This window comes from Nicotiana tabacum, chromosome 19 (assembly GCF_000715075.1).
Source record: "Nicotiana tabacum cultivar K326 chromosome 19, ASM71507v2, whole genome shotgun sequence".
NCBI classification, from domain to species: domain Eukaryota; kingdom Viridiplantae; phylum Streptophyta; class Magnoliopsida; order Solanales; family Solanaceae; genus Nicotiana; species Nicotiana tabacum.
Window position 1 is genome coordinate 122,668,976 of NC_134098.1, and position 144,179 is coordinate 122,813,154.

Here is a 144,179-nt window from a genome sequence, read left to right on the forward strand (position 1 = left end):
TTTATAAGATAAACCATCACTAATATTTCTTACGGAAACGACTAATACACTTCTTCTTAGTGTGTAATTATTAATGTATAGGTTAATCAATGTAGTTAAGGATACTACAAATTCACTTTTACTTTGTGTAATTATAAATTACTAAGCTAATTACCACTAATATATTTTTAAGTAGTGTAACTACCTCCACTTAGTGTAAATTTTAATAAATAGGCTAATCAACCACTAAGATAATTAAGTAAATACTTACCGAGGGACTTACCGACGGCCTCCCTCGATATGGTGTAATAACAAATACAAAATAATTATGTATAAGATTATATATTAAATTATCGACGAAAGTCCATCGGTACTGTAAGAACAAAATTCAAAATATTATGTAAATGCAATAGCGATTGAGTACGTCAATAACTTTATTTTCTTTTTCATTTATATTTTTAAAAGCACCGAGAGACACTGTCGGTACCTAAAAAAATAATTCAAAAATATAAATACAAAATATTCCGAGGGAGTCCGTCGGTACATTACCGACAGAGTGCATCGGTAAAACCAATTAAATTTTGACCCGTCAAAGTATCATTATTTACCGAGAGTTGTTCGTCGGTTATTTTTAAAAAAATTAGAAATTAAAAAGTTCAAAAGTATCGAGGGATTCCGTCGGAAAGTCCCTTGGAATAGCGACGGAAAAAAGTCCTTCGGTACTGCTGCATCGGTAAATAGTTATCTTTTAGTAGTGCAATCACCCGTTTAGTTTAAGTGTTCAAACCTATTGTCTCGACAAGTTTAACGAGTCTTTTATGTAGTTTGCCAATAATTTATTTAGAGTATGCTCAACATTGACCGCATCCGAACTACCGATATGATGTTTTTCATTTTTATCGATAGAATGCATAAATTGGAGAGGCTTTTAAATTTTTTTTATATTTATATAAAATAAACTATAAACCTTATATATGGAAAACCAACTGGAGATAAACGAACTAATTTAACGTAACAAAATATCAACTAGATTTAGAAAGAAAAAAACACACAATAGAAAACTCAAAAAGTATTTTCTATTTTCATCTAATTTAAAATATTCAGTCATTTGTCATAGTAATCCTAGATTAATTTACCTAAAGAAGTAAGCAAAACTCTTCAAAGAAAATAAAAACTTAGAAGACAAATAAAAAGAAAAGGAATATAATTACAAGTCAGATTATGACATGTGAAAAATAGCAAAATTCATTTTTTTTTTCCAGACAATAGAACTGTTTTTTTCTTTCTTTTTTCCTATACAGAGTTTTTTATTGTTCGAGCTGTTAGCAACAATTGGCTTGTATATCTCCAAATAGTAGCAAAAATTGTTGATTGGATGGTGAAGCAAGCGTATCGAATCATGCACATAATGAACGAAATTCCCAATCAAGAAGATGAAAACCACATGATTTTTCTCAAGATCCTGAGAAAAAAAAGCTTATAAACAAGGCTCCAATCTTTCTTGTTAATTAGGAGCTGCCTTCACTCTCATCACTAGTGTTGAGCCATACTTCTCCGGACGGAGATTCCGCTGGGCTTGGTACTTGTGTGTCTGTCTGATATTCTTCTGAATCTGCTGCCGGAGATTCTGCCGGAGATTCCTCTGGGGATTCTGCCGGAGAATCTACTGGCGATTCTGACTGTGGAGCTTCTACCACTACTAGTTCTGTCGTCGGAGCTTCTGCAGAAGATTCTGTCGGAGATTCTGCGGGAGCTGCCGCCGGAGCTGACACTGGAGCTGCAACTGGATCCACTGTTGGAGTAATGTCACAAAGTTATGTTTTTTTATTATTCGAAATGTAAAATTAGTATTTACATCTTGAACTATTCTTATACTTTTACTATATTTAAGGTTTCTAGTAATAGTTTAATGCATGTTTTTAAAGGATATTTCTGACTAATATACAATAATAAAAACAACAATAATAGCAACAATTAATTACGGCTCAATCCAAACAAGTTAGGAGTGAGGTCTTTTTATTAATGATTGATAGTTTTACAAATTCAAGTTTCTAATTTTGTTGTACATGTGTGTATGCATGCATGCACACATATAGATATATATACACACACATTTGTTTCTAAAACATCTAATATAAATATGATTTGTGTTTCCTTAAAAGTTGTTCTAGTAATCTTTTAAGAAGTTTTTTCGATTTTTTTTCTAAAATTAACCGTCTAAATCTTAGGTTCATAAGAAGATTTGTCTTTACCGCTTCCCAAATCTTTGTATTCCTCGTCATCCACAGGGGAGTATTCAACAGAAGCGTCATATTGTGGTGGTGGTAAGAAGAATCCAGGTGTATAAGGGATACCAGTAGATGGTATCCATGCATCTCCATCTAGAAATTGTGATGCTGTGAATCGTTGAACACGATTTATCTGTAGTTCCTTAACCCCTTGCCATTTTGCACGTTCTGTTTTGGATGAACCAGACCCTCTATTGTTGAATTCAGTATAGAATAGTGTGTTCAGAGCGAATGTTTTATTCCATTCCACCCATCCTTCTGGCTGAATCAAATCATCAATGGAAGATTCCATTATAATAGTTCTTGAGTACTCTTTCCATGGACGGCCAAGATATGTCTTGACTTCCCCCTTGACCTCATCGTAAGAAGAATCAGCCACGATACTGCAGTTTTGAAACACAAGACCTGTTGGCTGGCGTGCATCTGTCCTTCCTTGTGCTGTGACAATGCAATGCTGCTCTTTTAAAGGTTTTCTTACTGCAAGAGTGCAGTTTTGGAACACAGCAGCACCATCGCCGAAAACAAAGTCTATGGTGCCTCTGATAACACAATCTCGATAAAATTGTCGATAGGTGTGGACACAGAGCGTGTCTTGGTAGCCATCGATATGGCAATTGTAAAAGATTGACTTATCTGCTGCTACCCTCAAAGCTACGGCTTGGTGTTTTTCTGGACCAGCAGAGTTCTCGAACCCGATGTCCTTAGCAACGAAATAATCTCCCATTACAGCTACAATAGTCATATTAATTGTTCTATTAAAATACCAAACAAAGAAGAGAATAAAATAATTGCAATACTATTGTTTGACTGGCACGAATTTAAGGAAACAAAGAAAAGCTTTTCGCACATACCAAAAATGTTTTTAAAACTCGTAGTCTTAAACGTCTCATTATATTTATATTGTTTAAGTTTAAAGTTATGAGTTTTAAATATAAGAAGGTGTCATTCTTTTTAAAATTAAGAATGAACGGAGGGAGTAATTGTTATGAAAAACTAACTGGTATTTACAATAAAATTGTATATTTATTGTGCCAAAACTTACCAGCAGTTGCGGTGAGATAGGTGGGAGTGCCATCTTTGAAGTTTTGGTTCCCGGTGATTCTTGTCTTTGTTGGACCATCTCCAATGACCATCAAATTCGTCATAGAGCTAGTAAACTCTACTTTCTCATTATAAACACCCTGTTTGATGTACAGAACATAAGTCTGGTTTCTATTATTGGGGATGTTTTTGAGAGCCTCGTTAATAGTCTTGTATTTGCTTGATCCATCCTTGGCAACAACAATATCAGGTTTGATTTCCTTGGCAGCAAGAAGTCTGCGCCTTCTCATATCAACCCAATCAGGCAACAACTCATTTCCATGACCTAAGATAGGGGCCTCGTCCAAAAGGAGAAGACGACGACGACTGGAGCTGCCAGCATTGAGGCTTGTGAAGACAGATGAAATCTCGGTAATCATGTAAAGGGCATTGCTAGTTAGTTCCATCGAAGAATTCAATGCCCTTTTCATTTTCTCCTCTGTCTCTCCAGTGGTTTTCTCAAAGCCATCCAAACAAGTTTCTTGATATGTAATAGCACCACTTAACCAAATCTTCAAATCAGCAATCCAATGACTTAGATCATTGAACTCAAAACTCTCAAATTTGGTGTGTGTTCTATTGAGATCATTAACGGCTTGCCATGCCAGCTTCTGACAATTCTCCAGGGCAAGTTTCGCTCTTGGATCCTTCTCGAGTTTTTGCAACATTGTTGAATTCTCAATTGCTTCCTTAATTTTCTTAATTGCTACCTGAAATGACTTTTGGATAAGGTCTTTGGGATCTGAGGAGCCTTCAGCTGAGGACTCAAGGCTCTCAACACATGTATGTTGATAACGTGTTGTTTGGCAAATGGATTCAATAGTTTTTTGCGAAGTCGTGGCATCTTGACCATTATTATCTGAGTCCTTCCCCTTCATTGTTATGGCTACTGCGACTACCATAGCCACCAAGATTAATGAACATACACTGATAATCGCGACATTCCTCTTACGATTATTTCCCGCCATGTTTGATCTCTAATGGGAAATTTAACGGCTGGTTGAATTAGATAATAAAACAAATAAATGGAAATATTGTTGCTTAGTGTTCGATTTACCAAATTGTAACGGAGAAGGGCCTGGAGATTTGCTCTTGACCCTCTCCTCAAAATGGCTGGAAAAAAGAACGAATAAGAGAAAAGAAGTTATAGCATTTTCCCAAATTTTGTTCTGTTCTAGATCAGAAGCTTAGAGGGAAACAAGCATATTGACGGAGGATAAAAGTGAAAGTTGGTAATTTGTGTCTTATTATAGTTTCCAAAAAGCTAGGATATTTTTACCACCATCCACCAACTCCTATTTTTTTGACTGATCAATTTCAAATCCTAAAGTTACGGGGGATAAAACAGTGATGTTTAATCGTAGTCCCTTGGGTACATTTTAACCATACTTTGTACACGGCTTAAACACAATAGTACTTAACCGTAAGCATACAAATGATTTTAACACGTTTATTTACACGTTAGTCCAAACAAATTTTCTACTTTTAACAGGAGAAACGTACTGTTGTTAGTCCCCTCTACTAATTTGTTCTTGCAAAACAACCAAATGCAATTGAACAACACATGGAAGGCTAAAATTTGTACATGTAATGATAATAACGACAGTTAATTCCAGTATCTTATTGACCTGACATCAATTCCAGTTATATAAACTCAAAGAACCAAACTGGCAAACAAACAAATAAAGAAGATACAGTGATCACTCGGAATTAACCGAAGAACACAACCAAATTAAATAAAAGATCAAGAAAAAATTCTTGCTTAAAAATATAAACCACCAGTGTAAGGGACTCCAGTCCAAGGCAGCCAATAATTCCCCACTATGAAATTGGAGACAGTGAAATAAGATGCATCCAAGAAGTTAATCTCACTACGATAACCAGGCCATGTAACCCTATTACTAGTATCCGATCCTGGACCCATGTTCTTATATTCAGCATAACACAATGTACTTAACGCAAAATCTCCTGTCCAAATCGACCAACCATCAGGATGAATAAAACTGTCCAAAAATGATTGCATATAAACAGTTCGCGAGTACTCTTTCCATGGCCTGCCTAAATATGTCCGTACTGGAGTAGTGCCATTGTACGAGGCTAAGTCAGAAGCGGGTGTGATGGTACATTTGTGAATGGATATGCCTGTGTTCTGGTTAATGTCTGATCTGCCCTGTGCTGTAATTGCATTAAATTGGCCGCGCAATGGAAGGCGTGGATATATGTTACAGTTTTGGAAAACAACTGCTGCATTTCCGAATATGAAATCTATTGTCCCATAGATATCACAGTTCTTGTAGAACTGTCTCAGGGAATGTGTGTACAGAGTGTCTTGATACCCTTCAAAGCTGCAGTGGTAGAATGCGGATAGATCAGCACTATTCCTAACGGCTACTGCTTGGAACTTTGCTGCTCCTGCTGTGTTTTTAAATGTAATGTTTACTGCCACAAATCCTTGCCCGTCTACAGCTGCATGAGTATCAAAGATCGATTACTTAGATCCATAAAAGGAACAGTTTACCTCTGTGTGCATGACAATTTAAGTGGCACCATTCTGATTTCGAAAACTTTCTTGGACCGTTTATTATACGCCTTTTAAATTGTTAATTATTATGACTTATACTAATTATTACATAAATTTCAAATACGTACGTAAATTTTATTGCAAAAAACATAAAGTTTCTATGTCCGAATTCATTATCAAAATTAAGAAGTTTGACTTTCAAAATCCGAATGTTGACACATAATTAGTTGGAACCGAGAAAATAATTAAAGATTGTTTGATTAAATTAATTAATTATAAGTAACCTGATGTAACATGTTAAATTAAGTTAGGTGTTAAATCCTAAAAAGAAAAGTGGTGCCTTGTTCCTTCCCATAATTACAGAATACTTATTAGCTTCATCTATCTCCCTTCTCCCCAACCAACCTCAAACCCTTAACTCCTAAATTTTCGTCGGTGATGATATAATAGTAGTACTACTATATATATACACACAACTGTCTTTATAGTAAAGAATCCTTGGAGATTTAGATGACAAGCATGTGGTTATTTAAGAAACTTAAACAAGATATGACTTCAATAGAATATATAATCCATTAGCGAAAGAACATGGGGAACTGCATGCATGGCATTAATTTTGTCTTCCTTTAAACTATAATATTATATGTCAACCCCATATGATGTGTTTAGATATGCACCGAAAAATTAAATATGTTCCGCAGTCTGATATTTAATAAACCATAAAAGAGCCAAAAAAGATTTGGTTTTTCAGTTCTACATATTGACTGAAGATGGATTAATAATTTAATATATCTCGATGTTAAAAACTTACCAAAAGTTGCAGAATTGAAAGTTGTCCATCCATCAGGTACATTTCTATTCCCGGTGACTATAGTCTTGTTTATGCCATCACCAACCATCATCAAATAGTTCTTGTTTTTAGCAATTGAAATATACTCAAGGTAGACACCAGCAACCACATATATCTGGTAATAGCCTTCATTTGCTGGGGTATTGTTCGGGGCAGCTGCGATTGCATCATTGATAGTAGTATAATCCCCACTTCCATCAGGATTCACTACCACCTTTTGGCTAATTTTCAACATACTCCAACTAATTACCTTCCCTAAAACAGAATCAGGATTCCACCCATTCTTAAAGAGCGCGAGTGACACACTACACGTCATGCTTCCTGTTGAGACATAATAATAATGTATATGTAATTGAGTAAATTAAAAATATGTTTCTTTTAACGGTTTAGATTTTGAAATGAGGTAGTCATACAATGTAACATAGTTTCAAAGCAGACAAGAGGTCATAGGTTCAAATCACACCGTCGTCCAAAAAGCAAAAAAAACATATTTTTAAGTGTTTGGTTAATGAAAAAGAATCACTCACATATGAGGGGCATGCTGAGACATAATATAATTAATTATTTCATCCGGTCCACTTTAATTGATTTTTTGGTTATTTTTTCACAGGAATTCACCTTTTAACATTAATTAACAATAAAATTGACCATATTAACCTTTACTATCTTTTTAATTTGTTCATTGAAAATATAACAGATACTCTAAGATACTCCAAGGGCAGCTTTGAGAAAAAGAAGTAAATTCCTTCTTGATATTTGAAAAAAATCATATATTGTGGACAACGAAAAAAAGACCAAAAAATCAATTAAAGTGGACAAGAGGGAGTAAACAAAAAGTGTGCACTCTTAATAAGATTGTAACAGATTTCAACACTACGGCGTACCTTTAGAAATTATGGGTGTAATCAACTTAGAAACCTGTAAAATAGAAGGCGCAACTAGAAGACCATCCAAACAAGTTTGTTTATTGGTTATAGTTGCACTAAGCCAGGTTAATACATCATCTGCTTCTGTATTCTCAAGGGAATCTTTTGGTTTCTTAGTAACAGCAGCAGCAGTAGATAATAAATCAACGTTTAGGCCAAGGAGGAACTGGCAATCTTGGAGAGCAGAACTGGTGCTTTTAGGGAGTAATAGATCAATTGGATTGAGGAAACCGTTGATTGAGTTAAGAATCTGACTAGTTGTTGAAAGGGAAAGCTGGATGGAGAGCCTTCCTGAGTCATAAATGTCAATAGAATTGTTGGGAGGGAGTAAAGTTTTGCACAAGTTAGGAAAAGGGGTGTTGCTGCAAATTTCATCAGAAGAGAGAGATGCATGAGAAGGAGAGAAGAAGAATTGAAGTATGAAGAATACAAGGATGGAATGTGTGAATGCCATGGCAATTAAACATTGGGTATGAATAATACTTATCTGAAACATGCATTTATATAGCAATGAGTTTCATAAAAGAATTGTCATTTCGTAAACAATATATATAGTTGGATTGATCGTGCCAACTTGCATGCCATGCTGTTGAAAAGAGGTGCTATTTTATTACGGTAATATCTTCTTAGTATTGATTCTCGGTGGTTGCAATTTATTTCTTATTATGCAAAATATAAACATCGATCTGCAAGCAAAGTCAAGCTGTACCTAGTGAACTTTGAAACTTTAACCTTAATATTTAAATTCCATTTGGAATTAGGAAGGGTTCTCCATCAAGATATATTAAAAGGGAAAAAAGAAAGGTGCATTTTTTAAATGGGAGGAGAACAATTCTGAAAATATATAGTACCACTTAAGTATAATACATGACTCATAATATTAGATTGGATAATTAGATCTAGTTCAGATAACTTTGTAAATGGCTGTGAAGAATTGTTGCTTCAGTTGTCCTTTTGAGTTGAGTGCAGGGATAGGATCAGAGTAGCATACAAAGATAAATTTCAATTGCCTTTCTTAAAGCCAGTATAGATGGCAAGAACATCAATATTGACTACGTTGCATTAAGTAAAATGCTAAAAAATGTATGCACTATTTCACGTGGCAAAGTATGCACATACCAAAGAGAAAATGAAAATAGTAATCACATGATTTTAGGAGATTGGGAACTATAAAAGTCAACTTTTTTGCTTTCGCAAATTAGCAAGGGAATATTTAACACACAAAGAAAGGTTAGGTCATTTTCCACGTTAAGAAAATTTAATTAACCTAATTACGACGTGCCAAGCAATGGAGAGAATTGTTACATGCATACACAAGTCGCTTTAGACGTTCCACGTCCATTTGGAATAAATATCTTACTTTGTATGTATGATACAATATGCCATCATGAATTATATACATAATATAGAAGATAATGATATAAACATAAATTTACTCCATTAAACAAATGAGCTATTAGTTACTGCTGTAACCTAATTGGTAAGACCAGCTGTGAACTGGACGCCGGTAGCCGGCAACCACGACATGCCGTCGATGAAATGTTGAACGGTGAAGAAACTAGCCGTTGACGGATCTTTGATAATATGGTAACCGGGCCACTTAACCCGCCCAGAAAGCGATGATCCAGGCCCATAGTTCTTATACTCACCATACCACAAACTGTTCAAAGCAAAGTTCCCATACCACTCTAACCATCCTCTGGGCTGGACCATACCACTCATGTAAGTATTCATGTACGCAGTCCGTGAATACATTTTCCAGGGCCGGCCCAAATAAGTGGGCCTAGTGGCATAAACATAGCTATCTTGGATCGAAAATCCAGTGCTTTGATCTGGGCTTTTTCGACCTTGGGCCGTGATTGTGACCTTCTGTAAAGGAAGTGGCTCTCTAGTGTAAATCTTGCAGTTTTGAAGAACAGCTGCACCATTGCCAAAAATGAAGTCTATGGTGCCATAGATGTTGCATTCGCGGTAGAATTGGCGTAGAGAATGGGCGTAAAGTGTGTCTTGATATCCTTCCATACTGCACCTGAAGAAGGCCGACTGGTCCGAGTCCACACGTAGAGCCACGCCTTGGAAATTTTTGGGTCCGGCAGTGTTGCGAAATGTTATGTCCCTTGCAATAAATCCCTTGCCCGAAACAGCTGTTAAAAGAAACATATTATTAATCAAGAGAAACATAATTAGTTTGAGTCTAAGATCTATGCAATGACGGTATAAAAAATATTTATACATTCAAATTATTCAATAATAAATTACAAGTAAATTTGTGTGATAAGCATTATCGGGTAACTTGGTGAAAATGGTAATCGGTTTCTATCATATGTTAAACTACATTGAAAGTCATTATGGAATAAAGTTATATACAACTGATAGTGTAAATAAATTTACACTTCAAGTGCAATTATTTATCCAACTTTTGCAGCTTGTTACCCTATTTTTCATCCTACCATATCAAGTTTACTCTAAAAAGTACATATTAGTGTAGTCATCAATTTAACCTAATGGTTCAAAAATAACATGACCTAGTCAAAAGGAACATACGGAAGAAGGGTTGAGAAAAATACCAACAGTTGCAGTTCGAAATGTAGTCCATCCTTGCATGAAATTTCTGTTACCAGTAATCACAGTGGCTCCAATCCCATCTCCCACAAGCATGATGTTGGTTTTTTTCTTCTTCATATCAACGTTTTCATGGTAAATTCCCCTCTTCACGTAGATCACATACCTTCTACTACTATAGCTAGGAGCCTCATATATTGCTTGTGCAATCGACCGATAATGGCCACTTCCGTCTAAGGCTACAACAGCATCTACATGCATTTTATTTGGACTAGAAGTTAACATCTCCTTGTCTCCATTAGTCATCCACTCCGGATATTTTGGATTTTCATATCTTATTGTCTCGTTTCTTGGTGATTTAAATGGTAAGCTATGCAATTGAACATACAAAGTTAGAACATTACTAATGAGTTGTGTGACTTGTGTTAAACTTCCCTTAATAAAATTTTCAAGGTGTCGGTCCGTGCCCTCAAATCCTTCTAAGCATGTATCTTGATTGCTCAAAGCTGCACTTAGCCATGCCTTGAGATTTCCCTCATAATGAAAGTTCTTTAAACCATCTCGGATTTTTCTCATTTCTCCTAACGACCATGCTAGTTCAGTGACCGAGAAATCGAGAAGTTCTTGACAATCCTCAATGGCCATTTGATCCCGGGATGAAGCAGATAAGGTGCTGAATTTTGTGATTGATTGAATGGCTAACTTTGCCTGATTGAGGGAGTTTCGAATGGCTGCTCTAAGGATTGAATGTGGATCCCTAATATGGCCATGATTATCAAGATTGGATTGAATGTGTGAGAGGCATAAGGCTTGGTTTTGTATGTTGTTGCAAGCTTGAATGATCATGGCCTGAGGATCAAGAGTATATGAAGTTTGATATGGATGGAAAGTTTCATGTTCATTAAGGGAGAGAACTTGGTAGAAAGGTAAAAGGATGAGAATAAGGAGAAATTTGGGAAACTCCATTTGATGGTTTTTTTTTTCTTTCAATGAAGTGGAAAAGGGAGCCAATTTAAAAGAAATATAAGAGGGTTAGGAAGGGAATACAAATTGAGAATTGTTTGTCTTGAAAGAAAAGGGAAATTTCTAGACATGGAAATATATGCTTTTCTCTCTTTCCAACTTTCAAGTTATCCTGCCTTGTATGGAATGGTTACAAAATTCTTTTTACTACTATGTATTGTCAATTTGTCAGTGGCTAAGTAGGCTACTTCTTGACATCTAAAGTCAGATTCTCCAGTGTGTGGGCTCCATTATGATATAGTTTGGTTTCACACTGTTAAATAATGTTAGTCTCCTCCTCCCTTTTCTTCTTAGTTTTCTTGTTTACATTTTACATGGCCACATGAACCAGACTACAAGCAAGCACAAAACGGCAAAAGGGTTAAATTGACACTCAATTATCATATGGAAAGATATATCATCCCGTAGCTACTTCTCATTCACTCAATCTTCACGGTATAATCATTGCAACTTTTGCTTACATATATACTCCGTACGTAATAGCTATCAAAAGTTCAGACCGTCAAGTTCAAACGTACTTTTCCTAATGCTGTTCACTGTTCCTAATCGCCTAGCACACAACTTGAGAAAGAAGAACTTAATTTACATAACACTGTTATTGTTCTCTGTTTATCTACTTTCTTATGTAAATTTTATTTTAAAAATATTAAACAATTCAGGTCCGGGTTGAGATCAAAACTAAAAGATTTAACTCTGTACTTCGACAATCTTACATTCTTTCAAAACAGAATATCTGGTTAAAACAGAGGAAGTACAAAATAGGTGGGGTTGTCTGGTTGGGCGGCGAAAAAAACCTATTCGCAAGAAAAGCATAGGTCATATTACGGGAAAAAGAATAGAGACCAGAAATTAGGGGCGTGCATGATTTGGTAAATACCTAATTATCATGTCGAAACCGAAAATTTTGATATTTGATATGGTATTTGGTTTAAGTTTTAAAAAAAAATTGGTATTTACAAAAATAATACCGAAATACCGATACCATACCGAAATATATATAAGTTACACAACGCGTATATTATTTATTATAACATACTAAGTTGCATAATACTTTTCTTCGGTATGCATGTTGAGGCTGACAGTAAAGCCCATGTACTTCTTTAGAAAATGGAGGAACAATGTAGGATGCAGATTTTGACCTTATTCTCTAGGATACCAAGCATCTTAACGTAATACTTTTACGGTTTTAAGGTATTTTTTTCTCGTATATTGAATTGCATATGTTGGATTAGGTCTTGTTGTATTCTTTAACTTCAGCAATTAGCTCTAAGCAAGTAACAAGACATTTTTAATGATTAAATTTATTCTTTTATGTACCTTTTTTCTCTATGGGTTGATACTTGCTGGTTTTGGACAAATTTTTTGTCAATAGTCATGTGAGCTTAGAACGTTTTCATTTTTATATTTGTGAGTACTTTAATTAAGACTATTACAGTTTATGGCTTTATGCACTAGTTAATATTGAAACCGAATAAACCGAAGTTACTGTACCGAATAAACACCGAAAGGAGAAAAGTCAAACCATACGGAATATAATTAGACACGTTATTGGTATAGTATTTTAAGAAACCGAAAATATCGAATCAAAATATGTAAATATCGTACCATACCGGCCGACGAACACCCCTGCCAGAAATTGTGCAAACACCCCAACCAGAAATTGTGCAGATTTGTGATTACCTTTTTCCTTTGTTTTTTTTTTTGGGGGATTGCACAGCCACGATGGGATCTTTACACAATAGCAGACTAGTTTCATTGTTACTTTTATATTTTTCTAGTCGGTATACTTAGATTATACATATATTATATTTTTTTAGTCGGTATACTTAGATTATATACATATTATATGTAGATTATACATAGATTACTATTTTTAGTTTAGTTAATTGCGGGGGCTGCTATTTAGGTTAATTCTTTTTTTGCTTCTGTGTAAAAATTTACACATTCAGCTATTAGAAAGTAAATCATTGACCCGCTTCTGGTTCCATAGTAAAATCTCTTTTCTGAAACTACGATGACAACAATTAGAAAAAGTTGACAAAAACACAATCCAGCAGATAAGAAGATATTCTCCGCCACTAGCTTTAGAAATCCACTGGTAAGATGTTTAAACATCCATAGTTAATCTCCAGACTGCAAAGTACATAAGAATTTTATGCAATGTGTCCACACAAGTGAAGAGTCCAAGACCGTGCAAATTCTCTTAGGTGGACTTTTACAACGTGAAGGAAAATTTCTGCTTTACTAATGTAATGGGAGGAGTTTTAGGTTCAACTGCTCAAATGTATTGTAGTACTCCAATTCATGCAAGTGGAGGCTGTGGCTACAACAGTCATATAATGCTGTCATATATTTAGCTTTTGGTGAGTAGAGTTACCCGATATAATGCTCCACTAGTATCAAAAAAAATGGTAACACACACTGGATATAATGCTGTCATATTTGGCCCTAATCCCACCTAATCCTGCAACCCCTTGCACTCAATGTCTCAACTATGTCTGGTGTAAGATGTAGCCTCAGGGAAGCAACCACCTTAATTTTCTTCAGCCGAACACAGCAAGCACGAAGAGCAACTTCAAGGCCATTTGTTGATACATTGAAAAGGTTTACAAGCTTGGCATCCTGCAAGCGTGTCAAGTTCCCCATCACCATGCAGAGGCCAACATCCGAGATTGCACAATGACTCAAATTAATCTGCAATCAAAGATTTATTTCAGCATTTGTAAACAAATTCAACTGACAAAATTTGATATACAGAAAACAATTCAGTATCAAGTTTGCAATTGTACAAGGATCTCCTATGAACATGAATAAATGACAACTTCAAGATGCATTTCAAATGCATTGAATTCATTCTCTTTTTAGGAAGAATTAGTGCTCAAAATTTTATATCGAAGAATGAAATTGCTCCTGAAGAATGAGATTGCTCCATAATTACTTGCAGGAAAAATATTTTGCTGTACATACAACTTTATAAGATTTAGACCAAAAAGAGCAAAAGCACCCATAAAAGTGTCATAGAGCTTTGGAACATATATCATTTCAACACAAAACTTGTCTCCAGTGAAGGCGGATATAATGATTTTGAAGATCTTGCCCAAAAGAACACAAGGTGCTCCAGGCATAAGCCTCTATTCCCATTTAGGTATTCAAGGACGCAAAAGCATGGTATGTACCGCACAATAATGTATATTATTTACGAATACATGTGAACAACGGAAATATAGGAGAATAAATGTGTTGTCTATACCATAGCACGCATAACCAAGTCAGAATGCACAGACAAGCATCAAGGCCCAAGGGTTCCAAAGACAGCTACATGCATCTAGCCAAGTATTTAACCATACCATTTGTAGAAACTGAGTCAATTCCGGCTAATATTACTTAGTGCACTTGACATGAAAAGGTCTGTATTACTAAAGAACTAAATGATTATGAGCTTTATTTCGAACTCACCATGTTAAACAAGTATTTAACCCAGTTAAATCTATAAGAGATTGTTCATTCTATCACAAAAACATAGAGCAATAGCAAGGGCAATCATTAAAACTGATGAATGCTCATTTCAGTTCAAGAGTCTTAACAAACAAATGCACTGTCATGTGCAGCATCTGATTCTTGAACAGACAACAAAGATAAAAGGTCAATCAAGCATGTTCTAACTTTCAAGTTGAGTTATGGCATCAGTTTTTTAAATAAATAATTGTGCCACATGCCCAAATTTGTGAGTTGATTCTAACTGATGACCTGGTTGAAGAGTGCAGTAACCACCATACAGATGCATACAAGAATGATGTTAAAAGAGACGTCATGTTTGAACTTATCCTTTTGTCCTTTAATTGAAGTTCAGAAAAAATCAGGTTCAGTTGATCCTCAGATGGTCTCAATTTTAAACCTCATGATATGGGGGAAAAAATCAAGTCAAAAATTCAAGTATGATCTAAAAGGGGAAAAGGAAGTTTTTCAGTAAGTGTATCTGATGATTAATTGAGTTTGATAAGCTCAATATCAAGTTTGATCAGTCAAAAGATTGCAGATAATATAGCAAAAAACTTTGATTGGTATCCAAAAAGTAGGGGTATACTGAACTTTTTAAGCATAACAAAAAGAATTGACCAGTTTTTTAGGGTTGATACAAAAGTCCGAGTCCTTTCAGCATTGTGCATATAGCGACATAATAAAGTTTAGGATGAAACAGATGCCAGACGGAGCTAGAATCACCACATAATTCTAACATATCTTATCATGGATCCAGAAAATTACACCAAAAAATTATCTAGCAAATCTGCTTGTTAAATTTGAATATGCAATCACTACTCTACTTTGAACTAGGAAAAAAAGAAAACCAGGATTGCTTGATCCTAACAAGTAGTCTTTCCATAAAAAACTGAGTGTATTTTACAAGAGGTAACTTTGACCAATTTTCAGTGTGGGATTCAACAACTCCTGTCAAATAAAAGGATCATAATAATATATCTGAAAGACTTGAGGCGAAAAGCTGTTGACTAATATTTGAAACCTGATTTGTAACACAAATGTTTGTTCGTCTATCAAAAGGGAGTATTAACATAACTCTTTCAAGATTTCGAGAAAATGATAAAGACTGACCAAAGGTGTAATTTTCTTACCATTTAAGCATTACTAATCAACTGGTAATGTGGAAAGCACATCACATTGACAGCATCATCAATTACAAAGAAGTAGAGAGAGTAGTTCAAGATTGGGCAATAATACCTGTTGCAAATTCCTAGAGTAATAAGCAAGAGCCATGAAACCCGAATCATCGATATAAGCACAATCCTTCACATCCAATTCAGCAAGTCTCTTGCATCCAGTAGCAAGTGCTGTTAAACCAGTGCCTGTGACATTCCAAAGACAACGCATCTCGAGGTTATAGAGCTCTGGTAGATAGCCAAGATACTCAATCCCTTTATCGGTGACCTCAGAGCAGTAAGACAAGTTTAACTTCTGCATTCTTTTGCAACCACTTGATAAAGCATAGAGTCCATTATCACCAATTCCTTTGCATCTGCAAATGGTTTTCAAGATATCATATAAGAAGACGTTCTCAAATTGACGGGATAAGTTAGGTGGGAAAATAAATTTTACCGGTATAGATCAAGTTCACGAATCTCTCTGCAGTTTCTAGAAATATAGTACAGGCCCTTGTCGGTAATGTTAGTACATAATCCCAACTTTAGACATACAAGCTTTGTACATTTAGACAGGTAATGAAGTCCTGCAGAAAACATGAGATGCACCACATATTAGCGCACCTTTAAAGGGTAGCTGAATTCCTAGCTAGAAAGGCTTAACATAAAGTTAACCCACTAACTGCACAATTTTTGGAGTAACCATATCATCGAAGAATAACACGAGGAAATTTGAGAAATGAGGGCACGAAGCTTCAAGATGTCTTTACAAGAAGAAAAAAATCAGATGTCTTGACCTTGAGGAACAGAAAGCCAACAAAAAGCTCAAAACTTAATGACTATAAAAAAAAGGCAATAGAACCCAGAATATACGAGCACATAAACTTTTTTGTGGATACACATGCATGGTTGTAATGGTGGCGGAATAAATATGTAAATAAAGAACAAAAGACCGAATGGTTTGAGTCTCACCAGTGTCACTGACTCCAACACAATCAGTAAGATCAAGCTCCTCAAGTAAGGAACAATGTAATCCAAGGCGATATAGGCTCTTCTCCGTGAGCGAGTTGCAGCACTCCAACTTGAGGCACAAAACACTCCGGCAAGAATCTGTGATAGCTGATATTGCATTATCTGTAAGATCGCTGCAGCATGTGAGATTCAAGACTTTTAAATTAACACCCCCTGATACCAGCTGGAAAATGCCCAAGTCAGTCACTCCTTTGCATTTGCCTAACCCTATTTCAACCAAATACTTGCAACTGAAATTAATGATCTTGAAGAATGATTCAGAAACTGGTGCTCCATCAAGTATGAGCGTTTTCAGATTCTTTAGGTCCTTCAGCCCTTGGATGACTTTAGTAGGAAACTCCTGGTGCATCAAGATTCTCAATCTAAATTGCAGAACCAACATCAAAAACTCCACAAGGAATAATTCAAAATGTTCGTTCTAACAATGAATTTACTCACACTGAAAGAGTAACTAGCATGGATTTGTAGCATCGAGGGATGTCCTTTGATCAAGAAAGCTAGGGCGGATGAGCTTAATCTGTCACACCTTGATACATCCAGTGCCTGCGATCAGACAATTTTCTTAATAATTATGACAACTAAGTAAATTACACAAACCTGAAGACAATTTCACGACCAGTTTTTCTCAGAGGTAAAGTAGCCACAACATAGGCTAAAGGTTTGAGCTTTGGCGTACTAATTTCATATATTCATGGATAGATAGATACCAGAAAAAATCATCTACCATAATTTCCAATAAAGCATTTCCTGTGTTCCAGATTCATGCGCTCACTGCATAATCTGGCCATCAGAAAAATGTCATATAGACGAACTTAATTTAGTTTCATCCATGACATTGAAACGAACTACTATAAGTTCACAAAAACAAACTCAAACTCTATTTTTTACTTCTAAGATAAGCATTTAAAATTCAACAAGCTATAGACATGTGCTTATCTAAGGAGCAACTGCATACACATACAAAGTCTATTTTCAAGCTTCAAATGGGCAAACGATCACTAGCAACACAGTAAAGGTCAGCTTAAGACCGAACCAAAAACAGCTATCATCTCATACTTTCGTTTTTACAACTCATCACAATAGTTTGCCAAAGGTGTAAATCACCTGAAGCGAAGGACACCCATTTCCAAGATAATGCAGTCCTTCATCGTCCACAACGCCGCACCCAACCATAGCCAAAAACTCCAACTTCTCCATACTGCTTATAGAACGCAGCGACCCACTAGTAACCTGAAACAAAACCAAATTAAACCCACTTTTTGCATTTCCATAATAACTACATTTACCTTTATTTGATAATAAGAACAAAGAGAAGGATGACAAGATAACAAAATTAACCTTTAAATATGAAATGTCAAGGTGCTTGAGTTGTGTACATTTCTTGGACAAAAGATCAATCCCAAGATCAGTAATTTCAAGACACCATTTCAAGCTAAGTATCTCAAGGCATTGACACCCAATTGCAATTTTAGCCAAACCAACATCAGTAACACCCAAGCACCTATCCATTTTCAAATCTCTTAAAGACCCACCACAAATAGATAAAGCCGCAGCTTCCCTATCACCAAAATCCCAGCAGTAGGACACATCAATAGACTCCAAAAAAGGACACGACTTCACAAGCAGTTCCAATCCAGCTGATCTCAACCCGGTGCACCGACTCAGCACCAGTCTTTTGAGCCTCCTACTCCAATCACAACCCACGGTCAGCAGTATGGAAACAGCAGAGTCGTCGATTTGGGGGCAGATGGAGAGGTCTAGGGAGTAAATATTTGGGAATTTGGAGAGAAGTGTTGTGATGAACTCCGGACGAAGGATCTGAAGATGGGTTCGGTGGAGGGAGTCAACTCGGTGGAATGCTTTACATACCAAACGGAAAGCTTTTCGGTCGGAATCATAGGTAAGGAAGGATAGAATACGGATAAGAAGATCCTCATTGAGAAGACAAAGTAAACTAGCAGAATCCATGTAAACAATAGCAAACGACAACAACAAAAACTACTACTACTACTGCTGCTGCTAATCTCAACAAGTCAGATACGTCCTGTGCAGATCTTCTTCTTCTAATAGGAAAATGCCCAAGAAAAGAAAAGGGTTTGTAAGTTGTATTATGTGGGGACAAAGAGGAAGAGGAGACGAACGTTGAGAAGGGGTTGGAGGGTGGAAGAAGAAAGACTACGAGAAATGCCAAAACGGGTCTTGCGGACGAAGATGGCGATCATGGTATAGAGCGATATATTCCAAGTGGGTATCGAAAATTCCCAGGTGCTATGAGAATTGTGCCAGCGGTGGTGCCATAGCGAAAAAGAAGACAAGTGTGCATGTCTTGTCAACTTAATTGGGAAAGAGAAAGGAAGATAAGTAGAGTGATGATGGGAGAGATGGAGATGCAGTGATTGATAAGTGATCTGTAAACGCAAAGGCGGCATGGCCTACTCATATAAGTGGCCAAAGACGTGATGCTATTGTACCATTTGAAGTTGATGTATATTTTTTTACAAATATAAGTATTGCAAGTTGCAACATGAAACGAACGAGTTAGGCCAAGTTTTAGTTGAGATGAGATATACTCAACTAAAATGGCTTATTCAAAATGAGTTGAGAAATGATTATAAATTAAACTTGTACAACTCAAACGTATTCAACAGTTAACACTTTCTTTTTTAATCGACGTCGATGACTTAAAGAGTCATAAAACAGCCACGTGAAAATTTGAAAAACCAAAAGGGATCTGAGTCAAATTAACACTTATGACCAAGTTCAAAGTCTATTTAGAACAGTACCACAGTATGGCCATGTGGATCGAGCTGTTTAGACAGGTGAAACTTTTGTGGATCAAATTTGATATCCATATTTGTACGTACATAAGTCGTGGCGGCGTTACAATTTTTATCAAAAGCAGTCAAAATATAAATAAATACATAAAAATATAAATAAAGTCAACATATAGTATGTATTTATCTATAATTTTTTGATAAAGGATGTCAATTAACTCCCCTCGCTAATGAGTGGCTCTGCCACACATAAGTACAAATAAAAATATTCCTACAAAACTTAATGATTTTTCGCTTGATTCTAATTTAGAAGCTAAATATGGGGTCCAACTTTAGATCAACGGAACATATATATTGCAAAAAAAAAAAAAAAATGTTAATCTTGTATAATAAAATGCCATTATATGAGGCGTCAGATGATTTCTTCAAGTTCTTAATCCTACTTTGTCCCATTTATGAGCCTCTGCGGCCCCAAAAAGTTACAAAAAGAAAAATGAAGAAAAGAATCTTATAGTAGGCATTTGGACATGAATTCCAAAAAAAAAATCAAATTTGAAATTTTACTAAAATTTGAATTGAAGATGAAGTTGTGTTTGGTTATAATTTTTGTAACATATTTGAATGTCCTTTTTTTAACATATGCAACTAAACATCGGCAACCTTTCTATTTTCAATTGAAAAACTAGTTCTCACTAGTTTTTTAAATTTAAAAATATATTTTTAAGTGAGATTGAAAAAATTGTAAGATTTTGATAACCAAGCATTATTTTTAAAAAAAATAAAAAAAATTTCTTATGTCAAACTGGCTCTTATAATAATCGCAGATGAAAAGAACAAAAGAAGAAGTTAAAATTCATCTGAATTTGGCAGGGTGGTGTTAAAGATACTAAAGTCAAAGGGATCTGATCCTTTGAATAAGTAGCCTTAACAATAATCAATGGCCAAGATACATGCTAGCACACAGATAAAGGGGCGCACGAAATACCACTCATAGTGGGTCCCCAGAAATAACGTAAATTCGTCAAAGTGGTCACGGCAGACAATAATAAAGATTGAAACGTGCAATGACCGTACCTATATTACCGTACCTGCACAGATAAATATACTCCAATTCATTTAAGATAAATTATGTACGAACCTATTTTTTATAGTCGGTGCTAAAAATAATGATTTATTTTTATATTTGAAAAAAAAATTAATTTTATACAATGATTTATATTCACACAAATTATACGTGTCTTATTTTATACCACAAATTCTAAAATTTTCTCTCTTCTTTTAAAGTTCGTGTTCAATCAAATGAGTTCGCGTAAAGTAAAATAGAGGGAGTATCAAACTAAGTAACCCCGATAGCAGTAAAAAAGATTGTATTAAATTATTATTATTATTATAGCCCGTTTGCAAGATTCTAAAATCAGTTTATTTTGATAAATGTTTTTTATTTTAAAGTATTTTTTTCAAAAGTATCTTTGGTGAGAAGCATTTTGTGTTTGGCTAATTAATTTAAAAAGCACTTCTGAGCAGCAATTAGTGTTTGGCCAAGCTGTAAAAAAAGTACTTCTAAGTGTATTTTCCTCAAAAATATTTTTCAAAAAAAGTGCTTCCGAAGATAAACTAATTTTTTTACTTCTCCAAAATTGTTTTTGCTTCTACTCAAAAGTATTTTTTTTCTTCTAAAAATTTGGTCTAACACTTCAACTTTAAAAAAAAAAAAAAAACTTATTTGAAATATTTTTTACCTTGGAGGAGCGGGGCCAAACAAGCTATTAGTGTACTAAAATGGAATAATCCTCTAAAATTGACTAACTATTCTTTAAGGAAAAATAATTGAATTCCTCAATCATAGCCTGCCAACTCTCTAGGCCATGTTAATAAACTCAAAGTTGCAGCGCAAAAGAGGTTAGTATCTAGTAGAAAAGAATATCCAAGGAACTTAATAGACTTTCCAAAATGTAAAGGAATCAATACTCCTTTTATATTGTTCTAAATTAAGGATTACATAATATATACTACAAGATAAAGTATCAAGTGGACAAGTGGCGATGGAGATTAATTCCTAAGATTAATACACTAGAAATTTTGACCGTTGTTGTCCTTCCGTTTACTATTCAAAGACATATGGTATTAAAATATTTATTTTTCTAATCTCCACTTGTCGTCCTATATAGCATTATGTGAACTATTTGACCAAAAATATAAATCTTGATTCAACTAATTAAATTTTATGTAGATGAGGTTTACTCTAGGTTAATAATAATATCCTAAAGATAAAATCCGTGGTATTACGACATGTAGCATGTAGATCTATTCTGAAGGTTATGAAAGTGCACGATAATGACAATATTCGAGGATCCTAACAAAAGTAATATAACATTAAATAGTGATGAATAACAATAAATGATATTTATGTAAATAAATGTAAAGGAGTCACCGAAAAAAGGATGAAATCAATGAATATTCTTTGTGACAATCAAGAATGATGGATAAGCCTTTGAGTTTTCGAGATATTCTCGGATACAGTAGAAAAGTGTAGGCCAGAATCTTAGTGAAAAGGTTATTTTTGTGTGCTTGTGATGAGACCAGATTCTCTCTATAAAGTCAAAGTATATTTTACGAGTGAATATCCCATGTCCCTATCATTGTATCTTTTTCTATTTATAGGTAACATGTTCCTAGAAATCCTAATAGTACAGTGTAGAGAATATCTACTAGAATATTCTCTTTTCTGTCCTATCTTGAAACTAGCCGTTATAACTCTGTAAAGGGTATTCGACTTCGGCCTCGATCCTTGATGACTCCTCGACTTCAGCCCTTGCTGACTCTTCGACCACAACCTTCATTGTTTCTTATATCACTTCGACACGTGGCGGTCTGTGAATGTTTCACTAATACCATTTTGACTTAAGTATTCTAGGGATAGATTTTGACTCATACAGTTAGCCCCTCCTCTTACTGAGGCCGTCTTCCCGGGCGGGTTTGATGAGCAGATCATGTGGCTGGTGGTCGAGCTAATTAAGCGGACTACACAAGTCATGGTTGTTGCAGAGAACAGGCGACGTGGCCCTCTATGGGCCACACATTTCAAATGCTACGAATTTTCCGGGTGATTTGCTGGAGTTATGTTGTCCACGGGTTAGGATGACGTCATGATGCCATGCGTCATTATGACGCATATTCCCGATGTGTCGCTTTGTTTCGCGTGCGAACTTTGACTAGACATGCCGCTTTGGTTCCAGTGCCAATCATAATGAACTATTTTCGGTTTCGGTGCCATGACTTTTATAAATAGAGATCCTTGAACCCCATTTTGGAGTTTTTAAATTCTCTAACGTTTCGAAGCACCATATCTTTCTCTTGCTCTCTTCTTCTTCGAATTTCTTCTCTGTAACGTATCTTCTAATGCTGGTGAGGGGAGTCGTGTTGCTCCCTTGGCAGTGGTATTTCCCTCCCATGAGGAGAGCGCTCCCGCCATTGTTGAGGATGAAACCTACCCATCGATGGAGGAAATAATCCTGCGTAATCCCGATTCCAGGTCTGATCTTACTAAAGTACCGGACATCGCGCCTGGAGTTTTTAAATCAACGATAATGCCTAAGGAATTGGCGAAACTTAAAGCCAAATTCGGCCTTCCCAACTATGTTGAGCTGATCCTGGTTGAGGGGGATGTAGTACAAGTCCATCATCATGGGTACTGCGCTCTTTATGCCTATCCTTTCCTCATCGGCTATTCTTTTCCCCCATCCCGTTAGTGGAGGAGTTTTGTCATCACTACGGTGTCTTCCCGACTCAACTTGCACCGTACATCTACAAGGTGATAAAGATGTTGACAAAATTCGCCGAGCTGACGCTATAACACTTGATACACCTATACGCCCCTGACTTTTATAGGGGGACGATGATGAACTTTTGCCACCAAGGAGGAAAATGTTTGGTGGTGAAGATGGACGACAAAGCAAATGGTCAGTTCTGGCTTAACTTCTTCTTTGTCAGGATCGAGGACGTCATAGCCAACGTCAACGGCTTTCCTGAAGCTTGGAACTACACTCGTGAGTGCCCTGTCTCTTTTTGCGTTCGTTTTTGGTCCTGAATTTTGATATTTTTACTTCTCTTTTGCAGCCAACAGCCAGCCTCCTCCTCTGGTCTCTCATATCTCCGACTGGGTCCAGTGACTCCTCTCTTACATCATAGGGATCCGTGACTGGCCAAGTTTATTCGAGAAATTCAAGCCTACTCTCCCTTCTACTAGTAATTTCCTTTCTTTGATCGTGGCCGCTCCATTTTCTATTGTGTATGGATTCGTTATGCTAACTTAATATTGTCTTTTTCTCAGACAGGGGTTCTAGGAGGAGCCGGACACCAGTGCCCTCTAGGCGACCGCTGCATTATCCCCTTCGGCTCCTGTTGCAACTACTACGTCGTCTGTATCGATCTGAACCGTAGTTACCGTAGTTCGGGATCCCGTCTCCATTCTATCTGCAACTGCTGCTCCCCAACTCTTCTCGTTAGTTGATGAGGACAACGTCTCTCCTGATGACGGTGGTCTAATACCTTGTAAGAGGAGAGCCGTGGATACGGGGGGAGAGGGGTAGGCAGCCGTTAATGTGGGAGGTTGTGGCTTTGTCCTTCGAGAAACAACACAGTACATATTGGAGAGAGCCCCGAGGAAAGTCCTGAGGCCCCTCACTTGGAAGAAATGGGCATACGTCCTATGGGGGACACGGTCGAGGGCGTGGTACATAATGACGGCCCTACACTTTCGAGGCGCGAGGAGGCCTCATCTTCCGGTGTCGCGGCGGACGTGCCTTCTTGAACTGATGATAGAAGAAAGGCCGTTGCTGAGGAGGATGTTGGATCTGGCTCCGACATGGATATAGACGAGTTGAGGATGATCGATGGGGGCTTACTTTACTCGAAGTGAGGTTGGAAGGGGGTTCAAGGACTATTGCGATCCCGATGGATCGTAACCTTCTTGTGAACACCGAGAAGATAGTCCCCTCCCTCGGTCCTATTTGTTCTGAAATTGAAAGTATGACACTCGAGACTATAAGTGACAGCACCCTATCAAATAACATTGTGGGTCTCGTCCTTTGGGTAAGTACATTTGTTGACCATTCTCTTCCTTACGTTTTGCTCTCTTTTGTAGGCTCTAACTCCTTTTCGTTCGTTTTGCAGACGGTCGCTCTGGAGATTGAAAGTGCTTATAGGGAGCAGAGATGTAAAGACATCTATGTGAAGTTGTAGGACAAGTACTTCAAACGTCTTGAGAAGTATCGGGAGCTCCGATCGACTCCGCGAAAGCGGAGATGTGCGCCAGCTAAGGGAGGACTTGAAGGAAAAGGACGAGGAGCTGGTGCGGGTAGTTGGGAAGTGCAACGTCTTGGAAGGGACGTTGAGGAGCAAATAGGAAGAGTTTGAGCTTAGCAGGGGGTAGAAGCCCAGTGCTGTGATAAGCCCAAGTGGTCTTGTTGCAGGGCCAACTTGAGGAGTGTCAATTCGGGGCGGAGGCTCTTAGTGGCGAGGTCGCTGAGAAGATAGAGGAGCCAAAGAAGGCAGAATCCGCTCGGTCGGAGGCTCAGAAGAGGGCGGAATCTCTTGAAGTGGCAAACCAAACTCTTTGCTCCGAACGAGAAAATGATTTGTCAACGGAGAAGCTTAAAGAAGAGCGGCTTGACAAAAGGTTTGGGGAGTTGGATAAAGAGACCTCTAACCTCTATGATAGGGTTGTCGCTCTAGTGGTTGAGAAGGCCAAATAACTTGCGCAGCCTTCTTCATCTACGGCTTCTGGCTTCCCCAACATTCCTTGTGAGTTATATGAATAGTGGATTCATGCTGAGGCCCGACTAGATGTGCTGTGTGAGTTGCACATGGCGGGTTCTATCCCTATCGTGGACTTTGAGGACGCTCGGGTCGAGGCTCGTGAGACTGAGGTCGCTTGTGGCTATGACCCGACTATGCCTCGTCCTAGTGAAGAAGGTGGGGATAACGAGTAAACTATTGATCATCTTGAGGACGAGGCCTGGTATGATTCCATATACCCTCCGGACGAGGACGGGAAAGACGTTGGAGGACGGCCGACGAGGGTATCACAGGTCGTTATGGCGGTGGCCAGTAGTAGTTTTTGAACTTTCTATCTTTTTGTGTATTTTTGTTGGTGTCTTCATGAGCCTTTTGTAATAAACTTTTGTTTATAAAACTCGGAGTTGGATTTGCTTTCATCTGTACCTTTCTTATTTGCTGTGGTTTGTTTCTGCACTTTTCATGTTTTGCTCCGTCGTACTTTTATTGTTATTCTTGTGTATGTCGAAGCTTGTCGAAGCGCGGTAGAGGTTCGATGGGTGTTATTTGGACTTGGTCAAATTTTCTCCCTTTTAACTTGCGGCCGAAGGCCGGTGGGTGTTCTTCGAACTGGGTCAAACTCGAACTTTTATTTAGATCGTGGCCGAGGGCTGATATGTGTTGTTCAGACTAGGTCGAATATGACTTTTTATTAAATCACGGCCGATGGCTGATAGGTGTTGTTCGAACTGGGTTGAACATGACCTTTTATTAAATCGCAGCCGAGGACTGATAGGTGTTGTTTGAGCTGGGTCGAACTTAATATTTTCTAAGTCACGGTTGAGGGCCGATAGGCGTTGTTCGAACTGGGTCGAACATGACCTTTTATTAAATCGCGGTCGAGGACTGATAAGTGTTGTTCGAACTAGGTCGAACTTTACCATTTCTAAGTTGCTGCCAAGGGCTGATAGGCGTTGTTCGAACTGGGTCGAACATGACCTTTTGTTAAATCGCAGCCGAGGGCCGATAGGTGTTGTTCGAACTGGGTCGAACTTAACCTTCTGTTATATCACGGCCGAGGGCCGGTGGGTATTGTTCGAGCGTGGTCGAACTTAACCTTTTCTATGTTGAGGCCGAGGGCCGATAGGTATTGTTCAAACTGGGTCGAACTTAAATTTTTGTTAAATCGTGGCTGAGGGACGATATGTGCTGTTCGAGTGTGGTCGAACATAACCTTAACACAAAAAGGTGTTCTGATAAATGTAAGTTTCTTATTACTTCGACGTTGTTGTTTCAGTTACATACTTGGAGAGTTACAGATTTTGGGTGTTGGTTGGCGTTCCAATCCCAGTCTACCTAGTCCCTTCATTGTTTGACTTGGATAGTATCGAGGAGTCGGGCAATGAAAGAGTAAAAATGGTCCCTCCTTCCCATACTTCGTCTCGAAGTATTCCCTTCGACGCCTCGTTTAAAAACCTCCTTGAGAAAACCCAATTGGGACAAAACGCAAGTGAGGGGGAAAAGAGTACGGCTTAGGGGGCACTTTTTCTCTTAGAAGTTGAAGTACTTAAGGTTGCTGATGTTCTAATTGTTTGGTAATTGCTTCCCTTCCATTGTCTCTAATTGGAATGAACCCTTATTTGCTTTGTTGTGATTTTGTACGGGCCGTCCCAGTTTGTTCCCAGCTTGCCTTCTTGTGGGTCTTTGCTTGCTTGAGTTTTGGCTTTAAGCACGTAGTCCCCAACTTTAAGCAGCCCGACCTTTGCTTTCTTGTTGTAATAGCATTCTGCTTGCTGTTTTTGGGCGACCATTCTTATGTATGCCATATATCTTCGTTCATCGATTTCGTCGAGTTCTCGCCTCCTACTCTCATCATTACTCATATCGCTTTTGTGGGAGTACCTTAGGCTGGGTTCTTCGACTTTGACTGGTATTACTGCCTCGACCTCATAGACCAAAGAGTAGGTCATCTCTCCTGTGTTCGTCTTCGGAGTTGTTCGGTACGCCCATAATACTTATGGCAGGATTTTCAGCCAGAGTCCCTTGGCATCTTCAAGCTTTTTCTTCATGATGTTTAGTATGGAGTTGTTGGAGGACTCCATTTGTCCGTTACCCGCTGGGTGATATGGGGTTGAAAGTATTCTCTTGATATGCCATTTCTTGAAGAATTTGACGGTTTTCTTCCCCGTGAACTAGGGTCCGTTGTCATAGTTAATCTCCTAGGCCAGGCCGAATCGGCAGATAATGTTCCTCCATATAAATGTGATTACCTCTTGCTCCCGTATTTGAGCGATCACTTCTGCTTCCACCCACTTAGAGAAATAGTCAGTTAAAACTAAAAGAAATCGTATATTACCTCGCCCTGCTGGGAGGGGGCCCACGATATCCATTTCCCACTTGATGAACGACCATGGATAGGTGACTGACCCATGTCTTCATGAAGTCCGAGGCATGTTTTTTCATGGTGGACAATAGTATCCCGCTCGTATGAGGCATCTGATGAGTGCTCGATTGTTAGAGTGAGCACCGCAATGGCCTTTATGGACTTCTTCGAGGATGCGATGGGTCTGGTTCGAGCCCAATCATTTTGCCAGAGGGCCGCCGTAAGTCCTCTTGTATAGGTCGCTATGGAGGAGACTGTATCTGGCCGCTTGCATTCTTAGTTTCTTAGCTTCTTTTTTGTTATTTGGGAGTGCGCCGTCGTGCAAGTAGGCGATAATACGATTGTGCCAATCCTAAGTTAAGCTCACAGTTCTTACCTCGATTTGTTCTAGTGATGATTTGAGGAGGTGGACTACACTTTTATCCCCGGTCGTGATGCTTTTGGTAGTTGCGGCCAGTTTGGCGAGGTCGTCCGCTTCGGCATTCTGTGCACGTGGGATCTGGTCGAGCTGGCATTCGTTGAACTCAGGCAGTAGCTTGCAGATCTCGGTCTGATGCTTTTGCAAACTTTGTTCCTTGATTTGGAAAGTCCATGTGACTTGGTTGACTGCGAGTTGGGAATCACAGCGGAGTCTCAATCGTTTCGCCCCATACTTGAGTGCTAGCCTTAACCCTGTAATTACGACCTCATACTCGGCCTCGTTATTAGTCATTTCTGGTCACCTTATGGACTGACGAAGAACTTCGCCCGTAGGGACCTCGAGTACGAGTCCCAGCTCGGATCCCGATGCGTTGGATGCTCCCTCGGTGTACAAGACCCAAAGGTCCTGTGTTTGGAGGGAAGCTTCAACGACTTTTTTTTTGACTTCCGGCATTATCTTTGCACTGAAGTCTGCGACGAAGTCGGTGAGCACCGACGACTTTATCGCCGTTCGCGACTGTATATGATATCGTGCTCGCTTAGTTCGATGGCCCATTTGGCCAGCCTCCCCGATAGCTCAGGTTTGTGCAAAATTCTCCTCAAGGGAAAGGATGTAACGACCGAGATAGGGTGGCACTGGAAATAGGGTCTAAGCTTTCGCGAAGCTACAACCAATGCCAGAGCTAATTTTTCGAGGTGCGGGTACCTTGTCTCGGCGTCGATGAGTGTTTTCCTAATGTAATAGATGGGAGATTGCGTACCTTTGTTCTTGCGTATCAGGACTGCACTTACCGCTACTTTGGAGACGGCTAGATAGACGAATAGGTGTTCCCCAGGTTCGGGTTTTGTGAGCGGGGGTGGTGATGATAGGTATGCCTTCAGTTCCCGTAGAGCTTGGATGCACTCGGGAGTCCATTCGAGACCGTTGTCCTTTTTTAGTGCGTCAAACAATTTATGACATCTATCAAACGACCGCGAGATGAATCTCAATAGGGCGGGGACTCAACTGGTCAACCTCTGGACTTGCTTCTTGGTAGTCAAGATTTTCGGTATCCCCTCAATAGCTTTGATCTGGTCTGGGTTGACCTCGATCCCTCACTGTGACACCAAAAAAACCAGGAACTTTCCAAAGGCTATAGCAAATGCGCATTTATCTGGATTTAGTTTCATTGCGTACCGCCTTAGTATGTCGAAAGCTTCCTTTAAATGATCAATATGATCCTTTGCCTTTACGAACTTGACTAACATGTCATCTATGTATACTTCCATGGTCTTGTCGAGATGGTCCTTGAAACATCTTTGTGACCAATCTTTGATATGTAGCCCCCGCGTTCTTCAGCCCAAACGGCATGACCCTATAACAATATGTTCCTTGGTGGGTTATGAACGTGGTCTTTTCCTCACTTTCTTCCTCCATAAGTATTGGTTATAGCCCGAGTATGCATCCAAGAAACTCAATAGCTCGTGCCCGGCCATTGCGTCGATGAGCTGATCGATGTGGGGTAATGGGAGCGAATCCTTCGGACATGCTTTGTTCAAGTCTGTGAAATCCACGCACATCCGTCATTTCCCATTTTTCTTTTTGACCATCACTACGTTGGCGATCCACTTGGGGTACTTCGACTCCCTAATGGAGCCATTTTCTAACAGTTTCTCTACCTCCTCGCGGACTGCCTCATTGATGGTGGGGTTGAATTTACACCTGAACTACCTTATTGGGGGTAGAACAAGCCGACGTTTAATTTGTATGTGGCGATTTCCCTGGGGATGCCCGGCATATTTGCATGGCTGAAGGCAAACAAGTTTGCATTAGTTATTAAGAATTGACTGAATTTACCTGGTTCCCGGAGTTTGCAGCCGATGTAGGCCTTTTTGCTATGGTCATTGAATTCCAATTGAATGGGGTCGAGGTCTTCTATGGCCGAATCTGCAGCCTCGACCATTTCGGGATCCACGATGACGTCCCTGGTCTCTTCTTGCGTCGACCTCGGTCCTATTGATTGTTATGCTTCTTTTTCCTTGTCTTTTTCTGTCGGATTGCCGTGCTGTCTAAGGCGATGCGGTAGCATTCCCAGGACGTATGTTGTTCTCCGTGTATGCTGAATATTCACCATGGTGTTGGAAATTTAATTACTTAGTATAGGCTAGAGGGGATGGCTCTCATAGGATGTATCCATGGTCGTCCACTATATCATTGTATGCGGTGGCCCTGTCCATGATGTGGAATATCGTCTCCAGAGTTATGTCGACGGCCAAGACGGGGAGCGTAATTTCCCCTGATGTCCACTCAACTGCATTATTAAAACTGGTTAGCGTGATGCAGTGTGGCAATATCTTGTCCTCAAGTTTCATTTGGGTGAGGACTCGAGGATGGATAATGCGCTCCACTTTCATCGTCCACCATGATGTGTTTGGCATCTGTATCTAAAATGTGTAAAGTAATGACGAGGGCGTCATTATGAGAGAAAGTCAAATTGTCGGCATATGACTCATCGAAGATGATACTTTCTTCGAGTCCGTCGTACCGTTCGTGGGTGATAGACCGTTTGAGCTTGTGAGTGGTGGTGAACTTCACACCATTGATAGAGGTGTTGTCGCCGCCAATGATCATGTTGATAGTACGAGATGGTGATGGCGGCTTCGGCGGGCCTTGGTGTTCACGTCCTCTGACGAAGTTATTTCTCCTTTTGTCGCTTAGCAATTCTCTGAGGTGTCTCTGCCGCAACATGTTTACAACTTCTAGCCTGAGTGAGATGCAATCTTATATTTTGTTCCCACGTTCATGGTTTGTTCTGAGCTTCTCAAGGGCATAGACTATTTATATAGGTGACACACAAAAATTGTGAGCAGATAATAAGGGGGCATACCTCTCTCATTTCGGTGAGTCTCAGTCCTCGGCCTAGATGGGACTTCTTCAAAGCGGAGGGAAGGTGTGGTGGGCACCCTGACGTATGGCTGGTGTCGTTCCCTGTTGGATTTCGAGACCGGATGATCCCTTCTTACATTATCTCTTCATTCTTTCCTGAACTCGGCTTGTACCGAGATGAGCCGATGAGTTGGTCCGTTGAGGTCGTCCTCATTCGCTCAAACTTCGGCATAATAGGCATTATGGATCTCGTCCCAAGTGGTTGGAGGATATTTCATCAATCGACTCAGCAATTTTCTAGTTGCTCTTGAACCATCCCTACTCAACCCGTTTTGGAAAGCTGAGACCGCCATCCCCTCAGACACGTTCGGTAGAGTCACCTTTACCCTGTTGAACCGGGCGAGGAAGTTCCTCAGTCCCTCTCTCAAGGATTGCTTGACAGCGAATATGTCGTTTACTCTCGCTTCGGCCTTCTTGGCTCCTGCATGTGCGGTTACGAACTTGTCGGCCATTTCCTCGAAAGTTTCTATGGAACAGGCTGGTAACTGTGAGTACCATGTTAATGCCCCTCCCGTAAGGGTTTCATCAAACTTCTTCAGCAAAATAGAGGACACTTGTTCCTTGGCGAGGTCGTTGTCTTTCACAACGGTGACGTAATGAGTCACATGATCTTCGAGATCGTTCGTTCCGTCGTATATCCTGAGGTAAGGTGGCATTTTGAAAGACTTTGGTATGACATGCGGGGCTGCTTCGTCGTTGTACGACTGCTCTACGAACCTGCCGGCGTCCCTTTTTGGCAACAACTTAGGAGCGCCCGATATCTTGCTGACTCGTTCTTGGTGTTCTTTCATTTGATCTATGAGTGCTTTATTTTCATTCTCCATTTCTTCCATCCTCTTTAGAACGGTAGCGAGGGCGTTGTCACCTGCACTGTTAGTAATATTGTGAGTTATACCTATTGTCGGAGGGTTTGGCCGGTTGTACTGTTAGCGAGGGTTAATAATATTGTGAGCTAGGGACAGATTTTGACCCATATAAGTAATTTAGCAGTTGATAGCAGGTGTGACTAATTGAAACAAATTTGAAATGTTTTCTTTACCGGACCATGTTATATCAACTAACCAAAGTCTCAATCTGACACAAGTGGGAGATCTTATGTTACATGACATATAGTTGACATTTAGAGTGATAATTTTTATGTTATAGTTTATGAAAACTATTTTAAGAATACTTTCATTACTGTACATAAAAATCTTAACACAACTTCTAATTGTCACCGAATCAGTGAGTTTTTACAGGTTGATGTAATATAATTACCAGTGGATTAAAGACTTGAATATTCGTAAATTGATAGGACCAAACATTGATATAGAGATTAAAGAAACATCCACATAGAAGGGGGCTCGGTCTTCCCCCAGAATCTGTGACACCCTTGGCGAATCCCACATCTATAAAACACGGGAGATATGCTAGGTATATAAGTAAACAGACATTTGATCCTAGTGATGCGTTTTAAAGTCGTATGGGCCTAGGCCCAAAGCGGACAATACTACTAGTGGGTTGGGCTGTTACATATGGTATCAAAGCCACTCCGCGTGCAATCTTGAACGGTGGTGGAGCAAACCTCGCTGCCCTAAGGGGCCCAAAGCGAACAATATCACTAATGGGCTGAGCTGTTACAGAACCCTATAAAAAGCACCTAATAAAATTCACTGAAAAATGTATATCTGTACCCGCTCCCAAAATAAATATAAGCGTATAATATAAATATCGGATATATTTTATACTTTTTGGCTAGCGAATTGCAATTAGTTTTGGCCGACCAACCAATCTTGTATTATATCCAAGACCGCGTCTTCTGTACAAGTGTGACTTCCACCATCAAGATCTTAAGGTGACCTGCCTAATGTGCATATACCCAACTAAGACTCCTGAAATCACTGGTATACCAGAGATGTGATGATGCTTGTTATCCATTAAATTAGTAACTCTGCTATGATGAGCAGGTGAAATATGTTTATAAGAGGTGACAAAATGACATTTGGATGGAATACATATATATAAATAGCTGTTTCAGAACCTGTGCTTGAAAATCTTTTTCAGCTCCATGTTATTGGAAAATGGCGATTCGTTCTAATCGATTATGCCATGTTTGTACAACCTGTCTCCACCTTCAGCCTGCGTATAAGTCAATGCTGGAGCTGGTAGTCTTGGGATATTATCTTGTGATCCCATCACTGCTTTTGCGTTCCAATACCAAGGCTGAAGGTAAGGTGAGCAGATCGACGGAGAATATGAAGATGGGTGGAGAATCACTGAACCCCAATCTCTATCACCAATTTTTGCTTCTTTTATTCTTCTTCTAACCAACAGGCTTCCTACATCTTGCTTCTTCATTTCTGATATGCTTCTGACAATTGACATGCAAAGAAGAAGTATGAATACAGCATCTTCTTCAGGTAAAAACTCCACCACCAATAATTTCCAGTTAAGCAGTGCTGTAGCTTTTCCAACCGGATTATCCTCTGAGAACCTAACCACCGTTATGAATCCGTCTTCATCTTTGTCTTCAACTTGCTTTAGCTTTTCTTTTGGCACATTTTCTGTCTCTTCAGTCGAGCCAGATTTATTGACTTCATACTGCATTTGCCGCCCTTCCAATAACTTTACCTGCAGGGATTGTGTTCTTAAGATGATCAATACTCTTTAGCAAGTTGTTGCTGCAATCAAATCAAAGTTTAAATATACTGTACCACTGAATCAGTTGATTGCTGGTTTATGAGGCTGAAACTTAAGCCTGAACTGGATGTTGAGGATTCCGAGCGTACTAGTAGCTCATCTCCAGTTGAAAGGTACCACAGAGAATGCCATCCTTCTGGTGGATCTTTTGGTTTTGCAGTACCTACCACTTTCTCTGTACTAGATGAGAAACACAAGCAAATGACACCACAAATTAGGCAGGAAATCTAGAATGGGAAGCATCCACTGAAAACCAACATGCTCTCCTATGAGTTGGTTACTAACAGATCAAATGTAAATCTTTTTAATTTTCTTTTCTTGATCGTTGAAATGAAGGTTGGACCAGAAGAACAGATACAGGCACATAGGGGGACAGAGGAAATATTACATACCAGGCGCTCTACCTATGGAACCAGCAACATACGACCAATGACCTTCACGTATTTCTATAATGCGGTCCTCCCATTTTACAGCTGACGGAGTTTCAGCTCCTCTCCTCCAAAAGCCACCTCCAACTCTAGCTTATTGACAAACAAAACACGAGATCAGAAAATTAAACACAAGGATGCATACGATCACTTAGTCAAAATAAATGTGTCCTCGTGTTCTCTACCTAAGTCGAATCACAAAGCATTCCCTGCCTGCATGATCCAGAACAGTGCGAGATAACCATCGACCTTCTTGGGGACGATAATGATTCATTTTCAGAATAACATCAGATATCATGGCACCTGAATCATCTGAAACGCGATCGGGCACACATTTCAACAAGTAGGATGCTTGGACAGGAGGAGTTATTGAGGTAGCTACCCTGACTGTTTGGTCAATTTCTTTTGACAAAGCAAGTGAAGGTGCACGTAGCAAATCATTCCAAAGGAATATGACACTCTCTCTCAGGCTACTTCCTTTAATGCAGCGACCACCACGTCGGCGAGCCTCAAGAACCATTCCTTTCGTTCCAAACTCACAATAGAGATGCAAAGCTTTTCGCCACCTTTGAGACGTAAAGTTGCAGAGTGGTTTATCTATTTTGAGCTCTCTGTGACATCTGACCATCTGAAGACGTAAGAACTCCTTTGATGCATCGCAGCTCAAAGGTTTCATCTTTGATTTTAGCTTCACTGTTAAGCAAACCTGTAATGCAAATCATAGCACAACCAGCCTTTTAATCATCCCTTCCTGATAGCACTGCAACAGTGCAATGCTATTCCCCTCCCCTACCCAAAGAAAAGAAAAAGAAAAAGAAAAGAATAGAAAGGGAAAAAAAACTATAGTCAGATAAACCTGAGACGCTGTTGTTATGGAATTAACCAACTAAAATGGGCTTCTGAAAACTATGTTTGAGCTCAACCTCCATATCATTCGACAGGTAACTAATTAAGTTATGATGTCATATAGTTTTAATCAGGAAATAAGGTTAATTCCTTTGAGAAAGTACGCTCAATTTTTATCATTCAAGTCAATACATCAGAAATCTAGGAACAAATTCTATTACCGAAGAAAAACTCTATCCATGGAACCTAGTCTCTCTCGGTGTGACAGTGATAAAGAAAAATATCAAACAGTACAATTGCTTCATTGAACTGGTCTGCCCCGTGGTCAGACCTCTGAGTAACTATGCTTGAGAAAAGCCAACTATATGCTGCAGTTCTTGGTGGATTGATCATTTATAAGAAAAGCTTATTTCTGATTATGTCATCAACTAGCATAACCAGTGTATTGCCTTCTTCATTACATCAATGATTTTAATCTAACTCACAATAGCCTAAAGAGCAAAGGAAAAGGCAATAAGTTTTATAATCATACATACGGGAGTATGTATTTTGCTGATTTACAGGCAGCAAATTTAGCTCTAGAAAGTACAACAAAAGTTTGTTATTTTAGTAAAAACGGGATTCACAGGATCATATACTAAACTGGTCATAAATCATGTTATATAACAAAAGGATCTTATGTGATATATTCATACGAGACATGTCAACATGCATTTTGATTCCGAAGCATGAATCCCTCACACTTACTTTTGTTTCTGCTAGTTCCAGTTAACCATACATAACACTAAGGGAGGGAAAATACTAGTTCCGAAGCATGAATCCCTCAATTATGAATTCCTTGCATGATTTGGCTCTAGGTGCCAGTTGATTGACACCATAATACGCACCAGATTCACCCAAAGTTTTCCAAAATATCCAGCATTACGACAGAGATTTAATTTATCTAACATTTTGAAAAATTACAGAGAGAAGCGACTTAAGGAAAACCTGTTAGTCCCGCCAATATTGCTGTATTTGTAAATAATAATTTTGGGAAATATAAGTTATCGTAATGAAACAGTAATTAATTCGAGCCCACTGAATTCACAGTGTTTCCTTAAGGAATTTAATCCCCTCCTAGTACCCAAGGTTATGGATTATTTCCTCCCAGGATAGAACGACTCACACACTGGTGTAGCGGTACTTCAAACCCCAGTGTTTCAGCGAACACAAAGTTCGGTAGCAAATCACACTTACAGTTGCTTTGTTTGAAGTTAAAATAATGCAGAACAAAGGAGTAGAAACTCAGAAAATCGTATGGAAATGCTGAGAGGAAGGAGTGCAATGTATAGCCAAAGTTGAGCGTTTTCAGTTTGGTGTATCTTTCTTCAACAGCTGCTGCACATATTTATAGCAGTCAGCTTTGAAGATGAACGACCCTCCACCCTCCATGGTGGAGCATGCACTAGCTTGTTTGTGGAGCAAGCACTTGGCCATGGTGGGAAGAGCATTAGGCGGCTGCTATTGCAGCTGGTGGTCAATACACGGATTGGAACATATCCGTTACAAATGCGGATAATCTTACGTTAATATTTACTATTAACAAATAAATTTGGTCCAAAAAATTAATCAATCGATCGATCATTTGACCAAATCCAAATCCAAATACGAAGCCGAGCAGAGCGAGCGACGACGACGACGGCGCGAGACTTGCTTTCTTCTTAACTCTTTAAGAGTTACAAGAAGAGCAATTATATATATACCCACCAAAAATCTTTTCCTCTTCCAATATGGGACAATGTCTCATTGTCAAGAGGGGAAACTTAAAATTTTACTCAAAAATTTTATTTTTCCTCCATTTCCCATTCACCCTCATTTTAAGACTATTTCATCTTAAATAACAAAAACCTCAACAATCCCCCACATGAATGGGGAATGGCTATATCACGGAAGTATGCATGGAAAAACTGTGTGATTTGCAAGCAAGGATTAATCGCATCTGGATAAGTAGGTTTCCCTTTGAACTTTCCGTAGTGAACTTATGTCGGATATACTCGGTCAATCGGTAGATTTGATATCTTTGAACCGTCGATCTTTGGTGTATACCTAGACAAACATAAGTCACACAATCAACCCTTAACCGTCTTTGGTTCTCATTGTTGTGTTCGTTTCAGCCATGAACACCGCCTGGTTTCATAAGTGCGTAGAGAACTGGCCTTACAAAATTCTCCTTGAAGCGGCTAACACTTCACACTTACATAGGTGATTCCTAAACGTGTCATCCTGTAGATACACTATTTGATATACCCCGTATCAAATTTAGAAATCATTAAAAAGCCTTAATGCTTTATCCTTGGTACTGAACATTGTCTCATCACGAGAACGGACTAAAATTTTATTTGACAATGTTGAACCGTCATTAATGACTTTGTTTGATCTCCTTGAGCCTAGATCTTGGGATCTCCAGTCTTCAAGATAGAGTTACCGCCACAATGACTTGTTCTCGGCCATAGCCCCATTCCTCTTGATGATTTTTTAACTACCTCTCTAGTTAGGCCTTTTGTAAGTGGATCCGACACATTATCACTTGACTTTACATAGTCAATCGTGATAATTCCTCTAGAGAGTAATTGCCTAACGGTTTTATGTCTTCGTCGTATATGACGAGATTTACCGTTATACATAACGCTCCCAACCCTTCCAATTGCCGCTTGACTATCACAATGTATGCATATTGGTGCCAACGGTTTGGGCCAAAATGGAATGTCTTCCAAGAAATTCCGGAGCCATTCAACTTCTTCACCGGCTTTATCTAAGGCTATGAATTCAGCCTCCATTGTAGAGCGGGCAATACATGTTTGTTTGGACGACTTCCAAGATACCGCTCCTCCACCAATAGTGAATACATATCCACTCGTGGACTTAGAATCAGTTGAACCGGTGATCCAATTTGCATCACAGTATCCCTCAATCACCGCAGGGAATTTACTGTAGTGCAAGTCAAAGTTCTGGGTATGTTCTAAATATCCCAAAACTCGTTTCATTGCCATCCAATGAGATTGGCCTGGATTGCTCATATATCGACTCAGTTTACTTATAGCACAAGCTATATCTGGTCGTGTACAATTCATGATATATATTAAGCATCCCAACACACGAGCATAATCCAATTGTGATATGCTTTGGCCTTTATTCTTTGCTAATGCAAGATTCACGTCAATTGGAGTCTTTGCAACTTTAAAGCTCAAGTGCTTGAATTTTTCAAGTACTGTCTTAATATAATGAGATTGTGACAATGCCAGACCTTGAGGAGTCTTATGGATCTTAATTCCCAGAATTAAATCAGCAACTCCCAAGTCTTTCATATCAAACTTGCTATTGAGCATACGCTTAGTAGCATTTATGTTGGCAATGTCATTACTCATTATCAGCATATCATCCACATATAGGCAAACAATGACTATGTGATTTGGAACATTTTTAATGTACACACATTTATCACATTCATTTATCTTAAAACCATTTGACAACATTGTTAGGTCAAATTTCGCATGCCATTGTTTGGGTGTTTGTTTTAGTCCGTAAAGAGACTTAACAAGTCTACATACCTTCTTTTCTTTACCTGGAACCACAAACCCTTCAGGTTGTTCCATGTAAATTTCTTCCTCCAACTCTCCATTTAAGAAGGCCGTCTTAACATCCATTTGATGAATTTCAAGACTATACACTGCAGCTAATGCTACTAACATCCGTATGGACGTAATTCTTGTAACTGGAGAGTATGTATCAAAGTAGTCTAGACCTTCTCGTTGTCTATACCCTTTGACTACGAGTTTTGCCTTGAATTTATCAATAGTGCCATCATCTTTGATTTTTCTCTTAAAAATCCATTTAGAACCCAAAGGTTTATTTCCAGGGGGAAGATCAACCAATTCTCATGTATGGTTGTTCAATATGGATTCTATTTCACTATTGACTGCCTCTTTCCAAAACAATGATTCGGAAGAAGTCATAGCTTCTTTAAATGTTTGAGGCTCATTCTCCAATAAGAAAGTCACAAAATCTGGTCCAAATTAAGTAGACGTTCTTTGACGTTTACTACGTCTTGGATCCTCCTGATTACATATACTTTCTTTTATTTCTTTCCGAGGTCGTTTAGATCCTTCACCAAACGACTCACATTCCTTTTTATACGGATATATATTTTCAAAGAGCTCAACATTATCTGATTCTATAACCGTATTATTATGAATGTCGGGATTTTCTGATTTATGAACCAGAAATCGATATGCTTTACTATTTGTCGCATATCCTATGAAAACACAATCAACGGTTTTCGGTCCTATCTTTACCCTTTTGGGTTTAGGAACTTACACTTTTGCCAAACACCCCCACACTTTAAAATAATTCAAGTTGGGCTTCCTTCCTTTCCATTTTTCATATGGAATGGATTGTGTTTTGCTATGGGGCACTCGATTTAATATTCGATTAGCCGTAAGAATGGCTTCCCCCACAAGTTCTGTGGCAAACCAGAACTTATCAACAACGCGTTCATCATCTCCTTTAATGTGCGATTCTTTCTTTCCGCAATCCCATTAGATTGGGGCGTGTAAGGGGCTGTTGTTTGATGAATAATTCCATATTCTAAACATATTTCTTCAAAAGGAGATTCATATTCACCACCCCTATCACTTCTTATCATTTTTACTTTCTTGTTAAGTTGCGTTTCAACTTCATTTTTGTATTGCCTGAATGCGTCTATTGCTTCATCTTTACTATTCAGTAAGTAAACATAGCAATATCGAGTACCATCGTCAATAAAAGCTATGAAATACTTCTTTCCACCGCGAGATGGTATTGACTTCATGTCACAAATATCTGTGTGAATTAAGTCTAAAGGATTTGAATTCCTTTCAACTGACTTATAAGGATGTTTAACATACTTAGATTCCACACATGTTTGACATTTTGATTTTTCGCATTCAAACTTAGGCAGTACTTCCAAGTTAATCATTTTCCGCAAGGTTTTATAATTGACATGACCCAAACGTACATGCCATAAATCATTTGACTCAAGTAAGTAAGAAGAAGCTGAAATATTATTATTGTTTTCCACAACCATTACATTTAGATTGAAAAGGCCCTCGGTGAGGTAACCTTTTCCTACAAATATTTTATTCTTACTTATGACAACCTTGTCGGACACAAAAACGCACTTAAAACCGTGCTTAACAAGAAGTCCAGTAGAGACTAAATTCTTTCTCATTTCGGGAACATGAAGGACATTGTTCAAAGTCATGACCTTGCCAGAAGTCATTTTCAGAAATATCTTCCCATATCCTTCAACTTTTGTTGTTGAAGCATTTCCCATATAAACTGTCTCTCCGGGTCCAGCAGGAGCATAAGTAGCAAAAGCTTCTCTAACTGCACAAATATGGCGAGTGGCTCCAGAATCAAACCACCACTGTTTAGGATTTCCCACCAAGTTACATTCAGAAAACATGGCACACAAGTTATCAACATCATCATGTTTTACTACCATGTTTGCTTGACCCCTTTTCTTGTCTTTCTTCGGAGCACGACACTCCGTAGATTTGTGTCCGATTTTCTCACAGTTGTAACAGTTTCCACTGAACCGCTTCTTGCTTGGGTTGTATTTCGGAACAGAAGCCTTCTTACTCTTTTTGTTATCTTCAACAATATTTGCTCCCATTATTGTTGAATTTTCACGGCCTCTCCTTTCAGCAGCTTTATTGTCCTCTTCGATTTTCAACCGAACAATGAGATCTTCAAGGGACATTTCCTTTCGTTTGTGTTTCAAATAATTTTTGAAGTCCTTCCACAACGGAGGCAACTTCTCAATCATTGTTGCTACTTGAAATGCTTCATTGATGACAAGACATTCAGCAAGTAGATCATGAATAATCACTTGTAATTCCTGGACTTGGGTAATAACAGACTTGCTATCTACCATTTTGTAGTCTAAAAATTTTGCGGCAACGAATTTCTTCATCCCGGCATCTTCAGTTTTATATTTCTTTTCAAGCGCATTTCACAATTCTTTTGACGTCTCCACGCCACTGTATACATTATACAGATTATCATCCAGTCCACTAAGAATATAATTCTTGCATAAAAAATCAGAATGCTTCCGCGCTTCAATCACGACAAAGCGTTCATTCGCTGGAGTTTTATCTGGCAGATCAGGAACATCTTCCTTGATGAACTTCTGTAGACATAACGTAGTTAAGTAGAAGAACATTTTCTGCTGCCAGCCTTTGAAATCAATCCCGGAAAATTTTTCGGGTTTTTCTGCCGGTGCTAACGCGGTGTTCGGCTTGTCGATGCGTTGGCAGTCACCGTCGGAACAGCTTGGTTTTCGCTTTCAGTTGTCATTTTTTCTGTAAAAGAATGACACAAACAAACGTTTAATAAACGTTTTCAAACTGGAGTAAAAATCACGTAGATTTTAATCTCCAACAAAACGCCACGAAGGCTTTACTCTCCAAAACGGGAGTACACAAAACCACAAAGGTTTTAGTTTGCAGAATAATAAGAATAACACAAATACAGAAATAAATATTAAATTCCTTAAGATTGTTAGTCCCGCCAATATTGCTGTATTTGTAAATAATAATTCTGGGAAATATAAGTTATCGTAATGAAACAGTAATTTATTCGAGCCCACTGAATTCACAGTGTTTCCTTAAAGAATTTAATCTCCTCCTAGTACCCAAGGTTATGGATTATTTCCTCCCAGGATAGAACGACTCACACACTAGTGTAGCGGTACTTCAAACCCCAGTGTTTCAGCGAACACAAAGTTCGGTAGCAAATCACACTTACAGTTGCTTTGTTTGAAGTTAAAACAATGCAGAACAAAGGAGTAGAAACTCAGAAAATCGTATGGAAATGCTGAGAGGAAGGAGTGCAATGTATAGCCAAGTTGAGCGTTTTCAGTTTTGTTGTGTCTTTCTTCAACAGCTGCTGCACATATTTATAGCAGTCAGCTTTGAAGATGAACGACCCTCCACCCTCCATGGTGGAGCATGCACTAGCTTGTTTGTGGAGCAAGCACTTGGCCATGGTGGGAAGAGCATTAGGCGGCTGCTATTGCAGCTGGTGGTCAATACACGGATTGGAACATATCCGTTACAAATGCGGATAATCTTACGTTAATATTTACTATTAACAAATAAATTTGGTCCAAAAAATATCCGAAGCCGAGCCGAGCCGAGCGAGCGACGACGACGCGAGACTTGCTTTCTTCTTAACTCTTTAAGAGCTACAAGAAGAGCAATTATATATATACCCACCAAAAATCTTTTCCTCTTTCAATATGGGACAATGTCTCATTGTCAAGAGGGGGAAACTTAAAATTTTACTCAAAAATTTTATTTTTCCTTCCATTTCCCATTCACTCTCATTTTAAGACTATTTCATCTTAAATAACAAAAACCTCAACAAAACCTCCAACTGCTTTTCCTATTTTTGGAAGAGTTTCAGTTCATATGACAAGCATCTGCAAACATTGCTTTGATATGCAACTACTAAGCCAAGGAAAGCCGTAAAAGACTGTTGCTTTTTGTTAATATATATCTTACAACTTTTACTTCTCACTCTAACGTAAGTGCAGCTAACTAATTGCTTTAGCACCTTCCTCTAACATACTTCTGAAAATTCATCTTTACCCCTTTATATAACTTTATCTAGGATAACCACTATCATTGTATAAACTTGACAAATGATAAGAAGGCATGGATAGAATAAAGACCTATCTACTGATGTGTACGTAAAGATAACCCCCCAACGAAAAGCATGAAAAAATAAAATAAATGGCAGAAGTAGAGAAAAGAAAGGAAAAGTAAGAGTGATCCAAAAAAGAAACATCAATAATTAAATGTGACCTAATAAGATGATGATAGGGTACCAACTTGGACATAAACTAATATACCTTTATAAGTCCTCCTTCAGTTTTTTATTACAACTGCAACTATTGAAAAGAGGAAGAAATGATAAAAGCTAGCACAGACCAATCAAACAGTCAATATTAGGATACCCTACACTCCCGTGACTGCATTCTAACATGTCTTCATTTTAATATTGTCAAGTGGGAAATTACAAAGCGTGAAAGCAAAAGATCCAACTCACCTCAAGCAAGAATCGCGGTAACATGGATGAGTATTTTGCATTGGCATCAGTATCTGTGATTTCCCAGTGGATAGGTGTCTTGACCTCAACAGCATTTCCAATGGACAAACCACCAGCTTTCTCATATGGCTGATCATATATTCTTTCCCATACTTTCTTTGTGTTCTCAATTCCTTCTTCCTTCACAACCTCCCATGGTCCTGCTACTTTTCTCATTTCCTCCTCCAACCCCTTTGTGTCCAATGCGTACGCACTAGGATAACTCTGATTAATCAATTCATAAAAACCGAAAAAATTGCATAAGCATCAATACACCACAGTCATTAGACAATAAACATATCTCAACTTGATGAAATCATACATTCAAATTAATATTTAAGTAAACAAATAGTACAAGATCCACGTGGATTATGACATCAAGGTTATGACAAACACTACAGAAATCTCGACACCATACTACCTAAAAGCTGAATAATTTGACACTGTACTATCTAATTGAATAAGTAGTATTAAGTATTTTATTCTCAGAGCAATATTAAAATCAGAAATCTTTTTCTAGCAATGTGTGATGGCCAATGAAAATTGAGCAAGTTGATGCCTAAAGGATCTGATCTATGTAATAAATTAATGATCTTTTTGGCCTTTTTTTTAGATAGTGACTCAATAAAGTATTTTCTGAGAATAACAATTAACCCAAAGTTTATTAATCGATTATGAATTATTTAACTTATCTTAAGAAGCCATGCTCAAAGTCCTAACTGCTTCACCAAAAGTAAATGGATAAGGAAATTAAAGATTTCTCTATAGAACAAAGAAGTGAACCAGTAGACAAAAACTTTAATATGTAAATTTCAAAGAAAGACACTTACTTGATGAGTTAGCCACATAAGAAGAATATCTGAAGTAGGGACTAAAATAGAGCAACTATCTGCAAATCTATGCATCATATACAGAAAGCCCTTATACCGTTGTCGAGCTGCTATCAGATAAACAATCTCTGAATAGCAGGGCTCAGAAAATTTGGTGTATAAATGTCTCTGTTTGGATACTTCATTTAGAAGATCTTCGTGAAGAATGGAGACAAAGTTCTGTAAATTGGAGTCAGATTCATTTTCAAAAGGCTCAGTTGGGTATCTTTGAACCCAAATTTCTTTGCATCTGTTTAATGCATACTCTTCATTTTCTTCATTAACTATAGTTGCTTTTCCAATGAGTTTACAGAACCTTGATTCACAATATTGCCTGTAACTGACCTGAAATTAAAATATCCAAATATGCTTTAGCATTAATTAGAACTATTAATACACAGTTTTAGTAGTGCATTTTGAAGCTCTACTTTCAGTTTAATTTAAGAGAAAATACTAAGAGGAAGTGCAAGGAAGAGCTTACGTGTATGTAACTTTACTCTTTCCTAAACTAGAAGCTCAAACTTCATATGGTAGAACTAACTTTAATGTATAAATATAACACTTTTTTTTGTCCAATATTTTCTGAGAATCAAGTAAAAGAGTAGTACTATTTTCACTGTAATAGTATATCTTACCGAATTTAAGGTGTGACAGTACCAAACCCATTCAATATCAAGAGGAGGGAGAATCATTGGAGGTGTTGACCCATTAGCAAGATCAGAAATCAATGGCATCCATAACTTATCATACCTGCAAATAAGAACAAAACTCACTAAGATTTCCAATATCACTCACATGAACAAGAGACCAGCATCCATATGAAATTACAGAGCATTAAGCATAAGGAAGTAATTAATGTAATAACCTTCTAATAGATTCAAGAATGGTGGGTTTCTCGTGAAGCCAATGAGACTCAGATACAAGTCTCAAGAACCCAAGATTTCGTCTGGAAGCAGCAACAAGATCAACACTTAACCGCACAGTTTCTTCCTCAGATATCTTACTTAGGCTTCTCATGGAACCATCATCCCAAGTTGACATTCTTGTATTTTCAAGACTCTGCACTGCACCCAAATAGTAACTTGAAACATGTAATACAAGAAAGTTTAGGAGCGGACGGGATTTTTCTTAAAAAGGCATGTTCTTTTAGCTGAAGAAGGACAAGGCTCTTGTTGATCCTCAAATATACAAATGGAAAGACGTTAAATTAGGGGTTCATTCCGTTTGGATCGGTTTTTTATTAAAATGAAATCAAACTAAATAAGTGGGTTCTTCAAATATTGAAACCAAACCAAACCAATTAAGTCGATTTTTTATCGATTTGATTTTTGTCGGTTTTTCGATTTTTTTTGTTATTTATCAGTTTTTTTCTTAAATATAAGACATACACTACCAAACACATATTCTGCAGATTATATTTTCAATGTAACCCTATCAAACCAATTGCTCTTTGAGAAATCTATCATTTATCAAGATATATTGATAATAATTGAATCAACTAGTGATGAATAATTTAAGTACTCAATTAAAAATTGATTATTTTAACATGAAATAAATTTTTATTATACTTAGCAAAAGAAAATTACCAATCAAACTAGAATGTAAATGCAAAGAATTAGATTATTATAATAGCAAAAAACTAAACTAAAAATATAAACGACTAATATGTACCATAAAATTTTAGAAACTTTATATATATATATATATATATATATATATATATATATATATATATATATGTATGTATGTATATTTCAGGCCAAAACTGATATAATACATGAAAACAGCTACTTCTATAGTCGGTTTGGTTCGGTTTTTTCGATTATTTTTTTATTAAAATCAAAACTAAATTAAATTTGATCGCTTTTTAAAATTCAAAATCAAAATCAAACTAAACCTAAAAAGTATCAAATTTTTTGATCGGTTGAATTAAAATCGGGTTTTTATGAACAACCCTGGTGTCAAAGTATGTTTTTAGTCTATGGGGACATGAGAAAAGTAGACACGTGGAACGTAAGCTTTGTACTTTTCAGGTGCGATCTACTGTTCTTTTGATTTAGTACTACATAACTTAATTTGTAATATTGCCTAATGGCCTTTTTGGATGCTTTATTATGTTGACATCCTCCCAATTTATGATATCTTCAAATTAAACTCTTTTCTAAATTCGGTTTTATCTACTTTTGTTAAATTGGAAGTAAAAAATTTCGCATCCAGTGAGTTTGGCTTAGCTGGATTTTATTGAAACAAAACGGTAGCTTGTTTGGCCAAACTTCTAAAATCAGTTTATGTTTGACTAATTAATTTGAAAAGTATTTCTACGCAGCAATTAATATTTGCAGCAAAAAGTATTTCAAAAGTGCTTATAGGAAAAAATTAATTTTTTTTGCTTCTCCAAAATTGGTACTACTTCTACTCAAAAGTATTTTTTCATCTAAAAACTTGGCCAAAGACTTTAACTTTAAAAAAAAATTAAAAAAAAATATTTTTGACCTTGGAAAAGCTTGGCCAAACAAACAATAAGCCTCCAAGATTTGACACGTCCACAATTTTTGATTTTCCACTAATGCAAACTAAAAGGAAGGAAAATGATAGAAAGAAAACGATAGGAATAGTAGTTGAACTTGGTAGTGACAACCAATGATGAGAGGCAGAGGCGGACCTACACCAGTCCTTGAGGGGTCACGTGAACCCGTTAATTTCAACAAAAACCATGTATATATATTCTATGTATAGCTGTATATACTTTGGGGACCCCTTAAATATTTTTCTTGGCCCCCTCATTAACGAAATTACACCTGGAGCAATGGTCTGCCTCTAAGCATAAGCTCTGCTTCTTGTCATACGATGCGGGTTCGAAACCAGCCTTTTACTTTCTTTTTTTAAGTTTCTTTTACTTCTTATAACTGGAATTATATACTAGTGCAATAGTACTATTTATTAGTCACTAGCCAACAGTTCACTAATTTATAATTTTTTTATTTCACCCTTTCTCAATTCAATTATATTTTAAATTTTTAATAGTTATAGATAATAGTCAATACCCCAATCAAAAGCCCCAAATGTCAATTCCTTAAAGACTAAACCCTTCTCCAGTTCTTCACTTCTTCGGTTCTTCCTCAATCAAAAATCAAAGCTCGCCTCCCGTTAACTCATCTCTTAGGCCGTCACTTCTCACTTCAAAATAGAGAACCCTTCTTCCTCAATCTCAATTCCTCTCATAAAATATAATTAAATTATGCAACATAGCTAGAATTTACAAGTAAATGTTAGTGAAGATATCAAGTGGTCCTTTTGTAGAGTTGTAGTATTAGTATTCAATAAGTTGTATTTGTTTTATTCTTGATAAAAGGGGTGTGATTGCTCTATTTATATTGTATTTGTTTGTATTCTTGATAGACTCTTAAATTTATTGGACTCGTTTTTTGTAGGAAGTTCTTGTTCTTATGAATTGAGATGGACGTATTTTTGACGAAGTTTAATTCTTCTCAATCAAGTTCTACTCTTAGAAACAATTCCTCTCATCTTATAGATGAGTTTGATGAGAAATTACTCAATCCCGATCCTGGAGAGAGAGTACCCATTGATAAATATAGTCCTAGAATACGGGATGAAGTAAGAAGACACTACATTCAAAATGGACCTTGCAAACCGGTTGATTATAAGTTTCCTAAAACTTTATTCAGGAATAAAATGCATAAATTTAGTCCAGGTTGGTTTAAAAATTCGTATTCTAGATGGTTGGAATATAGTGTGAAGAAAGATGTCGCATTTTATTTATGTTGTTATTTATTCAAAAATGATAATGTTCATGGAAGCACGGGTGACTCTTTCACAAAAACGGGCTTTAAGGCTTGGAATAAAGCTTCGGAAAGACTTGCTTTACATGTTGGTCAAGTAAATAGCCTCCACCACAAGTATTTCAACAAGATGTTAGACTTATCAAATCAATCCCAATCAATTCAAGTTGCTTTTGATAAGCAATCTGAGAAACAAAGAAATGAGCACCGAATTCGTTTAAATGCATCAATCGATGTTGCAAGGTTCCTCTTGTACTTTGAATTGTCTTTTAGAGGTCACGATGAAAGTGATTCTTCAAAAAACAAAGGCCTTTTTCTAGGGCTTTTGGAATAGCTTGCAAAGAGGCTCCCTCAAGTGGATAGATTCATATTGAAACATGCTCCAAAAAATGATATGATGACTTCGCCAAAAATTCAAAAGGACATTGTGAGTGCTTGTGCACAAGAAACCGTGAAAGCTATAATCAATGATTTAGATGGAAATTATTTCGGGATATTAGTTGACGAGTCCAAGGATATTTCATACCATGAACAAATGGCCCTTGCTTTGCGGTATGTTGACAAAAAAGGCTAAGTGAACGAGTCATTTATTGGTCTTGTTCGTGTTGGTGATACCTCTGCAAAATCATTGAAGGAAGCAATACTTTCTTTGCTTATGAAATACTCATTAAGTCCATCCAAAATACGTGGACAAGGATATGATGGAGCTAGTAATATGCAAGGAAAAATGAATGGTCTTAAATCTTTAATTTTGCAAGAAACTCCTTCGGCGCATTGGTTTCATTGTTTTGCTCATCAATTACAGTTGACGGTTGTAGCAGTTGCTAAAAAACATAAGGAGGTGGAAACTTTCTTTGCTATAGTTGCTAATGTGTTGAATGTGATTGGAATATCCTTTAAACGTAGAGATAAACTTCGGGACCATCAAGCAGAATTATTGGAGCAGTTGCTAGAGAGTGGTGAAGTTCAAAGTGGGAAAGGATTAAATCAAGAACGAGGGCTTCAAAGGCCAGGTGACACTCGTTGGGGATCACATTGTAAAACATTAGATAACTTTGTTGTTTTGTTTGCATCTATTGTTCATGTGCTTGGGGTGATTGAATATGAAGGTTCTGAGGCTAATGATAGATTGCAAGCAGAAGCCTTTTTGAGTAAAATCAATTCATTTAAATTTGTGTTCATGCTTCACTTGATGTTAAAGGTATTGTTGATGTCGAACGAGCTGAGTAAAGCTTTACAGAAGAAAGAGCAAGATATTGTCAATGCCATGATATTTCTTAACCTTACAAAGGATAGGTTACAATAAATGAGAAATGAAGGATGGAAATCATTAATGGATGAAGTCTCTTTGTTTTGTGCTAAACATGATATTTTGGTGCCCAATATGGAAGAATTCTATATTCCTGGAAAGTCGAAGCGTAGGCCTTCTAGTGTTACTTACTCATATCACTTACGTGTTGAGCTTTTTTACACATTAATTGATTTGCAACTTCAGGAGCTTAACAATCATTTTGATGTTGTTAATGGTAACTTGCTTCTTGGTATGGCTAGCTTGAATCCAGCTAATTCGTTTGCTAATTTTGATAAGGAAAGAATAATGACATTGGCCAAGTATTATCCAAATGAGTTTGGTGAATTGAAGCTTCGAGATCTTAGTCACCAACTTGACACTTTTATATTGCACATGAAACATGGTTACCCTAGATTCTCGGATTTGAAAGGAATTGGTGATTTGGCAAAAGTGTTGGTTAAAGCAAATCTTGTGGAGGCATATTCACTTGTTTATCTACTTGTAAAGTTAACTCTAATTTTATCTGTCGCGACTGCAACGGTAGAAAGAGCATTCTCATCCATGAAGTACATCAAAGATGAATTGCGTAGTAGTATTGGTGATGCATTTTTAAATGATTGTTTAGTTTGTTACTTTGAAAAAGAAATATTTGCAAATGTAAGCAATGATGCTATGATTGACCGTTTTCAGAGTATGAGAACGTGTCGAGTTCAAGTATAAGTGGATGATGTACTTTTGTAATATTATTATCAATTAAAGATATTCTATAATATTGAAGTTTGTATTTTGATTTAAGTTGTGCCTTCTTTAGTTCTCTTTTTGGGACAATAGTAGATTATTATTTATGTGTCGCGAATTGCTATTAAGGCCACTAAGCTTGTTTTATATTTTAAAGTTTATTCCAGTTTAGTTCGTGTGTGCGCAAGGATGTGCAATAATTTTTTTTTTGGAATACTTATTTTAAAATTTGTGTTCGTAGGTCAATTTGGGAGTATGATGAAGTTGGAGCTTGTGTTCGCGAGTCAATTGGGGAGTATGATGAAATCAAAGCGTAAGCTCTTTTTACTTTATTGTAGTTTTTTGCTTAGCAAGTTTATATTATATAGTGGAATATGCTACTTATTTACTGGTCTATCCTAGAGTTTATATGTATTCTTTTACTAGCTAATAAAGTTTTGGGTAATACACTCTAATGATAATGGTGCCCCCGTCATACTCAAATCCTGGGTCCGCCTCTGAATATCAATATGGGCTCACAACAGATGACATCTGCTTTTGTTTAAATCTTTATCTAAATAAATACAATACTAAAATCAAGTCAATAAACAACAACCAAGATACAAAAGCTATAAAACTTGATCAAACACTCAAGAACACACTCACATATTCATAAAGATATATATAGTGCAGATTTATCATGTAATGAGCAGCAATTGGTTTAAAATTTTGGATTCAAGAATCTCTAGTAAAGGTATTCTTGGTGAACCCCAAATCTATTATTCAAATGATTTTGTTTAGGTTGAGCTTCTATTTTCTCTAAAATTTAGTGGTCTCTTAATTTTTTGCTATTTAACTTTAAGAATGGCTTCTCTTTCTATTTTTCAGACGCTCCAAATTATTTAAGAATGGTTGTTTAAGAATGACTGTCTCCATATTTTTCAATTTATGTTTAAGTTTCTGATTCTTGATATACAAAAAGAAGTCAATTAAGTATTTTGAGAAGCAATTTCAATTATACTGTGCTAGCAACGAACACTATATTTAAAGGTTAGTGAAAATATCAAGTATTAAAATATACTTAGATTATGCAACATAGCTAGAATTTATAAGTAAATGTTAGTGAAGATATCAAGTGGTCCTTTTGTAGAGTTATAGTATTAGTATTCAATAAGTTGTATTTGTTTTATTCTTGATTAAAGGGGTGTGATTGCTCTATTTATATTGTGTTTGTTTGTATTCTTGATAGACTCTTAAATTTATTGGACTCGTTTTTTGTAGGAAATTCTTGTTCTTATGAATTGAGATGGACGTATTTTTGACAAAGTTTAATTCTTCTCAACCAAGTTCTACTCTTAGAAACAATTCCTCTCATCTTATAGATGAGTTTGATGAGAAATTACTCAATCCCGATCCTGGAGAGATGAGTTTGAAGTTTGTATTTTGATTTAAGTTGTGCCTTCTTTAGTTCTCTTTTTGGGACAATAGTAGATTATTGTTTGTATGTCGCGAATTGCTATTAAGGCCACTAAGGCCACTAAGTTTGTTTTACATTTTAAAGTTTATTCCAGTTTAGTTCATGTGTGCGCAAGGATGTGCAATAATATTTTTTTTGGAATACTTATTTTAAAATTTGTGCTCGTAGGTCAATTTGGGAGTATGATGAAGTTGGAGCTTGTGTTCGCGGGTCAATTGGGGAGTCTGATGAAATCAAAGCGTAAGCTCTTTTTACTTTATTGTAGTTTTTTGCTTAGTAAGTTTATATTATATAGTGGAATATGCTACTTATTTACTGGTCTATCCTAGAGTTTAAATGTATTCTTTTACTGGCTAATAAAATTTTGGGTAATACACTCTAATGATAATGGCGCCCCCATCATACTCAAATACTGGGTTCGTCTCTGATGAGAGGGAGCTCGTGGAGCTGAAGCCCTAATATTCCACAGTCATCTTTCCTTGATAGTGAACAGAAAAGAAAGAAGAAAGAAGGAGACAGAAAAGAAAATTGGAAATTTCAACGGTGGCTTGTAGTTTCTTACTTAGCTTTAGTACTATTTAGCATGGCATAATTCCTTAATAGTAGCAACTTATGCACGTTTAGCAAAGAAAACAACATCAACAACAACAACTCGGTAAAATTTCATTAATGGGGTCTGGGGATGGTAGTGTGTACGCAGACCTTACCCCTACCCTGAAAGAGTAGAGAGGTTGTTTCCGAAAGACCCTCGGCTCAAGAAAACAAAAAGACAAAAGGACAAAAGGAACAATGTTAGTAACACCACATCAATCATAGGAAAAATAGGAACACCATGAAATCCAAAAGAAAGATGCAAATCAAAGGGAGACAATATTAATATCACCACAGCAATCATAAGAAAAGTAGAAACACCATGAAATCCAGAAGAAAGATACAAAGCAAAAGCGATAACTAGTAAATAGGACCTGCATTGAAAAGCGAAATAGTAAGACACGACATTGCCACTAGCTATCTTAGACAAAAACCCTACATGGCTAGTCCCACAATGGTATGAAGTAAGGCACGACTCAACTACCTCCTAACCTACAACCCTAATACTCGACCTCCACATCTTCCTATCAAGTATCATATCCTCGAAAATCTGGAGCCTCGCCATATCTTGCCTGATCACCTCTCCCCAATACTTCTTAGGCCGCCCTCTACCTCTTCTCGTGCCCTCCACAACCAGCCGCTCACACCTCCGTACCGGAGCATCTGGGCTTCTCCTCTGAACATGTCCGAACCATCTAAGCCTCGCTTCCCGCATCTTGTCATCAATAGGTACCACGTGCACCTTCTCCCGAATATCGTCATTCCTAATCTTATCTACGTTTAGCAAAGAAAGAGGAAAATAATTATCGAATAATTGATGTTTGTTTCTTTGGCGAGGGAAATAACATTTAATACGTAAGATTTTCGCTTAATCATTTGCATACAAAAAAATTGATTGTTTTTTACTAGAACTAGAAAATTAGGTATGCTAGATATATTAAGATAAAGAGGATGTTTGGGTGAAGCTTAAAAAGGTGGTTTAAAAGCAAAATCCTCCACAATCAGAACAAGAGGAGCGTATGTACGTAAGTTAGGGGTGTTCGTCGGTCGGTACAGTACGGTATTTAGATATTTCGGTTCAGTATTTTTGATATTTGATTTCTTAAAATATTATACCAATACCGTACCTAATTAAATTCGGTATGGTTCAGTTTTTCTCCTTTCGATTTCGGTTTATTCGGTTCAGTAACTTCGGTTTATTCGATTTGAATATTAATTAGTGCATAGAGTCATAGATTGTAATATTCTTTATTAAAGTACTCAAAAGTACAAAACTAAAAATGTTAGTTGATAAAAGTTGTCCAAAATTAGCAAATATCAACCTAGAGAGACAAAAATGTACATAAAAGAATAAATTTGATCAATAAAAATGTCATGTTACTTGCTTAGAGTTAATTGATGAACTTAGACAATAAAGGAAAGTAAAATTTTAGATTTTTTATATTTATATTATAATTAATAATATATCTATTGTGTAATGTAATTTATATTTCGGTATGATATCGGTATTTCGGTATTTTATTTTAAAATACCAAATACCATACCTAATACCAATTTCTTTTTAAAACAGAAACCAAATACCATACCGAATACCAAAATATCAAATTCTAAATACCAAAATTTTTGATTTTGGTACGGTAATTCGGTATTTACCAAATTATCCACAATCCTAATGTAAGGAGTCCGGAACCAAAATGTGATTCTTTTGAACTCAAAGAACTAAAATATGTGAAAAAAAATATAGAGACCAAAATATGTATAACGCCCTTTTAAAGGGCGCTATACCTTAACGGTCGTTTGCCCGTTAAGGTATAGCACCCTTTTAAAAGGCGCTATATATATAACGCCTTTCCTTACCGCGCTATACATATTATGTGAGCCCACCAATAATTATTCTGGGCTTAACTGACATAATAATAATTCAACTGGGTATAATGCCCTTATTTAAAGCGCTATACCTACCAAAATTGTAACCCCGAATTGGTTTTTGCCTTATTTAAAGAGGTTGAAGATTTTCTAAAAATTCATTTACAAATAGTCTCAAGTTTTCTAAAATATTTCTTCGTTAAGTTATTTTGCATTTTGTCGTAATGTCTGAAGAACGAAGAATAAGGGATTCATTATATTGGGGGGGTGAGGTTGTGGTTGCGAATAACTCAGTAACCTATAGTATATCTCCACAGTGTCATGTTAAGTTGTCACTTATAATGGAGTACGATACTGTAACGACCCGACCGATCGTTTTGATCCCTAGCACGTCGTTCAGCGATTTGAGGCCCTGAGAAGTTTCACTTCAGGTATTATGACTTGTACGTGTGGTCGGAATTGAATTTCGAAAAATCCGGAGTTGGTTTAGAAAGAAACTTCTCGTTTCGGAAGCTTTAAGTTGGAAGAATTTACTAAGGTGTAATTTTTGAGTAAACAGCGTCGAAATCGGGATTTGAAGGTTCCAACAGGTTCGTATGATGATTTTGGACTTGGCGTATGTTCAGATCAGGTTTTGGATGACCCGGGAGTATTTCGGTGCCTATTGTGGAAGTTGGCATTTTTGGAAGGATTTCATAAATTTGGGTTGAAGTGAATCTCAATGCTATCAATGTCCATTTGGAATTCTGAGTCTGGAAATAGCTCCATATGGTGATTCTGGTATTGGAAGCACGTCCGGATGTACATTTGAAATTTCGGGGTCATTTGGCGAAAGTTTGAAATTTGAAGGTTTTTGAGAAGTTTGGTTGGGGTGAATTTTTTGATATTGGGGTCGGATTCTAATTTCGGAAGTTGGAATAGGTCCGTGATATCAATTATGACTTGTGTGCAAAAATTGAGTTTAATCGGACGTGATTTGGTAGGTTTCGGCATCGAAGGTAGAAGTTTGAAGTTTTAAAGTTCATTAAGTTTGAATTGGAGGGTGATTCGTGTTTTAAGCATTGTTTGATGTAATTTAAAGGCTCGACTAAGTTCGTAATGTGTTATGGGACATGTTGGTATATTTGGTTAAGGTTCCGGGGGGTCCGGGTGGGTCCCGGATGGTTAACGGAGCAAGTTTTAGACTTAAGGAATGGCTGAAGTGCACCAGTTCTGGTATAATCGCACCTGCGCAAGTTTGACCGCAGGTGCGTGACCGCAGAAGCGAGGAAAGGGTCGCAGGTGTGGTTTGGGCGAAGCTGGGCAGTGACTGCGGGTGCGAAAGGTTGTCCGCAACTGCGAGGTCGCAGATGCGGAGGTGCGTCGCAGGTACGAGATTGAGAGAAAGCCTAGGGGCGCAGGTGCGGAAGCATATCCGCAGATGCAGATGCACATCTGCGCATGGGAGACCGCATATGCGGAAATGGGCTGGAAGCCCTGGATCGCAGAAGCGATTGGAGATCCGCAGAAACGGGACCGCAAATTCGGTCAAGCAATCCGCATAAGCGGAAACTGGGCAGAACATAAGGGATCGAACTTGGTCATTTTTTCATTTTCATTTGGGATTTTTGGAGCTCGGTTCTTGGGCGATTTTGAGGAGTCTTCATCATGTAACACAAGGTAAGTAGTTTCTTACTTGTTGTGAGCTAAATGTAAAGTTTATATGTGGATTTAAGGAGGAAAATTTGGAAAAATTATGGAATTTTTGGTAGAAACCCTAGAATTGGTATTTTGGATTTTGACCACGAATTTGGGTATGAAATTGAGAATAAATTATATATTTGAGTTCGTGGGGTTATGGGTAATGTTTATCCTCGAGAAATTTTGAAATTCAGGCACGTGGGGATGAGAGTGATTTTATTGACTTTTCGAGCGGAGTTGGGAATTTGTTTAAATCGAATTGTTGTGAGTATTAGAGTATATTTTTATGGGTTTGCACATTTATTGACTAGTTTTGGAGCGTTGGGTATCGGTTTGAGTTGTTGGAAAGGCTTGGGAGCCGGCTGTGGAACTTCGGAGCGAGGTAAGTCTCCTTTCTAACCTTGTAAGAGGGAATTAACCCCATAGGTGAAATAATTCAATATGTGCTTCTATTTGTGGGGGCTACATACGCACGAGGTGATGAGAGTCCGTACGTAGCTACTAATATGTTTATGTCCGGGTAGTCTAGGACCCAGATCATTTTATAATTGCGATGCTTGCATCCTACTTGTTAATTTAAATTGCTTAAATCATATCGAAACTTGGTAAAGGAACTTTAAAAAGGTTAAACTTCATGTACTTGACCGTTAAATGAGAATTAAAAATTTTGGAATAATTTTCCATAATAAATCTTGAATTTGGTTGTTTAATGTGTATTTTCTCTTTTGTGGGGCGGGCTGAACGCCTCGACAGATTAAATAATTGCATCTATGGTTCGTGTCGTTCGACCCTCGGCACTGCACAGTTTAAATATTTATGTTGGATCGGGTAGTACGACCTCGGCATGATTTGCGCATGATTGAACTTGATTGCTTTGGAATTTGCAATAAATGATATTGCCTCCTTGGCCTGAGATAAATTGTTAAATAATGGAAAATAAATTTGAAAATTTCTTATGAACAAAAGAATTGTTTACTTATTTCATGACATTAAGCTTACAATCATTCTACGTAATCCATGCCTAATCATATCATTGATATTTTATTTATCGCCCATAATAAGTGTCGAAGTCGATCCCTCGTCACTACTTCTTCGAGGTTAGGCGGGATACTTACTGGGTACGCATTGATTTACGTACTCATACTACACTTGCTGCACATTTTGTGCAGGTGCATATATGTCTAGTGGCCTTGTGGGCGCAGAGGCACGGTTATTACGGGGACTTAGGTGAGCTGCATTTCACGTTACGATCCGCAGCCAGCAGAGTCTCCTTCAGAGTATTTATATTTCCCCTGTCCAAATTTGTATTTCGGACGGATGTTGTGTTTTAATTTACGTTCCTAGTTGAGGCTCATGCACTTGTGACACCGAGTTTTGGGGTGGTTATTAGTTGTCCAGTATTGAAATTGTTAAAAATATTATTATTTATTCTGTAAATTCCATATTTTACTATTTAATTGAAGAAAATATGATTTCAAAAATATTTAAAATTAGAACCAAATTAAGTATTTATTTTTACCTTGCCTAATAGCGGTGTCCGGCGCCATCACGACCTCTAATGGATTTTAGGTCGTGACACATACATTGGTATCGTTGTTGTGTAAAAAAAAAATGAGTGTGAGAAAACGCTCGACGAACCTTAAAGTAACCAGAAGATATCTGTATTCTGTCACTCCGCAAGGGGTTGCTTGTTATGCTGAGTTTAACATCAAGGACGATGAAACTTTGAGAGATTTTTTGAGGACTTCGGATGAATACCGGGAATTTCTTGTGAAAACAATGTTGGAAATGTACGTCAAAGTTGAAGACGTTTGCAATAATGAGGTTGCGCAAAGCAAGGATATCCATCAATCATCGGGTAGTTATTTTGGAGCAGTTTTAGCCGAACAGGTTCCGGCTGAAAGAGTTTGGCCTGATCTAAACTTATCTCCACGGGCGAATGAGGAGCGAGGAAATAATTTTTCTCCTAGTTTACATAATCCAAAGACGAGTAGTAAACTTAAATTTTCCTTTGTGTTACGATATTTATTTTTGATGTATTGAATTTGTATTAACACTCATATATTCCACAGGGGGTACCGGCCAGATATAAATTTTACAAGTTATGAACCAATGCCGAGTTGGAATATGCCTAGTTCTGATGTGTTGGATCATAGTGGTCCATTCGGGAGTTATCACCAACAGGATAATGTCCATCATGGGATGTCAACACATTATGATTTGTAAGTGAACTGATATAGCTATATGTAAAGTATTTATCAATTTAAGTAACTCATTATTTTGTTGGTTGTGCAGTGAAAACGAGCATCCTGAAGGTCCCGTCCTTACTCAATTGCCCGAAGACAACATATTTAATCGGGATCTGGAAGATGCACAGAGTCAGGAAGAGAATAGTAATCATGACAACAATGCCGATGAGTCTGGAGATTACACACCCTTCCCTGATGAGGGTGATGATGAGGAGGAAGAGAATGCTGGACCTGATTTGACGAGGGAACATGCTCCGCCCATCGTTAGACCAAGAGTGTACGAGTCCCACGTATCATTTCATTCAAGGGAGATTCCCTAGCTTGATCATTTTCCAAGTATGCCGGATGTGGATGCCCTCCCAAGGGATATTGACGAAATTCGGACAACAATGTGGGATGAATCTAGAGCAACGGTGCTGTCAAAGGACATGCCTTTTCCCGATAAAGCGTGCCTAACCAGGGCGGTGCTAATGTACATCGTAAAAGAGTGTCGTGAGATCACGGTACATGACTCATCTCCAGATGTATACAAGGTAGTCTGTCATAGATGATTTACGGTTTGTAATTGGATGCTGCGTGTGAGGAAGAAGAAAACAAATATGTGGGTTGTGGCTAAATACATTGGCACCCACAATTGTGAAATGGACACATTCAGTGGGAATCATTTTAACTTGAATGCTGACTTGGTTTCTCTTGTCTTGATTCCACACATTGAAGCGTCCATAAGGTACAAGATCAAAGAGTGTATAACATCCGTCCACCAGAAATATGGGTGAACCATTACCAAAAGAAAGACATTTCTCGGGCGCAAATGTGCATTTGAAATTGTTTATGGTAACTGGGATAAGTCCTTTGCATCTCTACCTAGGTACATGGATGCATTGCAACACTTTAACCCCGGGACTGTTGTTGAATGAAAGCTTGAGCGAAGTCCGAAAATACCAGAACATATATTCAAATATGTGTTCTAGGCATTTAAACCAGCAATTGATGGTTTTCGCATTGTGGGCCGGTAATATCCATAGACGGCACTCATGTCTATGGAAAGTATGATAATAAGTTGTTGATCGCCGTTGTAGTAGATGCTAATGGAAGTATATTCCCTTAGCTTTTGCTATTTGCGCCAATGAACAATGGACAAATGGAATGTGTGCGTCTCCGGTCGCCACCGCTCTATCAGGGCCGTGATCAACGACCAATCCAGCTACAGCCGGCCTATCTCCACAATCCTATAAAAACTCATATCCTGGAGGCGTCTGACTATACAGAGATGGAGAGGGTGGCCCCTAAGAAAGTCCCACATATCGTCTACTCTCCTGGCGCGGAACGTCTGGGCCAGTAACTGTCCCTCCCATATATAGGACAACATATGCTCGCCCTGTAGCAACAGTAGCTCTAGTGTGGCAGGTCCGGGATGCAAAGGCGGAATCTCCATGTCGGCTACTGTAAATTGAACAATATTAATTACATTATTTTACTTTAATATGTTAGTTTTATTATTTTACATGTTAGTTTTATTATTTTATATGTTTGTTTGTTACTCACTTATTTTTTACTATAATAAAATTATATAATTAATTTTCATAATTATACAAAATTTAATTATTAAATATTCACATATGGGTTTCGGGATCGATATTTGAGGCCCAGTAGCACCAAGGTATCCTGAATTCTTGTGTTCATGATGAAAAATATTTTCCGATTTATCACTCAATAGGTCTGTTATTTTAAATGTTAGTTTATTATTTATATGTTAGTTTAATATTGTATATGTTAGTTTTATTATTTTATATGTTAGTTTTATTATTATATATTTTTTACTATAATAAAATTAAATAGTAATTAATTTTCATAATTATACAAGATTTAATTATTAAATATTCACATATGGGTTCCGGGCTCGATATTTGAGGCACAGTAGCACCGAGGTATCCTGAATTCTTGTGTTCATGATGAGAAAAATTTTCCGATTTATCACTCAATAGGTCTGTTATTTTAAATATTAGTTTATTATTTATATGTTAGTTTAATATTGTATATGTTAGTTTTATTAATTTATATATTAGTTTTATATGTTAATTTTATTATTATATATTTTTGTTTATGACTCACTTATTTTTTACTATAATAAAATTATATAATTAATTTTTATAATTATACAAGATTTAATTATTAAATATTCACATATGGATTCCGGGCTCGATATTTGAGGCCCAGTAACACCAAGGTATCCTGAATTCTTGTGTTCATGATGAGAAAATTTTTCCGATTTATCACTCAATAGGTCTGTTATTTTAAATGTTAGTTTATTTAACTACAATGATACTACGCTAAAGGGCACTATATTTTACTATGCTAAAGGGCACTACATTACAAATACGAGCACTAAATTAGGCCACAAGATACCACTACAGGGAACTAAACTAACAATTTATCTATTTGACTAGTCTTTTAGCAAATAAATAATCTAAAGCGGATAACAATAACATATTAATTTAATAAAAAAAATAATCACAAAAATACATATACCACAGTAAAAAGTAACTAATTAAATTTTTTTTTAACAACTATTAATAATTTTTCTATTTTATTATTTTTTTAGCAAACTAATACTATAGTCCGGATAAAAAATAACAAATTAGTTAAATCGCAAAACAATCACAAAAAAAATATAGAGCACATTAAAAACAACTAATATGTATTTTTTATTTGAGTTTTAATAAAAACTAAGTCGGAATACCTCGATTTAAAGTTTTTGAAAAGTTGAAGATTTGGTGATTTGGAGCCGAAACGAGCAACCCACTACTAGAATACGCCTTAGTTAGGATGTGGGACCGAGAATCTATACTTTTTGTGGGACCGGTGGGCTCTACTCGAGCTTTTTTCGTTGACAATGGGGGACCGCTATTTTTTTGTTTTTTTTTGGGGGGGGGGGGGGGAAGTTTCTGGTTTGGTGGGGAAGGGAAGGGGGTGGGTTTTTATGTGGGTATAGCGCCTTTTATTAAGACGCTATAGTATAACGTCTTAATAAAAGGCGTTATATCTTCCGGCTCTTTTCACGTTCAACTATAGCGTCTTTTAAAAGGACGCTATACTTTAACGGACAAACGGCCGTTAAGGTATAGCGCCCTTTAAAAGGTCGTTATATATATTTTGGTCACTATATTGTTTTCTCACATATTTTGATTCTTTGAGTCCAAAAGAACCACGTCTAATGTAAGTACATACCAATGAGTTGGCTGTAACACATGCGTTGTTTTCCTCACTAAAAAATTTCCACCGCCATCATTAGGTGAACAGGCACTGTTTTTTGCATAGGAATGTCACATATCATAATCAAGATGGTATGATAAAATGGTGTATCAGCGAACCTAAATGGCCACGTTGATAAACACCAGTAGTATCTTTATCATATTCTTTTCAAGTCAAATCTTATGAAATATTAATGATAATTTCATAGACTGGCCTTTGTTTCCTACAAAACTGCAAAGATACTCTTGTGTGTTGATTACCAAGATGCTATTTTCCGAAAATATAATCAAGATTGAATAAGTTAATTTTGGCGTGATAGTGAAGCAGCAAAATGACAAAGAGTCACTCAGCCCACTTTGATTAGACTTTTGTTGGGGCGTGGCGTAAGACAGTGGTCTTAGTCTTTGCCACTCGGCCCACACTCACTGTTTCTCTACTGTTCCTTTTCAGAGTTTTCGCAAAAGAGTTACAATGGCATCTAATTATTATTTGAGTGCAAGTAATAGTAAACTTCTAAAATCTATTTATTTGAGCAGTGTTTTTTAAAAGTACTTTTCAAAAAATATTTTTGGTGAGAATCAGTTTGTGTTTGGCTAATTAATTTAAAAAGTACTTTTGAGCAGTAATTAGTGTTTGGTCAAGCTTTATAAAACTGCATCTAATTGTATTTTTCTCAAAAGTACTTCTCAGAAAAGTGCTTTCGGAGAGAAGTTACATTTTCCTGCTTCTCAAAAACTGCTTTTGCTTCTCCTTAAAAGCACTTTTTTCTTCTAAAAACTTGGCCAAACACCTCAATTTTTGGCCAAAAGCACTTTTGGCCTCCCAAAAAACTTGGTCAAACAGGCTATAATAAAGGTTGAAAGTCCGGAGAAGAACTGAAAACAAAGTAATAAATGGGTGCATGGGAATCTGACAAACAATTTGGGCAAAATTCTCAAGAAAGCTAAAATTTACACAAGTAATTATAGTGATGCTCTCTGGCCGTGGAAAGAGTTGACTTCTTCCTATAAAGGATAACGACTGATTCTTATGATAATTAAAACATAGGAAAAAATCAGCGCGTCAAATTTAGTAATCGATGTAACTAATTCAAATACTAGAAGCTTGATCATAGAATGTTGAAAAAGAGTTACAATGACATTTAATTTGAGTGCAAGTAATAAAGTTTGAAAGTCTAAAAATATCACTGTAGTTTAGGGTATGAGAGCAAAGGGCACTTGCCTCCCAAATCTGAGTCTCTTTCTTTCATAACTTTTTTCTTGTTTCGTGTGATTCCCATTGCTTAGCACGATTGTGCTGTTTATTGTCTAAGGGCTGAAGCTAAGTAGCAGTCAGGCTAACTTCGCTGCCCTCACCGAACCCTCAGAAAAATAGTTCCGTGACAACTGGTATCAGAGCAAGGTTAATCGACCATGGCAACTGATGGAGATAACGTCAATTTAGATAACATTCGTGGAAGAGACGAGTCACCAATAAAACGGCAGAAACCAAAGAAGAGAGGAACAATCAAAGCGCGAGATCCCGTCATAGCCTTAACAATTGGGGCGCCAGTTCTTAAGCTGCCCCCACAACAGGTCTGCCTCAAATCTCTTAAGCGTAAGAATGGGTCTCACCGAAGCTAGTTTAGATGCTTTAAACCAGCACATAGGAGAAGTTGAACAGAACTTTCGCTCGCTTGAGTCTACTACTCTAGATAGACTTGATGAAGTCAAAGAGACGATAGATCAAGCGATTTTTGAGCACACGGAAGGACTGACCAACCTTAAGCTTAAGCTGACCGAGGTTGTATCAACGTTACACGGGGAAATCGAAGCCCTAAGACAATAACTAAAGGCAGTAGAGTTAGCCGGTGGCACTGGTCATGTGATAGTGCGTGAGACCAAAATCGAGGGCCCAAAACCGAAGGAGTTTAGGGGCGAACGAAATGCTCAAGATGTAGAGAACTTCATCTGGAAGATGGAAGACTACTTTGAGTACCTTTGCATCGTTGATGAGGCAAATGTGGGGAAGGAAGAAAGCCGACATGGAGAAGGGAATTTGCTCCATCAAGAGCTGAGAACAGTTCAAGTTCGAACTGAAGCGCCAGTTCTACCCCCTAAATGTTGTCAATGAGGCACGTAGGAAGTTGAGAGAGCTCAGGTAAACAACTTCCATAAGTGAGTACATGAAGGATTTCACTAAACTCATCCTGCAGATTCCGAACCTTGCAAGCGATGACTTGCTATTCACTTTCATTGATGGCCTTCAAGACTGGGCAAGACAGGAATTGCAGCGACGTCAAGTCCAAGACGTCGATGAAGCTATTGCGGTGGTTGAGTCCTTAAATGATTATAGGACAGAAGCCACAAAGGCAAGGGACACCAACTTCCAACCGGATGGAGACCATGGATATCGGGACAAGGGAAAGCAAGTTGCTGCCCCTGATCGCGATTCCAGAGAACAAGGCAACAAGGTGCACTGGCGCGACCAGTACAACCAAAGGAGGACGGAAGCTGGTCCCCGCAAGGGTTGTTACATCTGCAAGGACACTAGTCATGGCTACAAGGGTTGTCCTTCTTTGAAGAAACTCGGTGCCATAATTACGGCCAAGGACGATTTGTGTAACGATTTGTGCCTGTGTAACGATTTGTGCTATCCTAGTACTCTTTTAGTTTAACTAATCAACAGGTTACAAAGCTTAGCGCAAATTATTCTACTAATTTTGATCACTAATTAAGTTGCAGAATTAATATTAAATTTAAGTTTATTAAAACATAATCCATTAATACCAACAGAGGAATTTGGCGAAAACCCATCCTTTCGTTTGAAACTTTAGTCAGATATCAGATTAGTCCATAATATGTACAGTGAAGTATCAATAAATCTGCTGATAATAGATTTATCTTTTCTATTATATAGAAAAGGAAAGATGGTCGACCAAGGGTAAAAGAGTCATTTAACACATGTCATAAAATGTATTGTACGTGTTCACTCAGTGCCGATTTCACTTTCATTCTAATACCAACACTCAAACATAATTCTAGAAGTTTTATTCTTTCATCCCTCTTGTTAATTCCAACCAACAACAAAGAAATTAAATATGATTCCTTCAATAAACATGGATGGCTCTTTGAGTTCTCATCATCGTTTCATTTGGGTGTGGTAATTTCAGGTTAGTATTTGTATCATTTTGCCTTAATCTTCTTCAGATTTTCTTCAAATTTTTTATTTTCATGGCTAATTCATGCTATTTTCTTTATTATACTGTCTGACTCTCTCTTTAATGTTCTTCGGCATTCATTTTCTTCCTTTGGATCTCACTATTGTTTGTTCTGTCATCTGTGTGTCCTATGTTATTTTCTATGCTTTATCGGTATGATGAAACTATTGATCTCTGATTTGCTGGAGAATTTCACTGATTAAATGATACAAGTAAATAAAAATCACCCTACAGCTTAGTTCTTAAATGATAGATATGAAAATATACCTTTTACGGCGGTAAAGTATGCTACAGTCTGCAAGGTTAAATCAGTCCTTTAAAGGATGACCTCTTATACATGATTTGTTCGTTCAATGGGATGCATTAGCAATTGATGATAGGATCAAGGCTCTTTGGTTCTAATGCATCGTTGGTTTGTTTATATAAGACCACATTTTACTAGAATTGTCCATTTGACTAATTATGTGGAGTTTTAAAAGACTTTCTGCTTTCTATAATATTTTGTTGATTTACATGGTACTTGAGAAATATGTTTTATATTTCTCAGCATTAAAAGCACTTTTATTACAAATGAAGAGTATTTTCTATTTAAATTTTAAACTTTAGTATAAGTCTATTAGTTCACTGATTTTTATATAAATCTGATGTAAAGAGCAGCCTAATGACTTGAGTTATCCCTTGATGGAGGAATATTCTTTTCTATTTTTTTTAGTACCTTCACGTGGACGTGGTTGACACTGATCTTAGCTGAAGAACTAGAATTTTTCTTGCTAAAAATGCAGGAAATCAACTACCGTTTGTTAAAGAATGAGTAACTCTTGATAAGGTACCACTAATATTACTATACATGTACATTATCAAAAAAAAAATTAATATACACATAATACCTCTATAAAGTTTTATTTGGCTTAAAGTTTAGTCCGTTGGAAAATTAGTAGTTGTATTACGTCCTATTTTGAATCGAGCGGTACTAAACAATAGACATAATCGGAAAAGAGATATTAATTGTCAAGGAATACATATGAAGTCCCATTTTTTTTGCAATGTAGATTTATTTTTATTTTATTTTTTATTGCATCTTTTTTAATGAAGTCCATACTTTTATTGCACTTGCTCTTAAATCCGATTGACCAATCCGATTGACCTGAGTACCTTTTAAAACTTGTCGCCTTTGACAACACTGATAAAGACAATCATTTGATATCATATCTTTTTTCTCTATATTCTTTTAAACTTCTTGACTTTGCCGATCTTTTAGGAATGTTTAAGATTCATTCCCACTTAGAATTTATCTCATTGAAACGATTTTGTACACAAAAGATTGAAAATAATTTAATTTCCATGGTCATGGAAGACTCAACGCTCCTCCTTTGTCTCTTTTCAGAAAGGCTATCAACGATCTACCTTGATACCCTTTCTAAGATCCCTCAGCATTTATTTTCTACGTTTTTATGTTTATCTTTATGATGGTATGTAACGATCCGACCAGTTATTTTGAATATTATAACCTCGTTCCCCTATTTACTGCTCAATTTATGTCTTGCAATTGATTTATGACTTATCGGGTTAGTTGATTCAGGTCCGGAAGGAAATCGGAGTGAAATGAGACACTTAGTCTCACAATTGAAAATTTAAGTTAGAAAAGTGGATCGGATATGGATCTATATGTAAACGACCTCGAATTTGAATTTTGATGGTTCTGTTAGCTTCGTATGGTGATTTTGGACTTAGAAGTGTGTCCAGAATATTATTTGGAAGTCCGTAGAGGAATTAGGCTTGAAATGCCGAAAGTTTAATTTTTTGAAAAGTTTGACCGGGGGTTGACTTTTTTATATCGGGGTCGGAATCCGATTCTGAAAATTGAAATACCTCTGTATGTCATTTATGACTTGTGTGCAAAATTTGAGGTCAATCGGACGTGATTTGGTAGGTTCCGGAGTCGTTTGTAAAAATTAGAAATTTCAAAGTTCATTAGGCTTGAATTGAGGTGTAATTCATGGTTTTAGCATTGTTTGAGGTGATTTGAGGATTTGACTAAATCCGTATGATATTTTAGGACTTGTTGGTATATTTGGTCGAAGTCCCGAGGGGCTCGGGTGAGTTTCAGATGATTATCGGGTTGGATTTTGGACTTGGAACTCTGCTGAAATTTTTCTGATGCACCATCTGGTTTTCTTCATCGCGTTTGCGAGTGGAGCCTCGTGTTCGCGAAGTGGAACTGAGAGGCTGGCAATATTTGCTCTTCGTGTTCGCGAAGAGAAGCACGCGTTCGCGAAGGGTGGACTAGATGAGCATCGCGAACGCGAGAGGTGTTACACGTTCGCGAAGAAGAGAGGTAGCAGCTGAGGACCCCAGGCAATTGGTCTACGCGTTCGCGTAGGGGGTGTTGCGTTCGCGTAGTGAGAGGGAATGAAGCATCGCATTCGCGAGGGGTTGAACGCGTTCGCGTAGAAGGTATTGAGGCAGAGGCATTTTTGTGCTTCGCGAACGCGAGGGTGATGTCGCGTTCGCGAAGGAGGAATTTGGATGGGAGATATTTTGTGCTTTGTGAACGCGAGGCACTGACTGCGTTCGCGAAGAAGAAAAGCTTGGGCAGTGAGTTTAAGTTCTAAAAATGGGACTTAGTCCCATTTTCAGTTTTTGACGATTTGGAGCTCGGATTTGAGGCGATTTTGGGTGATTTTCAGAGGAAACAACGGGGTAAGTTATTTTAACTCGATTTTGGTTAAATTACATGAATCTATTATTGTTTTTATCAATAAATTAGTGTTTTGGGTTGAAAATAGTAGAAAACTTCAGACTTTAATTGAGAATTTGAAGGCTGAGTTGTGGTCGGATTTGAGTAATTTTGGTATGGTTGGACTCGTGGTTGGATGGGAGTTCGGATTTTGTGAGTTTTATCGGATTCCAAGACATGGGTCCCACGGGTGATTTTTGGGGCGTAATTTCGAATTTTTGGAAAATATTAGTATTTTGATATGGAATTAATTCCTATAATTTTTGTGAGCTGAATTAAATTAATTGTGAATAGATTCAGAGCATTTGGAGACCGAGTCCAAAGACGAGGGCATCCCGGAATAGGATTTTTACGCTGTTAAGGTAAGTAACAGTTTAAACTCTGGCTTTGAGGGTATAAACCCGGAGATTTGACATCACGCGATTGTTTGAAAGTGATACCCATGCTAGGTGACGAGCGTGTGGGTGTGCACCGCGAGGGATTAAAACTTGGTCCGTCCCATGAGGCTATGAGGCCTAATGGCTATTATCTGTGGTTACGTGTTTATTTGTTGTTGAACTTGTTTGCCTTCATGTTAGAGATCATGATTAGGCTTTATTCATGCTCACATTATTTGTACTCATTCATAAAAATTATTGTACATGCTTATCTCAGTCTCTATTAATTGCTATTACGCGGTGATACTTGATGTGGGTTGTGTTCCCTTATTGTTGATGATGGTGAGGCTAGTGAGGTACACGATTGAGTGAGGCCGAGGGCCTGGTTATGAGGATATTAATACCATAGCGCGCGAGTTGTCCACGTAGCACGTGAGTTGATCGTGCGGGTCCAGGTATTGATACCATAGTGTGTGAGTTATCCGCGTAGCAAGTGAGTTGACCGTGCGGATCCAAGTATTGATATGATGGCACGTGAGTTGTCTGTGCTTAGCATTTGGGCTTTGGGAGCCCCTCCGAAGTCTGTACACACCCCCAGTGAGCGCAGAGTGTTGAGTGTTTTGAGTATTGAGTGCTGAGTACGAGTGATGAGTGATAGAGTGACACTGCTGTGAGGTTGTATTTATTTGTGTTATTGCTGCATTTATTTGTTAAACTTTCTTGTGGCATTTACTAAGTTATGGAATTTACCTGTTTAATTCTGTTTATTTTTAAATTGTGAAAATAAATAATTAGATTGTTTTACTTAGCTCGTCACTATTGCTCAGTTTCTTAGTTATTTTTGTTACTTGCTGAGGTGGTTGTACTCATGCTACACCCTGTACTTTATGTGCAAATTCAGGTGAGTTAGAGAACGGCAATCGTTGAGTTCAGGCCGGCTATCTGTAGATATTGCAAGGTAGATGCTAGCGTCCGCAGGACCTTGTTACTCCTTTTATCATTTTTTCTTTTGGATTGTATTGACAGTTAGACAATTTCATTTCTTAGTTCATAGATTTAGACGCTCATAACTTAGTGATACCCCGATGTTTGGGGCTCGTTTCCGTATTTCAAAAATTATATTTAAAGTTGATTTAGTTTATGAGAAATTCAAATGTTAAAATATTTTATTAAATTCTTATAATCGATTTAGTAGTAATATTTTGGGAGGCGCCATCACGATCATGGTTAGAGTTTGGGTTGTGACATGGTAAAACCTAAATCTCTGCACGCATTTTATTGAAATAAGCAGTTGGGAGTTTAACTTTATTCGCTCCTGAAATACACTAGAAAAGCGGTTGATGTTGTTTATTTACTTACTGTTATTTCTATTTGATACATAGATTGCATAATTTTTTTAAACGCTAGCATATACTATTTACACTTTCGAATTAAGTACTTCATAAAATTGTACTATTCTTTGCTATTAAGTTTTATTTGTGACTTACAACACAATAACTATACAACACATTGTAATATTGTAATGAGATATTTTATATTCTGTGAGTCTATGTACTAAGATTGACGACAAACAAAAAAAGGATGGTTTAGTATGATTGTTGTGGAATGTATTTGATAACTGTGACATGGTCTAACTTTATTCTTTTCTGTTCATAAATTTTTACAAATTGAATGTAATGTGTTACAACTTGATGCACTTATCAGTGAGAAAATGCTGCAAATTGATAATAAGAACAAACTAAAAATTTGAGAAAGAAAAACATAATACGTAGACTGGGTGCATTTCATGCATGTAGCGCTCTTGCAGAACAGAATAATACAGAATAGTCATTGATGTTACTTGGTTTATCAAGCATTCAAATTTTAAATTGATTAACTTCTAACCGGAAGTTTCAAGATTAAGTACAATTTTAAGCTTACTATATCATAAAGGACATTTTTTGTTTGATTACATCTTCTCCTATGTAAGTTGAAATCTAAATTATTTTTATTTTTGGACTTTGGTATAGACTGATTATTCACCAAAGAGAAGTACAAAGGAGTTCGATGAGTGAGGTATGTATATTAGTCTTGAGCAGTAACAATTCCCTGAACATCTCTAGATTTAAAGAATGTACTATGTGGCAATCTTGAAGAATTTGTACTCTGAACAAATAACTATTTGGTTTCTTTGAGTATCTAGTTTATGAAACTTCAGTTTGGTACTTGTAATGTTATGAAGTGAAAATATAGGTTCTTTTGCCTTCTCATTTTTCCCTCCTTTTTGTGATGAGTAATAAAAAGAAAGTTTATAAAAAATTTAGTACCTATAGTAAGATAATGCTGAGATGATATAAGAATATTTCAGTATAAGTCCATATTTTATTTTATAGTGGTGATAGAAATTGTATCAATTGTATTACTTCATAACCGTGTATGTTCTCAATAACTAATGAAATTTTTAGTCATTTGCTACTCATATGATTGAGCTTATTTCTTTCTTTTATTTGAGCATAAGTGAAATGTATTGGCCAATTTTTTGGAGATTATTTGCATTAAATTTCGGCATATCGATACAGTTGTCAGAGTTTAGCTTATCAAAGAAAACAATAGGGCAAATATATAGACGGTCTCTTAAACTTGGCTCCAGTTTTTATTTTGACACCTTAATTTAGCGCTTTTCCTATTGAACATTTTAATTCTATTTTGGTGTATACCATTTAAACACAACGCATGTCCGGCCAAAGGAACGTTATGTCCACACATGATAAGCGCGTGAATGTTATTAATATTTGCTTAGGTGGATATTCCAATGATAAAAATAAAACACACTCGTTAGACCCACTTTAAAACACCCGATTTTTCTATTTTTTCTCTCAAGAATGCCTTAATTCCTCTTTCGTCTTCTTCCCTTGCAAATTCGCCATTTCCCTTTCTATTGAAGCTTAGGTGCCCAAGCTTGAATCGTGATCTGATATCTTCCTCATCTTTCTCGTTTATCAGTTCCATATCACAAAAATCAACAACTTCTCGCAATGGAATGGAAATTTGCCACTGTGGATTTAATGCGCCTCTGACTATATCATGGTCATCTGCAAATCCAAGTCGCCGATTTTATGGTTGTAAATTGGTAAGTCGGTCGTATTGTTTTTGTTAGACCCTTGAATTTCTTAATAAAGAAATCTGTTTTTAATTATTTTTGGCCGCATTTCTTTTTGAATTTTGTAGGGTCGAGGTGGCTGCAAATATTTCAGATGGCATGATGATGAAATTCCTGACCAAGCTAAGAGGGTTATACGGGGTCTGTTGAAGAGAGTCGAAAGAGCTGAGAAAACTGTTGCGCGGTTGAAGTGGTTATTTGTTGTGGTGGTGGTATTATTTCTATGGATTTGGCTTTGGTAATGCTGGTAGTTTGAAGAATAATGTAGTATTTTTATGATATGCTGGTGCTAATAGTGTTGTAGTTGCTGCTATTAGTTCAAGAAAAATGTAGTATGTTGGAAGTAGGTACTAGGAATTTGGCCTTTTGTTAATGTACACTATCTTGTTATGAATGAAATGGAAATGATCAATTTTTAATGCAAATTTAAGTTCAACTGCACTTCTATAATGTGTTATGAATGAAATACAAATTCATATTCATGAATTGAAAACATAACTGCCTAAATATTCCATTGCATAATGTGATGGACTAGCATTACATCCAAGCTAAAAAATAGAGCATTATTTTGGCCTACAAATTACAAAAAATAGAGTATTATTTTCCCAAACATATAACTGCCCAAACTAGTAAACTCTAATAGAGCATAACTGCCCAAACAAAAAACTGGTAGTGACATCTTAGATAACATAACTAAAAATTGGTCTGCTTCACAGTGTAGATGCAGCTGAACTTGTTTGACTTGAAGAACCTTTTTTCCTTGCTGCACTCATTTGCTGAAGTTGTGACCTTGTCATTGCATTTCTTCCTTTATACTTCAATATGGGGAGCTTAAATCCAATGTCTATGTTAGTTGCAGATATATCCTTGAATGTCCCAGCTGATATACCAGGCTGTAAAATACAATGAATTAGTAAAAAATAGAATAATTCCAGCCCACAAAACTGCATTATAATAAATTATACACCCTTACATTCAGGATAGTAGTTCCAGTCATAGTGTCAGTGAAAATCCCAAAATCAGTATGCATTGGCCTTTTATGTCCAATGGTTGCTTCATTAGCCGAGCCTCCTCCTAGTGTAGTTCCTCTTCCTTTTCCCCTACATAGTCTATGGCCTCTTCCTCTTCCTCTTCCTCTACCAATCCCAATTGATTGGTTGTTGCTTTGTCTTTTGACAACACTTGTATCCTCACATATAGAGGATGGATTGCTTTGTTGAGATGGTATTTCCTGAGATGATTTTGGTGGAGGTGGTGGCATATTTTGACTTTGTTGAGTAGCACTTCTTGGAACATGCTGACAGAAGTAAAAGAAAAGAATATCAGAATTGCAAAAAAAGAATGTAAAAGACAAAATTACAAATATCAGAACTTACCCCTTTCATGCATCCAAATTTGTTGTGTCCTGTTTGTTGGCAGTTTGAACAAGTCATCTTTACCCCTTTCTTTGATAGTTTACCATACTTTTTTCTTGGTTCATCTTTGGCTTTTCTCCTACATCTCTTTGGTCTACCTGGCATATGTTTAGGTTCAGGAGGCTCTATGGATGGATTTGTTGAATCCGACCACATCTTCATTTTGGGAATTGGTTGAATGAAATGCTGGTAAGCTTTAAGAAAAGTTTCCTTCCTATACCAGTGGGCAACATAATCATTGGGTCCATTTCTCTATCATAGAATGCACATACTGCATGTTGACATGGAATGCCCCTCAACATCCATGATCTACAAGTACATGTCATGGTCCTAAAATCAACAATGAATCTGTACACACCTTCATCAACTTCAAACCCATGTTCTGCATTCCACATAACCTTACACCTCCTAGAAAGGGCTTTGTTCTCTTCCAGTATCATCCTAGCCATTGGTGCAATGTCAGTAACCCAAGTCTCATCAAACTTCCTCATTTCAATGGTCTTATTCATGATTTTATGTCTAATTTCTTCCAACATAGTTATAACAGACTTGTGCCTAGGACCTACTATCCAAGAATTGAAGTTTTCACACATGTTATTCTCAATGACATCACACTTTGAATCTTCTCTAAAGTATGCCCTACACCAATACTCTTTATCATACTTCAACAAGTCTTCACATATCTTATAACCAAGCTTATTCATTGCTTCCAGTTCTTCCTTGAATTTTACTTCATAAGATGCTTTGGCACATCTCCAGAATTGTTTCCTCCTTTCTTCACCTCTCCAGTTCTTGGACCAGTTAGACCAAATGTGTATAGCACACATTCTGTGTTCTGCCATTGGTAGTAATTCCCTTATAGTTGGTACTAGTCCCTACAAAAAAAATAGTAATAATTGTTAGTGGACAGTATATATAAAGCAGGAAAAAGAAAAATTAAAAGTTGATTGTAACTTTACTTTTTGCATATTTGACATAACAGCTAAGCCAACACCATCTCCCAACTGTAAATCTGCAATCAAATATGTGATGAACCAGCTCCAGGAGTGTTTTGCCTATTGATCAACTACAATCCATGCAATAGGAAATATTTGATTGTTCCCATTTCTACCAACTGCAACAAGTAACTTACCCTTGCAGATTCCCTTTAGAAAATAGCCATCAAATCCTATAATCCTTTTGCACCCTTCTAACCATCCTCTTTTCAAAGCATCTAAACATAGATAGAAATAGACAAACAGATTCTTGCAAGGAATAGTCTCACTATCTTTTCTGATCCAGTCCATCCTCCAGTCACCCATGAATTGACTTATCACCCTACACTTAGCCCTGTAACAAACAGTCCTTCCAACATACAAACCTAACTTATCCCTGACCAAATTCTGAATCTCCCACAACTTAATATTTGGCTGGAAAATAATCTTATCTTTATACTTATTGGCAATGTACTTAGAAGTACATAATTTGTTCTTATTTTTGGTGTTGCACTTATGAGCTGGATGGTACTTCTTCACAGTAAAGTCACATGAATCTCCATAATTGCTTGCATACAATTCCCAGTTACACTTGGCTCCTTTACACTTAACTCTAACCCTATCCTTTTTATTAGGCCTAATTGTTAGTTGCACTTTGTTCTCCACAGCATATGAGGCTACTGCTTTTCTAAACTCTACAGCATTTTCAAATACCATACCAAGCTCAAAAATAGCAAGGTAATAGTTAGGGTCAAACCTTACCTTTTTAATTCTCCTTCTAGGAGGTAAGTCAATACCTCGTTCAGCTAAAACATCTAACTCATCTGTGCTATCATCACTTCCAATATCAGAACTCGTGTAGTAGTCTCCATCCCCTCCTAATTTTCCAGCAAACCTGTCCTCCTTAGATGGTCTGCCAATATCCTCAAAGCCTTTATCTATTCCAGCTTCTCCCAGAATAATCTCTTCAGTTGGAGTAGGTTTCTTTCTTTGTTTCTTCTGTTTTTTCTTCTTTCTTCTTTCATGCCTTAATGAAGTGAGCTCTTCATTCACATCACTATCATCTTCATCAGAAATGTTATCTAATTCAGACTCACTACTTGACAGATCTGATGCCAAACTAGCATCTATGTTTGTTGTTTCTTCAGCCCCTTGTAAATTCTCACCTGCAACCCCAACATCAGCTAGATTTTCTTCGGGCAGAAATGTGTTATTTGCAGCACTTTCTTGAATATTTATATCCTCTGAAACAGTAGATGTTGCCCTAGCCTCTTTATTTAATGTATTTTCACTTGGTTCAACAACTTCTGGCCCACATAAAAGGCCACATGGGACAGTCTCATCAAGCAACACAGGCTAATTAACTACATGCTTAATATACAAATCTATATAATCAAGATGATTAAGGTGACAAACTATATTATACAGTTGTTCATCATTTTCAATCAAGACAAAGTCATTAGATTTAGGATTAATTAAATAAAAACCCTCTACCTCAGTATAACCCATATCCTTTGCGTAGGACAAAAGCTCATAAAGAGAAAAGTGGTCCTTGTCTATCATGTGACCATCCTCACCCCTCTCTCCTACATATCTCGGGATATGATCCTTGATAATATGTCCACCATGGTGAAAATTAACAAGAATATATTCGTCTGCAAATATGTCTAGACCCTCAACTTCAGTCACGACCAACTCCACTCACCACCACGGTCAAAAGAAGCAAACGATTAATCATATTAGTAATATAATGGCCAAATAGTTGACGGACAGTTGAATCTAACTCAAAATCATGAAGATTCCACCAGGAATCGGTCTCAATGTAGTTTATTAGGCTAAAGAAAGGGGATTTTGGGTGGAAGATCAATTAAGTAAGGCGAGGTATGTGGATAAGGTAAAAATGGGGTTTTTTATCCGACCTAGATAAATAAACACGTGTCAGACTATTATTGGTATGTTATTCCACGTGGGAAGCATTTAAAAACACGCGCTTAAGTTTTTACAACCCGGTCATGCATTGTGTTTAAAGTGTTCAATAGGAAAAGAACTAAATTAATGTGTCAAAATAAAAACTGGAACCAAGTTTAAGGGGCCGTACACCTATTTGACCAAAAAAATAAGAACTAGCTCTCCAATTTTTAAGTAATTATTGACCGGTTTAATATCAAACCTTAACAATAGAGGGATTCCATACTCTTTTAAGAAAGAATTAGATTTATGATGCGTCCTAGATTGTAGTAATAATGTTTAATGACATTGTTCGATCTTCTCTAGAGGTATAAGCACTCATAAACATGATACATCTAGTTGATCATGTGGAATAAATGGCGGCAGGAGATGAGGAATTAAACATATTCTTGGACTTAATTTTATAAATGTTTAATAGAAAAGCATAACAAAATGAAATATTTGCTTAGTTTTACATACGCCATCCTAATATTTAATGCTATTTGGAGTCATAGATGTAAATACGACCAACTAAATATTTAATAAATATGCTCCCTTATCAGCTTAATCATTTGTGCATCTTACTTTTGCTTCTAATTTGTAGGCTTAATGGCTTTCTAAACACTCATATCATTTAATTTTTTCTTTTTAATTAGGAACCGTAATTCTCTAATGGGATTTCACTGTAATTAATAATTTATATAATTCATTATAAAAATGATAATTTTATACCAAACTTATTTATGTTCTGAGCTATGATTTGTGATAATGATACTATTGGGTATTTGTAATAATTTTTAAAACTTGTGAGTATAAGTCATGTTATATATTTTTTCAAATAAAAAATAAAATATATTTTAAAAAATCATGTCCAAACACTCTTCAAACCAAACTTCACCCAAATCAAATTTTTTAAAACAAATTTGAAAATCTGTGACCAAAACGCTAGATAACTAAACTTCACCCAAATCAAATTTTTTAAAACAACTCTAAAAGATAAGATTAAACTTTTTGTGTGTGCACTTGTGTGGTACCAAACTAGCTCTCCTAAAAACTAGGTTAAATTTAAAACTATTTTTGTAATTAAAACCTTGCGTACGTAACTGGTCCGATACCATTTCTTCATTGGGTTATTTTGTTGATCATAACGATTATACAATATATCAATACCACACGCTTCTCTTAACAAATTTTGATATATGTTATTTTTAACTGATTATATTGTAAGTAAGAGTTTATATTCAATTCCTACTGTAACTCAACATGTTTCAAGAACAGACGAGCTAATGAGAACTACGATAAGGGCTATGGGAGAGGACGGTACAACATATTTATCAAAAAAAGGTAAAACTTTTCTGAAGAATGTATGGAAAAAAAGTTCTTAAATACTAGTGTATAGTTGTTTAAAACATTGTTTTTCTTAAAACATTGGAGTTATTAGCTTTAGTTAGAAAATCCGTATTGACTGGCAAAAAATAGAATTTTGATGTCTAGGCTCTACCAGAATCTTCACCCACTAGTTGATAAAATAAAACCAAATTTGAGATTGTGAAGAATAATAAAAATGAAAAAAGAAAAAGACATGAAAGAATGCTCCCTCAGATAATCATAACATAAATTCTCTTCAAAAACAAATTTCGGAATTAGCATGGACAATCTTATATCATCACAGGGAATACCCAATTTTCCAGATTTAGCACACACAAAAACACAAAATAAATTGTAAATCACAAAAGAAATTTGTTAAAAATTTAATCTTGACTTTGAATGAAGAGAAAACTAAAGAAAAAAGAAGGGCGAAGCTCAGATGTATGTGTTGGAAACGGAGTATATTCCCGGACCTTAACAAATAAGATCTCATAATGAGCTGGGAAATGTTATCATCATTGCAATCGCCCTCTATTTTACGCAATAGAACAAAAATTGAAACAAAATAAACCAAACAGAACTAACAAAAAAAACAATGAAAGGAAGAAGGAAACGGGGAAACTATCTCAGTGAGCTGCAGAGACGGTTGAAGCTATCAAAGGAGGAGGAGGCGTCTGGTTTAAATAGATTACGACTAGGGTTTCCACAGCGGCTGGTGTTCCCCAGTGGGGGCTTACCGGCTCCCGAGATAGCAGCGGCCCATTTAGTCTAAGATTGGGCCTGACTTACTTATTTCTGATAGGGCCTCTCTATTAGAGGTCGTTTTAGGCTGTAGAAATGATACCAAGTAGCTACTCTAAAGGGCTACTATTTAGAAATTAGCCCGTAAGTCCTTAATTTTAGTTTTTTGAGACAAAAGTATCCTGAAATTAAAAATTTTAGCTTAAAATGTCATGATAAAATAAGTATTGGTTAATTTTAAATGGCTATCCACTTGCCCTTTATCGGCTTTGACGAGTGTGGCCTATTCCTAATATTCCAAGACAGTTTTAATTTTGAAGTATAAATCAAAACTATAGTTGAGCTCTTATTTATTCATTTTCAAATGATATTCGAGTAACACTCCAGAACATCTTATTTCAAATCAAATGACATTGACATTTGACATTATGCCATTTGAGATTCCTCGTAAAGTCAAATTCCTTTACCAAAATTGATTTCATCATAGTAAAACCGCATAAAATAGCGCGAACTATAAGGAATAACGGATAGAAGCCAAAAATTGATTAATTATGTCAGAGCACCCTCCCTAATAGAACCAAAGTATTAATTATGTCGGTTTAAAAATAAAAATAATATCAATCTCGATTTATTTTTCTTTTTGCATAGCACTGATGTCTGCTAATTCGATCAAATTATGAACTAACAGGACTAAATTAATTTATCTTGTATTTTACTTTTTGCATAACACCCCTCCTTATTTCATTTGGGTACCTTTAATTTTTTTTTTTTGCACAACTTTTTGTTTCAAGATTTCATACAAACTTTTTGCACATGTTCTTCTCTTATTAATGTCACGCCTAGATAGTTGGGTTATTTTTGTTGGGAATAAACCCCCTGCAGAAATAATATTCATAGTAATAAAAGCGGAATAATAACGTAATATCGAGATACGATAATTAACAAGAATAAAAGAGTGACAACGACACTAAGATTTTTACGTGAAAAGCCCTTTTGAATAAGGGAAAAACCACGGCCCCGAGACGAGCAACTGATATCACTATAGCAAGGAATTTTACACTTTGTAAGTCCGAGTAAAATACTCCAAAGACCACTACAACACTCAAAAGAAATAACTCTATTTTGATATTCCCATCTCACTATAATATCGACCACTCTCTATTTTTCTCACATACTACTTTCTTATACCTTGTCTGTGAAACCCCACTCTTTTTTTCTCTCTTTTGTTGGTGTGTTACAAATGACAGCTCTCTATTTATAGAGATTCTATACGCCATACAGATGTCATCAGTGACATCAAAAGAAAGAAGTTTTCAAACTCTTCAATCTGAGCAATTCCAAAAAAAACGGTGGCTGCCAATTTAGAAAAAAGACTTAGAAGTCTTTATCAAAGGAATAAAGACATTTTCATAAATTATGGGATGGACCCATCAAATCTTCCCTCCAGTCTCATTCACCTAAAGGAGGTAACATCGGAGTTTCTAGTCCTGTACAACGTGCCACGAGGTAACATCCGCATTCAATTCACCTTGGCATATTTCTGCATTTGTCCTGTACAACGTGCCACGAGCAACTCCCTTTGCAATCAATGATCCATTGGTGAGTATCCACTTTTGATTTGCAAAATATTTCTCGTATCCATCTTGGTCTAAAGCAATTCCCGAGATCAAGTTCATCCGCAAATCAGGTACATGTCGCATGTCCTTTAGAACCAATGTGCATCTGACATTTGTCTTGATACAAATGGCACCGATCCCCGCAATCTTTGAGTAACTTGTGTTACCCATTCTCACAGTGCCGAAATCACCTGCTATATATCTACAAAAAGATCTCTTACCGGTGTGGCATAGTAAGATGCTGCTATATCAACCACCCATTCCGACTATGGACCTGATAAGTGCATGCATTCCTCTTTCTCGTTTATAAAGAGGACAACATTATCATTGTTTTGCACCATGGCGGTTGTTTTGTCGTCATTCTTCTGGCCACTAGTTTCACCTTTGCCCTTCCTTGGATTTGGGCAATCTCTTTTGAAGTGACATGGTTGATCACAATTGTATCAATTTCTAGCTCTTGATTTGGATCAGTTCTTAAACTTCCCACGAGCTCCGGATCTACCATAGTTGCTCGAACTCATTTGATAACTCCTGCCTCTACCTTGTGTGATGAGAGCATGTCCTTGATTTTCAGGCTTCTTTTTCATCTTCTCATTGAGTAGAAGAGTCGATGTGATATCTTTCAACTCAATGGTAGTCTTACCGTGCAGGATGGTTGTTGCCAAATTATCGTACGAAGATGGCAACGAGTTCAACAACAAGATAGCTTTATCTTCTTCCTCTATTTTCACTCTGAGATTGGCGAGCTGTGTGATTAGTCCGTTAAACACATTTAAAGGTGACAAAAATTTTGTACCTTCACCCATGTATAGGGCGTATAGCTGTTTCTTCAGGTATAAATTATTTGTCAGTGTTCTGGACATGTAGAGGCTTTCCAACCTTGTCCAAATACCACGTGCGGTGTCTTCATCAATGATGTTATTTACCACATCATCTGATAAGTGCAACCTGATTGCATTAGCAGCCCTTTCATCCAAGTTAGCCCAATCCTCAGCTTTCATGGTATCAGGATGTAACACCCCGAAAAATTTTAAAGTACTTAAGTGTTAAGCCCGGTAAAGTTTGCAAAGAAAATAATATTTCTGCGGTCCATTATGCGACCGCAGAACCACTCTGCGGACCGCATAATGGCCGCAAAGTGAGGCAGTTAATTGGGTCAGTTGGAAACAACTATGCGGTCGACTATGCGACCGCATAACTGTTATGCGGTGCATTATGCGGACCTCATAGTGACCGCATACACAGATAGTTTTTTTGGCTATTTTATAATCAATTATGCGATCGATATGTGGTCCGCATATCGAATATGCGATTGCATACCTTGTTCCGGAGCTCCATTTTTGGGTTTTTAAAACCCGACCCTATTTCGTTAAATACACTCTTTGGGCTATTTTTGAGACATAATCTGATATTTTAGAGTGAGAGAGAGTGACCTAGAGTGAGAAGGTGTTCTTCAATAATTGTTTTTTAATTCTTGCTCAAGTTTTGGAAGATTAAAAAGGGAAGCTCACTAGGTCTTCATCCTAGAGGTAAGATTCTACACCCTAAATCCTAATTTCAAAATTTTCTGAAAATGGGTAACTAGCAAAATAATTTTTGGGCATGAGAGTTGTTTATTTTACATGCATATGTTATCAAAGGGTGTAAGAAGATTGTTGAGCTAAAAATGGTAAAGATTGGGTTGTGGGATAATGGAATTCTCTATAAAAGGATCTTGGAATCTTAATGCACACTTAGTATTTGATAAAATGCTCAAATGAGCTCGAACCATGATCACCTTCCTAATTTTGATTCAATTTGTTATATTTCTACAATAGATTAAAGTTGCTAAGAGTTTCAGAACATTTAGAGTGTAAGGAAGCTCAAGTGAGGTATGTTGGCTAAACTCTTATCTTAGAATTGATTCCCATGATATTCATGTAAATTATGTAAGTCCCGAGTGATTCATTATAAAATTGGCTATTCCGAGTTAGATTGGGTTGAAAGATATATGTTCAACAAGCATCCCAAATGCTTTATTCATATTATGTTACCAATTGAGGATGTGTTAAAATATGGGCTGTGCATTAATAATATTTCGACTTTAAGTCAAGTTCAAATGAAGGCTATTATGCCAAATTTTGTTAAATATCTCTATGTGCATTAGACTCTAAATTGCTCACATGTGTACTACACACCTTGATTTGAATTGTATTTGTTGTTGATGATGATAATGATATTTGAAATTGATAAGGTGAGCATGAAATATACTAAATATGGCCAACGTGCCAAGAATGATCTTATAATTATGGTCACTAGTCTCAATAAAATGAAAAGATGTGAAAGTATTATGAAATGCGATGATTGATATAAAAAGGTTGATGTCTCATATAAGACAGCCTAGCCGGTCGGGCCGTAATCGGACACCATGCTGCACACATGGTGGTGATTGTGCTGGAAATTGTAATTGAAATTGTGATTGTGGTCGATGTCCCTAATGGATAGCCTAGCCGATCGGGTCGTGATCGGACTCCGTATTAAAGACGGTGGTTTATGGTTGATGTCTCTACTGAGATAGCTTAGCCGATCGGGTCGTGATCGGACTCCGTGCTAAGAGTGCGGTGGTACTGGTTTTGTGAATAATGGTATTGTGAATAGTGGTATTGATATGGTGACTAATGGTATTGGTATGTAGACAATGGTATATCGATACTAAAAATCTCCCAATATGAGATATGAAAATTAATTTGAACACTGTCTTGATCCTAAATTGAGGTTTGATGTTAATTAAGGCTTTCATTAATATTACGATAAACTTATTTGTATTATTTGTCATTCTATTTAGAGGGTGTTTAGTTATACATACTAGTGCTATTCGACAGTACTAACGTCCCTTTTGCCGGGGGCGCTGCATCTTTCAACGGATGCAAGTGGTTCCACAGCAGGAGATATTGGTCAGTGATATCATTGCACCTTCTTCCCAGCTGACTTGGTGAACCCCACTTCATTCCGAGATCATGAATCTTTTGTACTTTGTGTATTCTATTTGAGGTATAGTCGGGGCCTTATTGCCGACATTATCATTGTACTCTTTTTTATCTATAGAGGCTCCGTAGACATAGTGTGGGTTATGTATTGGTATTGGAAAAGATAAACTATGTTATGTTGTGGTTGTATTACTTGTCCATTTGAGACTTTAAAAATGGTGAAACTTATGATAAGAAATTGGTAATTGCAGGCATGATCACTTTATTGTTTAATTAAGAAAAATATATATTCTCTTTATTCATGAATGAGTTTGGGTAGAAGGAATCTAATAGGCTTGCTCGGTCGGGTTCACTCGGTTGAGCGCCGGTCACGCTCCTCGGTTTTAGGGCGTGACAGCTTTTTAGTTTCAGTATCTAGTATCTTGTGTAATCCTTGTTGGATGAGCAGATCCCTCATCCTTCTTTGCCATGTTGAGAAACTGTTTTCTCCATTGAATTTTGCTACCTCGTACTTTACTCCGGACATATTTTCTTTTCACCTAGTACTGCTGACAATGAATAGTACTTCTGTGAGCGAGCAGAACCTATGCTCTGATACCAGTTGTTGGGAATAACCCCCTACATAAATAATATTTACATTAATAAAAGCAAAATAATAATGTAACACCGAGATACGGTAATTAACAAGAATAAAAGAGTGACAACGACACCAAAATTTTACGTGGAAAACCCTTTTGAATAAGGGAAAAACCACGGCCCCGAGACGAGCAACTGATATCACTATAGCAAAGAATTTTACACTTTGTAGGTCCGAGTAAAATACTCCAAATACCACTACAACACTCAAAAGAAATAACTCTATTTTGATATTCCCACCTCACTACAATATCGCTCACTCTCTATTTTTCTCACATACTACTTTCTTATACTTTGTCTGTGAAATCTCACTCTTTCTTTCTCTCTTTTGTTAGTGTGTTACAAATGGCTCAGAAGCTCTCTATTTATAGAGATTCTATACGCCCTACAGATATCATCAGTGACATCAAAAGAAAAAAGTTTTTAAACTCTTCAATTTGAGCAATTCAAAAAAAAAAAACAGTGGCTGCCAATTTAGAAAAGAGACTTAGAAGTCTTTATCAAAGGAATAAAGATATTTTCTTAAATTATGGGATGGACCCATCAATTTTTACACTGAACTTCAATACACAAATGGTTAAGAGTAGCACGTTTCCTAAAATCAACTTAGGAATCCATAATAGAGGAGCATAATAAATGATCATTTGATATTCATTTGGGAGTGTTAACTTAGCAAAACACATATGCGGCCCCTTAAATTTGGCATCAAAATTCATTAAAACACCTTAACTTAGTCATATTTCATTTAAATACTCCAACTACATTTCAATTGTTTCACCTAAACACAATTTTGACAACTCTAAGCAAAGCTTAAGTGCATGAATGATACTTGCCATTGACATGACAATTAACACCACTAAAAAAAAGACAAGTCAGCAAAGGGAAAAAAATAAAAATGGAAAAAGAATCATGTATTATTTCTATTTTTTCGTTTTCTTTCTCTTTTATCTTTTTTTTTGCTTAAGCCGTCGATCACATTATCAAAATTTTTTATAGCCTTGCTACAAAATTCCATCACTAATTGCGAAGCCCGTTGCTCACTTCTCCCCCACAATGCCACCACCTAAACACTTAAAAAAAAACTCAGATCTGAATTGAAATTCAAGAACAAAATTGCTCATAGAAACTTCAATAACCACATCAACCATCTATAGGTCAAAATCAACCAACCCACATCTATGAAATTCAAGAACAAAATCAAGTGGGAATGAAAACAGAATAAGATAAGTTCTAAATTCGAAATTTGAAATTTAAAGCTTTGAACTCGAGTGAGTGTTCATGGAGCTTTTAAGTTTCAGCTTTAATATTTAACTGATATAATCAGCAATAATATGAAATTTCTAATTTTTCTTAAAGCTTCAAATTTTCGAAGAACCGGGTAACAACAATTTCAAACTGATGTTACCAGAATTCATCATCGAACAAAGCACTATAAATGGAGGGGCCAACGATCTTCTCTTTCTATGCATTTTATTTTGTAAAAAGTTTCAACACATAGATTATGTCATTATCAAGCTAGCAAAATTCCTACAAAATTTAAAAGATTTTTGGCCTATTTTACTTCAAGACAATGGAGGAGGAAGGGGAATAGTGGTGGAGGAGGGAGATGGATGAGAATAGTGACAGAAGAGTTGTAGCAATAGGCCAGGGACGATGGTGATAAACTTTCAGGGAAAAGGGGATATAAAAAGAGAAGGAAAATAGTATATCATATCCAGTCACGCGCCTAAGAGTCGTGAACTACAATCTTTTTGCCACAATAATATTTTGTGTTTAAATGGTACTGTTAAAATTTAGTTGAAGTGTTTAAATGAAACATGATTAAGTTGAGGTGTCCAAATGGATTTTGGTGTCAAGTTTAAGGGGCCCAATATGTATTTGGCCGCGTGTCAACACGTTCTCCGGAAACATGCATAATTTAGATATTCAAATTCTACAAAAGAAGTACGCTTGGATGCATTTCTCCTCATGTTAAAACAATGAAAATGCACTTTTGAGAATCTTAGAACAAGATCACATAGTTTCACTCTCGAAAAAATTGATGATGCTCAGATGCTCTGTTTCTTAGTCATAGACTAACGCGAATTTCACTCCAAACCACAATGACTCACTTATTTCTTATTGAACAATGATCAGAGACTCAAAAATTGGGACATTTGCATATATATATATATATATATATATATATATATATATATATATACATACATACATATACAGCCCCGCATACTGTATTGCACTTACATAATTAATTTTTTTACTTTTTATCTGCATAAATAATATATAAACCATGTATAAAAGGTGTTTATACATATTTTTACACTGTTATACAAAAATTGAAATTCGTATCTAACTCACGAAATTCCATCTAAAATAGGTCCAAAACGTGGATCTCATACTCTAGGATGAGCTTCACCCAAATAGTTTCACCAATATTAATTATCGCACGTTCAATTTTTTTTGACCAATATACATCTTCTTTAAATTTGTACCAAAAAATTCAAAAATTAGAATAGGCTCCTAATCTCAGCTAAACCATAACACAATTTCAATCTTGAAGAAGCTTCAACAAAAATCAAGAACCCAGATCTCCTGATTTGACCTCACCAAATTCGTTCTTAAACAATTGCAAACTAGTCCCAAACGAATCAAATCTCCAGATTGAAACTTCTTGGACTATTATCAGCTAAGTTCAATAACACCCATTCGATTTTGAGCATGATTCTTTTATAAAATTTTCAGATCTGAAAAACTTACAACTCTCCCAAATTTAAGTTTTTATTTGGATACCAAGATTTTGACTTCGTAGCAAACCTAGAACATGTGGCAAGTTGTCACGACCCATTTTCAGAACAAGCCGTGGCTGGCACCCGATCACTAAACTTGACCGAGCGAACCATCTGCGCTTATCAAATCTATTATAACTTCAAACTTATATGAAACAAGGCAATACTTTAACCAAATACTTTTAATTAATTTGAATGTTTAAAATAACCAACTCCAAAACTTTGTTCGTAGTAACTACTGAAATACTGCTAAGTTATTTTAACCCACAGATTGTGTCTATGAAGCCTCTACTGATAAATCACTACTCAAGACATGAGATTTCCTGGCCGTTCTCTAAGTAAACAAAGAAACAGCTAAATAATGACGACTCAAAGGAGTACTCCACGAACATAAGCGGAGCTCACCAATAGCACTAGAAGTGAGGGAAGACCTAACATGTAGCATGCTCGCCTACAAAACCGGTTCCTATATTGTACCGTAGACCAACGCAGGTTCCCAAAATAGAATGTCAGTACCATCCATTGTACTCAGTGAGTCTCAACGACAAGGAACGAAACTTTAATAAACTATACATTACAAGCAAAGATTCTAAATGCATGAAAATTATAAAGCTTCTAACAACAATTCTAAAATAATTGCATAACATTAGTTTATGAATATTCTAAAAGAAATTCTTTTCTTTTTCTTTCTTATCTAAAAAAAATACTTCACTTTATGCTTCAGAAGTTCCAACTATCCTGAATTATTTGTGTCTTAGTCACTGTGTGATCGGCACGGGTTCGATTCCAACCTGATCGAATAGGCCCAATCCACGAGGTGCCACTCGCTCCATGGTTCTCAACGCTCATGTATCATACCTTAACCTAGGTAAGTAAATTCTCAACAACGAGACCCTTTGCTCGTGTGCTCCCTACTTGTATGCTTTACTGTAATTCTATTTTCTTAACGATGTTCTATTGTTCCATGTTCTCTAGTAGTGAACTTGATAGGGTTGAACATATGTACTGGACTCTCATTATGTGTATTTGACTCGAATGGGTTCTGGCCTTCTAAAGTGTTACCTGACTTTCATGTTAACCTTGAATTTTGTATAGTTTCATCTTCCATGAGTCCCTGTATCACCTTAGATTTTTTGAGGCTTCTTGAGATGATTGATGTTTGCCTAGAATTTGAATGTGTTAAGTCTCTCACGTTTGAACTAAGTGGGTATTTGTAAGTTGATTTGGACTATGCCTACTAGTCTGCATGCTTTTAAGAAGTCATGTTTGATTGCCAATTAGCTATGACTATGCCTTCCTTATATTTTATATTTGGTGCAATCATGTACAAACTGTTAACTTTTCTTAGAATTAATCCATGATCGTATGAATTTTTGCATGCCAATACTGTCTAAACATTCAGACAAGCAAGACTTATTTTTCTTATACCTTTTGTGAACCCCAACAGAGTATTATTGTTCCATGCGTACTGTAATTCTGTAATCATGATGAAACCCCGCCTGCTAGTGTTAAATTTACTTGAGTCTAATGCCTTTGGGCAATCCTGGATGCATAACTAAACTTGTCATGTGTGATCAACCTGCAGAACCTCTGGTTTCTTGGAAATTAGGTGAATAGTTGCTAGTTATTTTGTCACCCCATGGAACTGTGTTTATATGATTATTTTGTTTTGGACTTTCATGATAGGGATCTCGGTTTGGTTGTAGGACTAGTATCAAGCATGTCTTACTTTAAACCCCCCTGTTAAACCTTATATGTATGAACTCTTATTGAATCAGTTCTGTACCATGTTTGTTTTAAACCCCTATCTATTGAAATCTCTTTAAGAATTTCTATTAAAATTTTTCTATCCTCGTTCATGTGCTTCTTTACCTCTGGATATCATGTTTAACAAGTTCAGTTTCTTCATTAGCTGTAACACCTAAGTATTCCCCGATGTATGTGTCTATATCTGAAGTTGTTTGAATAAATGTCTTCATGTTCGGGCCATGTTTATTGGGTCGTACGTGTTGTTGGTCCTAAGTACTGGATTCAGGTTCATTCTAGTTGTCTTTGTGAGCTTGGGATTCGGGCCTGCTGGTTGTCCGGAGAGCAAGATTGTTGAAGGGCCAGAATATCACTCGGTTATTTTGTGTTAGGCTTATGGTTGTTCTATTGGGCTTGTGACTGTTTTATTCTGTTTGCATTATTTATTTGGCCTGTAATAACAAATGATGGGGAAATTAGTAAAAACGGGGGGCAGGGGTACTCTAATTCTCGAATGAATGGGTAGAAAACCTATCTATAGGGTCTAAATGCTTTGTTTGCTATCTTGCTTGACATGCTCTATTTCTATACACTTATAAAAAGTATGCCTATAGGGACCTAAATGCTTTACTTGCTCAACATGTCTTATTCTTGTGCACTATTAGAAAACACGTCTATAAGAATCTAAGTGTTTCACTTGTTCGCATGCTTCACCTCTATGCACTATTAGATAATATGCCTATAGGAGTTAAACATCATTTTTTATTTGCTCAACTTGTGCTATTGCTATGTGATTGTTAGATATCATGCCTATAGGATCGCGTTAAGTAATTATGATTTTCTTCCATCGATACTCATCTAGATACCATGTATATAGGGCCTTAATTGATTAATTAAATAGTCGTTTTTGTTGTTCTTATCACACTGCCCGCGTAGAAAACATGCCTATAGGAATTAGTAAAACGAATTCGTGTTCAAATACCAACTGTTTAGAAAACATACCTATAGGATATCGCGACTCACTTAGAAAGCATGCCTATAGGACCAAAGACGCATAATTCTGAGTTTTCAATGGTTTCACTGTCCAAGCGTGAGTCACCTAGAGATCATGTCTATAGGCTTTTAATAACGATTATAATCTGCAAGTTCGATAATCTAACTAGCAGTACTGCCTATGAGATTTTATTAAACCATGCAGTAACGTAGAAGCCATGCCTATAGATTTTAAAAGACTTTAATGCGTCTCAATTCTAAACTTGCCTATGACCGCTTACAACATAATCTAAAAATCTATTCGCGTGCTTTTTGTTGTTATGTGTGGAGGCTAACTTGAGCCTTTAATTGCTATTATGTGTAGTCCTATATGTTTTGAATGAGCGCCTAGTTTTATCATTTTTGAGCATCCTAAGTGAAGTCTAGAACCACCCAACCAGTAGATCCAAAGCCTCCTGGACCGTATGCGTGGCACGGGTAATTCATGTATAGGGCGTGATTTAAAATTGAACTAGAGCGCTTTAGGTTAACAACTTTAACATAGTAATCTGATAGTAGGAGATAATAGTCTATGCTCACTGAATAATATGACCAACCCCTACCTTAAGGGAGTTACGGAGTATTATTCATGTTGCATGGAGTGATCCTTTTGGCTAAAAAGCTTAGAACCACCCATACGGTTACTACTTGAACCTTTGTTTATTCGGACTTAGAACAAATTAGGTTGTACCTTGTAATCTCCAAGGACTTGTACTAATCGTCTATTAATGTATAGGCTATTTATTCATATGTGCAATCTTCTTTATACTTATTTTTACATCGTAGTTGGATATTTAGATTCCCTATCTTTCTTTAACCTACATGATCACATAGGACAATTATAATCCAATAATCCCACATAGTGTAAATTTCGGTTGGGACCCATAGTTATGGACCTCGAAGAGTTCCTAATACCTTCTCTTCGAGGTAATTTGAGCCCTTACCCGATCTTTTATTACACAGACTAGTTAAAATAGAGTTATTAGCAAATAAGTTCACTAACGCACCCTAAAATCGTTAGGTGGCGATACTTACTCCTTGATATCCATTTAAAAGAGTCGTCGCACGTCGAAACCCGCTTTCGCGAGAAAAAAAGGTGTGATAGTGGCGGTCAGGCTCGATGCTCTACTTTCCCTGCTAGGCCAGAGGCTGTTTCTTCAGACAAAGTGATCACAGGTATTGTCTCAGTATGCCACATGGATGCTTCCATATTTATTTTAACCTGGTTCCACTTATTCATATGTATCATAATATTTTGCTCGTTATTTTGATATGCCCCGTGAGTCCTTAGCTTCGCCTATTTATGTATCTACGCCGGTGGACGATTCTATTATTGTGGACCGTGTGTAACGATTATGTGTGGTGACCATCGGAGGATTGGAGAGGAGATTTGATCTCTTATTGCTTAGTATGGTTGATTTCGACGTGATTCTGAACATGGATTGGTTGTCCCCATGTCATGCTATTCTGGATTGTCACGCTAAGACCGTGACGTCGGCGATGCCGGGGTTACCTAGAATCGAGTGGAGAGGTTCTCTAGACTATGTTCCCAGTAGGGTGATTTCATAATTGAAGGCCCAACGGATGGTTGGGAAGGGGTGTTTCTCATATTTGGCTTTTGTGAGGGATGTTGGTGCTGATACTCCTATCATTGATTCTGTTCCGGTAGTTCGAGACTTTCTGGTATGTTTCCTGCAGACCTGTCGGGCATGCCCCCCGACAGGGATATTGATTTGGTGTCGTCACTCAGCCCATTTCCATTCCTTCATATCATATGGCACCAGCAGAGTTGAAGGAATTGAAAGAGCAGCTTCAGGAGCTTCTTGATAAGGGGTTCATTTGGCCCAGTGTGTCGCCTTGGGGTGCACCATATCTGTTTTTGAAGAAGAAGGATGGTACTATGTGGATGTGCACTGACTATAAACAGTTGAACAAAGTTACAATTAAGAACAAATATCCTTTGCCGTACATTAATGACTTATTTGACCAGCTTCAGGGAGCTAGAGTGTTCTCTAAGATTCATTTGAGGCCTGGATATCACCAGCTGAAGATTTGGGACTCTGATATTTTGAAGACAACATTCAGGACCCGCTATGGTCACTACGAGTTCCTTGTGATGTCTTTTGGGTTAACTAGTGCCCCAGCAACATTCATGCATCTAATGAACATCATATTCCATCCATATCTTGATTTGTTTATCATAGTATTTATTGATGATATCCTGGTGTACTCACGTAGCCAGGAGGAGCATGCACATCATCTGAGGATTGTAGTACAAACATTGAGAGAGGAGAAGCTTTATGCTAAGTGGTGCCTTACTCAATCGAGTACCAACGGAACATATATTTATTATCATACCATTATGGGTAAATGGGCTAGAAGGGGCGTCATAAAATAACAAGAATAAAACAAAAGGAAATACTCGACATAGGATGACCCAACATGTAATACAAACTTATACATATGACATACGGGCCTATAAGATTAAAATGATCACTCGTACACTGAACATAGGCCGACAAGGCCATACAATCTTTTATATACATGACATCTGTCTACAAGCCTCTAAGAGTACATAAACGTCATAAAGGCCGGGACAGGGCCCCGCCATACCAATAAATACATGTCCAAAGCATACTGACCAAATAAGTAACTCCGGAGCAAGTGGAGTGTACCAACACCTTCCGCTGAGTTGATATCCTACTAAGAGAACTCTCAACCTGTCTATTGGGACCTGCGGGCATAAAATGCAACGTCCCCAGGCAAAAAGGGACGTTAGTATAAATAAAGTTCCGAGTATGTAAGGCATGAAAAGCAGTATATAATAGACATGAAAGAAACATGGACTAAAAGACTCAACCTATAAGTCTTAATAGCTCTGTGAATCATGAAACATTTATAATGTCATGCATATGTGTATAAATGTCATACCATGCATAAGTATATGCGTACATAATATCATCAAGCCTCTGCGGGTATCCCATCATATCATCTAGGCCATTGTGGGTGAAATCATCAACGTATACCAGCTGATCAGGTGGTGATGTACATATAACACCATAACCTTTCCACATACCCCATATACATATAATATATGTGTATATAATGCCATCTGGTCATGGGTCAATGTACATGTATAAATGAATGCAATGCATAAGAAGTAAGTCTATAAGATCTCTCGAAATGTCATAAGATCAATATGCCTTCGGATAAACTTTATCAACTACGTATTTTTCTAAGATCCATGAATAGAATATATAATAATAAGGCACATTGGGAATCAAGAACATAGGCACCTCTATTACTTCTATGAATATAGTCATTTATGAAAGTTATGCGTTTTTCTCGTTTCGTTGAATCATATGGATCATGCCAAAATGAAAGAAAGGATAGCCTTAACATACCTCAAGTCGTCAATGCAACTCGACAAAAGCTTATGACAACTAGCGCGCCAACCCTATAACAAATAAATACATGTACAACTTAGATGGCACTAGTATATCACGTATCTCAAACGATAACTCGATTCTAAAATAAAACGGGCAGCATTTCCCCTGATTTTACTGCTCCCTCAAGCCTACTATAGGCGAGAAAAAAATACAATACAACCCACAGATCGAAAATAACCTACTACAATTTGGGACCTTTAATACAACAAAACCCCCCAATATACCATAAGACACCCAATCAACAAAATATCAATTAGCTTGAAATTTCAACGACGAGCAACCAGCCTACTACCCTACCACATGTGGCATTTATCCAAGCCCTTTTATCCTTCCAAAATCCATAAATCAGCAGCACAATAGGCCAACACAAGTGGACTACAAAACAGTCCACTAAAAGTGAAATAAATCAAACCCACGGCTTCCTGTCATTGTCGCGTGAGTTCTAACTATTAGGAAACGAATTTATCAACCTTACTTGTTATTTAAAAGCTTAAATACAAAAAGTGGTGTTTACTTAACCATGAAGTACCTTCCAAAACTCAAAATACAAAGAAAAAGAGAGGCGGTATAATGATACTTACGTCGTAGGGATCGTTCTAGTGTTATCGCTTCTTGATTTCGTGAAAGGGATGTTGATCTTGCTTGGAATTTCTTGGACCAGTTCTTGGAGAGCTTGAGAGTGTTTTTGTATGTATTCTCTGTATTGTGATGATATATAAGGGGATAAGACCACTTATAAGACAACCGCCTCAATTCTCCAAGCAGGTGGCTAAGCGGCCTGTTTGGCAGCTTGAGCAGTGCATCTTCGGACACTTGTATCTCTCTACTCCGATATCGTATTGACAAACAGTTTTCAGCATTAGAAATTAGATACATGGGAATTTAATTCCATATAAAGATCTCTTTGTAACTCTCAATAGATTGGGAGAAAACTGCCTCGCAACCTGGCCTATAAACCTGCCAGTTTCTCCGAAGTGTGGCGACGTGACTTGGTGACCCTACTTTAAAAATTCATATTTCTCTACCCCGATGTCGTAAGAATAAATGGTTTGGAAACTTGGAAAGTAGGTTCCAATACCTTCATTTTGGTATGAGTTATGTCCCAAAATTATATCATAATGTTTACGAATTTAATTTCTCAAAACGGCTCGTTACAAGGCAATTCTTAACTCGATTATTTCCGTAAGTTTAATCTGATTTTGTCCCAAACTTTATATTTTATATCCAAACATCATATATAGTCATATTATGACTTTACACTCATTTAAATCATGATTAACAAGTCTCATTCATCCTAACTTACTTAACACTTCGATAAACCTTCCTTAGCCTTGTAGAAGAATTTCATCATTTTTGAGCTTACATCAATTGACTTACGACGTACTTTCACATACGAAAACATGGGGTGTAACATCATTCCCCCCTTTGAAAAATTTATCCTCGAATGTTGACTGATGTGCTTATCATTCTGATAACATATAGCTCTTACAAATACTTTATTACTCTCCTTGCCATCTAGGCAACTGTTCTGTGAATAAATCCAAAGGCCAGGGCATTCTCCCCTTTAGGACTCTTTCTCACACTACGACTTATGATCGGAATTCTTCCAATCCCATAATTTTTGTTCAGGCTGTACCGAGCTTTCTATAACTTACGGAAACCATTAGCTCTCTTGATTTGATTGGCTTACCCCCGAGGCCTTCCCTATTCTTATCACCTTCTCACCCACCTTTTCTTAACCTTACTCCTATCTACCTAACACCTTGTCACTCTACCATACTTTAACTTGCGACCTCCATATATCTATCTATACTACTCCCAATATTCCATTAACTTGCTAGCACCATAGATTTCCTTTCGTGCCTTTTCAGTTGCCTTTAAACATAAGCAATTACTTTTCCTGGTCATTCTGCCACTTGCTACATTAATGCTTGTCTTTTCTTAGTTCCCCCGAATACTGGAATTTCTTGTAACTTATATGAGCTCAAATATCAATTTTGGTTTTTACTTCCCGTTTATTAGCCATGATAGGTGCCACATTTTTTTTATAGAGTGCATACAATGTTGTAGTGAGACTGTTGTTACAAAATCATTTTCTCTTTAGGGAAGCGTCTTCCTGAATGAACTTTAAAGGCCATTCTTCTGTTGTCTATTCTATTATTCTTGGAATGCTATCTCTCAAATTCTCATGATGTCAATTATTATCAAACCCTTCGGTCCCTAATTCATGTTCAGCTTATCTTGTTACTAGCCCATGTTGATTTCTATTACTCAGGGGTCTAACGTTTCCTTTCGGTAATCACATTCGAGTCACCAACTCATTTCTCGAAGTGAGGGTATGACTTTATGGCTTATACAGTTTTATTGTCTCAAGGCCTGTCATCTCTTGTCTTTTTCTTCACTTGACTATAGACTCTGTCATGTCATATTTTGATTTACCGTTATCACCCATTTATCACATCTTACTCATAATGCTTCATTGACTCTCTTCTTATTCTCCGACTAATATTTCTGTCTATCACTTTATTATGAAAACTTCAAAAAAACGTTCTTTCACATTTAGCTCCCATTGCTTCATCTCACTGGCTCTTCGGGATGCCTAACATTCTCCCTTTTTTACTAGGGGTTGGAGTCATACTAAGGTAAATATTTATCCCTTCTAGGATCCCATTGCCTATCTTCTGATATATCTGGATATTCTAGTATTCATATCTGACTGTACTATTCTAGAGTTCACCATCTAGGTGTCTCACAAGGAGATATATTACCAAATTTGCACTATCTTCGGAAATGTTATCTAATAATAACAATCCATCCACAATTTTGAGTTACTCTAACCCCAGCTAGATCTTGATATCCCATCCTTCTCTTAAACTATATATGTTAGCTCCCACAGGGCATAACTGAGATGGGTGTGGCCAATTATATATATATATATATATATATATATATATATATATATATATATATATATATATATCTGTGTGTGTGTGTGTGTGTGTGTGTGTGTGTGTATATTTCTCTGCCTGAATTATAAATACTGATAATCTTCACTAACTGGGTACCTCGTACCCTTCTTCACCTTGCTTCATTTACTTGTTGCAACTTGTATCTTCCTTCTAATACTCTTATTGATTTTTACCATATGGGTGGATAGATATGCATGCCTTAGGGCTCCTTATCCAGAAGCTTACATGTCTTAGTACACATATGATCTGCTGAAGACCTCACATTTACTCATCATAAGCATGATGCAAAATCGAGTTCCTCTGACTAAACTCTTCCACAGCCACATTCAATCTCTTACCAACTATCTTTGTAGATGTAGGTATCGTTGTATTACGAATAAAGTAGAATTTTGGAGTTTAAATTCTTACAACCAAGCTCTACCACACGATCTAGAGTAAGAAGAAAGAATGACAATACTAAATGCCATGTAGCCTCCTGCTTATAAATGTGGTGCACAACACACCCATAAACAAGACTCTACTATAAACGGCTTGTAGACTCCCTAGGACAGAACTGCTCTAATACCACTTTTGTCACGACCCAAATCGATGGGCCGCAACAGGCACCCGGCTCAATCGAGTACCAACAGAACATATATTTCTTATCATACCATTATGGGTAAATGGGCCAGAAGGGGCGTCATAAGATAACCAGAATAAAACAAAAGGGAACACTCAACATAGGATGACCCAACATATAATACAAACTTATACATATGACATACGAGCCTATAAGATTAAAATGATCACTCATACACTGAACATAGGCCGACAAGGCCATACAATCTTTTATATACATGACATCTATCTACAAGCCTCTAAGAGTACATAAACGTCATAAAGGCTGAGACAGGGCCCCACCATACCAATAAATACATGTCCAACCTGTCTATCGGGACCTGCGGGCATGAAACGCAGCGTCCCCAGGAAAAAAGGGACGACAGTAAAATAAAGTACCGAGTATGTAAGGCATGAAAAGCATTATATAATAGCCATGAAACAAACATGGAGTAAAAGACTCAACCTGTAAGTCTGAATAGCTCTGTGAATCATGATACATTTATAATGTCATGCATATGTGTATAAATGTGATACCATGCAAAGGTATATGCGTACATAACATCATTAAACCTCTGCGGGTATCCCATCATATCATCTAGGCCATTGTGGGTGAAATCATCAACGTATACCAGCTGATCAGGTGGTGATGTACATATAACACCATAACCTTTCCCCATACCCCATATACATATAATATATGCGTATATAATGCCATCTGGTCATGGGTCAATGTACATGTATAAATGAATGCAATGCATAAGAAGTAAGTCTATAATATCTCTCGAAATGTCATAAGATCAATATGCCTTCGGATAAACTTTATCAACTACGTATTTTTATAAGATTCATGAACAGAATATATAATAATAAGGCACATTGGGAATCAAGAACATAGGCACTTCTATTACTTCAATGAATATAGTCATTTATGAAAGTTGCGCATTTTTCTCATTTTGTTGTACCATATGGATCATGACAAAATGAAAGAAGGGACAGCCTTAACATACCTCAAGTCGTCAATGCAACTCGATAAAATCTTATGACAACTAGCGCGCCAAACCTATAACAAAGAAATACATGTACAACTTAGATGGCACTAGTATATCACGTATCTCAAACGATAACTCAATTCTAAAATAAAACGGGCAGCATTTCCCCTGATTTTACTGCTCCCTCAAGCCTACTATAGGCGAAAAAAAATACAATACAACCCACATCTCGAACACAACCTACTACAATTTGGGACGTTTAATCCAACAAAAAACCCCAATATACCATAACACACCCAATCAACAAGTTATCAATTAGCTTGAAATTTCAACGACGAGCGACCAACCCACTACCCTACCACATGTGGCATTTCTCCACGCCCTTTTATCCTTCCAAACTCTATAAATCAGCAGCACAATAGGCCAACATGAGTGCACTACAAAATAGTCCACTAAAAGTGAAATAAATCGAACTCACGGCTTCCGATCACCGTCCCGTGAGTTCTAACTATTAGGAAACGAATTTATCAACCTTCCTTGATATTTAAAAGCTATAATAAAGAAAGTAGGTGTTTTATTAACCATGAAGTACCTTCCAAAACTCAAACTACAAAGAAAAAGAGAGGCGGTATAATGATACTTACGTCGTAGGGATCGTTCTAATGTTATTGCTTCTTGATTTCGTGAAAGGGATGTTGATCTTGCTTTGAATTTCTTGGACCATTTTTTGGAGAGATTGAGAGTGATTTGGTAAGTATTCTATTTATTTTGACGAAATATAAGGGGATAAGACCACTTATAAGCCCGCCGCCTTAATTCTCTAAGCAGGTGGGTAAGCTACCTGCTTGGCAGCTTGAGCAGTGCATCTTCGGACATTTGTATCTCTCTACTCCGATATCGTATTGACAAATGGTTTTCAGAGTTATAAACTAGATATATGGTAGTTTAATTCCATATAAAGATCTCCCTGCAACTCTCAATATATTGGGAGAAAACTGCCTCGTAACCTCGCCTATAAACCTGCGAGTTTCTCTGAAGTGCGGCGATGTGACTTGGCGACCCTAATTTAAAAATCCATATTTCTCTACCTCGATGTCGTATGAATAAATGGTTTAGACCATTGGAAACTAGGTTCCAATACCTTAATTTTGGTACGAGCTATGTCCCAAAATTATATCATAATATTTACGAATTTAATTTCTCAAAACGGCTCGTTACAAGGCAATTCTTAACTCGATTATTTCCGTAAGTTAAATCCGATTTTTCCCAAACTTTATATTTTATATCCAAACATCATATATAGTCATATTATGACTTTACACTCATTTAAATCATGATTAACAAGTCTCATTCATCCTAACTTACTTAACACTTCGATAAACCTTCCTTAGCCTTGTAGAAGGATTCCATCCTTTTTGAGCTTACATCAATTGACTTACGACGTACTTTCACATACAGAAACATGGGGTGTAACACTACAGACGTTGAGGGAGGAGAAACTTTATGTTAAGTTCTCCAAGTATGCGTTTTGGCTCAGTTCGGTGGCGTTCTTGGGGCACATACTGTCCAGCGAGGGGATCAAGGTGGATCCGAAGAAGATTGAGTCTGTTCAGAGTTGGCCCAAACCATCTTCAGCTACTGAGATTCAGAGTTTTCTTAGCTTGGCCAAATATTATTGTCGTTTCATGGAGGGTTTCTCGTCCTTTGTAGTGCCTTTGACCAGGTTGACCCAGAAGTGTGCTCCATTCAGGTGGTGTGAGGAGTGTGAGGAGAGCTTTCAGAAGCTCAAGACTGCCTTGACCATAGTTCCAGTTCTAGTTTTGCCTTCAGCATCGGGTTCTTATACAGTGTATTGTGATGCTTCTCAGATTGGTATTGGGTGTGTCTTGATGCAGGAGGGTAGAGTGATTTCTTATGCTTCACGCCAGTTGAAGACTCATGAGAAGAACTACCCCGTTCATAATTTGGAGTAACAGCCATCGTTCAGGCATTAAAGATTTGGAGGCATTATCTCTACGGTGCGTCTTGTGAGGTATTTATAAATAATTGGAGTCTTTAACACTTGTTCAAGCGAAAGGATCTAAATTTCAGGCAGTAGAGATGGTTGGAGCTATTAAATGACTATGATATTACCATTTTATATCATCCCGGGAAGGCCAATGTAGTGGCCGATGCCTTGAGTAGAAGGGCGGTGAGCATGGGTAGCCTTGCATATATTCCTATTGGTGAAAGACCCCTTGCATAATATATTCAGGCTTTGGCCAATCAGTTCGTGAGGTTAGATGTTTCGGAGCCTAGTAAGGTTCTAGCTTGCATAGTTTCTCGGTCTTCTTTATATGATCGCATCAGAGAGTGTCAGTATGACCACTCCCATTTGCTTGTTCTTAAGGACACGGTTCAGCACAGTGATTCAAAGGAGGTTTCTATTGGAGATAATGGGGTGTTGCGAATGAGGGTCGGATTTGTGTGAGTATTGTAGATAGGTTACGTGAGTTGATTATTGAGGAGGCCTAGAGTTCACGGTATTCCATTCATTCGGGTGTCATAAAGATGTATAAGGAATTAAGGCAGCACTATTGGTGGAGAAGAATGAAGAAGGATATAGTGGAGTTTGTAGCTTGGTGCTTGAACTGTTACCAGGTGAAGTACGAGCATTAGAGGTAGGGCGGTTTGCTTTAGAGGCTTGAGATTCCTGACTGGAAATGAGAGCGTATCGCCATGGAGTTCGTAGTTGGTTCCTACGGACATTGAAGAAGTTTGATACTATTTGGGTGATTGTGGACCGGTTGACTAAGTCCGCGCATTTCATCCCAGTTGGGACTACCTATTCTTCAAAGTGATTGGCTGAGATCTATATCTGTGAGATTGTTCGCCTTCACTGTGTGCTGGTGTCCATTATTTCAGATCAGGGCACGCAATTCACATCACAGATTTGGAGAGCAGTGCAGTGAGAGTTAGGCACATGGGTTGCGTTGAGTACAACATTCCACCCCCAGATGGACGGACAGTCCAAGCGCACCATTCTGATATTGGAGGATATGCTACGGTCAGTTTCTACCGCTTGCATAGTTTTTTTCAAATATTCAGATGGCTCCGTATGAGGCCTTGTATATGAGGTGGTGTCGGTCTCTGGTTGGTTTGAGACGGGTGTGGCTAGATTATTGGGTACTAACTTGGTTCAAGATGCCTTGGAAAAGCTTAAGTTGATTCATGATCGGCTTCGCACGACATAGTCTAGACAAAAGTGTTAAGCTGATCAAAAGGTTCGTGATGTTGCCTACATGGTTGAAGAGAAGGTATTGCTCATAGTTTCGCCCATGAAGGATGTTATGAGGTTCGAGAAGAAATGCAAGTTGAGCCCTCGGTATATTGGCCCTTTTAAGGTGCTTGAGATGATTGGAGAGGTGGCTTACAAGCCTGCATTGCCACCTAGTCTATCGAGTGTTCACCTAGTGTTTCATGTTTTCAAGCTCCGGAAGTATTTCAGCAATCCATCTCATGTTTTGGACTTCAACATGGTTCAATTAGATGGGGATTTGACTTATGATGTGGAGCCGGTGGCCATTTTGGATCGACCGGTTCGAAACTTGAGATCAAAGAATATAACTTCAGTGAAAGTGCAGTGGAGAGGTCATCCAATCAAGAAGGCTACTTGGGATACCGAGCGGGAGATGCGGAGCAGCTATCCACTCTTATTTGAGGCTCCAAGTAGGATTCTAGGCACGTTCGAGGAAGAATATTTATTTAGGAGGGGGAGAATGTAACAATCCCACCGGTCATTTTGAGTATTATAGTCTCGTTCTCCCATTTATTGCTTATTCTGTATTTGTTTGTTGATATGTGACTTTCCGGGGTGGTTGATTTCATTCTGGGGATGTTTCGGAATGAATTGGGACACTTAGCCTCAAGGTTGGAAGCCTAAGTTGAAATAGTTGACCGGATGTTGACTTACATGTAAATGACTCCGGAATGAAGTTTTGATGATTCCGCTAGCTCCATATGGTGATTTCAAACTTAGGAGTGTGTTTGGATATTGATTTGGAGGTCTGTGGGTCGTTTTGGCTTGAATTGGCAAAAGTTGGAAAGTTGAAGATTTCAAAAGTTGAGAAGTTTGACCGAGAATTGACTTTGTTGTTACCGGACTCGGATTTTTGTTCCAGAAGTTAGAGTAGGTATGTTGTGTCATTTATGACTTGTGTGCAAAATTTGAGGTCAATCAGAGTTGGTTTGATAGGTGTCGACATCGATTGTAGAAGTTGGAAATCCATTAGTTTCATTAGGCTTGAATTGGGGTGCGATTCATATTTTTGATGTAGTTTGATGTTATTTGAGGCCTCGACTAAGTTCGTATCATGTTTTAGGACTTGTTGGTATGTTTGGATTGGGTCTCGGGGGCCTCGGGTGTGATTCGGATTGAAAACGAATTGAATTTTGGACTTGTGAAAGTACTGGTATGATCAGGTCTGGTGCAACCGCACCTGCGTGAAATGGGCCGCAGGAGTGGAGCCATAAGTGCCGCTGGCAATGCCCAGATATGAAGGTGATTTAGGGGCTATTGGATCGCAGATGCGAGAGGAGATCCTAGAAGTAGGTGTCGTACTTAGTGATAAAGGACATTTTTTTTCGGTCTCCCGGTCCATCCGAATTTAGTTGTACCCGGAATAGGCTTTGAGAAAGCTGGGGATCTAGTGGATGGCCGTCGCATGGATCATGCGATTGATGTTGGGCAGAGGGAAGTATTCTTTAGGGCATGCCTTATTCAAGTCTTTGTAGTCTACACACATTCTTAATTTATTCCCTTTTTAGGGACTACCACTATGTTTGCTAACCAATCCGGGTATTTAACCTCCCGGATGGACCCTATTTTAAGTAGTTTAGATACCTCATCTTTGATGAATGCATGCTTGACTTTGGACTGAGTCCTCCTTTTCTGTTTGTCCAGGTGAAACTTCGGATCCAGGTTCAGCTTATGGGTAGTTTTCTCCGGCGGGATCCCTGTCATGTCGAGGTAGAACCTAGTGAAACAATCTATGTTAGCCATAAGAAATTTAATGAGTTTTTTCCTAAGCTTGGGATTTAACCCCGTGCCCAGGTATGCCTTACGATCGGGTAGGTGCTCGATCAATATGACTTGCTCCAGTTCTTCGACCCTTGATTTGGAGGCGTCGGAATCGTCGGGGACTATGAAGGATCTGGGAACTCCGTAGTCATCGTCCTCATTCGTCCCCTGCTTCTACGGTCTGGTCGGGGCCGGTGTCGGTGATTACTATTTGGTCCTTTCCTTGGCGACCAAACGTGGGTCCTTTGGTGTAGAAAGTGCGGATATAGGGACTACCTCGTTGACCGCAAACATCTCCTTTGCGGACGATTGTTCTCCGAATTATTTTTAATTCCTCTTGGCATTGGGAATTTCAATACTTGGTGCAGTGTCGAGGGCACTGCCCTCATGTTGTGAATCCACGGCCTCCCGAACAGAGCGTTGTATCTCATATCTCCCTCGATCACGTAGAATCGTGCTTCCTGAATGGTTCTGGTTGTGTTCAATGGTAGCGTTATCTCCCCTTTAGTGATCTCACATGCCATGTTGAATCTATTTAGAACTCGTTCTGCAGGCACAATTTAGTCTTGTAGTCCAGCTGCTCTACGACTCTCGATCTGATGATATTGGCCGAGTTACCTGGATCGATAAACACACGCTTAACTCGAGATTTATTTATGAGTACAGATATTACCAGTGCATAGTTGTGTGGCTGCACGATGCCTTCAGCGTCCTCGTCGTTGAAAGATAAGCTTCCTTATGGCACGTAATCTTGAGTATGCTTTTCTCTAGTGATAGTCACTTTGGTGCTATTTAACAACGACCCCTGGGGGACGTCGACCCCATCAATGATCATGTTAATGACATGCTGAGGTTCCTCCTGCTCGATCTTCTTATTAGAATCCCTATTCCTGAAATAGTTTTTGGCTCGATCGCTCAGGAACTCTCGGAGATGTCCGTTGTTGAATAACCGGGCTACTTCCTCTCTCAATTGTCGGCAATCTTCCGTTCTGTGGCTGTGAGTGTCGTGATACTTACATATTAGGTTGGGGTCCCTTTGGGATGGATTGGACTGTAGAGGTCGAGGCCACTTGGTGTCTTTGATGCGTCCGTGTCACGACCCAAAATCTCACCATATGCATCGTGATGGCAATTAGTCTCTAAGACTAGGTAAGCCAATTACAATTACATTTCAAGCCTTCTTTTTTTAATTCAATACATGTGCCAGAAATCAACAACGGAAACAATTATGAAAACCTCCCAAGACTGGTAATACTAAGTCACGAACTCTAACTGAATACATGGAATGATCTCAAGGGTCGAATACTCAATATTGTTTGATTAATAATTAACAGTACAATAAAATAGAAAGCATACAACAACACCCTACTTTGGCACAAGTGGTTTCAGAAAGTCAACGCCTTGATCAGGACCCTCGTCCTAGACGATGACCCCTTCTCAGAATAGAGGATACTCCCAAAAATACTTTAATAATAAATTATTTTGTATGACCTCGCCAAGATCTAAATCAACTTTCTTGACCATTCAAGTCTAAATCATTTCTGGAACAACCTATACATACTCGTACTGGTATCCTTAAATGTAAAGCATGGCAAAAGCATGAAATAAATATTCAAAAGTAATCCTAAAGATTCTTGCTTATTCATGAATTTTCAACATGAAAATGGCATATAAGAATAACACAAAAATCTAAAAATTTATGCACATATATCATAATAAGTCATCTAAACTTTAGCTATATCAATTCTAAGTTAAAAGTTACTCACTCTCTCCAATTAAGTGCATATTAACTCTTTTAAGCAATCCATCAAACACTTTGTATGTATGCTTTTGTGAGTTAAACCACTTTAATAAAGGGTTATATCAACTCACCTCAAAACTCCTCGAGCCAATACATAGGCCCCAGTCCATTTTATACCTGTCAAAAAATCGATTCTGCAACAACCAGTGCATTTTAATTAATTTTAAAGTTTCATACCTAAACATGAAACTTACTGTTGATACAGAGACAGAAGGGGATTAACTATTCAATTCTTACCTACTACTATTGTAGGATAATTAAAAATATGAAATTTTATATATCTGAGTTCAAGAATTAGTGATTTGTAAAGAAACCTAGAACTTCCCGTTGCTTGCGTGAGTATTGAGCAGCAAGGCTGCCTCTGCTTTGTTTCGTGGCGTTCTGTTTCTCTTTTACGTATAAGGCTTTTTAGCCTTCTACCTTTGCGTGAATGAACATAACGTTAGTTCTGTTTTGTTTAAAGCTTTAAGTCTTTTGCCTTCCCACTTTATGGGCTTTAGGCTTGTCCCTTTTTCTTCTTCTTAAACTTAACTAATAATTAATGATACTCATTTTTAATAATTAATAATATTAAAATTATTAATATTCCCTTGCTTGTATATCATATTATTTATAAATAGAGAAGTAACTCAAAAGTCAATCATAAAGGTTTAAATCCGTAATAAAAGTAAAAAATTTAAACTCAAGGCAAGATTAAAAAAAATCAATATTTAGCGTGTCTTGAAACTTTTATAGATTTGAGAAGTGTTTCAATCTTCCCCCCGTAAAAACATTCGTCCTCGAATGTTGCTAGGGCCATATTATTAAGCTAACAATCATTTCTTAAGTCCTTGAACTTCTTAAGGTTTCTTAGCACTACTCACTTTCCCAAAGGCCTCAAAATTTTGGTTAACTCTCTAAATTTTCAAAAATTTTGGCAGAGTCTCCTCTGTAAATTGGACTATCCAAAAAAATATACATGTCACCAATATCACAACTACATCGACAACAACCAAATATACCATAACATGCCATTTAAAGGTACCATACACAACTCATAAACTAATTACTCACACTCCGACAAAGAGGTACCACAATAACCAATCAAAATCTAAATTACCACACTTTAGAAAAAGTAAATTACTATAATGAATTAAATGTACTCTGGTATGGTACTAAATTATTTAATAACTAAATATACTCTAACAGAAAATAAATTACTTCAACAACAAAGTGTAATCTAGCAAGGATATAAACACATGCTAACTTGTACCTAATAAATAAAATATAAATGCCAAGCCAAACCTAGGTTCACATACCTTGTTCCTCAAATAAATAAGGATACTTCTTCCTCATATCTTCCTCGACCTCCCACGTAGCCTATTTTGAATCGTGATTACTCTACAAAACTTTTACCGATGCTAAATCTTTTGTTCTCAACTTTCTTACTTGCCTATCGAGTTTTTCTATAGGTACCTCTACATAAGTCAAGCCGTTTTTAATATCTATGGTATCAGTATGTATTATATGCGATTCATCATGAATGTACTTCCTAAGCATAGACACATGAAAGACATGATGAACAGAGGACAACTCAACGGGCAAGGGTAGCTCATAAGCCACGTTTCTCTTCTTTTCTATAATCTTATAAGGTCCGATAAATCTAGGACTAAGTTTTCCTTTCTTACCAAACCTCACAACTCCTTTCATTGGTGAAACTTTCAAAAATACCTTGTCACCAACCATGAACTCTACGTCATGATGCCCCTTATCACAATATGACTTTTGACAACTCTGAGCCGCTTTCAGTCTTTCTCTGATTAGCTAAACTTTCTCTAAGGCCTCATAAGCAAACTCTGGACCGATCAACGGTACCTCTGCTGGTTCAAACTAACCCAGTGGAGACCTACATCTTCACCCATACAACACTTCATAAGGAGCCATACCAATGTTGGCTTGATAGCTGTTATTGTAAGCAAATTCTATAAGTGGCAAGTGATCATCCCAATTACCTCCAAAATCTATAATGCATGCTCGCAACATATCTTCAATAATCTGAATGGTCCTTTCTGCCTGACCATCGGTCTGTGGATGGAAAGCGGTGCTCAAATTGACCTTGGTACCTAATATTTTCTGAAATGCCTGCCAAAAATGCGCCGTGAACTAAGGGCCTCTGTTAGATACGATTGAAACTAGAGTACCATGCAATCAGAATATTTCTTTGATGTACAACTGCGCATACTGCTCTACAGAATCTATCATCTTTATTGGTAGAAAATGCGTGGACTTTGTCAGTTGGTCTGCAATAACCCAAATTTAATTATGCTTACGGTATGTGCGAGGCAGACCTACGACAAAATTCATATTAATCAACTCCCATTTCCACTGTGGTATCTCTATGTCTTGAGCTAGGCCACCATGCCTCTGATGTTCAACTTTGACTTGCTGGCAATTCAAACATTTGGCCACATGATCTGCTACTTGCTTCTTCATGTCTTTCCAGCAATACAACTATTTCAAGTCTAGATATATTTTGGTAGCACCTGGGTGGATAGAGTACCTCGAGCTGCGAGCTTCTTTCATTATGGCCTTCCTAAGACCATCTACATCAGGCATACATAATCGATCATTCAACTTCAAAACTCCATCACTTCCTAGAGTAAAAGTAGTGATTTCTTTGTTTCTGACTCCTTCTTTTAACTTCACTAAGTACGGATCTTCGTCTTGCTTAGCCTTAACATGCCCAACCAGAGAGGATTGCGCTAGGGCATAAGAAGTTATACCTCCTTCTTCGGTCTCATCCAATCTAATTTCATCATTTGCCAATTTTTGAATTTCTCGACCCAAAGTTCACCTTTGTACTGCAAAGATGGCCCAAGACACCCATTTACTTCCTACTAAGTGCATCTGCTACCACATTAGCTCTGCTCGAGTGATAAAGGATATTGATGCCATAATCCTTCAATAGCTCGAGCCACCTTCTCTGTCTCAAATTTAACTTTTTCTGCTTGAAAATGTACTGGAGGCTTTTGTGATCTGTAAACACTTCAGAATGCTCGCCATAAAGGTAGTGTCACAATATCTTTAATGCAAACAACACTGCTGTAAGCTCTTAGTCGTGTATGGGGTAGTTCTTCTCATAATTCTTTAACTGCCTGGAAATATAAGCAATAACTTTTCCATCTTGCATAAGAACACAACCAAGACCAACTCTGGAGGCATCAAAATACACTATGAACCCACCCGAACCTGTCGGCAATGTTAACACAAGTGCAATAGTCAACCTCTTCTTTAACTCTTGAAAACTTTGCTCACAAGCGTCTGACCACTGGAACTTAACTACTTTCTGAGTTAACTTAGTTAATGGAGCTTCAAGTGAGGAAAATCTCTCTACAAATCTTTTATAGTAGCCAACTAACCCCAAGAAACTCCTGATTTTGGTTGGAGTTGTCGGCCTTGGCCAATTCTTGACTGCTTCTGTCTTCTGAGGGTCTACTTTTATGCCTTCACTAGATACCACATGGCCTAAGAATGCCACTGACTGCAACCAGAACTTACATTTAGAAAATTTGGCATAAAGCTCAATCTCTTTCAAGGTCTGCAAGAATATCCTAAGGTGTTCTGCATGCTCATCCTTGCTCTTAGAGTATATCAAAATATCATCTATAAACACGATAATAAAGGTATCAAGGAATGTCTTGAAAACTCTGTTCATGAGGTCCATGAATGCAGCTGGAGCATTTATCAACTCGAAGGACATTACTAGAAATTCATAGTGCCTGTAGTGAGTTCTAAAGGCTTCTTTAGATATATCCTCTCCTCTCGTTCTCAACTGATGGTACCCCGACCTCAAGTCTATCTTTGCAAAGTACTTTGCTCCCTGAAGTTGATCAAATAAATTATTAATTCTTGGTAGTGGGTACTTGTTCTTAATGATAACTTTATTCAACTGCCGATAGTCGATGCACATTCCAAGAGACCTATCTTTCTTCTTGACAAACATGACCGGGGCACCCCACGGTGAAACACTCGGCTTGATGAAGCCCTTGTCAAGAAGGTCTTTCAACTGTTCCCTCAACTCATTAATTTCTGCTAGAGCCATCCTATAAGGAGATATAGATATGAGTTGAGATCCTGGCATGAGATCGATGCCAAAGTCTATGATTCTTTCAGGAGGAAGTCCGGGAAGGTCATTTGGGAAAACTTCTGGAAATTTTCTAACAAGTGGCACAGACTGAAGAGTTGGTGGTTGTAGACATGTAATTTTTTACCCTCCCCGAAATTTTATACATTTTAATGTTTAAATTTCAACTTTTTTGCTTCATTTTATCTTAAAAAATAAAAACTACAAAAATATTTTCCTCTATTCTAGCTAATTAGTATTTTGTCTAGCAATTTTTAAGTCATTATTTTTTACAAAAATGAAAATCAAGAAAAAGAAAAGTTGATTTATAAGAAAAAAATAAAAATTCTTTCCACTCTTTTAAATGTGGACCCCTATCTTATCTCTCCATAACAAACTTCACTTGCACCACATTCCCCACGTCACCTCTCCCGTACATAGACAAAAAATCACCAATTCAATTCCCAAAACAGAATATTCTAGAAGAGGGACCACACACAAGTTTTCTTGTTCTCCAAGCTGCAATTTACATATTCACAGACAGAGTGAGAGAGTCACTGGAGAGAGGAAGAGAGAATAGAGCAAAGTGACGGGGAGGGTAAGACAGAGAACAAATTTTCAAAAATCTCTAGTACTCGACAAGTAGGCAAGCTTTATTGGGTCGGGCCCCAATTTTCAAAAAATTCAAAAATATTTTTCTTTAATTCCTTCTTTAGAAGTCTTTCTTTAAGACGTCAAATTCAAAAATATTTTTTTTCTTCTTTAGAAGTCTTTCATTCAGAAATATATAAAAATAATTGAATCCAAAAATATTTTCGTTCTTCTTCAAATGTTTTTCTTTCGAAAATTAAAAAGAAAACTCAAAATCCAAATGTAACGACCTAACTTGGTATTTTGAGAATTAACGTTCCGTTCGGCGACTTAAGGTCTCGAGCAATTTCGTAATATGTATTATGACCCGCGTACGTAGTCGAATTTGGTTTTTCAGAAGATTTGAAATTTAATTGAAAGAACAATTCTTATTTTTGAAGCTTAAACGAAAAGAGTTGACCGAAGTTTGACCTTTGAGCCAACGACTCCGGAATAGAATTTTGATAATGTCAATAGTTTTGTATGGTAGTTTCGGACTTAGGCGTATGTCCGAAATTTGATTTGGAAGTTCGTAGGACAATTCGGTACATTTCGGCGAAAAATTAGAAAATGAAGTTTTTGAAATATTCATAAATTTGGCCGTAAGTCGATTGTTTTATAACGAGGTGGGATTTCGATTCCGAAAAATTGGAACAACTCCATTATGTCATTTATGACTCGTGTGCAAAATTTGAAGTAATTCCGGATTGATTTGATACGTTTCAGCGCAAAATATTGAAGTTGAAAGATTTGAAAACTCATAATTCGATTCGATGCGCGATTCATAATTTCGGCATTGTTTGACGTGGTTTGAAGCCTCAACTAAGTTAGTATTGTATTTTGAAACATGTTGGTATAATTGGTTAAGGTCCTGAGGGCCTCAGGTGGATTTCGGAAGGCTAACATATTGGATTTTTGGACATTGGAACTGCTGGATTTTTGGACTTGCTGGTGTTTTCACTTCTGCGGAAGCTTCATCGCAGAAGCGGCCTCGTAGAAGCGAGATGAAGGTCGCAGAAGCAAAATTAGGAATGAAGGATGGACTGGATAGAGGTCGCAGGTGCGAAGAATTTTCCGCACATGCATGATCGCAGAAGCGGGTGTAGGGAACACAGAAGCGGACAGCAACGCAAAAGTGCAACTCCTGCTGCACTTGCGGTTGCGCAGAAGCGGAGCCTTGTCCGCAAGTGCAGGGTTTCGGCTAGCAGTGGTGTTTTGCAGAAGCGAGATTGGTCTCACAAAAAGAGAGGTCGCAGATGCGACCAAATTGTTCCGCAAAAGCAGAACTGGACAGAATCATAAGGACCAAAAATGGTCATTTCTTCATTTTCGATTGTGATTTTTGGAGCTCGGCTCTTGGGCGATTGTTGAGGATTTCTTCACAAGCTTGGTTGGGGTAAGTGTTCTATATCTGAAAGTGATTATATTTCATGAATCTAGGATTATATTCATCGTTTAATTCGAGTTTTAATGGAGGAAATTGGAATTTTTGTAAAACTTTTCAAAAATAAAAATTCAAGATTTGGAAGACGATTTGTTATTGGAATTTGATAAAATGGATATGGTTGAACTCGTATCGGAATGGGTGTTCGAATTTCGTAAATATTTTGTCGGGTTCCGAGAGGCGGGCCCCGCGTTGACTTTTGGTTGACTTTTTAATGTGAATTTTTAAGTTGACGTTTTATTTTTTGAAATTATTTTCGATGAATTTTAATAAAGTTATACAATTAATTTGAATAGATTTGAGCTGTCTGGAGGTCAATTCTAGCAAGAAGGCTATTTTGGAATATCGGCCTAACCTAACCTTGTGGGAGAAATTTTCCATTGGGCATTGAGTCGTATGTGCCATTTGAGTAATGTGAAAGTCATGTACGCGAGGTGACGAGTACGTACTCGGGCTTATATGTGCAAATTGTATTGGTTTAAAGTCGCTGGAATTGTTAAGTATTAAATTGGAAATTTGCTCGCACTTATTAAATCCTTATTTGTCATATCTCGTTCTTTGTTTGTCGAATTGTTTTATATGATAAATTGGTGTGATTGCTACTTTGATTTCTATGTGAATTCCTTGTGCTTGTTGGGTTGATATTTTCTGGAAATAATGACATTTTGGATTTTTCATCCGCAAATCATTATTAAATAAGTTTAAATGGAGACATTAATATATTTATCAGAAATTTGGATTAAAGAAGAGGTTGTCCTTGCTGAATTATTTTTTCATCCTTGTTGTACTGCATATTTACTTTGGGACTACGAGGCATTTACTCATGACATCCCCCTGTACTGTATATTTACTTTGGGACTACTAGGCGTTTACTCGGGAGATTTCCATGTACTGCATATTTACTTTGGGACTACGAGGCGGTACCTCGGAAGATCCCCCTGTATTGCATATTTACTTTGGGACTACGAGGCACTTGCATATTTATTTTGGGACTACAAGGCAGTACCTCGGGAGATCCCCCCTGCTGAGCATTCACATTTGGATTTACGAGGCGATACCTCGAGAGCGCCCTGTTGTTTATCTCTATTTGTTGTACTATTACTTTTCTGTAAATTTCTGTCGTTCACTTCTCAGTCATTTCATTAAATTATTATGTCTTCTACCTTGTGAATTGACTGTACGGGTGTGAAAGGAATAAGGCATGAGGTGCCATGAGATAAGAAAGTGGACTGAGACCTGAGAGTTTTAGGATTTTGAGGTGAGGTATCAACCAATGATTTTATTTAAAAGAATTATATTCGAAAGGTTTTTATTTGAAAGAATTATATTCGAATGGTTTTATTTAAAAGAATTATATTCGAAAGGTTTTTATTTAAAAAAATTATATTCGAAAGATTGTATTTAAAAGAATTATATTCGAAAGGTTTTTATTTGAAAGAATTATATTCGAGAGGTTTTTATTTAAAAGAATTATATTCTAAAGGTTGTATTTAAAAGAATTATATTCTAAAGGTTTTTATTTGAAAGAGCTATATTCGAAGGGTTTTATTTTAAAGAATTATATTCGAAAGATATTTATTGAAAGGATTATATTGGGAGTTATTTATTTGAAAGATTCGTATTCGTAAGGTATTTATCTGGAGAAAATATATTCGGGATATATATTTAATTGGAAAGGGTTACATTCTAAAGATTCTATGTGAAAAACTTGTAGATAAAAGATGTATATTTTGAAAGGCTTGCTTCATTGGTTGCACTTGTCTTTAATATTCGTGTGAGAAATATTTGTGGTGTTCTTGCTGCCTTGATATTTATATCACTAGTTGATTATTGTTGCTATCACTGCTATTTGTCTTCCTATTATTTTTGTATGCTATATTGCATAGGTTATTTGACTAGTGAGTGTCTTGACTGTACCTCGTCACTACTCCACCGAGGTTAGTCTTGATACTTACTGAGTACCGACTGTGGTGTACTCATACTACACTTATGCACATTTTTGTGCAGATCCAGGTATTGGAGATATCAGACTCGGGCAGAGTTAGTGTATTGATCGCAAGGATTCAAGGTAGAGCTGCTTGGTCATCGTAGTCCCTTGGAGTCTTTCCATTTTATTGTACTGTTAATTATTATTCGAACAATATTGTATATTCGATCCTTGAGATCATTTCATAAATCCAGTTAGAGTTCATGACTCAATACTACCAGTCTTGGGAGGCTGTTATAATTATTTCCACTGTTGGTTTTAACACTTGTATTACATTATATATTTATACAAAAAAATGGCTTGAATTGTAATTGTAATCGACTTACCTAGTCTTAGAGACTAAGTGACATCACGATGCCTGTGGTGGAATTTTGGATCGTGATAAGTTGGTATCAGAGCCCTAGGTTCATAGGTTCTACGAGTCACGAACGAGTTTAGTAGTGTCTTGCGGATCGGTACGGAGACGCCTGTACTTATCTTCAAGAGGCTACAGAACTGTTAGGAAATTTTCATTTCTTTCATTCCTGTCGTGCGGATTTATTGATCTTGGAATTTGAGTCTTTGTATCTCTATTCTCTCACATATGGTTAGGACACGAGCTACCGGGTCAGCTAAGCAGACACCCGCGCAAATTGCTAAGGCCGCAAGAGGACGGGGCCGAGGTAGAGGCCGAGGAAGGGCACATGCCGCAACTAGAACACCTATCAGAGTAGCCGTTGAGGAGCCGTCAGTAGCTCCAGTTGGGGGACAGGCACCAGTGACACCTGTTGTTACCCCCGTATTTCAAGAGACTTTAGCACAGTTTCTGAACATGTTTGGTTTATTAACTCAGGCGGGATTGATCTCCGTTTTACTAAATATTTCACAGATTGAGGGAGGAGTTTAGACTCTTATCGCCCGTACCCCAGAGCTACAAGTTCACAGTGGTCAGGTTCTGGGTATAGTACCGGTACAACATGTTATTCCGGTTCAGCCTGAGTTCAGGCTAGAGGCATCATAAGAAGAACAAAAGAGACTTGAGAGATTTAAGAAGTATAGTCCACCTACCTTCAGTGGCACAATTACTGAGGATGCCCAGGGATTTCTAAAAGAGTGTCACCGTATTCTCCGTACCATGGGTATGGTGGAAGTGAACGGAGTTGCCTTTACTTCATTTCAGCAGTCAGGAGCAGCGTATCAGTAGTGACAGGTTTATGAAGAAGGTAGACCAGCCGATGCAATGCCTCCAATTTGGGCTCAAACTTTTGGGAATATTTTTGAAAGAGTTTGTTCCCCAGACTCTCCGGGATGCATGGAACACAGAGTTTGAATGGTTGCACCAGGGCACCATGACGGTGTCGGAATATGATATCAGGTTCAGTGAGTTAGCTTGTCATGCACCTATCTTGGTTCCTACAGTTAGAGAGCGAGTCCATAGATTCATTGAAGAGCTCGATTATGATTTTAAAATATGTATGGCTCAAGAGTTGTAGACTAACATTCAATTTCAGCAAGTAGTAGAGATTGCCAGGATGTTAGAACGTGTTCGAAGTGAGGAAAAAGAGTCTAAGGAGGCCAAAAGGCCTCGGAACTCTAGAGGATTCAGTGGATTCTACTCTGCAGCTATGACTCATCATGGCGGGGGCTCGGGCAGTCGGTCATCCCTGTCTGCAAATTCAAAATACTCGTAGTGCTCCAGCTAGTAATTTTAGTGCACTACCGGCACGGGGTTCTTACAGTGGTTATTCCAGTTATCCGGCACAGCCTTAGCGCGAGCAGCCGCGGCCTCGGAGGGGTTGTTATGAGTATGATGATACTAGGCACATCATGAGAGATTTTCCCAGACTTGGGAGAGGCGAATTTCATCGAAACACTCGGGCTACGAGTTTTAATCCAGTTAATACTCCACGTGCACAGCTAGTTAGGAGTGGAGGACAAGCGGGTAGAGGGCACCCTAGAGGGGGAGGCCCAGCCCGTTGATATAATTGCTATGACATGGCCGAGGTCGCTACATCCGACGATGTCATTACAGGTACGGACCCAATTTGTTATAAAGGAATATTTTCCTTAGTTTGATTTGGTTCTGAGTATCAAGGCTAGTCCTCCTATTATGCTCCACTTATGTGTGAACTTCATAATTCTATGACCTACTTATGTGTTTACCCCTGTTGGGAGATTTTATTGCGATAGTCATACCTATCATTTTGTTTTGTACATTATTGAGGGCTATGAGTCCAAAAGTGACTTTATGTTACTAATTACGGTGTGTTTTGATGTGATTTTGGGATAATTGGTTACAAATTGTGATTTATATGCCCTATCGGTATGAGGGTTCATTATATGTTGTGAAATATTTTATCGGAAATTTATTAAAAGAAGAAAAAAAAGAAATGGAAGGATTTCGATTGGCACGATGTGCATATTACTTGTGACTCAGAGCTGAGGACGTGATTCTCGTATTTTAATATGATGTGAAATGTTTAAACCGGGCTACAAGCTGCGGTAGAAGTTATATAAGGACGAGATCCTTGTGATGAAAATTTATGTGTTTAAATTCTCCCTTGTGAAATTAAATTTGTACTATAGTACTAATAGGGAGTCATGCATGTTAGGCTTATTTGATAATTCTTGTATGTATTTTTCTGTGCATATTTAACCATTTCGTGCTGTAATTATTGAGTTTTAGCCCACGAGGTGAGTGCCCAGGTGGCGTTAAACATGATTCGTTAATTCGGATAAATAATTATGAGGTCTTCATGCCTCGCATGTTGCTGTCAGTATTGTGAAAAAAGAAAAATTGAAATGAGGTTTTGGATATTGTGAGGTTAATTGACGATGCTGTAATTAATTATGAACACTGTTATGATAAGAGATGTGGTTATAGACATACGTATGATGTGTGCGTAGGCACGAGTTGCTATAGACGGTTGAGACCAATACAATGTGTTGGTATGAAAAGCGGGCCTTTTGGAATTAATAGGAGTGTAAGAAATTGGTTTTAAAGTTTATAAATGTGGATAAATGAAATAATCTCAACTGAGAGGGTGTTGTCGGATCGTGTTAAAATTTTGGTGATGTGGACTCACCGTGAGCAGGTGTGTAATAATACACTTAGTAATTTAATGTTCTCAGAATAATTCTTGGCACATTCGAGGATGAACATATGTTTTAAGAGGAGGAGAATGTAACGATCCGACTTGTCGTTTTGAGAATTAACGTTCTGTTCAGCGACTTAAGGTCCTGAGAAACTTCGTAATATGTATTATGACCCGCGTGTGTGGTCGAGTTTGGTTTTTTGGAAGATTTAGAATTTAATTGAAAGAACAATTCTTATTTTTAAGCTTAAATAAAAAGAGTTGACCGGAGTTTGACTTTTGAGCAAACAACTCTAGAATTGAATTTTGATGATGTTAATAGCTTCGTATGGTGATTTCGGACTTAGGCGTATGTCCAGAATTTGATTTGAAAGTCCGTAGGACAATTCGGCACATTTCGGCGAAAAATTAGAAAATGAAGTTGTCACGACCCAAAATCCCACCACAGGCGTCGTGATGGCACCTAGTCTCTAAGACTAGGTAAGCCGATTTCAATTACATTTTGAAGCTATTTTTTTTTGAAATTAACAGCGGAAATAATTACAATATACAACCTCCCAAGACTGGTAGTACTGAGTCACGAACTCTAACTGAATACATGGAATGATCACGAGGACCGAATATACAATACTGTTTGATTACAAATTAACAGTACAATGAAATAAAAAGACTCCAAGGGACTGCGACGACTAAGCAGCTCTACCTTGAATCCTTACGATCCCGCTTTAACTCTGCTCAAGTCCGATATCTCCAATACCTGGCTCTGCACAAAAATGTGCAGAAGTATAGTATGAGTACACCACGGTCGGTACCCAGTAAGTATCAAGACTAACCTCAATGGAGTAGAGATGAGGTACAGTCAAGATACTCACTAGTCTAATAACCTGTGCAATATAACATACAAAATACTAGGAAACAAATAGCAACAAGGGCAGGATGAAACAACCAGTGGTATGCGCAGCAAGACAACAAGAATACCATAAACATCATTCAACAATTAATAATACATGTACGCCCAATTAATTCAAGTTTATTTCAAATAAATATCCTTCACATAAAATTCTTCCAAATAACTCTATTTCAAATGTAGTTTTCTCAAATAATTATTTTTCAAATATAATTCTTTCAATAAATATTTTCAAATATAATTTTCTCAAATAATTATCTTTCAAATACAATTCTTTTATATAATTCTTTTTGAATAAAAATCTTTCCAAATAAATATTTTGAATATAATTCTTTCAATTAAAAGTCACCATGTGATACCTCACTTCAACATCATAAAAATACGGGTCTCAGCCCATTTTTATATTTTTCGTAAACATGGGTCTCATCCCATTTTTCATGTTTCCACGGCACCTCGTGCCCATAATTAAATCATCATATTTTCCCGGCACCTCGTGCCCTCATTTCATATCACAATTGTACGGACAACTCACGTGCCAAATATCATTATCATTTCATCACAGCACCTCGTGCCCACATTTCATATCTCAACTGCACGGACAATTCACGTGCCAAATATCCTCATTATTTACTCACGGCACCTCGTGCCCACATTTCATTTTATAATCCGCCTGGCCATAGCCACAGGCTCTCAATTTCAACATAAATCAGATTGTTATCAATTTACCAACAATAAGACAAATTGCACAAGGTATAAAAATAAACACAAGAAAATCACAACATCACATGAAAATCATCAACACCACAACCCCACATCATCACATATCATCCCTGACAATAGCCACCCTTATCGTTCCTATTGCCACCCTTATCTCTCCTATAGCCACCCTTATCGCTCCGCCCATACAATATCAATAGCCACCCTTATCGCTCCTATTGCCACCCTTATCTCTCCTATTGTCACCCTTATCGCTCCGCCCAGAAAATATTCCAACAACACAACAACAGTGAAATGCCACCCTTATACCCACATAATATCAACGATAAAATGCCACCCTTATCTCCTCAAAATAATAATTCACACAACACAACAATTTACACGGCAAGTTATCATGGCAACATAACAAAATCAATTCACATTACAGTTTGCTCAATGGCCACAACAAATTCCAAGGATATAACAAAATCAATTAATTTTCACAACAAATAGCCAAAAGCTCCACACAATGTGTACAACGCCCAAAAATAACCAATAGAGATAGAAATTACTCAACATAAAGCAAAGTTTTTCTTAAATTTAAATTTTCAATAATTATATAAACACCTCTTCTTAAGATCATTTAATTAATTATTTCCAGAGAAAAAATTCATAATGAAATTAAATTCTAATAATTATCAAACCAACAAATTCACGGAATTACATAAATAATCAAGTAACAATCACATCAAATTATCATATAACGACAGATTCAACAACAACAAGGATTTATGCACGATAATTAGATGATTAAATATATACCAATAATTATCCAATTTATCACACACTATGCTCAGAATTTTAACTCAATAAAATTTACACATATAAGCTGAGTACGTACTCGTCACCTCGCGTACACGACTTTTCACATTTCACAAATGGCACATAAGACTCGATGCCTAAAGGGTAATTCCCCCACTCGAGGTTAAGCAAGACACTTACCTTTTTGAAGTTAGGCCGATATTCCAAAATAGCCTTCTTGCTTGAATTGACCTCCGGACAGCTCAAATCTATCCAAATTAATTGTATAACTTCATTAAAATTCATCGGAAATAATTCCAGATAATAATATGTCGACTTAAAAATTTATTCCAAAAAGTCAACAAAAGTCAACGTAGGACCTGCCCCTCGGAACCTGACATAATTTTCATGAAATTCGAACACCCATTCCGATACGAGTTCAACAATACCAATTTTATCGAATTCCAATAACAACTCGACCTCCAAATCTTAAATTTTTGGTTTTGGAAGATTTTACAAAAATCTTGATTTTCCTCCAGTAAATCTGAATTAAATGATGGATTCAAAGACATAATCATGGAAATTAATCAAAACTGGATAAGAATCACTTACCCCAAATACCCACACAAGAATCCCTCTAAAAATCGCCTTCTATCGAGCTCCCAATTAGATTTTGAGTTGTGAACTCAAACCCCCGTTTTTTGGACTTTTAATTCTGCCAAGATAGGCTTTCTTTGCATTTGCGACCATTGCTTCGCGTTCGCGAAGGCCAAAACCCAATTGACTCAAATTCTTCATCGCGTTCACGACCTCCTCGTCGCGTTCGCGAAGGCCAACTGTTTCTGCCCCATCATTTCCTCTTCGCGTTCGCGACCTCCTCGTCGCGTTCGCGATGACCAGCTGACCAACTCCTTCGCGTTCGTGTTCCACGCTTCACGTTCGCGAAGGCCAAACGATCAGTCCCTCAAATTCCTCTTCGCGAACACGGGAACTCCTTCGCGTTCGCGAAGAAGGAAACCAGACTTCGGCAACAGTAGTCCAAACAACTCTAGTTTGGTCTGAAACCACCCCGAAACACACCCGACCCCCTCGGGACCGCGTCCAATCATACCAACCTACCCCATAACATAATACAAACATGCTCGAAGCCTCAAATCACATTAAATAATATCGAAACGACTTCAAATTTTGCACACAAGTCATAAATGACATAACAGACCTATTCAAATTTCTAGAATCGGATTCCGACCTCGATATCAAAATGTCAACCCCCAGTCAAACTTTCCAAAAATTCAACTTTCGACATTTCAATCTTAATTTCACTACGGAACTCCAAATAATTTTTCGGACACGCTCCTATGTCCAAAATTACCATACAGAGCTATTGACATCATCAAAATTCTATTCCGGAGTCATTTGCTCAGAAGTCAACTCTCAGGTCAACTCTTTCCATTTAAGCTTCAAATTAAGGATTGTTCTTTTAATTTAATTTTGAATCTTTAGTAAATCAAACTCGACCACACCCGCGGGTCATAATACATACTGTGAAGCTGCTCGAGACCTTAAGTCACTAAACGTGGCGTAAATTCTTAAAATGATAAGTCGGGTCGTTACAGAAGTTTTTGAAATATTCAGAAATTTGGCCCTAAGTCGATTGTTTAATAACGAGGTCAGATTTTGATTTTGGAAATTGGAACAACTCCATTATGTCATTTATGATTCGTGTGCAAAATTTGAAGTCATTCCGGATTGATTTGATACGTTTCGACACAAAATATAGAAGTTGGAAGATTTGAAAACTCAAAATTCGATTCGATGCGCGATTCATAATTTCGGCATTGTTTGACATGGTTTGAAGCCTCGACTAAGTTTGTATTGTATTTTAGGATATGTTGGTATAATTGGTTAAGGTCCTGAGGGCCTCGGGTGGATTTCGAAAGGCTAACGGATTGGAGTTTTGGACATTGTAACTGCTGGATTTTTGGACTTGCTGGTGTTTTCGCTTCTGCGGAAGCTTCATCGTAGAAGCGACCTCGCAAAAGTGAGATGAAGCTTGCAGAAGCGAAATTGGGAAGGAAGGCTGAACTGGACAGAGGTCGCAGGTGCGAAGAATTTCCCGCATATGCGTGATCGCAAAGCGGGTGAAGGGAACACTGAAGCGGACAACAATGCCGAAGCGCAACTCCAACCGCACCTGCAGTTGCACAGAAGCAGAGCCTTGTCTGTAAGTGTGGGGTTTCGACTAGCAGTGGTGTTTTGTAGAAGCGATATTGGTCTCGCAAAAGCGAGGCCGCAAATGCGACCAAATTGTTCCGCAGAAGCGGAATTGCTCAGAATCATAAGGACAAAAAATGGTCATTTCTTCATTTTCGATTGGGATTTTTGGAGCTCGATTCTTGGGCGATTTTTGAGGATTTATTCACAAGCTTGGTTGGGGTAAGTATTCTATATACAAAAGTGATTATATATCATGAATCTAGGGTTATATTCATCGTTTAATTGGAGTTTTAATGGAGGAAATTAGGATTTTTGTAAAACTTTTCAAAAATGAAAATTCAAGATTTGGAAGACGATTTGTTATTGGAAGTCGATAAAATGGGCATGGTTGAACTCTTATCGGAATGGGTATTCGAATTTTGTAAAAATTTTGTCAGGTTCCGAGAGGCAAGCCCCGCGTTGACTTTTGGTTGACTTTTTAATGTGAGTTTTTAAGTTGATGTTTTATTTTCCGAAATTATTTTTGACGGATTTTAATGAAGTTATACAATTAATTTGAATAGACTTGAGCTGTATGGATGTCAATTCAAGTAAGAAGGCTATTTTGGAATATCATCCTAACTTCAAAGTGGTAAGTATCTTGCCTAACCTTGTGTGGGGGAATTTCCCTTAGGCATTGAGTCGTATGTGTCATTTGTGTAATGTGAAAGCCATGTAAGCGAGGTGATGAGTACGTACTCAGGATTATATGTGCAAATTGTATTGGTTTAAAGTCGTAGGAATTCTTAAGTATTAAATTGGAAATTTGCTGGCACTTATTAAATCCTTATTTGTCATGTCTCGTTCTTTGTTTGTCGAATTATTTTATATGATAAATTGGTGTGATTGCTACTTTGATTTCTATGTGAATTCCTTGTGCTTGTTGGGTTGACATTTTCTGGAAATAATTACATTTTGGATTTTCCATTCGCAAATCATTATAAAATAAGTTTAAATGGAGACGTTAATATATTTATCAGAAATTTGGATTAAAGAAGAGGTTGTTCTTGCTGAGTTATTGTTCCATCCTCACTGTACTGTATATTTACTTTGGGACTACGTGGCATTTACTCGGGAGATCCCCCTGTACTGCATATTTACTTTGGGACTACGAGGCGTTTACTAGGGAGATCCCCATGTACTAAATATTTACTTTGGGACTACGAGGAGTTTACTCGGGAGATCCCCCTGTACTGCATATTTACTTTGGGACTACTAGGAGTTTACTCGGGTGATCCCCCTTTACTGCATATTTACTTTGGGACTACGAGGCGGTACCTTGGGATATCCCCCTGTTGTAACGACCCGGCCGGTCGTTTCGGGAGTTATAGTCCCGTTTCCCCCATTTCTATTTCCTTTATGCTCTTAAACTATATTATGATATACCGGGTTAGTTGGTTCAGGCCCGGAGTGGTTTCGGAGTGGAATGTGACACTTAGTCTCTTATTTAGAACCTTAAGTTGGAAAAATCAATCGGATATTGACCTATGTGTAAACAATCTCGGATTTGAATTCTGATGGTTCCGTTAGCTCCGTCAGGTGATTTTGGACTTAGGAGTGCGTCCAGAATGTGATTTGGAGGTCCGTGGTAGAATTAGGCTTGAATTGGCGAAATTGGAAATTTGGCAATTTTTGGTCGACAGTGAAAAATTTGATATCGGGGTCGGAATGGAATTACGGAAGTTGGAATGGGTTTGTAGCATCATTTGTGACGTGTGTACAAAATTTGAGGTCATTCGGACATAGTTTTGTTGGTTTCGGCATCGGTTTCCAAATTTGGAAATTTAGAAGTTCTTAGGCTTGAATCCGAGGGTAATTTGGTGATTTGATGTTGTTTTGAGTGATTCGAACGTTCGACTAAGTTTGTATGTTGAAATATGACTTGTTGGTATTTTTTGTTGAGGTCCCGAGGCCTCGAGGTGATTTCAGGTGGTTAACGGATTTGTCGAAGTTGGAAAATGCAGCTGAAGCTGCTGCTACTGCTATTTCCGCACCTGCGGAAGGAGGAGTCGCAGGTGCGAGGTCGCTGGCGCCCAAGGAGAGTCCGCAGATGCGAAAAAGAGGGCGCTGGGCAGGCTTCGCATAAGCGGAAGGAAATGCGCAGGTGCGCTACCGCAGGCGCGAGAATTTGAAGCACAGATGCGGAAAATGGGAGGCCAAGGTTAGAGCGCAGGCGCGAAAGATTTGGACGCACCTGCGAGCCCGCAGGTGCGAGACCTGGGCGCAGGTGCGGAGGCTGAGAGTTAAGTGATTCTCGCAGGTGCGAGGATTTTTGACCGCAGGCACGTGGAATAGGCCGCAGGTGCGAAAATCTGGGCAGAATGTATAGATAGCACTTTGCGAAATTTGGTTCATTTCCACCATTTTCAACTCGGTTTTTGGAGCTTTTGGAGTGATTTTTGAAAGGTGATTTAAGAGCTATCAGTGAGGTAAGTTGCTTGAGCCCTAATACTTGTATACATGGTGATTTTCCGTTGTTTAATCATTTTTATTAGTAAAAATGAGGGGTTAGGGCTTGGAATTTTTAAGAGTTTAATTTAAGGAATTGAAGGATCAAACGATGTCGGATTTTGATGAATTTGGTATGGTTAGACTCGTGAGTGAATGAGATTTCTAGTTTTGTAAATTTTGTCGGATTTCGAGACGTGGGCCTGGGGGGCAGGTTTGAGCCAGTTTCGGGTTTTGGTCTAATTTGATAGTTTTTCTTGTGGAATTCATTCCATTAGCGTATATTGATCTTATTGTACTGATTGTAAATAGATTTGGAGCATTTTAAGGACGAGTCTAGAGACAAGAGCATTGCGGGGTAGATATTTGAATGGTTTGAGGTAAGTAACGATTGTAAATCTAGTACTGAGGGTACGAAACCCCAGATTTTGTATTATTCTACTATTTTTAGTAACGCACATGCTAGGTGACGGGCGTGTGAGAGTGCACTATTGGGCATTGTGACTTGGTCCGTCCCGTAGCAACTGTAAAGTTGCATACTTCATTGAAACTATATGATACTTATATACTTTAGAAACAGTTTCTGTAAATTGGACTGAATGTCATGTTTGGGCCTTGTGCCAGTATTGTTTGGGCCCTTTTCTTACTATCCTCTCACTGTTTTCGATTGAAATCTATACTCAGTCATGTTTATACTTGTTTACCACATAACTCAGTTTTATGACTCTATTTTGATGCATATAAATATTTTGGGCCGAATGCCCTATTTTACTTAAATGCCCGAGTGGCTTGAGAGGTTTATGACTGAGTGAGGCCGAGGGCCTGATTTGTGAGGATATTTATGGGATCAGGCTGCACGCCGTAGCATGTTGCATATTTATGGGATCGGGCTGCACACCGTAACATGTTTGATATCGGCCGAGGGCCTGATTGTGAGAATGAGTATCGATCGGGGCTGCCCGCCTGCAGCATACTTTATTATTATAGCACACGAGTTATCCGTGCAGATTATAGCGCTTGGGCTGAAGGAGCCCCTCCGGAGTCTGTACACACCCCCAGTGAGCTCAGGTACCTACTGAGTGCGAGTACCGAGTGCTGAGTGACTGGGAGGCTTGAATGATTGTGAGGTATGCCCGAGTGGCAAGAGTGATTGTGAGGTATGCCCGAGTGGCAAGAGTGATTGTGAGGTATGCCCGAGTGGCATGAGTGACTGTGAGGTTTACCCGAGGGGCTGTATATGAGTGATGTTTTGCCCGAGAGGCTGTTTATGATTTCATCATTTTTGCTCGCCTTTGCATTTTTCCTCTGTCTGAAAACTGTTGAAAAATATCTTTAAATAATTTTTACTGGAACTGGGTTTAAACGAGATGTTTTGATTCAAATCCTGATTTTAAAAGCAGGAGGTATTTTACTGAGATTTTATGATATGAACGTTATATGCTTTGTTGCTCGTCTCTACTGCTCAGTCTTTATTTATTGTTGTTACTTATTGAGTTGGCGTACTCATGTTACTCCCTGCACCTTGTGTGCAGATCCAGGTGTAGCTGGACACGGTAGCAGTTATTGATTGTTCTGGTTGCAGATTCTTTTCTTGGAGATAGCAAGGTAGCTGTTTGGCGATCGCAACCCCTGCTCTTCTCCCTCTTATCTTCCTCTAGTTACATTTAGCTATTTTCCAGGCTGAGTTAGCCTTGATATTGTTAGACAGATTGTAGTAGATGCTCATGACTAGTGACACCCCGATGTCGGACTTTTCCTTCCGCACTTTTATTTTGATTGGAACTCCTTTACGAAGGTTTTTGTGTTAAATAACATTTCAATTTTCTTTGAAATGAAATTATCGATTTGTTTTGGAAATGAGTCGGCTTGCTTAGTTCAACGATAGGTGCCATCACAACATGGGTTAGTTTGGGTCGTGACAGATTGGTATCAGAGCCCTAGGTTACATAGGTCTCACGAGTCATAAGTAGGTTTAGTAGAGTCTTGCGGATCGGTACTGAGACATCTGTACTTATCTTCGAGAGGCTGCAGAATCCTTAGGAAAATTTCACTTTCTTGTATTCTATCATGCAAAATTGATTTAGCTTGAGACATAACTCTTTGAATTCCTTCCACACATTTGTATGCGCACATGAGCGCTCAGTATCAGTTATGCATCGCCGACTTGTGATTCTATGAACGAGGTTCAAGATGTGTGTTTTGTGTTTTTGTGATGGGCTACTCTGGAGGACTTGAGGCCAGGTTTAAACCGTAGTTTTGGCTCGGTAGCTTTAGTTGTAACCTGTACATTTGGACTCATATGTCCAGTAATGCCCCTACGAGTGGAATTCGTGGCTCGATGAGCGGTGGAATGGATTAGTGATGAGTATGATGTAACTGCGGGATGTGTTAAGACGATTTGAATGTGATGAGAAGTGTTTCCTTGAAATGTAAAGGAAGGCCATTGGGTGCTTGATTTTCGTTTTGATGTGACGTATGGTCTCGAGTGTGAATGTTTTGAAGGATCTTTCACGTTGTTAAATTTTGGGGCAAATTAAATTCTCATGTCTTGTCAATGAGTTTGGACTCAAGAAGAGTAAGTGATTGTGTAGTAATTGTGGTTGCGAATGGGCATTTTTGATGTTGATGGATCGAGAAAGATGATCTTCGAAGAGACTTAGAGTCGATAACATTTTATTAGTTCAGGTGCGACAGAGATACATTTCGATTTGATGCAGCAGTTAGGTAGCAAAGTATGAGGGAAGACATGACGAGAAGTGTTTCGCGGTGGTTGAAGTACTAGCAGGTCAAGTAGGAGAAGTAGAGGTTGAGAAGTTTCTTAAAGGAGATGATTTAACCGAAGTAAGAGTGACAGATTAGCATATAAATTCACTAGTAGGGTAGTCGTGCGCCTTGAGAAAGTGTAGAATGGTTTGGAATCGTGTTAGTATGTGAATCGGCCTGCAGACTCTATTTGGAGTGATGGTTAGTGTACAAAGAAATATTGAATATGGCAGAAAGGAGTGTGTTTGAAATGAATAGAGGCGTGAAGATCTGATTATCGTGTCAGGTGCAATATGACTTAAGTTCGGAAGGTATTGTTGACGCACAGTTAATATTAATAGGGAAAGTGCAGACTTATACAAATGGTGGGCGAACATGAACTCAGGAGAATTTACGGATTTAGTGGTCGTTGCACTCAGTGTAGTGTCATTGGAAGATGTCGGTAAGGAATTCCACATGTGGGTTATCTCCTGTGTGCAGCTAGCGGTGGCGTTATGTTGATGAAGCTTTTGCAAGGAATATTACTTGCTACCCAGTAGGAGGTCGCGTGTGTGATTTTGGCTGGAGATTTAGAATGTTCATGAAAGGCTTAATAAAAGACTTCGAGAAGTCGGGCAGGTTAACGGTGCGAGACCTTGGTAATTGAGAAGGAGAAATCCTTACGGGTTTTAATTTTATATAATTGCAGCTTAAGGGTAAGTGGGGGAGTCTGCTATCGACGAGTTGATTGCACGGTTATGGGTCGTATTAGTTTCGGTTCGGGATATACCGATGAATTAGTTATGACATGCAGAGGTCGAGATCGAGGATGACTCGGGTAAAGGAATTTTTGGACACAAGTTGTATTACACTCTATGGTTATAGGAGGGCCATAAAATAATTGAGTGGTTATTCATAGAGAATGTAGTGTACATGGAGCGGGAGTTTGCTCGGTTGCGTAGGAGTGTGGGTTACTCTTTATTCCCTTGGGTGTTGATGTGCTAATGGGGCACAGGTCGTTTCGGTCCGTTTGGTCGGTTAATTCGAGATTTGAGTAGAGTGGATGACTCTCGAGGATGGTTCCAATGGATTCAAGATTTATAAATATGGCTAGAAAACTGGGAGTTGCATTGAACGGTGTTGAGACTCGTGGCATCTTATATCATTGTGAATTATGCATTTCAGTATCAAGAAGGTGAAGGAAACAGTTTTAGGTTCACATAAAGTCTCTTCGGAGTAAGCATTTTTGGTTGTGGAACCTTTGGGATACATAAACATGGAATTCGGCGGCTTATAAGCCTTAGGGCGGCGTGATTCTATGCTAGAGTTCATGGGGTAAGTTTTAGTTAAGGATAGTAGTGTTCTAACAAGGGAAAAAGTAGCAATTTGAAGGCAATTTAGAAAGAACTTGGAGAAATAGGACAACTTGGTAGTAGGTTGGGTTAGCACAGTAATGGGTATGATCGGTTCTTTGGGTACTTATGATGTGGCTAGTATCTACAGGTGTTTCGTGGCAATGCTCTCAAATTTGGCAACCTGTGTAGCTTGGTGGAGTTAGAGGAATTCAATTCAGATAGCTTGGTTATGTGCAAATGGATTTCGAAGTGTTCATGATGGGTTTTACCATGGTTTGAACCGGATATTTTCTACTGATGTACAGAATGTGTTGTGTGTTATGATTTCCTCCTAGAAAGAAGCAAGAAAGAGGTTTCTGACTAATAAAGTATGTAATTTGCTAGTGACTCAGAGTTAATAATGGAATTCTTATGCTTGTCACATGATGGCATAATAGATATGGTGTGTTGTGCGGGAATATGATTTACTGTACAAGGTCACAGTTCAGTTTTGAAGGGAAGGACATAAATTCTTAGGCAGCATGAACGGTTTTCGGTGACTAGGTAAATGATATTACTATCTGGTATAGCTTGATGATAGTGTACATTTCAGAAGGGCAGTGTGTTTTGATTTATGGGTACTTCGCTGGTATTGCGGCACTCTCCTGGTTGATCGACTGTTGATATTCAAATTTTTTCCAGGTGGCACGGAAGAAGTTTCAAAGTATTTCTCATGGGAGGATTGTGTATGAGAGAGGTGTTAGGCATTCGGGCGGTGGAGGTGGAATCAAATAGGGTGATTCATGTGTTCTATGGAATTGAAGATTGGGAGTTCTCATGAGCAGATTGTTTCATGGTGGTGGACTGTGAAGTTGTGGCCGGAGCTAGCCAGATGATAGAAGGTGTTATGATTCCGTCATTGTGGACTTTCGGAGGTTGTTTATCTATTGGTGGCTGACCATAGTTGATTTGGGGCCCATTGGTAGGCCTAATTAGGATGTGTATTCTACACCGAGCCGGATTGATTGGCTCCATACTGCTATTGTTGAAGGATGTGCCATTAGGTTGATGTGAAGCTTATTCGTATTCTAAAAAAATCTGTGAGTTACTCTTCTATGCTACGAGGAGTTGTGATTCTTTGGTTATATGCACATATGGTGCAGTTCTATTGTGGCCTTATAGCGGAATTTGAGCGAGAATAGTATTGGATATTGCTTGGTTGATGACGTATTGGTTATGTTCTTTCGGGTTTTATGTGGCATGGTGTCGTTTGCTTCTCTGTGGTTATGGTAATGCACTTTGGGTACTTAATGTCGAATTGCGCGTGGTTATTGATTTTAGTAGGGTGGCTTGAGGTGTTTCATATGGACCAGTATTTGGATAGGGTCGCGTATTGCAACAGAGTTATGTGGAAATATGATCCCTTATGTAAGATTCGTGTGTTATGGTTCTGTGGTGTGTGATGGGTTCTTAGCATTGCGTCGGGGTGGTACTCGTCGAACTTGCAGAACGGTTCTCCTGTTTGGGTCATTGTTACGATTGGGTACATTTGGAATGTTGCTATCCGGTGCACGGATTACACGGGTTGTGGCTTTAGATTGTATTCATGTGTCATGTCACTAGAGTGGTCGTGTTGGATGAGACGAGGTCATTGTGCCTAGAATGGATGCTATCAGATTTGATTGTGGTATAATTGGGAGGATAATATCAGAAGTCGGCTTTGAAATTGGCTATAGTTCTTGTAGAAGGAATGAGAGCTCCATGACCTGTTGGTCTAATGAATGGTTATGAATTTGGTATGTTTCTTTCATCATCGGCAGTGTACGAAGGTTTTAGAATGAGGTTTTGTCTGATATGAGGTTTATTACCAGCACTGGTTGATTTGAGTCGATACTGTGATTTGAAATCATTGCTTCGAGCATTCGAGCTATGCAGTATTTGAATTTGAGTATTTGAGTTATGGTTACGACTTTTGGTACAGCTTGTTCAGATTTATACGGTATGTAGATGCAAACTTCTGATCTTATAAGAAATTTTGGATGTCGGAAATTTGATGCGAAGGCTTGTGGGCTAGGTTGAATTGAGGAATTTTAGTTATGCTGTGCTATCAGACCTGTATAGGATAGGGTGATGTGGTATCACCCCCGGGTATGTGCGTAGGAAAGTTACACAGCCATTTCTTGGCTTTTGAAACAACTCTCGGCACGTTCGAGGACGAACGCATGTTTAAGTGAGGGAGGATGTAACGACCCGGCCGGTTGTTTCGAGAGTTATAGCCCCGTTTCCCCCATTTTTGTTTCCTTAATGCTCTTAAGCTATATTATGATATACCAGGTTAGTTGGTTCGGGCCCGGAGTGGTTTCGGAGTGGAATAGACACTTAGTCTCTTATTTAGAACCTTAAGTTGGAAAAGTCAATCGGATGTTGACCTATGTGTAAACGATCTCGGATTTGAATTCTGATGGTTCTGTTAGCTCTGTTAGGTGATTTTGGACTTAGGAGTGCGTCCGGAATGTGATTTAGAGGTCCGTGGTAGAATTAGGCTTGAATTGGCGAAATTGGAAATTTGGCGATTTTTGGTCGGCAGTGAAAAATTTGATATCAGGGTTGGAATGGAATTCCGGAAGTTGGAATGGGTTCGTAGCATCATTTGTGACGTGTGTGCAAAATTTGAGGTCATTCGGACGTGGTTTTGTTGGTTTCAGCATCGGTTGCCGAATTTGGAAATTTAGAAGTCCTTAGGTTTGAATACGAAGGTAATTTAGTAATTTGATGTTATTTTGAGTGATTCGAAGGTTCGACTAAGTTTGTATGTTGATATATGAGTTGTTGGTATTTTTGGTTGAAGTCCCGAGGGCCTCGGGGGGATTTCGGGTGGTTAACGGATTTGTCGAAGTTGGAAAATGCAGCTGGAGCTGCTGCTACTGCTATTTCCGCACCTGCGGAAGGAGGAGTCGCAGGTGCGAGGTCGCTGGTGTGCAAGGGGAGTCTGCAGATGCGGAAAATAGGGCATTGGGCAGGCTTCATAGAAGCGGAAGGAAATGCGCAGGTGCGCTACCGCAGGCGCGAGAATTTGAAGCGCAGATGCGGAAAATGGGAGGCCAAGGCTGGAGTGTAGGCGTGAAGGATTTGGACGCACCTGCGAGCCCGCAGGTACGAGACCTGGGCGCAGGTGTGGAGGCTGAGAGTTAAGTGATTCTCGCAGGTGCGAGGATTTTTTACCGCAGGTGCGGTCCCGCAGGCGCATGGAATAGGCCGCAGGTGCGAAAATCTGGGCAGAATGTATAGATAGCACTTCGCTAATTTTGGTTCATTTCCACCATTTTCAAGTTGGTTTTTGGAGCTTTTAGAGTGATTTTAGATAGGTGATTCAAGGGCTATCAGTGAGGTAAGTTTCTTGAGCCCTAATACTTGTATACATGGTGATTTTTCGTTGTTTAATCATTGTAATTAGTGAAAATGAGGGGTTAGGGCTTGGAATTTTTAAGAGTTTAATTTAAGGATTTGAAGGACCAAACGAAGTCGGATTTTGATGAATTTGGTATGGTTAGACTTGTGAGTGAATGAGCTTTGTAGTTTTGTAAATTTTGTTGGATTTCGAGACGTGGGCCCGGTGGCCGGGTTTGAGCCAATTTCGGGGTTTGGTCTAATTTGATAGTGTTTCTTGTGGAATTCATTCCATTAGCATATATTGATGGTATTGTACTGATTGTAAATAGATTTGGAGCATTTGGAGGTCGAGTCCAGAGACAAGAGCATTGCGGGGTAGAGATTTAACCGGTTTGAGGTAAGTAACGATTGTAAATCTAGTCCTGACGGTACGAAACCCCGGATTTTGTATCATTCTACTATTTTTAGTGATGCACATGCTAGGTGACGGGCATGTGGGCGTGCACTGTTGGGGATTGTGACTTGGTCCATCCCGTAGCAACTGTAAATTTGTATACTTCGTTGAAACTATATGATTCTTATATATTTTAGAAAGAGTTTCTGTAAATTGGGCTGAATGCCATATTTGGGCCTTGTGCCAGTGTTGTTTGGACCCTTAAGGGTCTTTTCTTACTATCCTCTCACTGTTTTTGATTGAAATCTATACACAGTCATGTTTATACTTGTTTACCGCATAACTCAGTTTTATGACTCTATTTTGATGCAGATAAATGTTTTGGGCCGAATGCCCTGTTTTACTGAAATGCCCGAGTGGCTTGAGAGGTTTATGACTGAGTGAGGCCGAGAGCCTGATTTGTGAGGATATTTATGGGATCGGGTTGCACGCCGCAGCATGTTTCATATTTATGAGATCGGGCTACACGCCGCAACATATTTGATATCGGCCGAGGGCCTGATTGTGAGGATGAGTATGGATTGGGGCTGCCCGCCTGCAGCATACTTTATTATTATAGCACGTGAGTTGTCCATGCAGATTATAGCACTTGGGCTGAAGGAGCCCCTCCGGAGTTTGTACACACCCCCAGTGAGCGTAGGTACCTACTGAGTGCGAGTGCCGAGTGCCGAGTGGTGAGTGACTGGGAGGCTTGAGTGATTGTGAGGTATGCCCGAGTGGCAAGAGTGGTTGTGAGGTATGCCCGAGTGGCAAGAGTGATTATGAGGTATGCCCGAGTGGCATGAGTGACTGTGAGGTTTTCCCGAGGGGCTGTATATGAGTGATGTTTTGCCCGAGGGGCTGTTTATGATTTCATCATTTTTGCTCACCTTTGCATTTTTCCTCTGTCTGAAAACTGTTGAAAATTATCTTTAAATGATTTTTACTAGAACTAGGTTTAAATGAGATGTTTTGATTCAAATCCTGATTTTTAAAAGCAGGAGGTATTTTACTGAGATTTCATGATATGAACGTTATATGCTTTGTTGCTCGTCACTACTGCTCAGTCTTTATTTATTGCTGTTACTTACTGAGTTGGCATACTCACGTTACTCCCTGCACCTTGTGTGCAGATTCAGGTGTAGCTGGACACAGTAGCGGTTATTGATTGTTCTGGTTGCAGATTGTTTTTTTGGAGATAGCAAGGTAGCTGTTTGGCGATCACAGCCCCTGCTCTTCTCCCTCTTATCTTCCTTTCGTTGTATTTAGCTATTTTCCAGGATGAGTTAGCCTTGATATTGTTAGACAGATTGTAGTAAATGCTCATGACTAGTGACACCCCGATGTCGGGCTTTTCCTTCCACACTTTTATTTTGATTGGAACTCCTTTACGAAGGTTTTTGTGTTAAATAACATTGAAATTATCTTTGAAATGAAAATATCGGTTTTTTTTGGAAATGAGTCGGCTTGCCTAGTTCCACGATAGGCGCCATCATGACATGGGTTACTTTGGGTCGTGACACCTGTATTGCATATTTACTTTGGGATTACGAGATATTTACTCGGGAGATCTCCCTGTACTGCATATTTACTTTGGGACTACGAGGCGGTACCTCGGGAGATCCCCCTATTGAGCATTTACATTTGGATTTACGAGGCGATACCTCGGGAGCGTCCTGTTGTTTATCTCTATTTGCTGTGATGTTACGTTTCTGTAAATTCTCGTCGTTCATTTCTCAGTCATTTCATTAAATTATTATGTCTTCTGCCTTGTGAATTGACTGTACGGTTGTGATAGAAATGTGGCACGAGTTGCCGTGAGATATGAAAGTGGACTGAGACCCGAGATTTTTAGGATTATGAGGTGAGGTGTCAACCGCTGATTTTATTTAAAAGAATTATATTCGAAAGGTTTTTATTTGAAAGAATTATATTTGAAGGGTTTTATTTAAAAGAATTATATTTGAAAGGTTTTATTTAAAAGAATTATATTCGAACGGTTGTATTTAAAAGAATTATAGTTGAAAGGTTTTTATTTGAAAGAATTATATTCGAGAGGTTTTTTATGCAAAAGAATTATAGTCGAAAGATTGTATTTAAAAGAATTATATTCGAAAGGGTTTTATTTGAAAGAATTATATTCGAAGGGTTTTATTTAAAAGAATTATATTCGAAGGATATTTATTGAAAGAATTATATTGGGTATTATTTATTTGAAAGATTCGTATTCGTAAGGTATTTATCTGAAGGAAGTAAATTCTGGATATATATTTAATTGGAAAGTGTTACATTCTAAAGATTCTATGTGAAAAACTTGTAGATAAAAGATGTATATTTTGAAGGGCTTGCTTAATTGGTTGCACTTGTCTTTAATATTCGTGTGAGCAATATTTGTGGTGTTCTTGCTGCCTTGCTATTTATATCACTAGTTGATTATTGTTGCTATCACTGCTATTTTTCTTCCTATTATTTTTGTATGCTATGTTGCATATGTTATTTGACTAGTGAGTGTCTTGACTGTACCTCGTCACTACTCCACTGAGGTTGGCCTTGATACTTACTGGGTACTGACTGTGGTGTATTCATACTATACTTCTACACATTTTTGTGCAGATCCAGGTATTGGAGATATCGGACTCGGGCAGAGTTAGTGTATTGATCGCAAGGATTCAAGGTATAGCTGTTTAGTCGTCGTAGTCCCTTGGAGTCTTTCCATTTTATTATATTGTCAACTCTTATTCGAACATTATTGTATAGTTGATCCTTGAGATCATTGCATGTATTCAGATAGAGTACGTGACTCAGTACTACCAGTCTTGGGAGGTTGTTATAATTATTTTCGCTATTAGTTTCAACACTTGTATTAAATTATATGTTTATACAAAAAAAATGGCTTGAATTGTAATTGTAATCGGCTTACCTAGTTTTAGAGACTAAGTGTCATCACGACGCCTGTGGAGGGATTTTGGGTCATGACACCAAAATATTTTCATTCTTCAGAAATTTTACTTTCAGAAATTAAAATGAAAACTCAAAATCCAAAAAAAATTCCTTTTTTCTTTGGAAGTTCAAAAATATTTTCTTTTATTTTTAGACGTCTATCTTCGCAAATTCGAAAAAAAGAGAGGATCAAAATCCAAAAATATTTTCTTATTTTAGATATTTTGATAGTCTAATTTTGCATAAGAAGAAACGAAAAGAAAAAAAAGAAAAAGGAAGTTGGTTTATTTTGTCTATTCCCGATCTTCCAGAACTACGCTTGGTCTGATTCTCTCCATATGTGAGATACGTAGGCAATCTACATCGGGTTCGATCGAATTATTTTCAAAAACAAAAAGGAAAAAAGAGGTTTTTCAAAATAAAGGTTGACTTGTGATAAGTTTGGAGTTAAACAAACACCATTCCGATTTTATTCAACCAAAAGCAATCTTGGCTAGAAATGACAATTCAAGTGCTTTCAAGACCTCACTCATCTTCTTTCAACCCATATTCACATTAAAAGATAACATAGACTATGTACAACTTGATACAAACCGTCACTTTCCTTCATGCCCTGGCCCTTTTTGAACACTTCAAGGTCTTGATAATTAAAAGGATTCATCGATCTAATTCAAAATGGAGGATACCAATATCCCTTGGTCTCACATGCCAACAATAGCCTATGACCTTATCTAAAGGACTCAAGAATAGTTCAGATCTCAATCCTTTCTCGTGCCAAAAGGACTTGTTTGTGATTTTAATTTGGTCATTCTTTCAAATAGACCGATTCAATCAGGGGTTTTGGATCGTGTTTTGCTTGTCTTCTTCAACCCCATGTCCTTTTCACCTTTTTCTCTTAAATGTAATCTTTTACCCTTCCCCATTGTTCTTGCATTCTCATTCTCATTCAATATAGTTCATCATTTTCTAGCCTAATAAATATGACATGCGTCATGACCAGTGACAAGGTTTGGACATTAGCAAAAGTTTTCAGGCAATAAGTCATAGGATAATAAAGTTTCAAGGGAAAAGATTATAATGAACTTTACATTTAGAAAGAGACAAAATTTTGAGCTAATGATAAGCACCTCTAGGACTTAGTTAAAGGGAGAGGATTTGCAAGTAAAATCTGAAGTAATTTTGGTTCTATCGTTAATATGTATGTTAATCTTTCAGGATGTTCCAGGTGAAATCCGTGTGAAACATATCTTGAGTCAGCATTTTTAGAGTTGAAATGATGAAAGACTATTTTTCTACCATCCAAACACTAATACCATTTGTCAACCCTTTGAGCCATAATATATTTGTCTTTCATTGACAATCCTCTTTTTGAATCAAGTGTTTGTGAAGGTTTAAAATGATCCTTGTTTGAATTTAATATTCAAGAAAAAAGAAAAGAAAAGGTAGAACAAATAAAAGAGAAAAGAAGGAAGAAAAAGGGGGAAAAGAGAGAGATATCCTCATACCATGTAGCTTTTTGAACTACGTTCGACCTGATTCTTCTTACCACAAGATACGTAGGCAGTCTTATGGTTCGGTCACACCAAATAAAATATTTTATAATCCCATGAAGTCAAGACTGGGGCAGTTTTTGAGAAATTCTATCTCAAAAAGAAAAGAAAAAGAAAAAGAAGAAAAAATGAATAAAAAAACTCAAATTCTCTTGTTTCAGAAACTGGGACAAAGTTTTTAAAATGGATTCCAAAAGTTGTAAATAAAGTAACCCTGTCATTATAATTTTTAGCCTCCATGCGGTCCTTTCTTTCTCACCTTGTCCAAAAGCCTTCATTACGGTCCAAATAAAAGTCCTTATCAGATCGATTCCTGAAAATGCCAAGTCAAGTATGTTGTGAGCTTATCAAGATATTTATGGAAATCAATAACGATTGAAGGGGTAGTCAAATAGCCAAGGTAAGAACAGGAAGTGACATTGCTTGAGAACAAAGAGGAAAATGAGAGAGACTTGGTGAAAACCTTCTGAGGCACTACAAGTCGAAATTGTGAGATATGTGTGCAACAAAATATCTTTGAAGAAAACATGCAACGTCCACGGCACATTTGGAGGAGCAAAGTAGACCAACTCTTCAACATCAACTAAGGATTTGATGAGCCAACAAGTTTGAAAAGATGGACAAATCAAGTTATTGGTCTAAATGCATGTCACATTCCTTTGCCTTATTCTTCATTTTAGATAAGTTCTCCTTCTTCTCAGTGGAATCTCATCATACACCACTCTCTTTGATTTTTACTTGTATATTTGTTCTTCTTCTTTTGCTCAAGACAAGCAAGAAATAATTTTCAAATTTGCTACAAAGAGGTCCCAAATTAGGAAGGGAGGTGATCAGTTTGACAATCAATGTGAAAGAGACACTCAATTCGATAATCCAAGTGAAAGGGAAATAACTTGTTTGGCAATACAACTGAAAAGAATGAATTAATTTTGGGAATTTGAGTGAAGTGACGTGAACAAACTTGGCCGAATCCCATGGGCAAATCACTTTGGACCTTCTTTGAAACCAATGCAAATCAACCCTGGCAAGCCAAGTCAAACAACAATGCTTAAAAGTTAGCTTACAAGTTTGTCACGAGTCAACCAATTTTTTTTTATTAAAAAAAGGAAAAAAAGAAAACAAATCTTGTGGTTGTTTTAGTTGAAGCATAGGTTGTTTGAGAATCTCATTACCCCCGGGTATTTTCTTAGTTGAGAAGATCATTTCCTCCTAGGCATTTTTCCTAGTTGAGAAGAACCATACCACCTAGGCATTCCCTCTAGTTGAGAAGAATCTTTAGCTTTCTTTAAGTTCAGGGCCCTGCCTGAAAAATAGGGCCGCATCTTAGTTTTTCCTGAGTTGTCAGTTTCTAGTTTCCTTAAGTTTCTAATCTTTAGTTTTCCTTGAGTTCGGGGGTCCCGCCTGGAGAATAAGGTTAGTTTTATTTTTCTTAAATTGTTAATCTTTAGCTTTTCTTAAGTTCAGAGGTCCCGCCTGGGGAATAGGGTCATTTTTAGTTTTCTTAAGTTGTTAATCTTTAGCTTTCCTGGAGTTCAGGAGTCCTGCCTGAAGAATATGGTCAGTTTTAGTTTTATTAAGTTGTTAATCTTTAGCTTTTCTTAAACTCAGGGGTCCCGCCTGGAGAATATGGCCAAATTTATTTTTCTTAAGCAATCTTTAGCTTTTCTTAAGTTCAGGGGTCCCGACTGGAGAATATGGTTAGTTTTAGTTTTCTTAAGTTGTTAATCTTTAGCTTTCCTGGAGTTCAGGGGTCCCGCCTGGAGAATAGGGTCAATTTTAGTTTTCTTAAGTTGTTAGTCTTTAGCTTTCTTGGAGTTCAGGGGCCCCGCTTGGAAAATAGGGTCAGCTTTTAATTATCTTAAGTTGTTAGCATTCCTTTAGTTCAGGGGTCTTGCCTGGAGAATAGGGTCAGTTTTATTTTTCTTAAGTTTTAATTTTTAACTTTTCTTAAGTTTAGGGGTCCCGCCTGGAGAATAGGGTCAGTTTTAGTTTTCTTAAGTTATTAATCTTTAGCTTTCCTAGAGTTCAGGGGTCCCGCCTGGAGAATAGGGCCAATTTTTAATTATCTTAAGTTGTTAGCATTTCTTTAGTTCAGGGGTCCCGCCTAGAGAATAAGGTTAGTTTTAGTTTTCTTAAGTTGTTAATCTTTAGATTTTCTTAAACTCAGGGGTCCCGCCTAGAGAATAGGGTCAGTTTTATTTTTCTTATGTTGTTAATCTTTAGCTTTTCTTAAGTTTAGGGTCCTGCCTGGAGAATAAGGTCAGTTTTAGGTTTCTTAAGTTATTAATCTTTAGCTTTCCTGGAGTTCAGGGGTCCCGCCTGGAGAATATGGCCAGTTTTATATTTTTTAAGTTTTTAATCTTTAGCTTTTCTTAAGTTCAGGGGTCCCGCCTGGAGAATAGGTTCAGTTTTAGTTTTCTTAAATTGTTAATCTTTAGCTTTCCTGGAGTTCAGGGGTCCCGCCTAGAGAATAGGGTTAGTTTTTAATTATGTTAAGTTGTTAGAATTTCTTTAGTTCAGGGGTCCGCTTGGAGAATAGGGTTAGTTTTAGTCTTCTTAAGTTGTTAATCTTTAGCTTTTCTTAAACTCAGGGGTCCCGCCTAGAGAATAGGGCCAGTTTTTAATTTTTTAATGTTGTTAATGATTAGCTTTCCTTGAGTTCAGGGGTCCCTCCTGGAGAATAGGGTCAATTTATAGTTTTTCTCAAGCTCAATCTCACATCTAGGAGACACACTTCCTAGTTTAAGTCTTTGAGGTTATACCTTTTAGGAGACACACTTCCTAAATTGAGATTTCACCCCTAGGAGATGCACCTCCTAGTTTGAGTTGTTCAAGTTTACCCTAGGAGACACACTTCCTAGTTTGAGTCATTCAATTTTCACCCCTAGGAGATGCACTTCTTAGTTTGGGTCATTCAGGTTCATCCCTAGGAGACGCACTTCATAGTTTGATTCATTCAAGTTTTACCCCTAGGAGATGCACTTCCTAATTTGAGTCATTCATGTGTCACCTCTATGAGACGTCCTTCCTAGTTTGAGTCATTAAATTTTCACCCCTAGGAGACACGCTTCCTAGTTTGGATCATTTAGGTTCATCCCTAGGAGACACACTTCCTAGTTTGAGTCATTCAAGTTTCACCCCTAAGGGACGCACTTCCTAGTTTGAGTCATTCAAGTTTCACCTCTAGGAGATGCCCTTCCTAGTTTGTTTCATTCAAGTTTCACCCCTAGGAGACGCACTTCCTAGTCTGGGTCTTTCAGGTTATTCTTTTAGGAGATGCACTTCCTAAATTGAGATTTCACCACTGGGAGACGCTGTAACATCCCGAAAAATTTCGAAAAGTTTTAAGACCATTAAGAAGATTGGCGGGTGCTAATTATATTAATTCGGGTATGAACAAGACTGATAATTTGAATGATATCAATTGATAATGATGATATATATATATATGAGGTGTATTAAGAATGGTTTATGGTCTAAGAACTAAAGCTAAGTCAAGTAGAAAATTGTATGATGGAATAAAGTTTCAAGTGAGTTCGCACAAGACCTAGCTTCATAACGAGTATAGCTCGCAACATATGAAGAGTTATATGGTTTATAACATATAAAAAGAAATATCTATGTGTCTAGTTTATAATGCTTCAAACCGTTTGTCATTTGGAGATTCCTACAAGAAGTTATGACGTTTTTACTAAAGGATGGCAGAACAGCTACGCGAGTCTTGCGTAGCCTATGCATCATAGCAGCGTAGCCTACGCAGCATTGCATAGGCAAATCCAGTAGCTTCAAGGGTCATTTTAAGAGCTGAAAACGTGGGTTTAGAGAGAGAATGTGTTAGTTCTTCATCTTGGAGTGGATTTCTAGAGAGAATGAGGAGCTCTTCCACCATGGATACACTTCAAGGTAAGTTATTTTGGTACAAAGATGATTATATAACATCATTTAGTGATAATACTAACATTATTATGGATCAAATCCATAGGAAATGGGTTGAATCTTCAAGAACACCAAAAAGAAAAAAAGTTAGATTCTTCCACCAAGAGGTAATCCCTTCACTTGAGCTTCATATATATGTTATATTGGAGTATGGGTATCATGTTTATGAGTTTTATTTGAAGTTGTAATGGGATATTGTATGAACCCTAAAGGAGGGTCTTAAAAATAATATTTTGGGCAAAGAAGAAGATGAATAGTGATAAATTGATATAAAAGAAATTGTTTTGAGTTTCTAATGATTCCAATAGACTTGATAACTTAATTGATGAACGAATTGAATAAGGAATCACCATTTTGACAAGATACAATACTAGTTCTTGAAATGGGTGTTGTTAAACATAGGGTTTTGTTGGAGAAGACAATGAATAGTGACTTAATGATGTTGGATAATTAACATAGTATTATTAATGACTCCAAATGAGTATTAAATGATAAGAATGGAATTGAATAGGCTAATAGATGAGCCTATTGGATAATTTGAGATGGTTGAATGCTTGTTGCAAATTATGAAGCCTAACTGGATATTTATGAATCTTTTCGTATTTATTTTGATGTAGTTGGGATATCTAATGGTAGGTATTGAATTGTGGGTGATATTTGGATATTTTAATCAATTGGAGCATTGTAGTATTTTCGGAGTTTGAAGATTTGAGGGTCGAGTTGAGGTCGGATTTTGGTAAAATTGGTATGGCTAGACTCATGGTTAAATGGGCTATCAGATTTTATAACTTTGTCGGATTCCGGGACGTGGCCCCCACGGGTGATTTTTGGGGTGTAATTTTGAATTTTGTGGAAAATATTAGTATTTTGATATGGAATTAATTCCTATAATTTTGGGGACTGAATCAAATTAACTGTGGCTAGATTCGAGCCGTCGAAAGTTGATACGCGCAGAATGGAATTTCTGGAGCATTGTTTAGCTTGCTCGACATTGGATTCGTCTTGTTCGAGGTAAGTAACTCTTCTAATCTTGGAGCCGAGGGTATGAACCATGAATATATGTATTATGTGAATTTTTGGGAGGTGACGCACATGCTAGGTGACGGGCGTGTGGGCGTGCACTATAAAAATTGTGACGTAATTGTTTCCGTGAAATTTTATAGTCAAATAATCTTGGCATTTTCTATGTAGTTTTATGTGTTGAAGAAATTGAGCTGAGAATCATATTAAAAATTATGTTGAGGCTATGTGCCAATATTATTGAGACTCACAGAGGTCATATTGCTGTGAATTATTTGTTTTAAATTGAAAATTCATACTCAGTCATATTCATGTCATTACATATCATATCTCAGTCTCTGTTGTTATTTATTGATACATCATATCATCATTTTCGAGCTATTTTCATGACATTGTGAGCCCATAAGAAAGAGACTGGTGAGATTGATGACTGAGTGAGGCCGAGAGGCCTGATTGTGAGGATAATTATGGGTTCGGGTTACACGCCGCAGCAAGACATATTGGCTTTATATACTTTATTATTATGGGATCGAGCTGCACGCCGCAGCAGGCCAGATTGGCTTATTATAGCACGTGAGTTGTCCGTGCAGATCTAGATATTGATACTATAGCACGTGAGTTGTCTGTGCGGATCCAGATATTGATATTATGGCACGTGAGTTGTCCATGCAGCACGTGAGTTGTCCGTGCGGATTATAGCGCTTGGGCTGTAGGAGCCCCTCCGGAGTATGCACACCTCCAGTGAGCACAGTCGACTATAAATATGGATCGGGCTGCACGCCGTAGCAGGTATTGTACAGCGCTGAGTGATTGAGTATGCTGAGCATAGTGAGAGAGAATGTGAGACAGTGAGATTGAGTACTCTGAGAGTATGAGTACATGAGCTCATCATTGAGATGCGTTGCATTTGACATGCGTACTTGAGATACATGCATAAAGATATATTTTTCCTCATGTTTATGATATTACATCATTCATGATTTCTCACACATGTTGGCAGATGGGCATAGTGATGCATTTATTTTATACTGGTTATCTGGAAAGAAAAAAATGAAACATCTTATTTATTATTGAAAGGATTTTGGGAAAATTATTGTTTTCAAACTTATTCATATTTTTGGCAACTTTGGTAAATGATTTGGGTTTCATTGATGTACTTGAAAGACAGAACTATTTTCAGAAATCATGTTTTTGCTGAGCATTCGATTGTTGAGTTACTTCTGGTATTACTTGTTTAAGTTGTTATGAACTATTGTTGGTTATTGAAGTTGGGACCCGACCTTGGTACAAGCTCGTCACTACTTTCAATCTAAGGTTAGGTTTATTACTTATTGAGTACATGGGGTCGGTAGTACTCATACTATACTTCTGCACCTTGCGTGCAGATATTGGCTGCTGATGTTGCTGTGTTCGTTGGGGAGCTGGATCTGAAGATGTAACTGCGTTCCGGTTGTAGCTGCCTTTTGTTCATGGTAGCCTTAGATTCACAAAACTCTGTTTATGTACTTTTCAAACAGATGATGTATTTACTTCATACAAGCTTTGTAAACTCTATTCTTAGAAGCTCATGATTTGTACTACCAGTCCTTGGGGAGTGTATTAGAGTCATTTAAATATTAATTAAATCAGATTATTATTATTTGGCTTACCTAGCGGGTGAGGTTAGGTGCCATCATGGCTAGTTGGATTTTGGGTCGTGACAGACGCACTTCCTAGTTTGGGTTATTCAGGTTCATCCCTAGGAGACGCACTTCCTAGTTTGGGTCATTCAAGTTTCATACCTAGGATACGTACTTCCTAGTTTGAGTCATTCAAGTTTCACCTCTAGGAGACGCACTTCCTAGTTTGGTTCATTCAAGTTTCACCCCTAGGAAACACACTTCCTAGTCTGTGTCTTTCAGGTTATTCTTTTAGGAGACACACTTCCTAAATTGAGATTTCACCCCTAAGATACGCATTTCCTAGTTTGGGTCGTTTGAGTTCATCCATAGGAGACGCACTTCCTAGTTTGGGTCATTCAAGTTTCACTCCTAGGAGACGCACTTCCTAGTTTGGGTTATTTAGGTTTTATTTTTAATAGACGCATTTGCTAGTCAAAATTTTCTTGGTTTTACTCACATGTGACACTCATCCTAGTCGAGTCTTTAGTTTTACTCTCATTATTGCATCAATAGCATAGGTGATTTAAAGTTTTGCTAACAACTCACATCCTTCATTAATAGCATAGGTGATTTACAGTTTTGCTAACAACTCACAAACCTTCCTAGTGCAAAATGGGGCAGAAGCGAGGGTCAATGTTTCAGAAATTGGCTTCAGATTCAAGTCAAAGAAGTACCAGGAGCCCGCCTGAAGAACAGGGTTAACTTTCAGTTTCTTTCAAGATCAAGCAGGAGGATCCCGCCTGAAAAACAGGGTCAACTGTTTAGGTGTCTAAATTGCCTGCAAGTTAAATATGAGCACCAGAGGCCAGGTGGCCTACTTCAGCAGATGATTATACTATAGTGGAAATGGGAACGCATCACTATGGACTTTGTAGTTGGGGGCAACCTCAAGTTGGAATCAATAGAAAAGGCAAATTCCTTATGATACACCAGATCCGGCTCCGTTATTGATAGAATGAATAGATCTGTCATTCCCTCCCTAAAATTTTACACATTTTAGAGTTTAAATTTTAACTTTTTGCTTCATTTTTTCTAAAAAACTAAAAACTAAAAAAATATTTTCCTCTATTCTAGCTAATTAGTATTTTGTCTAGCAATTTTTAAGTATTTATTTTTAATAAAAATGAAAATCATGAAAAGAAAGGAAGAACGTGCCAATATTTTTTTCTTCATTTTTGTTCTGAAGTCTCATGCACATTTCTTTTATTTATTGTTTGAGAAAAAGAAAAGTTGATTTATAAGAAAAAAATAAAAACTCTTTCCACTCTTTTAAATGTGGACCCCCCATCTTATCTCTCCATAACAAACTTCACCTGCACCTCATTCCCCACATTGCCTCTCTGATCTCGTCTAATTTCATACCTCAATTCAAGGTTATGAAAACGATCGATACAATAATAATAACCACTAAGAGTCGGGGTCGAATTCCGCAGGGAGCTATAGATGGGAGTTAGTAGTATATATTGTAGCGTGAGAGTTTGAATATCTAAGTTTACTCTTCCACAAAATGAGGTTGTTTTAAAGTCTAATTTAAAACTGCAATTGCAAGTTGGGAAATAAAACAAAGAGATTGTTTTTGTTGTTTTTCAAATATTGTAAAAAGCCTAGGGCTATGACCTTCACCTAGGTGTTTGCCTAATGGGATATAAACCTTAATGCTTGTTTTATTGATCAGGATGTATTACAGCTATCAACACTCTATTACCCACTCAATACCTCTAGGTCAGAGAGTGATTTTGCCCAATTTGGCTTTCTCAAGTCCAAATGGGTATTGAATAAAACGGTTGATAATAGCTCAAGTCGGGTTATTACTATCTCTAGATTGAACCCTTTAATTGGGATTATCAATCTCTCGATTGACCCAACTTCTTGTTAGCCAAGTTTTCCTAGACTAAGTCTCTCTTTGCCAAGTAGAGACCAAGTCAAATAGGCATGAACTAATGTTTGCAACCATTAATTCCACAATAAAAGCAAGAACATGGCTAAATAATAAACACCCAACCATAAATAAGTATTAAATCAAACACCTATTAAGTTTATACACTAGGATTGGGTCACAACCCTAGTAAACATCTAGCTACTCATGCTTGAAATGAAAGAAATAGAAGAAGAAATGATAATTAAACTCATATTGTAAGATTAAAATGATAAAATCTAAGTTAAAACAGCTCAAAATATGAAAACTACTAAAAAGAGTAAAAGGAAACGGCTATTGTAGCAGCTGATGTCAAAAGTTGACCTAAAAATATGAAACTCATTTATTTATACTGGGCTAAAAATTTCGGACAAAAATGCCCTTCGGGAGGTTCTGCGACCGCACAATTCCATGTGCGGTCTGCACTTTTCTTCAATTTGTCAGGATTTGAAGTCTCCGGCCGCATAATTCTGACCTGCGGCCGCAATGCACTCTATCTGTGGTCCGCACTTTTACATGTGCGGCCGCACCTTGCTCTTCTGCGGTCTGCACTCTTTCATCTGCGGCCACATAACTCTTCTTCTGTGGTGGCACAATTATTGTGCGGTCTGCACTTCTGGGGGCCTTGGAATGCACCTTCTCTGAACTTTGCTCTGGCTTAGCTTTTGCGATCGCACAATTCATGTGCGGACCGCACTTTGCACCAAACTTTGATGGCTTTTCCTTCATAACATGCGGCCGCAGATGATATTCTGCGGTTCGCACTTTTGATCTTCTGTGCCTTTTATGTCCTTGAGTTCAGATTACTCCTTTTCGGACTAAAACAAAAGCTAAAAGGCGCTAATAAGTAGTCAAAATCCCCATTTATCAACTCCCCCAAACTTAAGTTTTTGCTTGTCCTCAAGAAAATAAAGTAGTTCCCACCTCCACAAGTTAAGAGCCATTCTAGCTAATCAAAATTGAGTCATTCACACATCAATTGGGACCAAGAATTACCCACACCACTTATGAATTATCAACAAGGCAACAAGTTAAACTTTCATGCACAAATAGTTCTAATGTGACACTTGAGCATCAAGAGTTGACTTTATTCATCTAGGAAGCTCGCTCTTTCATATAGGTCATTGTTGATCCCAAACTCCTCCTCCTATACTCTCCGTTTGCCTATCTCGTTTAAGAATTTAGCACTCAATCCAAAGATTTGCGAAAGGTTAACTCATCTCTCTCAAAAGAATGTCTCAAGTACAGCTTTAAGTACCATAGGCTTGCCCTTCATGTAGATCACCACTAATGTAAGCTCACTCATCTTGAAATCACGTAGGGATTTTTTGGAATGCAATGAAGGATTTTGGACTAAGGTTGGATATGCTATGATAGAACATGTTCATCTTTCCTTATGTACTCCATTTTCTTTTCTAGGCTCATGCTTTGCCAACTCTTTGAGGCATTTTCTTTTCCTTGGGGAACTATAGAGACTTAACATCACTCTTTCTTGATCATGATATTCATTTCCTCCCTCTTTTGATTTATCCATGCTTTGCATCATTACTTTTCTTTGAATTCCATCAACTCTTCAACTTATTCACTTTCTTTTTGCACTTTTCTTTTTTGTTCTTTCCTTTTCTTGCCTTTCCTTCTCATCATTTCTTTTCTTTTTGTTCCTTGATACCTCTTTCAAGTTCCCCGTCTCTCCCCTAAACATACGTTTTTAGCTAATTATTTCACAAGAGTGTTAAGAAAAGCTCGGTTGCCAAGAGAGGGTCATGACAAAACGGGTAAAGGCTTGTAACATGGTTATCAAATGAGAAGGGTTTTTGGCTCAAATGGGTCGACTAGGGATAACAATATTGGTGAGCAATGGAAAACTTCAAGCGGGCCAAGTTCTAGACCATTCGCACGGGTACTTAGACTTGCAACACAAACATCTCACCTCTAACGAAGCTGGATTATTAAAGAGGATAGAGTCGAAGGCCCACAAAGACAATATTCAAGATTGAAAATCATTATGGTTTGATTAAACCACTCGATGATTTCCTAAGTCAACACAAGAGTTAGAAGATCACTAACTAGAGCTATTTCTTTCCAAAAACCTTATTTTTAACCCTAAGCACGTAGTTACGTGTGTTGGTGCCAAGTGAAGAATGTTTGACTCTTCGAGGATGACTCAATTAGGTCTTTTTATTCATTACTACTACTATTATTACCTAAACACCAAAACAGACTCAGTTCCTTAAGAAGGTTGTCACGCCATCCATCGTTGGA

General features: G+C 37.7%; 6 protein-coding genes, 1 long non-coding RNA gene, 2 other non-coding genes and 1 pseudogene across 9 annotated transcripts; 3 read left to right on the forward strand and 7 right to left on the reverse strand.

Moving 5' to 3' along the window:
- Positions 1 to 1,035: 1,035 nt before the first annotated feature.
- On the reverse strand, positions 1,036 to 4,545 carry LOC107780114 (pectinesterase-like). The gene is made up of 3 exons (XM_016600636.2): positions 3,310 to 4,545; positions 2,232 to 2,996; positions 1,036 to 1,771 (listed from the first exon to the last, which is right to left on the reverse strand). Exons 1-3 carry the CDS (start codon positions 4,313 to 4,315, stop codon positions 1,488 to 1,490), a joined length of 2,055 nt encoding a protein of 684 aa, XP_016456122.1. The 5' UTR covers positions 4,316 to 4,545; the 3' UTR covers positions 1,036 to 1,487.
- A 407-nt stretch (positions 4,546 to 4,952) lies between these two features.
- On the reverse strand, positions 4,953 to 8,116 carry LOC107780115 (pectinesterase-like). The gene is made up of 3 exons (XM_016600637.2): positions 7,603 to 8,116; positions 6,680 to 7,039; positions 4,953 to 5,813 (listed from the first exon to the last, which is right to left on the reverse strand). Exons 1-3 carry the CDS (start codon positions 8,096 to 8,098, stop codon positions 5,110 to 5,112), a joined length of 1,560 nt encoding a protein of 519 aa, XP_016456123.2. The 5' UTR covers positions 8,099 to 8,116; the 3' UTR covers positions 4,953 to 5,109.
- Positions 8,117 to 8,985: 869 nt separating this feature from the next.
- Positions 8,986 to 11,191, reverse strand: LOC107780113 (putative pectinesterase/pectinesterase inhibitor 22). The gene is made up of 2 exons (XM_016600635.2): positions 10,212 to 11,191; positions 8,986 to 9,788 (listed from the first exon to the last, which is right to left on the reverse strand). The coding sequence occupies exons 1-2, from the start codon at positions 11,170 to 11,172 to the stop codon at positions 9,118 to 9,120; spliced, it is 1,632 nt and encodes a 543-aa protein (XP_016456121.1). The 5' UTR covers positions 11,173 to 11,191; the 3' UTR covers positions 8,986 to 9,117.
- A 2,300-nt stretch (positions 11,192 to 13,491) lies between these two features.
- LOC107780111 (F-box/LRR-repeat protein 3) lies at positions 13,492 to 19,025 on the reverse strand. Its single transcript, XM_016600633.2, has 7 exons — positions 18,252 to 19,025; positions 18,018 to 18,143; positions 17,352 to 17,456; positions 16,854 to 17,253; positions 16,339 to 16,468; positions 15,964 to 16,258; positions 13,492 to 13,923 (listed from the first exon to the last, which is right to left on the reverse strand). Exons 1-7 carry the CDS (start codon positions 18,879 to 18,881, stop codon positions 13,678 to 13,680), a joined length of 1,932 nt encoding a protein of 643 aa, XP_016456119.1. The 5' UTR covers positions 18,882 to 19,025; the 3' UTR covers positions 13,492 to 13,677.
- Positions 19,026 to 33,088: 14,063 nt separating this feature from the next.
- On the reverse strand, positions 33,089 to 45,360 carry LOC107815078 (glycine-rich domain-containing protein 1-like). Its single transcript, XM_075238526.1, has 8 exons — positions 45,048 to 45,360; positions 44,818 to 44,932; positions 44,144 to 44,527; positions 43,275 to 43,538; positions 34,484 to 35,004; positions 34,263 to 34,387; positions 33,885 to 34,045; positions 33,089 to 33,801 (listed from the first exon to the last, which is right to left on the reverse strand). Exons 1-8 carry the CDS (start codon positions 45,221 to 45,223, stop codon positions 33,265 to 33,267), a joined length of 2,283 nt encoding a protein of 760 aa, XP_075094627.1. The 5' UTR covers positions 45,224 to 45,360; the 3' UTR covers positions 33,089 to 33,264.
- Positions 45,361 to 47,638: 2,278 nt separating this feature from the next.
- LOC142173700 (uncharacterized) lies at positions 47,639 to 48,316 on the forward strand. Its single transcript, XM_075239324.1, has one exon. It carries the CDS (start codon positions 47,639 to 47,641, stop codon positions 48,314 to 48,316), a length of 678 nt encoding a protein of 225 aa, XP_075095425.1.
- Positions 48,317 to 48,379: 63 nt separating this feature from the next.
- On the forward strand, positions 48,380 to 49,993 carry LOC107822376 (uncharacterized; annotated as a pseudogene).
- Positions 49,994 to 64,041: 14,048 nt separating this feature from the next.
- LOC142173289 (uncharacterized) lies at positions 64,042 to 68,563 on the forward strand. The gene is made up of 2 exons (XR_012702940.1): positions 64,042 to 64,256; positions 68,320 to 68,563. It is a non-coding gene; the product is annotated as an uncharacterized LOC142173289 (long non-coding RNA).
- Positions 68,564 to 76,484: 7,921 nt separating this feature from the next.
- On the reverse strand, positions 76,485 to 76,570 carry LOC142174029 (small nucleolar RNA snoR53Y). Its single transcript, XR_012703389.1, has one exon. It is a non-coding gene; the product is annotated as a small nucleolar RNA snoR53Y (small nucleolar RNA).
- Positions 76,571 to 76,688: 118 nt separating this feature from the next.
- On the reverse strand, positions 76,689 to 76,790 carry LOC142174025 (small nucleolar RNA snoR69Y). Its single transcript, XR_012703384.1, has one exon. It is a non-coding gene; the product is annotated as a small nucleolar RNA snoR69Y (small nucleolar RNA).
- Between the last annotated feature and the right edge of the window lie 67,389 nt (positions 76,791 to 144,179).

Bases quoted from the DNA above. Each gene is read 5' to 3' on its own strand.
- LOC107815078 (XM_075238526.1), bottom strand. From the start codon at position 45,223: ATGTCAACTTGGGATGATGGTTCCATGAGAAGCCTAAGTAAGATATCT. The intron at 35,005-43,274 runs GTGAGTTGGATC...TTTGCATTACAG, and splicing joins TACCGCGATTCTTGCTTGAG to GTTTGCTTAACAGTGAAGCT. The intron at 34,388-34,483 runs GTAGAGAACACG...TCAATAAGCTAG, and splicing joins TGCTTTGTGATTCGACTTAG to AGTTGGAGGTGGCTTTTGGA.
- LOC107780115 (XM_016600637.2), bottom strand. From the start codon at position 8,098: ATGGCATTCACACATTCCATCCTTGTATTCTTCATACTTCAATTCTTC. The intron at 7,040-7,602 runs GTACGCCGTAGT...ATGTCTCAACAG, and splicing joins TACACCCATAATTTCTAAAG to GAAGCATGACGTGTAGTGTG. The intron at 5,814-6,679 runs GTAAGTTTTTAA...ATACTCATGCAG, and splicing joins TTTCAATTCTGCAACTTTTG to CTGTAGACGGGCAAGGATTT.
- LOC107780111 (XM_016600633.2), bottom strand. From the start codon at position 18,881: ATGGATTCTGCTAGTTTACTTTGTCTTCTCAATGAGGATCTTCTTATC. The intron at 16,469-16,853 runs GTGAGACTCAAA...TGTTTTCTGCAG, and splicing joins TGTTGGAGTCAGTGACACTG to GACTTCATTACCTGTCTAAA. The intron at 13,924-15,963 runs GTATTATTGCCC...CTTTGATTGCAG, and splicing joins ACTCTAGGAATTTGCAACAG to ATTAATTTGAGTCATTGTGC.
- LOC142173700 (XM_075239324.1), top strand. From the start codon at position 47,639: ATGGACGTATTTTTGACGAAGTTTAATTCTTCTCAATCAAGTTCTACT.
- LOC107780113 (XM_016600635.2), bottom strand. From the start codon at position 11,172: ATGGAGTTTCCCAAATTTCTCCTTATTCTCATCCTTTTACCTTTCTAC. The intron at 9,789-10,211 runs GTATTTTTCTCA...TTCTTTTAACAG, and splicing joins ATTTCGAACTGCAACTGTTG to CTGTTTCGGGCAAGGGATTT.
- LOC107780114 (XM_016600636.2), bottom strand. From the start codon at position 4,315: ATGGCGGGAAATAATCGTAAGAGGAATGTCGCGATTATCAGTGTATGT. The intron at 2,997-3,309 runs GTAAGTTTTGGC...TGACTATTGTAG, and splicing joins CTATCTCACCGCAACTGCTG to CTGTAATGGGAGATTATTTC. The intron at 1,772-2,231 runs GTAAAGACAAAT...TTACTCCAACAG, and splicing joins ATACAAAGATTTGGGAAGCG to TGGATCCAGTTGCAGCTCCA.